This window comes from Coregonus lavaretus (genome assembly GCF_964263955.1).
Source record: "Coregonus lavaretus genome assembly, chromosome: 36".
NCBI classification, from domain to species: Eukaryota; Metazoa; Chordata; class Actinopteri; order Salmoniformes; family Salmonidae; genus Coregonus; species Coregonus lavaretus.
The window spans coordinates 7,934,283-8,062,489 of record NC_140023.1 but is presented as its reverse complement, the minus strand read 5'-3'; the positions used below and the strand labels follow the sequence as shown (position 1 = coordinate 8,062,489).

General features: G+C 43.0%; 1 protein-coding gene across 1 annotated transcript; it reads left to right on the top strand.

The window, feature by feature from the left end:
- Positions 1-8,126: 8,126 nt before the first annotated feature.
- Positions 8,127-98,875, top strand: LOC311110591 (ryanodine receptor 2-like; the record flags this gene model as incomplete). Its single annotated transcript, XM_084153110.1, has 102 exons — positions 8,127-8,174; positions 11,217-11,336; positions 11,440-11,544; positions 11,666-11,740; positions 11,881-11,959; positions 12,124-12,236; positions 12,481-12,604; positions 12,753-12,849; positions 12,986-13,060; positions 13,354-13,510; positions 13,633-13,797; positions 13,963-14,084; positions 14,318-14,501; positions 14,651-14,786; positions 14,960-15,055; positions 15,797-15,915; positions 16,018-16,151; positions 22,706-22,947; positions 23,202-23,394; positions 24,991-25,195; positions 25,358-25,462; positions 25,626-25,729; positions 25,814-25,897; positions 25,984-26,143; positions 27,176-27,323; positions 27,443-27,651; positions 27,826-28,000; positions 28,098-28,306; positions 30,177-30,472; positions 30,614-30,728; positions 31,995-32,155; positions 32,318-32,477; positions 32,700-32,786; positions 33,003-33,229; positions 33,435-34,320; positions 34,445-34,645; positions 34,881-34,986; positions 35,237-35,377; positions 35,462-35,738; positions 35,981-36,095; positions 36,188-36,320; positions 36,478-36,581; positions 41,648-41,783; positions 41,897-42,083; positions 42,384-42,492; positions 42,817-42,937; positions 43,235-43,404; positions 43,893-44,113; positions 44,303-44,393; positions 44,504-44,644; positions 44,971-45,134; positions 45,596-45,674; positions 45,870-45,956; positions 46,116-46,253; positions 46,566-46,643; positions 46,736-46,811; positions 47,090-47,213; positions 48,647-48,762; positions 48,879-48,952; positions 49,698-49,819; positions 50,055-50,104; positions 51,166-51,226; positions 51,628-51,857; positions 52,833-52,914; positions 54,753-54,883; positions 55,124-55,444; positions 55,784-56,024; positions 57,988-58,075; positions 58,159-58,251; positions 58,435-58,599; positions 58,893-58,952; positions 59,493-59,627; positions 59,836-59,945; positions 66,447-66,543; positions 69,722-69,846; positions 70,110-70,161; positions 70,277-70,321; positions 74,598-74,697; positions 74,876-74,955; positions 75,581-75,657; positions 76,995-77,068; positions 77,259-77,339; positions 77,449-77,537; positions 77,679-77,807; positions 78,122-78,226; positions 78,431-78,512; positions 78,612-79,945; positions 80,176-80,243; positions 80,443-80,575; positions 80,669-80,755; positions 80,870-81,097; positions 81,600-81,730; positions 82,013-82,055; positions 82,250-82,386; positions 86,060-86,120; positions 86,381-86,527; positions 86,635-86,769; positions 87,323-87,479; positions 87,734-87,798; positions 90,366-90,466; positions 98,631-98,682; positions 98,780-98,875. The coding sequence occupies 102 exons, from the start codon at positions 8,127-8,129 to the stop codon at positions 98,873-98,875; spliced, it is 14,904 nt and encodes a 4,967-aa protein (XP_084009236.1).
- Positions 98,876-128,207: the final 29,332 nt, after the last annotated feature.

Below are 128,207 nucleotides of genomic sequence, written 5' to 3'. Positions count from 1 at the left end.
TAGGCTATAAATACATAGCTTAGGCTATAAAACCATGATGTTACGTTTCCCCTGGCCAGGCCCAGATAGGATCAGAGCGCAAAGGCTGCTTCTCTAGGCTACCTGCAGCTGTGGTTGTTATCCGTAGGCTACAGTTGAACAAACGAAAGCACAGATTAATTGTGCATGTTGACAAATCATGAGTCATAAAATTCAGTTAAATTGGTGGCAGTTATGGGCTTCCATATAAAACAGCTCATCACGGTAAATTCACTAAAACCTACGTTTTCAGTCGCAATTTGCTTTTACCTCGTAATGATTTGCATGATTTTGTCAAAATGAAGCCTGGTTTGCTGTAATGCTGTAAGGTAGGCCTTCTGTACTTTTATATTCGTGTGAGAGGGTTAATCGTTCATTTTTGATAAGCTAACGTTACTTGATGAAGACATGCTGTTATAGCAACTCTGTGATTTTGTCTTGAAGCTAAAATATAATGAGTGTAGCCTATAGACGAGAATATAAACCCCTTTAATTGTTGCATTATTCAACAGTGTAATATGATTTAGAAGAAACGTTTCTGTCATTGTTGAATCGTTTGTGCTTACTGGCTAGTGGCTACTGTGATATTTACGGTCAATTTGAGCTGTGGTCATGGACCAAGAATGTTGCCTTGCCAGCGAAAAAAAAGGTAAGCAAAGATTATGGATATACTGACAAGATACTTGTCTCTCCGCCCTAACAATGAGAGTTTTTGTCCAGTGGCACAGCGAGCTGTCTAGCTCCCGTCTATCCTTTCTTTGGATTGGTGGATACGTCTCATTATTGTAATACTTTTTAAAATATTCGATGAGGGTTGTTGACGTCAACCACATGTATTCAATGGAGAGAGATGCTATGCTACTAGCTTCATTTCATGAATATGAATAGGCCTCTCCAGACAACTCCAATATAAAGGTTTTTTTTCTCAAAGTTGCCGTCATGTACTTATATCAATACAGTAGTGACAACTTAAGCATTACGTGACTTCAATTTGATCAAATAAACCTCACTTAGCAAATAAGCCATTCATTTTTTAGTTGACCAAATTCGACACTCATTGACCTACATACAAAAATTCCTTGGTGGGCGAAAAAACGAAAAAACGGCACCTGCTGGAGGGAGACAGATTTTCAGCCGAGTTGGGCCTCTTTGCCACCTCTCTGAGGTAAAGCAAGGATTTAATGTGAATTGAAAAGTAGAATTATCTTTGCCACCCCGCTCCTCAGACTCCTTCATATCTCGGAGTGGGAATAGGGCCTAAGAGAAAACATTGCAACATTTTCTTATTTGAGAACAAAAGGAGTTTGGTCTCACCAAAATGAACCGCTTTGCCTCTTTGATGATGTTGCTTATTGCCTTAAATAAATCTATCAAATTCCAACATACTTTGTATCAAACCTCAGTGGGTTTAGCCTGACTCTCATAGCCTGCCACCTGTGGAGCAGTTGGGATTTCCCAGTTGAAGATGGGGAGGGAGGAGAGAATCACTGTACTATTCATTCCAAAGCAAAAAAATGTGTGACTGTTTGAGACACTGTCATGTTGACAAGAGTAATATACTTTGCACTTTGAAGTGAATCAATTATTCAATAAACCCTTATCACATGTTTATTTTACTTTACATATTAAAAGATTGCAGTTAAATACAACATTGTGTTTCTCTCTTTGGGGTAGAAATGTGGAAACTATACTTTTTGTAGGCCTAGACTGTAAAAGCCATATTTATCTTCCTTACAGTTGATTAAAGTAGGCTACCGGTATACGAAACTGAAAATTTAATTCACAAACATATGGATACAGATGTTGGATCTTAATTTGATCACCCAGTTGCATGAGAACTTTCATGTGATGCAGGACATGTGAAAAGTTTAAAAGTTTAAAAAGGCTTCCACTTTGAAATTTCAGGCTTAATATTTACTTATGAAAAATGTATCAACCCCTACAAAAATGTCCATTCATTATAATCCACATAATAATTCACATTTCCTTTTGCTGCAAGATTATTTTCCTGCTGTAGCAGACTGGCTCAAATTAAGATCCTACATCTGTATAATCAAATGAAAACTGTCTGTAAAATCCGATGTGAATATGTCATACATTTGATAAGATTGGCAGGGCAAGGGCTGTCAATGGTAGCATTCCTGTAGGTAGGAGCTATAGTATGCTATGCAAATCAATCTAGGCTTCCTGTATGAGTGTGATTATGAGCCCAGAGAGGGCCATCATAATGTGTGTAGTGGTGCACCGTTTCCCCTACATACAAACTCTGTCATGTTGCTAAATACAGTCAGACATTAACTATAAAAATGTGTGACCCACACTGAAAAACATTTGCTTCAGCGTTTATTGATGCTAATGTCTACTAGATGAGGCCAGTCAGATGTCTCATTGATCTTGCAAACACCATTTGCGAATGCTCGGATAAGGATAGCCCTACTGCCGCCAGATGACACTATGATTCCTTACGTAGATGGCACTATGATTCCTTACGTAGATGGCACTATGATTCCTTACGTAGATGGCACTATGATTCCTTACGTAGATGGCACTATGATTCCTTACGTAGATGGCACTATGATTCCTTACGTAGATGGCACTATGATTCCTTACGTAGAGGGCACTATGATTCCTTACGTAGATGGCACTATGATTCCTTACGTAGATGGCACTATGATTCCTTACGTAGATGGTACTATGATTCCTTACGTAGATGGCACTTTGATTCCTTACGTAGATGGCACTATGATTCCTTACGTAGATGGCACTATGATTCCTTACGTAGATGGCACTATGATTCCTTACGTAGATGGCACTATGATTCCTTACGTAGATGGCACTATGATTCCTTACGTAGATGGCACTATGATTCCTTACTTAGATGGCACTATGATTCCTTACGTAGATGGCACTATGATTCCTTACGTAGATGGCACTATGATTCCTTACGTAGATGGCACTATGATTCCTTACGTAGATGGCACTATGATTCCTTACGTAGATGGCACTATGATTCCTTACGTAGATGGCACTATGATTCCTTACGTAGATGGCACTATGATTCCTTACGTAGATGGCACTATGATTCCTTACGTAGATGGCACTATGATTCCTTACGTAGATGGCACTATGATTCCTCGCTACGTAAGGAATCATAGTGCCATCTGGCGGCAGTAGGTCTAGAACAGAGACTAATTTCCGAGCATACACTGACAGTTGTTAACATATTCATATCTCAGACATATTCCCTTTAGCTCATTACAGTAAAAATGTTGTCAATATTTCCCTGCCTTTGAGAAATTTTAGTTATCAATCCAGTATTCACAAAAAACTTTTCTTACCTGTATCACTTCTATGTTTCCCGGGGCAGGGGTATGTTACTTAAGTGTGCATGCTCCCAGTGGAGCGCAGGTAGTAGTTTATGAATAAGCGTATACATTGTCGTGCCGCGATGGGGTGTTTACTTTTGAGAAGACTTTGTAAGACACACATTCATTTATTGACTACTTTTGTGCCAACATGGTAATGTCCCACTAGGCACATCAATTGAACGTCTATTCCACGTTGGTTCAACGTAATTTCATTGAAATGACGTGAAAACAACATTGATTCAATCAGTGTGTGCCCAGTGGGTTAGGGCAAAAGTGGTGATAACGTAGCTTAGTTACCTGACACCACCTGTTTATGCAGTGTATGTGTAACACTCTGGCTCCAGGGACTCTGATTGTTGAGCCAGGGTTGTTATTTTCATTTAGGGTGTCTTTTGTTTTGGTTTTGTATTTCTAGGTTTGCCTTTCTGTTGGTTGTATTTCTAGGTTTGTCTATGACTCCCAATCGGAGGTAACGAGTGTCAGCTGTTCGGCTCGTTATCTCTGATTGGGAGCCATATTTATGCTGTATGTTTCCTGTGGGGTTTGTGGGTTTTTGTTTCCTTGATGCTGTTAGTTTATTTCAGTATTGGAACTTCACGTATCGTTCTTTGTTGTTTTCTCGTGTTGCACTTTAATTAAATAAAGTCATCATGTTTATCGGAACACGCGCTGCGCTTTGGTCTCATCATTCACACGATCGTGACAGAAAAACCCACCATACCAGGACCAAGCAGCGTGTCCAGGAGCCGAGGGTCTGGACATGGGAGGAGTTATTGGACGGAGAGGATCCTTGGGCACAGCCGGAGGAATATCACCGCCCTCGGGAAGAGCTGGAGGCAGCCAAAGCCGAGAGGAGGTGGTACGAGGAGGCAGCGCGAAGGCGAGGCTGGAAGCCCGTGGACGTGAGGCAACCCCAAAAAGTTTTTGGGGGGGGGCACATGGCTTGGGCGGCTGGGCAGCAGGAAGCTGCCACAGGGAGTATAGGTGAGAGGGCTAACGGAGTACGGGAGCCATTGGCGAGAAGAGGCAGGGATGTGTGTGTGGCACGGCGTGAAGGACTGAGGTATGTTGCCAGTCCGGTCCGGCCCGTTCCTGATCCTCGGTTGAGGCCAGTGGTGTGTGTTCCCGGTATGGACCGGCCTGTTCCTACTCCACGCACCAGGGATACGGTGCGCTTCGCCAGCCCGGCCCGGCCTGTTCCGGCCACTCGCACCAGGGATACGGTGTGCGTCGTCAGCTCAGCCCTGCCTGTTCCTACTCCACGCACCAGGGATACGGTGCGCTTCGCCAGCCCGGCCCGGCCTGTTCCGGCCACTCGCACCAGGGATACGGTGTGCGTCGCCAGCCCAGCCCGGCCTGTTCCTACTCCACGCACCAGGGAAACGGTGCGCTTCGCCAGCCCGGCCCGGCCTGTTCCGGCCACTCGCACCAGGGATACGGTGCGCGTCGCCAGCCCAGCCCGGCCTGTTCCTGCTCCCCGCACTAGGCGTTATGGGAGTCCCCAGGGTCCAGCATGCCCTGTTCCGACTCCCCGCACTAGCCTTGTGATGCGTGTCCTCAGCCCGGTACCTCCAGTTCCGGCACCACGCATCAGGCCTACGGTGCGTCCCCAGGGCCAAGCATGCCCTGTTGCTTCTCCCCGCACTAGCCCTGTGATGCGTGTCCTCAGCCCGGTACCTCCAGTTCCGGCACCACGCAACAGGCCTACGGTGCGCCTCAGACGGCCAGAGTCTGCCGTCTGCCCAACGGGGCCTGAACTGTCCGTCTGCCCAACGGGGCCTGAACTGCCCGTCTGCCCAACGCCGTCTGAACTGCCCGTCTGTCCAACGCCGTCTGAACTGCCCGTCTGCCCAACGCCGTCTGAACTGCCCGTCTGCCCAACGGCGCCTGAACTGCCTGTCGGCCCAACGCCGTCTGAGCTGTCCGTCTGCCCAACGCCGTCTGAACTACCCGTCTGTACAGAGCCTACAAAGCCGCCCGTCTGCCATGAGCCTTCAGAGCCGTCCGCCAGATCGGAGCCGCTAGAGCTCTCCACCAGACAGGATCAGCCAGAGCCTTCCGCCAGACAGGATCAGCCAGAGCCTTCCGCCAGACAGGATAAGCCAGAGCCTTCCGCCAGACAGGATCAGCCAGAGCCTTCTGTCAGACAGGATCAGCCAGAGCCTTCCGCCAGACAGGAGCAGCCAGAGCCTTCCGTCAGACCGGATCAGCCAGAGCCTTCCGCCAGACGGGATCAGCCAGAGCCTTCCGCCTGCCATGAGCAGCCAGATCCGTCAGCCAGCCATGAGCAGCAGGATCCACCAGAGCCAGCCTGCCAGGAGCCGTCATTCAGTCCGGAGCTGCCCCTCAGTCCGGTGCTGCCACTTAGTCAGGTACTGTTCCTTAGCCTGGTGCTGGTCCTTATCCCGGTGCTGGCCCTTAGCCCGGTGCTGCCCCTTAGCCCGGTGCTGCCCCTTATCCCGGTGCTGCCCCTTATCCCGGTGCTGGTCCTTAGTCCGGTGCTGCCCCTTAGTCCGGTGCCGCCCCTTAACCCAGTGGGGTGTAGTTGGGGGGTGGTAAGGTGTAGGAGGCTAAGTAAGTGGGTAATGACTATGGTGGGGTGGGGACCACGACCTGGGCCAGAGCCGCCACCTGGACAGACGCCCACCCAGACCCTCCCCTAGACGGTATGCTGGTGCGCCCGGAGTGCGCACCTTTAGGGGGGGGTACTGTAACACTCTGGCTCCAGGGACTCTGATTGTTGAGCCAGGGTTGTTATTTTCATTTAGGGTGTCTTTTGTTTTGGTTTTGTATTTCTAGGTTTGCCTTTCTGTTGGTTGTATTTCTAGGTTTGTCTATGACTCCCAATCGGAGGTAACGAGTGTCAGCTGTTCGGCTCGTTATCTCTGATTGGGAGCCATATTTATGCTGTATGTTTCCTGTGGGGTTTGTGGGTTTTTGTTTCCTTGATGCTGTTAGTTTATTTCAGTATTGGAACTTCACGTATCGTTCTTTGTTGTTTTCTCGTGTTGCACTTTAATTAAATAAAGTCATCATGTTTATCGGAACACGCGCTGCGCTTTGGTCTCATCATTCACACGATCGTGACAGTATGGGGATAGTAGGCCTATATTCCACAAGTGCAGGCTTTCTGACAAAGAGGGGTATTTAAGTCAGTTAATTAGTTTCAGCTCTTCAGATGAGAACAGACAGATGTATGGGAACAGACAGATGTATGGTACGATATGTCAAGTTTGGTCCAATTTATTTCGCTACAGGTTATGTGCAAAGTCACACTGAGCCCAAGTGTCTTTCTTTGGAACAATATTTTTTTCTCCTTTAGTATTGAGCACATACTATCCCCATACACTGCATAAACAGGTGGTGTCAGGTAACTAGGCTACGTTATCACCACTTTTGACCTACCCCACTGGGCACACACTGATTGAATCAATGTTGTTTTCACGTCATTTCAATGAAATTACGTTGAACCAATGTGGAATAGACGTTCAATTGATGTGCCTGTATCACCGCCTGGTACGGCAACTGCACCGCCCGCAACCGCAGGGCTCTCCAGAGGGTGGTGCGGTCTGCCGAACGCATTACCGGGGGCAAACTACCCGCCCTCCAAGACACCTACAGCACCCGATGTCACAGGAAGGCCAAAAAGATCATCAAGGACATCAACCACCCGAGCATCTCAGTCACAAACTGCCACTCTGCTTGTAACAACCGAGAGTGAAAACGAAGCAGTCAGTGGGGGAGGGGGAAGTGACTCACGTTCCAGCAGCAGAGGCAGTTTCTAAATTAAAGTCCCTCAACGAATCTGGCGACTCGTTTTTCAAAAATGTATTTTATTGGGGGCAACCATTTGACCTACTTCTAACATTGTGGGGGGACATTTCCCCCCTGTTCCCTCTGGGTCCTACGCCCTTGGGGGTTGTTATAGTGGGTTACGTTAGAGGGTTGGGGTGAGATGTGTGGCATAATCAGTCTTATGTGCTCCCCTAGTGCTCAAATTCGATTGGTAAAATGTATTTCTTTCTGATTTCAGATTTGGAAAGCAGAGAAGTAGACTAAGATGTAATGCGCTCTAAGTTATTGTCTAACTTGTTGGGAAAGTGGTCAAAGTAGCTGATTTGTGTCAAAACTTACATTGTTTACTGTGAATATAATGTTGGAAGTCAATTTATAACAATGAGCATTACAATGTTGAAGAAATCCCATTAAAGTGGATTAGTTTAAAAAGTATCAACGTTATCAAAAAGTGTTTTTATTTGCACGTTTTAAAGTGTGAATGGCATTTCCAGTTTAAAGGTGTCAGAGGAGTAGCATTCCAAAGAATAATAACAATAAATAATTGTTACAATATTTAAAGTGGGAACCTTTGCTGTGGCAAGTCTTATTAATTAGGCCTACTCTGCACTATTCAATAAATCGTCTTGCCTCATGTGCAATAGGCCTACCTGTCCTATCACCTCCCTTGGCTGCCTGTGAGACATTGTGTCCTTTTTATGTTCTGCAAGAAAATGGGTGGCCAAACCATTGAGCAACATTAAATTCAGCAGATTGCACTTTTAATGCACGGAATTGCTCAGGTTGGTCGATGCACGTGCGTGGTTGTGGACTGTAGCCTATTTTTACCTGCCAAGCGCGCTCTGGGTCAAAAATGATAAGGCGCCACCCAGTGAGCGTTGGTCAATCTCACTGATTCTTTTTCAACTAGGCCTTCAGACAGTGAACTGTTTTACATGTTTGGACATGGCTGAATCGGGAGAAAGCGAAGATGAAATCCAATTTCTACGTACGGTAAGTAGGCTAATGCTACCGAGAATTTAACACTGGGGGTGGCATTTGTGGGAAAGTTGGAAGAAGGTTGCGTTATGCAGTGTATCGATACGGTAGCCAGAAAAATAACCATTTACAGGTGGCTACTGTATAATAATCACTGGTACTTTGGGTAACAATTTTCAGGTGTACATGCCTTTTTACTTGTTAACTTTTTCCCACAGTCATACACTCCTTTGAAAGTTACTTATACAAATAAGAAAAACCAAGCCATGTTTTCATGATAGAGAGTTTAGAGAAGAAACTGTTTCATTTTAGTCTATTTGAAAGTTACTAGGCTGTGTTGAATGGCTATTACTTGTCTTAAAAACAGATGTGTGTATGCTACCATGACATGTTTTAATTGCAAAAAAAATAAGATAGTAAATTACATAATTTTTACTCTCTCTATTGCTCTCCTCTCATTTGAGAGAATAACAACAGCCATATCTCCCTCTTTTTTAGTCACTCTGGCAAATGACCTGCTGACCTTTACTCCAAATTCACTCACAAACCTACTTTTGTAGAAATATATTAGTTTATTTCATTGTTTCTGTGCCACTTCATGGGCTAGAGTAAATTGAGCTTTAGCATTGGTTCTATTTTTAACTGTATTTTCACTACACTCCTCTCAGGGCTTGGTATCTCAGCCCTCTGATAAAGACATGTCACTAGTGGAGTGCTGGCTGATGATGTGTGGGACAGTCATGCTTCGGTTGACTGGTGAGGGCCATGGTGACAGTTACTGGTGAGGGCATTTTGGTCTCTCAGCCCATACTAAAAGTTTCTGAAACTAAGTTTGCAGCTCATTTTCAGTGTTTCCCCAATTATTTTTTTAAGCAGTGGTGGCAAAGTTGAGAGAAAATTTGCCAACGGGCTGAAAGACAATTTGTAGTTTTAATGCTCATTTCCTGCAATTCTGCACATTTTGCCATGGCTTACACCGTGTTCTTACAGTGCCTTCATAAAGTATTCACACCCCTTGACTTTTTCCACATTGTTGTGTTACAGCCTGAATTTAAAATGGATTTTTTGTCACTGGCCTACACACAATACCCCATAATGTCAAAGTGGAATTATGTTTTTGGAAATTTGTACAAATTAATTAAAAATGAAATGCTGAAATGTCTTGAGTCAATAAGTATTCAAAACCTTTGTTATGGCAAACCTAAATAAGTTCAGCAGTAAAAATGTGCTTAACAAGTCACATAATAAGTAGCATGGATTCACTCCGTGTGCAATAATAGTGTTTAACATGATTTTTTGATAACTACCTCATCTCTGTACCCCACATATACAATTATCTGTAACGTCCCTCAGTCGAGCAGTGAATTTCAAACAAAGATTCAACCACAAAGACCAGGGAGGTTTTCCAATGCCTTGCAAAGAAGGGCACCTATTGGTAGATGGGTAAAAAAAAAAAAGCAGACATTGAATATCCCTTTGAGTACATTGAATATCCCTTTGAGTATGGTGAAGTTATTAATTACACTTTAGATGGACTATCAATATACCCAGTCACTACAAAGATAAAGTCATCCTTCCTAACACAGTTGCTGGAAAGGAAGGAAACTGCTCAGGGATTTCACCATGAGACCAATGGGGACTTTAAAACAGTTACGGAGTTTAATGGCTGTGATAGGAGAAAACTGAGGATGGATCAACAACATTGTAGTTATGCCATAATAATAACCTAATTAACAGAGTGAAAAGAAGGACGTTCGTACAGAATATAAATATTCCAAAACATGCATCCTGTTTGCAACAAGGCACTAAAGTAATACTGCAAAAATGTGGCAATGCAATTCACTTTTTGTCCTGAATACAAAGTGTTACGTTTGGGGCAAATCCAATACAACACATTACTGAGTACCACTCTCCATATTTTCAAGCATAGTGGTGGCTGCATCATGTTATGAGTATGCTTGTAATTGTTAAGGACTGGGGAGTTCTTCAGGATAAAAAATTACCAAGAAGACAGTTACAGTTTTGACTTAAATCTACTTGAAAATCTATGGCAAGACCTGAAAATTGGTTGTCTAGCAATGATCAACAACCAATCTGACAGAGCTTGAAGAATTTTGAAAATAATAATGGCAAAATATTGCACAATCCAGGTGTGGAAAGCTCTAAGAGACTTACCCAGAAAAACTCACACATGTAATCGCTGCCAAAGGTGCTTCTACAAATTATTGACTCAGGGGTGTGAATACTTATGTAAATGAGGTACAGTACTGTATATCTGGTTTTAGTCATTTAAGTTTATACTAAAAAGTTTTACCATCCCTACAATTATTTTCTAAATTATTATAATTTTTTATCATATTTTTTGGAGTGGTGGCAATAATTTAGAAGTGGCGGCCCGCCGCTGCTAAATGAATATAGGGGAAACACTGATTTTGCTGTGGCCCTTATCTCTGCTCGTAAAGAACTTGTGATGGGTCATGTTAGCCTCTCTGCCCTGCCCTGACCTGACTTTACAATGCAAGATTGAGGTCAGCACCAATTCAGACCCTTTGAAAGCTTATGGGATATTGACCATTTTCAATTTATGGTCTGAGTGGAAATGGCGTTCTTGACCCCAGCCAGCTCTGAGCCCTATTCCTTACACAGTTAGGTCCCTAAGTGGTTGTACTGTGCAGTGTGACTGATAAAGTCCAGAGGTTGCTGATAGTAGGGTGGAATGGAGGGTGAGGCAGGGGTCAGACAACACAGTGACACCTCAGTGGTGGCATCATGCCCTGGGCACTGAGAGGTGTTCCAGTCTGGCTGCTATTCCCTCCTTCTCTCTCCACAGTCTCTCAGCTCTCCTTATATGGCTGTGACCTGACTCCCTTGGAGTGCACTTTAAAAAGGAGTTAACCGCTCATTGTTACATAAAGTACTGTCTAAGTTAGTTTTACAGCATGAAATGAATTCTGTCAGTCTCATTGGACATTTTTCAGGTGAAAACAACTAGCTCACAATATTTATTAACAGCAATGTGGTCTGATGTGGTCTACTCTGTGCCCCTGCCTCTGTCAGAATGATGAGGTGGTGCTGCAGTGCATCTTCACGTCCCAACAGGAGCATCTGAAGCTGTGCCTGGCTGCAGAGGGCTTTGGCTGCAGACTCTGCTGTCTGGAGTCCACCTCCAACTGCAAGGTAAAGCTTAATCCCACAGCATGGTCTTTGGAATCAGAGAATGCCAGATCAGAGGATTGATAAGAGTCTGATTCATCAGGAATGTGTGCACTGTGTTCCCCAGAATATTCCTCCAGACCTGTCAGTGTGTTCCTTTGTGCTGGCCCAGTGTCTGTCTGTCAGAGCTCTGCAGGAGATGCTGGCTAACAGGGAGGACAAAGCAGCAGGGGTGAGCTAACAGCTTGGGTCTCATTCCAATATGAGACGCTGCCTAACTATAAGGGATTTCTATGAAGTCATGGTTCATGGTTGTATTCTAATAAAAGCCCTAGTTATGTTGTGTTGTGCAGGCTGGACAGGGAGGTGGTCATCGCACCCTCCTCTACGGTCATGCTGTACTACTCATACACTCCTACAGCAGGATGGTGAGCGTTCTCTCTCTGGAGAACTAAGACTTTTCATTTTGGTTGTGTCAATCGCACGAGGGCACTCATGTGTGTGATTATGCCGTTTATTCCAGTCATAAGGGATTGTTCAAGGTTTCCTATGTTTTCTGCTTCTTCAGTATCTTTGCTGTTTGTCCACATCCCAGTCTACGACAGATAAGCTAGCGTTTGATGTTGGTCTGCAGGATGATAAAACAGGTATTTCGCATCATTTTAAAGATGTGTTCTAGTGCTCGGTGAAACATCAGAAAGTGCTTATTTTGATGATGTTTAGATTCAGTAGGCCTATGAGTAGTATGTCCTCTGTTCTGGCAATAAACCACATTCCAAACAAATAAAATAAAAATGACCTGTGTGTCCAGGTGAGGCATGCTGGTGGACCATTCACCCTGCGTCCAAGCAGAGGTCAGAGGGGGAGAAGGTCCGTGTCGGGGACGACCTCATCCTGGTCAGTGTGTCATCTGAGAGATACCTGGTGAGTGACCAGAGAAGTGCATGAAGATATATAATGAGATGTCAGGCAAGGCAGACAAGGCAGGTACCCTTCAAAGAGGAGAGACATAGCTAACGTGCTAATGTTTGAATAAACTTCAATAGTGTCTGAATAATAACAGCCACTTCATGGATGGTTTATTTAGAAACTGTTTCCATTATGTGTAATCCTTGTTAGTCCTGATCTCTCGATCCTCCATAGCTGTCATGATCTTGTTTTCATGCAGCATATGTCCTATGGAAGTGTGATAGACAATACGAGTGAGAGTGGCAGTCTTATTGTGGACGCAGCCTTCCAGCAGACCCTCTGGAGGGTCGCCCCCATCTGTTCTGGGAGTGGAGTTGCTCAAGGCAGGTTGCCTCTTTCTGTCATTACAGAGAACACAACCTATATGCACATTACAGCTGCTGCCATTTTGGGAGTGTATTCTATATGGGATATTATTACGTGTTATTTCTTGATTGTAGTCCTTGACTTTCCTTTGTGTGCTAATCATAGGGTATCTGAAGGGTGGGGACACGTTGAGGCTGCTGCATGGACACACAGACGAGTGTCTGACTGTCCCGTCTACAGACCAGGGGGAGGAGCTACGCAAGTAAGTCACAGAGTCACACCCATACACATCTCATACACGACCAAGCATTTTGATTATTTAAATGCTCCCAATCATTCACTCATGCAAGCCTGTGCTCTCTCATCTCTCACTCTCTCGCTCTCGCTCATGTCCCCAGGGCGGTGCACTATGAGGGTGGAGCAGTGTCCAGTCATGCCCGCTCTCTCTGGAGGCTGGAGATACTGCGTGTTGCGTAAGTCTCTCACATCTCTTTCTCATACCCCTCATACACTGATTTTCCAAATCCACCCCATAAGATGCAGGCATGTGTATCTGTGGTCGTTAAAGATGCGCTCACTTGTATTTGGTCAGGTACAGTGGTAACGGTAAGATGAGGTAATACTGTTTGCACACTGCAAAAATAATGATAGGATTTGAGTGCGGACAGCATTCTTCCCTCTCCTTACCGCTGCTGCCGTAGCTCCATGCACTTACTGCATACTGACTGAGCTCCAGCTGACTGAGCATAACAACTATTTCCAACAGCTGGAGTAGTAGCCACACACGCTGGGGTCAGCCATTCCGGCTCCGCCATGTCACCACAGGGAGGTACTTGAGTCTGACCGAGGAGAGAGGCCTTCACCTGGTGGACAGGGAGAGGGCTGACGTGAAGTCCACATCCTTCTGCTTCCGACCCTCCAAGGTCTGAGGTCAAATACCAAATTCACTGTTTTTTGTCTACCCCAAATACATAGGCCATATCTGATACCCAGCTGTGTCAATTGTTGATGTTGACCAGAATTACATTTCCACATCAATCTTTAGGAGAAGCTAGAATTTGGCCCAAAGAAGGACATTGATGGTATGGGTGCCCCAGAGATCAAGTATGGAGACTCCATGTGCTACGTCCAGCATGTGGACTCTGGTCTATGGCTCACCTACCAAGCCATCGATGCCAAGTGTGCCCGCTTGGGAGCAGTGCAGCGCAAGGTAATATATTGTATTTTTCCAGTACTTATTTCACACTGTAGGCTTACTCAGTATTTGAGTCATTGCTTGGACATATGCGTAGCTTTTATTTGTATACTTTTTTTGCTGCTAAATATGTACTGTATTGTGTTTTGTTGTCACATTGTCCTATGACCTTTTCTCTAGGCAATTATGCACAGTGAGGGTCACATGGATGACGGTCTGAGCCTGTCCCGTTCTCAGAGGGAGGAGTCCCACACGGCCAGACTCATCCGCAGCACCGTCCTCCTCTTCACAGACTTCATCAGGTAGGCCATCACACAGCCCTCTGGGAAACCTGGCTAACTGGGTTCCCCCAGTGAGGGATTTAGCTGAGGTAACAGTGTGATTGGTTGAGAGTGCAGAGTGTGATGGAGCCATTGTGTAGTTTGTGGACATTTGGGCTTGTATTAGCAAGGCCTGGAAACAAAAAATCTATGTAATGTAGAAATTGTTAATTTAATATTTTCTATCTTCTCTCAATCTCCTCTCTTGTTTTTAGGAGACTTGATGGTCTCAGTCAGCGAGGGAACATCCCCTCCTTCAACTTGCCACTGGAGACAGTGGGCCTGAGTCTGCAGGATCTGATTGGCTACTTCCAGCCACCTGGGGAGGGGCTAGGACATGAGGCCAAGCAGAACAGTGTGCGAGCGCTGAAGAACAGACAGAATCTATTTCAAGAGGAGGTAATAGTGATTTCTATAGCCTTGAGGCCCTTGAATCTACTGTCCCCAGAAGTGACTCAACAAAATACGTCTTCTGCATTTGTATGGTTCAGGGATGTTTTTGTTCAGAATTGTGCTATTTTATCTATTGATATCTCTTTCTCTTTCAGGGGGTCATCGGTTTGGTCCTTGACTGCATTGATCGTTTACACCTGTACAGCAGCGCATCTCATTTTGCTGTAGCTGCTGGGAAGGAGGCAGGAGATGAGTGGGAGAACATCCTCAACTCCTTCTATGAACTACTGGGTGAGACTCAGCATCAAATACTCTGTGACATCTGTCAATAAGATCTTCATGCACTACCACCCCGCATTCGACTGACTACAAGCAAATGATGCATGGGAAATCTGTACAGATCTACAAGTAAAAAGTCATACTTAGTTTCATAGTTTCATCCTTTGTTTTCTATTCCCCTCAAGCTGTTCTTATCAGGGGAAATCGCAGGAATTGTGCCCAGTTCTCAGGCTCCCTGGACTGGCTGGTGAGCAGGCTGGAGAGACTGGAGGCCTCCACTGGTAAGTGCATCATTTTGGGGTTCTACTTTTACCCATTACCTCTTAGGACAAGAATAGTCCCTTACAGAAAAACCACATGATTTCATGTGAAATTTCACGTTTTTGGAACTCTTCACATGGTTAGTTTCATGTCATCACATGTTGCTTTATGTGTTGTCGCATGTTATCACATTAACTTCACATAAGATCACGTTTTCACATGAAATGGCTTCTACCCCCAAAGCCATAAGACTCCTGAACAGCTAATCATGGCTACCCGGACTATTTGCATTGTCCCCCACCCCACCCCACCCCACCCCACCCCACCCCACCCCACCCCCTCTTTTACGCTGCTGCTACTCTCTGTTTATTATCTATGCATAATCACTTTAACTCTACCCTCAATTACCTCGACTAACCTGTGCCCATGTATATAGCCTCCCTACTGTTATTTTATTTTACTGCTGCTCTTTAATTATTTTTTATTTTTATATTTTTTTACTTATCTATTTCTTTACTTAACACTTATTTTTCTTAAAACTGCATTGTTGGTTAAGGGCTTGTAGGTAAGCATTTCACTGTAAGGTCTACTATACCTGTTGTATTCGGCTTATGTGGCAAATAACATTTGATTTGATTTTAAACGTGTTTTTGGAACACTTCACATGTGATCATGTGAAATTCATGTGATTTTTCAGTAAGGGGTGACACACATTAGATGTTACATGTAGATGCTGCCACTAAGTTGTGTCTGTTGTGTAGGGGTCCTGGAGGTTTTACACTGTGTCCTTGTGGAGAGTCCTGAGACTCTCAACTTTATAAAGGAAGGACACATTAAATCCATAATCTCTCTACTGGATAAGCATGGGCGCAACCATAAGGTAGATACTCTCTCAGTATCATTTCTCTGTTAATTAATTGTGTTTTATTGAAATATTAACTTGATTTATTGACATATTAACCTGTTTGTGGTTTTATCCCAGGTCCTGGATGTGCTGTGTTCTCTCTGTGTGTGTCACGGTATGGCAGTGCGTTCCAACCAGCATCTGATCTGTGATAACCTGCTACCAGAGCGAGACCTGCTTCTCCAGACTCGCCTCGTTAACCAGGTCACCAGGTACACAACCGTTAATCACCCTCTGACTCACACTGACATTTCCATTTTTTTTGTCTTTTCTTTTTAGCTGCTTTTTCTCTCCAATTTCGTGCTATCCAATTACAATCTTGTCTCATCGCTGCAACTCCCCGACAGGCTCGGGAGAGGAGAAAGTTGAGTCATGCGTCCTCCAGAAACATGACCCGCCAAACCGCGCTTCTTAACACCCGCCCGCTTAACCTGGAAGCCAGCCGCACCACTGTGTCGGAGAAAACAACCGAAGTCAGCCTGCACTCCCGCCACAAGGAGTCGCTAGAGCGCAATGAGCCAAGTAAAACCCCCCCAGCCAAACCCTTCCCTAACCCGGACGACGCTGGGCCAATTGTGCGCCACCCTATGAGACTCACGGTCACGGCTGGTTGTGACACAGCCTGGGATCGATGCGCCACTTGGGAGGTTGACATTTCCATTCCTTAATACATAAGTTTACTTCCCAAGTATTGCCATGGTTATTTAAAGAAAAACTGCTTCTGTGAAAGTGTCATCAAAACACCTTAGTTTGTTACATAACATTGTTACATAACTTTTTTGACTTTTCGTACCCTTTAGCTTTGATATCCTTGTTTTCCATTTCAACACTTGACTGCTCTTCATCTTCTGAGCTCTCAAAGGCAAATTCACAAGCAACGTCTCTGTCACTCCCACAGCTCTTTATATATTCACCGCTCCCCTGCTCCTTCTCTCTGCTCTTAATGCTCCCGCTGTACTCTTCCTCTCCTTAAAGGTTATCCTGCTTTGCTTGGTCCTTCTCTTTCTCCTCTCCTTCATTTTTATTCCCTTCTCTCCAACCCTGCTCTCCTTGCCTGGGAGGCTCAGATGCTCCCCCCATCTCCATCTCTCTCACCTTCATTTATTTCTCTAGACGTCTCAGGGTCTCAGCCAGTCTGGCCTCCATTTCCAGCCTCTTTTTCTCTCTTCTCCTCCGCCATTTTCTTCATCTCCATCTCCAGCCTCCTCTTTTCTTCTTCTACCCTTTGATCGAGGGAACTCTCCATCTCTTTCCGGAGCTCATCCCTCTTCCTGTCCAACTCCCTCTGTATCTTTTTCTCCCTTTTTAGTTTCTCTCTCTCCATTTCTGCCCTCTCAGTCTCCCTGATCTTGGCAATAGTCTCCATTTCTGCCCTCTCAGTCTCCCTGATCTTGGCAATAGTCTCCATTTCTGCCCTCTCAGTCTCCCTGATCTTGGCAATAGTCTCCATTTCCCTCATTCTCCTGTCTTTTCTCTGTCTCTTTTCCTCTACCTTCCTCTCTCGTTCTCGCACACTTTCCTCCCGTCCCACCAACTCCTTTCTCAGCTCGTCCATCATATTCAACCTACAGGGAGCACTCATTTTCGTAGTGCTATCGCTTATTTCCAACTGTCTCTCTTCTGTTTTCTAGTCTATATTTAATTAGAATTACATTGTGACATTGCACTGGGTCATGTTGCCATAGACACTTTTTTCTACAGTTACTTTGTCAACAATCACTGACAACATTCTGACGTAATGTTTGATAACCATGACTATAGTTCTGTGCAGCATGGTACACATCATAGAAATATGTAAGGGATAATCAACGAGGGGCTATGTGTTCTCTGGAAAATAATGAACGACGTGGAAGGTGTGTTCCACAATGCTAGCGGAGTGGAACTAACCTTCCACGGAGAACACATAGAGCCCCGAGTTGATTATCCCTTTTATACCATGGCTCTAATTAAACACATTTGCCGTTAGAAATGTGTTCATTTGCCGTTAGAAATGTGTTCATTTGCAGTTAGAAATGTGTTCATTTGCAGGTAGAAATGTGTTCAACATCCACTGAAATAGCTAGCAAGTTTCTAGAACGCGACTGTAGTTGCATTGGTAACCAAACAAACAGACTTGCTAGTTTAGCTAACCAAACCATCAGTCCTAGCTTGCTATTATGAAAATTGAATTCAACAATGCCAATAATGTTTTCAATTGGACTTTTGCTTTCAAAAGCAGCTCAAACATAGAACATGTATGAACTATAGCCATTGAATTGTACCGTGCAAATATACCGTGCGTTATAGGGAAATAATACACGCTCCAGAATGCCCTTCATATAAAATGATTATATGGTACACATATCAGAGGTGTCATCAAAGTAATGATGACCATACCAATAAAACCAATGCCAGTGACCACATACTTACATACATACACCTTTCTATTGAAAGAATAATCCTTCACCATCAAATATACAGAGAAGATGAGCATTTGATTGAAATTAGTTATCATATATTTATGATCATTTCAACATGATAATATGAAACCACGTGACTAAGGCGATAGCAAATGCCATCAGGAAGAGAGCAGAACTGCTGTTTTCCCCGCGATTGCAAGAATTGTTGTGCATTGAGTGGTTGTCAGAATACGTTTCCCTCCCTATGGCACTCGTAACTTGAATGCACCTCGAGAGGAATATTTCCCTCGCATACACTACCGGTCAAACGTTTTAGAACACCTACTCATTCAAGGGTTTTTCTTTATTTCTTACTATTTTCTACATTGTAGAATAATAGTGAAGACATCAAAACTATGAAATAACACCTATGGAATAATGTAGTAACCAAAAAAGTGTTAAACAGATCAAAATATATTTTATACTAGAGATTCTTCAAATAGCCACCCCCTGCCTTGATGACAGCTTTGCACACTCTTGGCATTCTCTCAACTAGCTTCATGAGGTAGTCACCTGGAATGCATTTTAATTAACAGGTGTGCCTTCTTAAAAGTTAATTTGTGGTATTTCTTTCCTTCTTGAGCCAATCAGTTGTGTTGTGACAAGGTAGGGGGGGTATACGGAAGATAGCCCTATTTGGTAAAAGACCAAGTCCATATTATGGCCAGAACAGCTCAAATAAGCAAAGAGAAACGGCAGTCCATCATTACTTTAAGACATGAAGGTCAGTCAATACAGAACATTTCAAGAACTTTGAAAGTTTCTTCAATTGCAGTCGCAAAAACCATAAAGCGCTGTAATGAAACTGGCTCTCATGAGGACCGCCACAGGAATGGAAGACCCAGAGTTACCTCTGCTGCAGAGGATAAGTTCATTAGAGCTACCAGCCTCAGAAATTGCAGCCCAAATAAATGCTTCACAGAGTTCAAGTAACAGACACATCTCAACATCAACTTTTCAGATGAGACTTTGTGAATCAGGCCTTCATGGTCGAATTGCTGCAAAGAAACCACTACTAAAGGACATCAATAAGAAGAAGAGACTTGCTTGGGCCAAGAAACAAGCGCAATGGACATTAGACCGGTGGAAATGTGTCCTTTGGTTCCAACCGCTGTGTCTTTGTGAGATGCGGTGTGGGTGAACGGATGATCTCCGCTTGTGTATTTCCCACCGTAAAGCATGGAGGAGGAGGTGTTATGGTGTGGGGGTGCTTTACTGGTGATTTATTTAGAATTCAAAGCACACTTAACCAGCATGGCTACCACAGCATTCTGCAGCGATACGCCATCTGGTTTGGGCTTAGTGGGACTATCATTTGTTTTTCAACAGGACAATGACCCAACACACCTCCAGGCTGTGTAAGGGCTATTTTACCAAGAAGGAGACTGATGGAGTACTGCATCCACAAAAAAAGAAAATAAAGAAAAATCCTTGAATGAGTAGGTGTTCTAAAACTTTTGACCGGAAGTGTATAACACACAACAAGCCGACTAGGTAAATAGATTAACTATTCTACAATGAGGGTTGTCAGATTTTTCTATTCATTACTAGTTTTGTTTGCAGAGAAAAAGTCAATGTGGACTGTTGTAGCATCTTCAAAGTGCGCCTCGGTAGAAATATTTGTTAATGTTCTATACAGTGGGGAAAAAAGTATTTAGTCAGCCACCAATTGTGCAAGTTCTCCCACTTAAAGAGATGAGAGAGGCCTGTAATTTTCATCATAGGTACACGTCAACTATGACAGACAAATTGAGATTATTTTTCTCCAGAAAATCACATTGTAGGATTTTTAATGAATTTATTTGCACATTTTGGTGGAAAATAAGTATTTGGTCACCTACAAACAAGCAAGATTTCTGGCTCTCACAGACCTGTAACTTCTTCTTTAAGAGGCTCCTCTGTCCTCCACTCGTTACCTGTATTAATGGCACCTGTTTGAACTTGTTATCAGTATAAAAGACACCTGTCCACAACCTCAAACAGTCACACTCCAAACTCCACTATGGCCAAGACCAAAGAGCTGTCAAAGGACACCAGAAACAAAATTGTAGACCTGCACCAGGCTGGGAAGACTGAATCTGCAATAGGTAAGCAGCTTGGTTTGAAGAAATCAACTGTGGGAGCAATTATTAGGAAATGGAAGACATACAAGACCACTGATAATCTCCCTCGATCTGGGGCTCCACGCAAGATCTCACCCCGTGGGGTCAAAATGATCACAAGAACGGTGAGCAAAAATCCCAGAACCACACGGGGGACCTAGTGAATGACCTGCAGAGAGCTGGGACCAAAGTAACAAAGCCTACCATCAGTAACACACTACGCCGCCAGGGACTCAAATCCTGCAATGCCAGACATGTCCCCCTGCTTAAGCCAGTACATGTCCAGGCCCGTCTGAAGTTTGCTAGAGTGCATTTGGATGATCCAGAAGAGGATTGGGAGAATGTCATATGGTCAGATGAAACCAAAATATAACTTTTTGGTAAAAACTCAACTCGTCGTGTTTGGAGGACAAAGAATGCTGAGTTGCATCCAAAGAACACCATACCTACTCTGAAGCATGGGGGTGGAAACATCATGCTTTGGGGCTGTTTTTCTGCAAAGGGACCAGGATGACTGATCCGTGTAAAGGAAAGAATGAATGGGGCCATGTATCGTGAGATTTTGAGTGAAAACCTCCTTCCATCAGCAAGGACATTGAAGATGAAACGTGGCTGGGTCTTTCAGCATGACAATTATCCCAAACACACCGCCCGGGCAACGAAGGAGTGGCTTCGTAAGAAGCATTTCAAGGTCCTGGAGTGGCCTAGCCAGTCTCCAGATCTCAACCCCATAGAAAATCTTTGGAGGGAGTTGAAAGTCCGTGTTGCCCAGCGACAGCCCCAAAACATCACTGCTCTAGAGGAGATCTGCATGGAGGAATGGGCCAAAATACCAGCAACAGTGTGTGAAAACCTTGTGAAGACTTACAGAAAACGTTTGACCTGTGTCATTGCCAACAAAGGGTATATAACAAAGTATTGAGAAACTTTTGTTATTGACCAAATACTTATTTTCCACCATAATTTGCAAATAAATTCATTAAAAATCCTACAATGTGATTTTCTGGATTTTTTCCCCTAATTTTGTCTGTCATAGTTGACGTGTACCTATGATGAAAATTACAGGCCTCTCTCATATTTTTAAGTGGGAGAACTTGCACAATTGGTGGCTGACTAAATACTTTTTTCCCCCACTGTATTTGTTTGCCGTGGTGTCAATGATTTTGCAATGGCGCAGCGCCACAGCTAAATGACTGCAGCGGAAACACTGATTTTAGTATTATTTCATTACCAGTGTTTGATAATTAAATACGTTTTTAGTACCAACATTGAGTGTCTCGCTAAATATTTATTAATCTTTGTTGCTCTGTATTGGATATTGCCAGGCTATGGTAGTCAGGATACATAGCTATCTTTTTGGTTTCTGCTCTCTGTTGAAAGAACTGACAGATGCCGTTTCAACTGATGAAACACTTGAAACCCTACCTCTTTAAGGAATACCTGGAATAGTATAAAAGTAATCCTTCTACCACCCCCCCCCCCCACACCACCCCTCCCCAAACCCCCCATAAAAAATTAATAAGTGGTTGTCCCACTGGCTATCATAAGTTGAATGCACCAATTTGTAAGTCATTCTGGATAAAAGCGTCTGCTAAATGACGTAAATGTAAATGTCATGTTCTCCTGAATTAGAATCTTCATTCTCTTGTGATGGCATGGTTTTTTCTAACATCATGAGTTCCACCTGTGATGTCGTAATCAGTTGATATTGTGGTACTGATTAAAACAGCTTTATGGCCAACAGTCTCACATTTAAAATGTAAGAAATAACTATTTATATTTCATCATCAATAAGTTAATTAACTTTTAATCACCTGGCTCAGTGGTATACTGGAATAAGAAGTACTAGCCTACCACATTCCACTACAAATCAACATAAAATAATTATGTTAAAAATTCCAGTTTTATCTTGAATTTTTTTTTATTCAAGCCCTCCAAATCTGATAGCTTTTCTTCTTTAAAGTGGTTTCCACATGTTTATTGAATAGGGCGCTAACATTATCCCCATTACCCCTTTATTCATCCCTCCTGAACAAAAACAACACAATTCCCTCTAGCAAAACAAACAAACAAAATAAGAAAGAAACAAACCAATTAAACTAATATCTGTTAGACCAATCACTATAAGACAAACAAGTGCTCCATTGTCATAAGTATTTTGTCCAGTTGCTGAAAGTAAAGAGGAACTGTATTCATCACACATCTCCCCTCTCCTCTTTACCAAAGCATGAGGCCCAACATCTTCCTGGCCCTGGGTGATGACTCGGTCCAGTACAGGAGGTGGTACTATGAGATGACTGTAGACCAGGTGGAGCCCTTCCTCACGGCTGAGCCCACTCACCTGCGTGTGGGCTGGGCCAACACTGAGGGGTACCACCCCTATCCCACGGGTGGAGAGGGCTGGGGGGGCAACGGGGTAGGAGATGACCTCTGGTCCTATGGCTTTGACGGGCTGTACCTCTGGTCAGGTGAGGGAACACTACGTGAAGGGAAGATTATTGAATGTGCGCTGGTGTTATTATGTGTGGGATAGGAGCAGTTTCATTGAAAAAAAAGTCTTCACAATCATGAAGCAAATGCATCTGTCATTTTTGCCGTTAACTTTTTGTGATTCGTTTATTTTGTTTTAATACTCAAGTTGCAGGGAAAAGCATTTTGTACAGAATATACGTCTGCCAACTATGAATGTGAAGTCTGGTACTCTATCTGTCCTGTACATCAGGCTGTGTTGGCCGGAGAGTGAGCTCTCCTTATCACCACCTGCTGAGGGAGGACGATGTGGTCAGCTGCTGCATTGACCTCGTTGCCCCCTGCATTTCCTTCCGGGTCAACGGGCAGCCAGTTCAGGGCATGCTGGAGAACTTCAACACTGACGGACTGCTCTTCCCAGTGGTCAGCTTCTCTGCTGGAGTCAAGTGAGACTATTACCTATATGTATTGTTGTCATACTTTCCTTTCTTTCAATGCATCTACAGTGGGGAGAACAAGTATTTGATACACTGCCGATTTTGCAGGTTTTCCTACTTACAAAGCATGTAGAGGTCTGTAATTTTTATCATAGGTACACTTCAACTGTAATTAATTTGCATTTTATTGCATGACATAAGTATTTGATACATCAAAAAGCAGAGCTTAATATTTGGTACAGAAACCTTTGTTTGCAATTACAGAGATCATATGTTTCCTGTAGGTCTTGACCAGTTTTGCAAACACTGCAGCAGGGATTTTGGCCCACTCCTCCATACAGACCTTCTCCAGATCCTTCAGGTTTCGGGGCTGTCGCTGGGCAATACGGACTTTCAGCTCCCTCCAAAGACTTTCTATTGGATTCAGGTCTGGAGACTGGCTAGGCCACTCCAGGACCTTGAGATGCTTCTTACGGAGCCACTCCTTAGTTGCCCTGGCTGTGTGTTTCGGGTCGTTGTCATGCTGGAAGACCCAGCCACGACCCATCTTCAATGCTCTTACTGAGGGAAGGAGGTTGTTGGCCAAGATCTCGCGATACATGGCCCCATCCATCCTCCCCTCAATACGGTGCAATCGTCCTGTCCCCTTTGCAGAAAAGCATCCCCAAAGAATGATGTTTCCACCTCCATGCTTCACGGTTGGGATGGTGTTCTTTGGGTTGTACTCATCCTTCTTCTTCCTCCAAACATGGCGAGTGGAGTTTAGACCAAAAAGCTCTATTTTTGTCTCATCAGACCACATGACCTTCTCCCATTCCTCCTCTGGATCATCCAGATGGTCATTGGCAAACTTCAGACGGGCCTGGACATCCGCTGGCTTGAGCAGGGGGACCTTGCGTGCGCTGCAGGATTTTAATCCATGACGGCGTAGTGTGTTACTAATGGTTTTGCACTTCTTCCATTTTCTAATAATTGCGCCAACAGTTGTTGCCTTCTCACCAAGCTGCTTGCCTATTGTCCTGTAGCCCATCCCAGCCTTGTGCAGGTCTACAATTTTATCCCTGATGTCCTTACACAGCTCTCTGGTCTTGGCCATTGTGGAGAGGTTGGAGTCTGTTTGATTGAGTGTGTGGACAGGTGTCTTTTATACAGGTAACGAGTTCAAACAGGTGCAGTTAATAGAGGTAATGAGTGGAGAACAGGAGGGCTTCTTAAAGAAAAACTAACAGGTCTGTGAGAGCCGGAATTCTTACTGGTTGGTAGGTGATCAAATACTTATGTCATGCAATAAAATGCAAATTAATTACTTAAAAATCATACAATGTGATTTTCTGGATTTTTGATTTTCTCTCACAGTTGAAGTGTACCTATGATAACATTTACAGACCTCTACATGCTTTGTAAGTAGGAAAACCTGCGAAATCGGCAGTGTATCAAATACTTGTTCTCCCCACTGTACCTATATTTCAGGAGTGCTTTTCTGAAAACACAATTTTCCATTTCTATATGAACGTGATCTGATTCTGTACCAATGTCCAAGTAATTAATGTGTGGCTCTGTCTGATCCAATCTATCGTGGTGTTTGTCTGGACTGTTTGATCCCAGGGTGCGTTTTCTGCTGGGTGGGCGACATGGAGAGTTCCATTTCCTGCCCCCTCCAGGCTTCGCCCCATGTTCCGAGGCTCTGCTCCCCAGGATGAAGCTGAGGGTGGAGCCGTGTCAGGACTTCACCCAGGACCAACACCTTCAGGGCCCCACTGTACCCCTCACCCCAGCAACCTTTACCCCTAGTCCAGTAGACATCAGCCAGGTACCAAATCCAGTAGTACTTTGACCTCTGTACAGTCTTTGCACGTTTGACCATGGCCTTTAAAGCATGTCGGTGCACACAACCTACTTTAGCTAGGTAAAAACAGAGTAGGACCTATCTTCTCTCTATTATCATATACCCCAACCCCATGTGGTTCCTTAGGTGGTGTTGCCCCTTCAACTGGAGCATATTCGTGAGAGACTAGCAGAGAACACCCATGAGCTGTGGGTCATGGACAAGATTGACCTTGGATGGACCCATGGGGCTGTGAGTGATGCAACTACTGAATGGGTTATGGCCTCGTATTCAAATCCCTCACATACATTCCTGTTTCTTGGTCTACTGATTGAATGGTTTCCATAGCAAGCTGTTCACAGCTGTACATGTCTACAGTATATATGTATTTTGACCGATGTGTATTGTGATGTAGGTGAGAGATGACAATAAGAAGCAGGACCCCTGTCTGGTGGAGTTCTCCAGGCTCCCAGAGCAGGAGCGGAACCACAACCTTCAGATGTCCCAGGACACTCTCCGGTAAGCCTCCGCTGCCATTCACACATTCACACCAAAAGGACCTGTCAAGACACTTATTTTGGGTTTATTCTCTTCTTTGTGAAGGACTCTCCTTGCCCTTGGTTTGCATATTGGACTGGCAGATGACCGTGCTGATGAGGGAATGAGATACATGAGGCTCTCCACCAAGTATGTAGCTATACTCTTGAGACTCTTTATGAGTGAATGTTCCTCCTGTTTTTTTGTAGTAAATTAACCCTTCCTCTGCTGTCTAGGTATGAGATGCCGAGTGGGTATAGACCAGCCCCGGTAGACCTGAGCCACGTCACCCTGAGTCCTGCCCAGGAGGCGGTGGTGGACCTGCTGGCTGAGAATGATCACAATGTGTGGGCCAGGGACCGGATCAGGCAGGGCTGGACCTACAGCTCACACCAGGTAAGCTTTGATACAAGGGTAGACCCAGCCAAACTACAGCAGTGGAGTGAATGAAATATCTACTTTACCAAGAGCCTTGAAATAGAGGACGACAAGAAAGTTAGCTGGTCTTTTGATAGTGGTAAGCCTGGTTTGTCATTGTGGGATGAGAAGACCTTTCTGATATGTCTTGATGAAGGATTTGAAGATGTTTATTGTAAGGCTAAGTCCAGGAGCAGACTAGTTTGGTTTATACAGTGAGTGTAAAAAACATTAAGAACACCTTTCTAATATTGAGTTACACCCCCTTTTGCCCTCAGCACAGCCTCAATTCATCGGGGCATGGACATTTACATTTGACATTTTAGTAATTTAGCAGACGCTCTTATCCAGAGCGACTTACAGTTAGTGAGTGCATACATTATTTTATTTTTATTTTTTCATACTGGCCCCCCGTGGGAATCGAACCCACAACCCTGGCGTTGCAAACGCCATGCTCTACCAACTGAGCTACATCCCTGCCGGCCATTTCCTCCCTACCCTGGACGACGCTGTGCCAATTGTGCGCCGCTCCATGGGTCTCCCGGTCACGGCCGGCTACGACAGGTGTTGAAAGCGTTCCACAGGGATGCTGGCCCATGTTGACTCCAATGCTTTCCACAGTTGTGTCAAGTTGGCTGCATGTCCTTTGGGTGGTGGACCATTCTTGATACACATGGGAAACTGTTGAGCGTGAAAAACCCAGCAGTGTTGGAGTTCTTGGCACACTCAAACCGGTGCGCCTGGCACCTACTACCATACCCCGTTCAAAGGCACTTTGAATGGCACACACACAATCCCATGTCTCAATTGTCTCAAGGCTTGAAAATCATTATTTAACCTGTCTCCTCCCCTTCGTCTACACTGGTTGAAGTGGATTTAACAAGTGACATCAATAAGGGATCATAGCTTTAGCCTGGATTCACCTGGTCAGTCTAATGTTTCGTACACTCAGTGTATGTGATAGTAATATAGCGGTAATGAGTGCTAACTCATTCTCTCTGGTTCTTCTAGGATGTGAAGGCCAAGCGGAGCCCTCATCTGGTGCCCTACAGCCTGCTGGATGAGAGGAGCAGACAGTCCGGCAGAGACAGTGTGAGGGAGGCCGTGTGCACCCTGCTGAGCTATGGCTACAGTCTGGAGCCCCTGGACCAGGACAGAGGTATGGATGAATTCACATTCCGCATTAGCAATGATTTTAATCATTATTGTCATCTTATACACCTCTAATAATTATGAAAATAGGTTATTGTAATGTGCTGTTACTCCTTTGGATTTCAGCTGTGATGCCAGACCCATGTCACACAGCGGCTGAGAAGTTCAGGATCTTCAGGGCAGACAAGTTGTATGCTGTGACCAGGGGGAAGTGGTACTTTGAGTTTGAGGCAGTGACGGCAGGGGACATGAGGGTAGGCTGGGCTCGTCCCCACTGCACACCGAATGGGGAACTAGGATCAGACATGCAGGCTTTTGTGTTTGACGGCTCCAAGGTGAGAAGACTGAAATTACTACTGGTGACATGCTGTAATCAACAATATTATGTAGGCTACATACCCAAGTTCGCACTATTAGAAGTGAGTCATGGATTGGACATTACATGCAGCTTGGTGTGTAGCCATTGGTAAGGTCTCTTGCAAATGCTCACTTCTGTCTCTCACACACAGGCCCAGTGGTGTCACCAGGGAGGTGAGCCCCTGGGTCGGCCCTGGCAGAGTGGTGACGTGGTGGGCTGTATGGTTGACATGGGAGAATGCACCATGATGGTCACTCTCAATGGAGAGGTGCTTTTGAACGACCGAGGATCAGAGCTGGCTGACAAGGACTTTGACATCAGCCAGGGTTTGTTAATTTGGCAAATCTCTTCTTCCTCCTAAAAACCAACTTGATGTGTTGACCTGATGGTTTTCCCTCCTCCTCCTGTTCCTGTCGTTCCTAGGCTTCCTCCCTGTGTGTAGTCTCGGGGTGAACCAGAAGGCCAGGCTGAATCTGGGTCGTGACGTGGCCTCGCTGTGTTACTTCACAGTGTGTGGCCTACAGGAAGGTTATAAGCCATTTGCTGTCAACATGGCCAGAGACCCAGCCCTGTGGATGAGCTGGAGACAACCACAGTTCATCCCTGTACAGACAGACCATGATAGCATACAGGTTAGTCACCACACAACCACAAGCCAACCTGACCTGAACCAGGGGGGTATACTACAAAGCAGGATCAATGAGTTAGCCGGCTAACTTCGGTAAACAACCAGAAATAACAATTGATTTGATTAGGGCTGACCCCATTTAGTCGACTAGTCGATTGTTTGGTCGATAGGCTGTTGGTCGACCAAGATTTTCTTAGTTGAGCAGTCTAAAATAAAATAAAATTGACTAATGCATTGCGGAGGCCATGGGGATTGCACACCAGTATCACCAGTAGTACATTTACCATTAATTCACATAATTTCTAATCTACAATGTTTGTTTGGTTACGGTAAATTATGTTAATTTGTACTGTTCACGTTGTTTGCAGACTGCACAACCTAGCTACACTTGTGAGGAACAAGTTTTGGTTTATTTCATTCCATTTAGGAGTTTTCAATGTATTCATTGTCGTTTGTTTGTAGCGCTCCTGTCAATGTTGAGTAAGGACGCGTGCCTGATTATACGTAGAAGTAGGCCTAGGCTATCTGGCCTACGCTTAAATGTAGGCCTATAAATGTGTCCATTTGGGGATCTGATAGTTTTTCTGATTGTCTTAACTCACCACCACTGTGGAACTTCTCAAATGAATTTTTTATTCATCTCAAACAGCAAGTAAATGAAGTCTGTTTTTACATCCATTGAGAATGACAATAGTTCCTCAACATATCCTATTTGAAAACGTATCTTTAGCGCGATGATACCTACATTTATTGATTTATTTGACAACGTGTCCACCCCAACAATGAGAACGGTAAAAGACTGTAATAATACTATATTGAATGTATTAGTGTCTGTCACTCTGAGGGCACAGAATATTGTATACAATGTTGCAAGTTTCCTAGCAGGAGCTTCAGGCCGGACCCAAGTTAATAGTTGATACAATGTTCCGTACAGACAGTCCATGCATAGCCAATGTGATTTATAGGATATTTATTTTTATCCGGATATTTTCAACCTGCATGCTGCAATTTTTTTATTTGTTGGCTTTATGTAGGCTATTTTTACATAGTTGGCAATGGCAATAGAAGTTACTTACTTTTGATTAACCACATGATAATGATTTTGAGATACAAATACTTTATTATAAATTAAATGAAACTGTTCCACAAAAATGTGCATATAAAAATCATAACTGGTACGCAGATCGGTAGAAATGGTAAGATAAATTGGCACTCCAAATGGAAAAGGTTGCCGACCCCTGGTGTAGCCTATTAGGAGCGCAACAGCAGGAGCGTAATAGCAGAACCGGCGAAGGCCAGCAGCAGCGGGTGGAAGAGGGTCGGGAACAGTTTTTTTTTCTTCTGGTTAGGCTATCTTGATCTCTGGCTCCCTTGAGTCATTTGTGTGTCTTAATTATTTAATCACAGTGTGCTTAAAGCATCAGACAAGCTCAGTAGCATACATATAGCTGATTTTATTTCAACACATAGGGTGTGTCTATATAGGGAAAAATACATGTACACATTTTTCGACTCTAGAACAGACAACTCTAGGTCGACCAAGATTGTTTTTTAGTCGGGGACAGCCCTAGATTTGATACCTACTGACTAAAGTTAAACTTAAATACCATATTAACTTAAATACCATATGTGTGTTTGGTTTTTCAGTCAATTAGACCATGCCCATTTCAAGCTTATCTTTCAAAAAAATTGAAATGTATTTCAGAATATTTATTCAAGTCATTGATCTTGCTTTGTAGTATACCCCTCAGTACTGTAGGGGTCAATCTCTCGACTACAATCATGTACAAGGGAGTTTAATCTTACCATTATATTTAGTAACACAGGTCTTATCATAGAAATGTGAGTATAATTCTATAAGTCTCTTTTCCAAGGTGACAAGAATCACTGGGTCCACTGAGAGCCCACCATGCCTAAAGGTTACACAGAGGTCATTGGGACCCCAGAGTTGTGGCAGTGACATGGGGTTCTACAGAATCAGTATGCCCATAGAATGTGCTGAGGCCCTCTCCAGACCAGTAGGGGCTACTCTACCAATCAGCAGCAGTGTCTCCACAGCCAGGAAAGACCTGCAGGAGTTTGAGGTGGACTCTGACTTTGAGATGCTGTTGAAATCATCTCATGTTTACGCTGGCTCCAGCCATGATAAAACATCCAAACTCAAACAACGGTAGGGAGAAGAAACCAGGCTATGACAAACAATACATATACTGTATAAGGGATTGGGAACATTTTCAGAGGGAAAAATGCTTGCATTTCATGGTGTTGATATGCATTTAATAAAGGTCAATCTGTGTATGTGTGCTCCTAGGTTCATGTTGAAGAAACCCAAACCAGAGTTGAACAAAAGCCACTCATCTGCCCGTCTACTGCAGGAGGTTCATGCTGACAAAGACGACTATGACCATCTGGCCCAGTCCACTACGGTAATACACTTTTACTCATCAACTCTTCATCAACTATTTTGACCCATTTCAGACAGAATATGTGGTATATTACCTGTACAAAAATATAAGGCAATGTTTATATGATTCCCTTTCAAACAGCCCCTTATGAACCACTTTCTTGCAGGTATACCCCTTTAATAATAATAATAACTTTATTTGTATAGAGCTTTTCAATACAGGTAACAATGTTCTTCACATCATAAAATAATACAATAAAATAAAAATACTAACAAAGAAAGAAAAACAAGAGGATAAAAAAAAAATGACATGAGTCATAAAAATCATGCATTGAAATCAAGCATCTTTATAAAAGATGCAGGATATAAAAAGAGGCACTGAATCTGCAAGCCTGATCTCCTCTGGCAGACCGTTCCAAAGTCTAGGGGCCCTAATGGCAAATGCCAGGTCTCCTTTAGTTATCACTCAGGCCCAGTGTTGTCACCAGGTAGGTGAGCCCCTGTGTCGGCCCTGGCATAGGGCTGTATGGTTGGCATGAAAGAATGCACCATGTCATGGTCATCAGTGCCCTGCCAGAGGATCTCAGGCTGTGTCCTGGCTCGTAGGGAGATAACAGATCTGAGAAATAGGATGGAGCTAAACCAAGCCTTAAACGTAATTAATAACATTTTCAAATAAATTCTAAAAGTGACTGGTAGTGTAGAGAAGCTAAAATAGGTGTGATATGGATAAATTACCTGGTGCCTGTTAAAAGCCGAGCAGCAGCGTTTTGAACTAACTAGACAATGGAGTGATTTCTGACTGAGACAAGTATACAAAGAGTTACAGTAATCTAGGCGTGAGGAAATAAAAGTATGTATACGTTTCTCCAGATCAGTGACTGAGTGACTTTTATACATATCAGTGGGTAACTGGCAAATTGGGAGGGGTGGGGGTGTTGTTAAACCATGGGGGCTGTTTGCATTTCAAATTAGGGAGGTGTTAAACTATGAAAGTGTTAATGAAAATACCTGCATAAAGCAGAGAAGCAGTCACACAGCCCCGATACCTGTATTTTGGTAACAGGGTCTGTGAAAATGCAGGAATCATGACTAGGTCTTTAGGTGGGTTTTATTTTTCCATGTTTTTTACCCCCTACACCTTTCAGGTGACCAAAAGGTAAAAAGAAGCAGGTATGTTAAAATAGTGGGATTTTTGTCTGTGTATGAAAGGGGTAAAGACAGCAAAGTCAATTGAGGGCATTTGTTAAAGAAAATCAGTAACTGATCTCCCTGTAATCTTCCACAGTACTATTACTCAGTTAGGGTGTTACCAGGTCAGGACCCTTCCACTGTCTGGGTGGGCTGGGTCACCTCTGACTTCCACCAGCACCAGCTGAACTTTGACCTGGAAAAGATCCGCACAGTGACTGTCACCCTCGGAGACGACATGGGCAAGGTCCATGAGAGGTCTGTTTAATAAGGGACAAAGCAACATCATTTTGTGTCTACATTTTCTCTTGACATATTTTGATCATAATGTTTAAAAACAAGCACTGTAGTATTATTACAATAATGCTTTCAGACTAAAGTTAGATTTTGACATTCCCACGTTGTATTTCTGTATGTCAGTGTGAAACGTAGTAACTGCTACATGGTGTGCGCCGGCGAGTGCACAGGCCTGGGTCAGAGCAGGAGGAGTGCTGGCCTGGCCATAGGCTGTCTGATAGACACCACCACTGGACTGCTAACATTCAGCTCCAACGGCATGGAGCTGGGGACCTTCTTTCAGGTAAAGTCTACTGCTAATGGCAATTAACAATGTTGCAATGACAATGTTGCGTTGACAAAGAGAAGAAGGCTCCCAAAGCAAATACATAGTAGTCATTAGTATTTAATGTGAGTTTGCGTTTTTCTCAATAGGTTGATTTATAAAGAGAAGTTCCTACCAGTTGGGATATGATATGATGTCTCTGAGCTATTCATACTAACTGACCAAACTGTTATCAACCAGGTGGAGCCCAGCACCAGGCTGTTTCCTGCAGTCTTTGCCAAGGCCACCAGCTCCAATGTGTTCCAGTTTGAGCTGGGGCGCATAAAGGTAACCTAAATGCCTTATTCATTGGTAACAATGTGATGCCTCTCTCAGTTTGTCCAATTTAAAATGTGTTGTTGATTGCACTTTACAAATACTATACAATCCCCTAAGCATGTCCATACTGTTTAGAAAATATATACATTTTACCATAATGGCCCTGCTACCATATCCACAGGGCTACATTGTCTTGAATGAAAAACCTTGTTATTCTCTGTTCAGAACATGCTACCCCTGTCAACGGGTCTGTTCAGGAGCCAGAGGAGGAATGCTATGCCCCAGTGTCCCCCCAGGCTGCAGGTGCAGGTGCTGTCGCCCGTCCTTTGGACCCGTGTACCAGACCACACCCTGAGGGTGCAGACTGCCCAACCTGAAGACCGCCTCGGCTGGAGGGTCCAGTGCTTAGAGCCCCTGCAGGTCATGACCCTGCTCATCCCAGAGGAGAACAGGTCAGAGGTCAAAGGCCATATTTACTAATGCCTCAGAGCTTTCCAGCAGGAACGTGTTGAGTCAGTAAATTGTTTACTGCCAAAGCAAAGACACATTGTAACATTGTAACATTGCACTCTACAATGCTCCCAACAATTGAATGGGTACACCTATGATTTTTTTACATTGCATTTAGGTCATGCTATTTCTCTCTCCCCCCTGTAGGTGTGTGGACATCCTGGAACTCTCTGAGCTAGGTGACCTTCTGTCTTTCCATCACCACACGCTGCTCCTCTACTCTGCCCTCTGTGCCCTGGGCAACACCCGTGTGGGCCACGCCCTCTGCAGCCACCTAGACCAATCACAGCTCCTCTACGCTATCCAGAGCCCCCGCCTCCCCGGGCCGCTCCGCTCCGCCTTCTACCACCTCCTGGGCCAGGTGCACCTCAGCACCCACGCCACGGCCCGCCTCGCTATGAACCACGAGTACATAGTCCCCATGACGGAGCAGACCAGGGCCATCACCCTCTACCCCAGCCCCAGGGCTAGTCGAAGCCCCCAGGGGGTGCCCAAAACGGGCAACAGCACCTCCCTCAGACCCCGGATGCACTTCACCTCCCCCTGCTTCATCAGAGGAGATGGCATGGGAGTCAATGGTGATAGTGGTGGTGATGGCGTGGTTGCGACTGGGGAAGGCATCCATATAGACAGCCCAGAAATCCCACTGGACCTTCTGAAGGACCTGACAGTGAAGATGCTGACTGAGGCTGTGTGGGCCATGGGGCAGGGTGTGAGGGATCCTGACGGGGGCAGCATTGAGCTGCTGCTGGTGCCCCTAATTCGGCTGTTCCACACCCTGCTGGTGATGGGGGTGTTTGGGGACGAAGACCTAGGGAAAGTGCTGACACTGATCGAGCCTGGAGTCTTCTCCCGACAGGCAGATTGTACCCAAGAAGAGGAGGAGGAGGAGGAAGAGCTGGAAGAAGAAGTTGTAACAGATAGTGATAGGGAAAGTGTGATGGAGAGTGAGGGGAACAAAAGGAGGAACATTCCAAATCTTCCAACACAAGGACTGCTTCAGATGAAGCTACCAGAAGCTGTCAAACTTGAGGTAGGAAGAAACACCTAGATTTTGGGTCTGATGTTTTCCTTTGTGGTAAATGATCTGTCTTCTCTGTCAATACCTGACATGAGCTCACCCCCTGACATGGATGTTCCTGTCCCTCTCTGTCCAGATCTGCCACCTGCTACAGTACCTGTGTGACTGTCAGGTGCGTCACAGGGTGGAGGCGGTGGTGGCCTTCTCAGACACCTTCGTGGGGTACCTGCAGGAGAACCAGCGCTTCCGCTACAACGAGGTGATACAGGCTCTCCACATGTCTGCTGCCCTCACCGCCCGCAAGACCAAGGAGTTCCGCTCCCCGCCACAAGAACAGGTCAGGGGACAGAGAGGAGACTGCTGAGAGGGAAACGTACAGAGCTGGTCTAAGTGCTAAGATTATTGGAGGGATTAAATAACTTGAATACAAAATAGACACAGAGAGACACTTTTTGTTCATAGTTGTATCTAAGCCTATGTCCACAAAGTGTAAAATGTTTTAAATAGAATGATATAATAAGAGCTCTGTGTACTGGAGCATGACTGTATCTCCTCTACTCCCCCCCACTCAGATCAACATGTTACTGGGCTTCAGAGAGGAGCAGGGGGACTGTCCGTGTCCAGAGGAGATCAGAGAGCAGCTGCTGGACTTCCACCAGGACCTCATGACTCACTGTGGTAGGTAACCAGATCAATCTAGACTACTGTACTTCTGTCAGAGAGAATAACCTGAACAGGTGGGTTGTCATACAACAGTGTAAGCTTGTGTTAGAGAGCATAGAGTTCATAACTTGGCCTACTAAGCTTTTTAGAGACTTCGAAAGGGCATGGTATGGTACCTGGAATGGCACCTCCTGTGTTTTTGTTAATTACATATATTTCTCCAATGCCTTATACAATGTTCTGTTGGTTGGCTTACTATGTGCAGGAATTGAAGTTGAGAATGACGCGGTTGTGGAGGATTCCAATCTCTCCATCAAAGATCGTCTCTTCAGCCTGGTTGGGAGAGTAATCGGCTTGAAGAGGAGCTCTGCAGATCCTGAAGAGGAAGACAGAGCACAGAATACCAGTGAGCAAAGCTCCACATCTGGGCGCAGGATCAATACAACATTAAGTCGGCTACTAACAGTGGCCATTGTCTCTCCCCCCATAGCGACTCTTCAGCAGCTCATCTCTGACACGGTGGTGCGCTGGGCACAGGAGTGTGTGATGGAGAACCCAGCTCTGGTCAGGGCCATGTTTTCTCTGCTGCACCGGCAGTACGAGGGCTTGGGGGGGCAGATGGGCGCTCCCCTCCACAAGGCCTACACCATCAGCCAGGTGTCAGTGGAGGACACTATGGCCTTGCTGGCCTCTCTGGTCCAGATTCGCTCTCTGCTCAGCGTCCGCATGGGCAAGGAGGAGGAGAGACTCATGATCCGGGGACTGGGGTACGAATGGAGAACTACTGCTAGTCCTCTTCTAGCTCTACTCTTGCCTCGCTAGATAGATGCCTAGCTAAACCATGTCTTGATTCATAATACAAGCTCTGTTCTGTGGAAATGTTCAAACGTAATTTAATTTACTTCCAAAAATGGGATCGCAACATTGAGCCCAAAAACACATTCGTTATATCTGTTCACCAATCTTCAGCCCTGGAGCTGAAACCCTCCATTGTTTATTTCCTGTGCAGAGACATAATGAACAACAAGGTGTTCTACCAGCACCCCAACCTGATGAGGGCTCTGGGGATGCACGAGACGGTCATGGAGGTGATGGTGAACGTCCTGGGGGAGGGAGAGTCCAAGGTGAGACAGATGTGATATGTATAAAAAAAGAATGAATGTGTCCATTGTGAGAAAAGTGAATTAACTGGGAGTTGTTCTCTCTTCTTCTTTAGGAGATCACCTTTCCTAAGATGGTGGCCCATTGCTGTCGCTTCCTTTGTTACTTCTGTCGCATCAGTAGACACAATCAGGGATCTATGTTCGAGCACCTCAGCTACCTGTTGGATAATAGCAGTGTTGGTCTAGGTGAGCTGTAGAAGACTATACGATTAACAGTAACTTGAAATGCCATTCTCTCTGTATGTTTCCCAGTGTCAGCAACAGCAAATCACCAACACTGTAAGGCTTATAATTATTATTATTATTATTATTGTGATTTAAATATGTTTAATACGCTCCTTAGCCTCTCCGAACATGCGTGGAGCCACCCCTCTGGACGTGGCAGCTGCCTCTGTCATGGACAACAACGAGCTGGCCCTGGCCCTGAGGGAACCAGACCTGGAAAAAGTGAGAAAGATCTGTCCCTCCTTATTTATCTCCCTCAATCTTTTTTCTGTCCCTGACTGCATACAGTATGTGTAATCCTCTTAAGTCTGTTCAGCTCTCTCCTTTAACTTTATTCTGTCTCTCTCTCTCTCTCTCTCTCTCTCTCTTCTCTCTCTCTCTCTCTCTCTCTCTCTCTCTCTCTCTCTCTCTCTCTCTCTCTCTCTCTCTCTCTCTCTCTCTCTCTCTCTCTCTCTCTCTCTCTCTCTCTCTCTCTCTCTCTATATTTATATATATATATATATATATATACAGTGAGGGAAAAAAGTATTTGATCCCCTGCTGATTTTGTACGTTTGCCCATTGACAAAGACATGATCAGTCTATAATTTTAATGGTAGGTTTATTTGAACAGTGAGAGACAGAATAACAACAAAAAAATCCAGAAAAATGCATGTCAAAAATGTTATAAATTGATTTGCATTTTAATGAGGGAAATAAGTATTTGACCCCTCTGCAAAACATGACTTAGTACTTGGTGGCAAAACCCTTGTTGGCAATCACAAAGGTCAGACGTTTCTTGTAGTTGGCCACCAGGTTTGCACACATCTCAGGAGGGATTTTGTTCCACTCCTCTTTGCAGATCTTCTCCAAGTCATTAAGGTTTCGAGGCTGATGTTTGGCAACTCGAACCTTCATCTCCCTCCACAGATTTTCTATGGGATTAAGGTCTGGAGTCTGGCTAGGCCACTCCAGGACCTTAATGTGCTTCTTCTTGAGCCACTCCATTGTTGCCTTGGCCGTGTGTTTTGGGTTATTGTCATGCTGGAATACCCATCCACGACCCATTTTCAATGCCATGGCTGAGGGAAGGAGGTTCTCACCCAAGATTTGTTGGTACATGGCCCCGTCCATCGTCCCTTTGATGCAGTGAAGTTGTCCTGTCCCCTTAGCAGAAAAACACCCCCAAAGCATAATGTTTCCACCTCCATGTTTGACGGTGGGGATGGTGTTCTTGGGGTCATAGGCAGCATTCCTCCTCCTCCAAACACGGCGAGTTGAGTTGATGCCAAAGAGCTCGATTTTGGTCTCATCTGACCACAACACTTTCACCCAGTTCTCCTCTGAATCATTCAGATGTTCATTGGCAAACTTCAGACGGCCCTGTATATGTGTTTTCTTGAGCAGGGGGACCTTGCCACGCTGCAGGATTTCAGTCCTTCACGGCGTAGTGTGTTACCAATTGTTTTCTTGGTGACTATGGTCCCAGCTGCCTTGAGATCATTGACAAGATCCTCCAGTGTAGTTCTGGGCTGATTCCTCACCGTTCTCATGATCATTGCAACTCCATGAGGTGAGATCTTGCATGGAGCCCCAGGACGAGGGAGATTAACAGTTATTTTGTGTTTCTTCCATTTGCGAATAATCGCACCAAGTGTTGTCACCTTCTCACCAAGCTACTTGGCGATGGTCTTGTAGCCCATTCCAGCCTTGTGTAGGTCTACAATCTTGTCCCTGACATCCTTGGAGAGCTCTTTGGTCTTGGCCATGGTGGAGAGTTTGGAATCTGATTGATTGATTGCTTCTGTGGACATTTGTCTTTTATACAGGTAACAAGCTGAGATTAGGAGCACTCCCTTTAAGAGACACCTGGGAGCCAGAAATCTTTCTGATTGAGAGGGGGTCAAATACTTATTTCCCTCATTAAAATGCAAATCAATTTCTAACATTTTTTACATGTGTTTTTCTGGATTTTTTGTTATTCTGTCTCTCACTGTTCAAATAAACCTACCATTAAAATTATAGACTGATTATTTCTTTGTCAGTGGGCAAACGTACAAAATCAGCAGGGGATCAAATACTTTTTTCCCTCACTGTATATATATATATATATGTATATATATATATATATATATATATATATATATGTATATATATATATATATATATATATATATATATATATAAACATTTGAAGTCGGAAGTTTACATACACATAGGTTAGAGTCATTTCTTGTTAACAAACTATAGTTTTGGCAAGTCGGTTAGGACATCTACTTTGTGCATGGCACAAGTCATTTTTCCAACCATTGTTTACAGACAGATTTTTTCACTTATAATTCACTGTATCACAATTCCAGTGGGTCAGAAGTTTACATACACTAAGTTGACTGTGCCTTTAAACAGCTTGGAAAATTCAAATTTAAGTCAATTGGAGGTGTACCTGTGGATGTATTTCAAGGCCTACCTTCAAACTCAGTGCGTCTTTGCTTGACATCATGGGAAAATCAAAATAAATCAGCCAAGACCTCAGAAAAAAAATGGTAGACCTCCACAAGTCTGGTTCATCCTTGGGAGCAATTTCCAAACGCCTGAAGGTACCACGTTCATCTGTACAAACAATAGTACACAAGTATAAACATCCTTGGGACCACGCAGCCGTTATACCGCTCAGGAAGGAGACGCGTTCTGTCTCCTAGAGATGAACGCACTTTCAATTCCAGAACAACAGCAAAAAGGACCTTGTGAAGATGCTGGAGGAAACAGGTACAAAATGATCTATATCCACAGTAAAACGAGTCCTATATCGACATAACCTGAAAGGCCGCTCAGCAAGGAAGAAGCCACTGCTCCAAAACTGCCATAACAAAGCCAGACTACAGTTTGCAACTGCATATGGGGACAAAGATCGTACTTTTTGGAGAAATGTCCTCTGGTCTGATGAAACAAAAATAGAACTGTTTGGCCATAATGACCATCGTTATGTTTGGAGGAAAAAGGGGGTGGCATGCAAGCCGAAGAACACTATCTCAACCGTGAAGCACGGGGATGGCAGCATCATGCTGTGGGGGTGCTTTGCTGCAGGAGGGACTGGTGCACTTCACAAAATAGATGGCATCATGAGGAAGGAAAATTATGTGGATATATTGAAGCAACATCTCAAGACCTCAGTCAGGAAGTTAAAGCTTGGTCGCAAATGGGTCTTCCAAATGGACAATGACCCCAAGCATACTTACAAAGTTTTGGCAAAATGGCTTAAGGACAACAAAGTCATGGTATTGGAGTGGCCATCACAAAGCCCTGACCTCAATCCTATAGAAAATGTGTGGGCAGAACTGCAAAAGCGTGTGCGAGCAAGGAGGCCTACAAACCTGACTCAGTTACACTAGCTGTCAGGAGGAATGGGCCAAAATTCACCCAACTTATTGTGGGAAGCTTGTGGAAGGCTACCCGAAATGTTTGACCCAAGTTAAACAATTTAAAGGCAATGCTACCAAATACTAATTGAGTGTATGTAAACTTCTGACCCACTGGGAATGTGATGAAATAAATAAATCATTCTCTCTACTATTATTCTGACATTTCACATTCTTAAAATAAAGTGGTGATCCTAACTGACCTAAGACAGGGAATTTTTACTAGGATTAAACGTCAGGAATTGCGAAAAACTGAGTTTAAATGTACTTCGCTAAGGTGTATGTAAACTTCCGACATCAACTGTATATATACAGTACCAGTCAAAGGGTTTGTACACACCTGCATATTGAAGGGTTTTTCTTTATTTTTACTATTTTCTACATTGTAGAATAATAATGAAGACATCAAAACTATGAAATAACACATATGTAATCATGTAGTAACCAAAAAAGGGTTAAACAAACAAAATATATTTTATATTTGAGATTCTTCAAAGTAGCCACCCTTTGCCTTGATGACAGCTTTTCACACTCTTGGCATTCTCTTAACCAGCTTCACCTGGAATGCTTTTCAAACAGTCTTGAAGGAGTTCACACATATGCTGAGCACTTCTTGGCTGCTTTTCCTTAACTCTGTGTTGATGTCGGGTGATAGTGGAGGCCAGGCCATCTCATGCAGCACTCCATCACTATCCTTCTTGGTCAAATAGCCCTTACACAGCCTGGAGGTGTGTTGGGTCATTGTCCTGTTGAAAAACAAATGATAGTCCCACTAAGCGCAAACCAGATGGGATGGCGTATCGCTGCAGAATGCTGTGGTAGTCATGCTGGTTAAGTGTGCCTTGAATTCTAAATAAATCACAGACAGTGTCACCAGCAAAGCACCCCCACACCATCTCACCTCCTCCTCCATGCTTCACGGTGGGAACCGCACATGCAGAGATCATCCGTTCACCTACTCTGCGTCTCACAAAGACACGGTGGTTGGAACCAAAAATCTCAAATTTGGACTCAGACCAAAGGACACATTTCCACCAATCTACTGTCCATTGCCTGTGTTTCTTGGCCCATTCAAGTCTCTTCTTCTTATTGGTGTCCTTTAGTAGTGGTTTCTTTGCAGTAATTCGACCATGAAGGCCTGATTCACGCAGTCTCCTCTGAACAGTTGATGTTGAGGTGTGTCTGTTACTTGAACTCTGTGAAGCATTTATTTGGGCTGCAATTTCTGAGGCTGGTAACTCTAATGAACTTATACTCTGCAGCAGAGGTAACTCTGGGTCTTCCTTTCCTGTGGCGGTCCTCATGAGAGCCAGTTTCATCATAGCGCTTGATGGTTTTTGCGACTGCACTTGAAGAAACTTTCAAAGTTCTTGACATTTTCCGTATTGACTGACCTTCATGTCTTAAAGTAATGATGGACTATCGTTTCTCTTTTCTTATTTGAGCTGTTCTTGACATAATATGGACTTGGTATTTTATCAAATAGGGCTATCTTCTGTATACTTCTATCTTGTCACAACACAACTTTTAACAAGGCACACCTGTTAATTGAAATGCATTCCAGGTGACTACCACATGAAGCTAGTTGAGAGAATGCCAAGCGTGAGAATGCCAAAGGGTGTCTATTTTGAAGAATCTAAAATATATTTTAATTTGTTTAACACTGTTTTGGTTACTACATGATTCCATATGTGTTATTTCATAGTTTTGATGTCTTCATTATTATTGTACAATGTAGAAAATAGTGAAAATATAGAAAAACCCTGGAATGAGTAGGTGTGTCCAAACTTTGGACTGGTACTGTATATATATGTATATATATACAGTCTACTGTATCTATCTCCCTCTCCCTCTCCCTCTCCCTATCTCTCTGTCCTCTGTGTCTCTCTGTAGGTGGTGCAGTACTTGGCAGGCTGTGGTCTACAGAGCTGTCCCATGCTGGTGTCTAAAGGCTACCCTGACATTGGCTGGAACCCTGTGGAGGGGGAACGCTACCTGGACTTCCTGCGCTTTGCTGTCTTCTGTAACGGTAACCTGTTAAAACTGACTATACAGATACTCTAGCTGTATATGTAGTTCATGACTGATAACAGCTAGACTACAGAGTAGAAATTAGGCTAATAATCAGTCGATTGCTGACAGGGGAGAGTGTGGAGGAGAATGCCTACTCGGTGGTGAGGCTGCTGATTCGCCGTCCGGAGTGTTTTGGCCCCGCCCTGCGAGGTGAGGGTGGCGATGGTCTACTGGCAGCCATGGAGGAAGCCATCAGGATCTCAGAGGACCTGACTATGGACGGACCCTCCACGACCTACGAGTCCAACAGAACACTGTGAGTTAGAAAGGGAACACTGGAAGAACAAGTCTTTTGCCCCAGTAAACTGGTGACTTTTGGTTTTCCTACTGGTCAGCCAGAAGAGGATAGGCTTCCCCACACACAATTAGAAGACAAATACTATATATATACTAGTATTATAGTATATTGTATGTACTGTAATTCTATGACCGTTCCCTCTTCAGCTTGATTCAATATGGCGTCCAGTTATGTCAACTGACCTTTAAACATGAGTAAAATCATTATGGTGCACAGCTTCTGAGTCATGTAAACGCTTCTCTCTCCCCGCCCACACAGGAACGTGCTGCAGGATGAGGAGGAGGACATAATCCACATGGGCCACTCCATCATGACCTTCTACTCCGCCCTCATTGACCTGCTGGGCCGCTGTGCCCCGGAGATGCATGTTAGTCTGTTTAACCACCTGATGGGACACTGTCAATAGTCCAATCGATCAGGGCTCTAATGTAGGACTAGAAAACGCTTGCCTGCGGTTACATTGATTGGCCATGCAGTGATTGACCTTATGGGTTAAGAAGCTTTATTTCCTCCACTTCTATTTGTGTCCAAAAAGTGAAGGTCTGTGTCATATGCTGCACATTACCTGACAGCAAGATCATTTGACGTTGGCTGTTTCTTTAAAGTCTTTAAAGACATTGGAATGAATGGCAGAGCTTAAGAATAAAATACTAATAAAGCTGATCACTTTGATTTGATTATGTTTGTCCAGCTGATCCATGCTGGGAAGGGCGAGGCCATCCGTATCCGGGCCATCCTGAGGTCCCTCATCCCCATCCAGGACCTGGAGGGAGTCATCGGCATCCCCTTCCAACTCCCTTCTCTAGCAAAAGGTCAGTCCTCTGTGAGAAGTCACTATAGTCTTATGTGGTTGTAAACCCAATCTTTGCAGCTTGTACTGTTTATTTTTATTTTTTACAGATAAGTTGGTTCTAGTCTCATCCTCCTGCTGAGTGCTTTCTCTGTTATATGGTAGCAATTAGCCTGGGGTTAAGTTGGCTCAAGTTTTGAGACGGATCGCCAAGCATGTATTATAGATCCACCCATCGTAAAAATTGTGCCGCATTAGCCAAAATATAATGTGGTGAAATATTTGTCCAAATTTCCTTCTGTTCTTGTCATTTATCCAGATGGCACAGTAGTCGAGCCAGACCCATCCAATGTGTTCTGCCCGGACCACAAGGCAGCCATGGTGCTCTTCCTGGACCGTGTGTACGGCATCGAGGACCAGAGCTTCCTGCTCCACCTGCTGGAAGTGGGCTTCCTGCCAGACCTGCAGGCTGCGGCCTCTCTGGACACAGTGAGGGAGACATTGACCATACTGACACAGCACCACTGGAGTGATCCACTGTTATGGACCTGAGGGACCTACAGGAATGCCCACTGGAGTGATTCACTATAACCCCATTGGAGTGTTCAGCCAATGCACATTGTGGGACACAGAGTGAGACTATCACATCCCAAGGATTATCCTGTAATGCAGATGAAGTGCACCATTAATTCATTAATGAGATTTGAGTTAGGGTTAGTGTTGGAGACAGGATCTGTAGTGTCTACTAACGAACACTATGGGGCAGTGTTACCATACCAACTCACTCATTCACTCCCCTTTCCCTCATTCTTACTAGTCTTCAATGTCTCTCTCCATTTCTGACTCTCAGACTTTTATGGATCGAATCCTTTTTTCTTTCTTCCTCTGTCTCTGTCCCTAGGTTAAAACTGCCCCTCTCTTTTTAGTCCTGACACTTCTGTAAACTAAATTTCACCCGGCTGCTCCTCTCCCTGCAGACTGATCTGAGTGCCACAGACATGGCCCTGGCCCTGAACAGGTACCTGTGTACGGCTGTGCTGCCCCTGCTCACTAAGTGCTCCAGCCTGTTCTCTGGGACAGAGGACCAGGGGCCGCTGGTGGATGCTCTCCTCCAGGCCGTCTACCGCCTGTCCAGGGCCCTCAGCCTCACCAAGGCCCAGAGAGACGCCATCGAGGACTGCATGCTGGCCATATGCAGGTGGGGCACATGGAGGAACTAATGTTATTATTATTATCACTCCATACAGCTCCCTGTTCTCCTCCATCACTTGCACACCTTCTCTACCATAGAGGCAGAACGGGAGCAGTTATTTAGAAGGAGATGTAATTCAAAGGGAATTGTTGGTGCATACTGTATTTCTGTGTGTCCTTCTGCATGTGTCCTCAGTAAGCTCAGGCCATCCTTGATGCAACCTCTGCTCCGACGGCTTGTTTTCGATGTGCCCCTTCTGACAAACCACACTAAAATACCACTCAAGGTTAGTTATATAATAGTAGTCACACACATACACAGGCCATGTAATGTATGTGTGTATTTGGACATATATGACTTTTCTGAAGAAATTGACTTTCGCCACTTTCCTTCCAGCTGTTGACCAATCACTATGAGCAGAGCTGGAAGTACTACTGTCTGATTGGAGGTTTGGGGCACCTGGGCTCCGCCTCAGAGGAGGAGCTTCACCTCTCCAGGAAGCTGTTCAGGGGAGTGTTCAACGCTCTGTCCAGGAAGGTACAGTTGGACCAACTCTTCAGCCTGTCCCAAAACAACCATTTGATGTTAACAGAGCTGAAGAGATGAGTGTAAGCAATAGCCTACAATGGGAGCAACCCAAAAGCCCATTTGAAGAATAAGTCATATTGTAATCGGATCCCTTCATATCTATAAACATCTATTGGATATTGGAGGGGGCATGGGGTTTGTTTTCAGACCAAGCAATAATGCTACTGCCCACACTAACCCACCCAGTCTATGATTTATATTGCGTATGTCTTCTCCTGTGTAGCCCTAAGGCATGTATTTGTTCAGACTATCTCCCTGTCTCCTCTCCTAAACAGCACTATGACGCTGAGCTCTCCAAGCTGGCTCTGCAGTGTCTGGTGGCTGCAGCTGGAGCCCTCCCTGCTGACCACATGGACCCTGGCTGTGTAGCCTGGATGGAGAGACACCCCTCCATGGACGCACAGGGGCACTTTGACCCCCAGCCTGTAGACACCTCCAAGTGAGCCTGTGGCTAGGACCTTAGTGATACCATTATTCATGTCCTCTCTTGTAGAAATGCTCTTTAAATTGACATATATATAATAATAATAAAGTGGGTGCTTGCATTTGTCCTATTTCACACACATGAATTGGACATTAGTTTTTTACATATCTCACTCCCCCTGAGACACCTCTCGGAGAGTAGGGTCAGACATTATTGACGGCGACCCTGGAGCAATTAGGGTTAAGTGCCTTGCTCAAGAGCACTTTGACACATTTTTCACCTAGTCGGCTCGGGGATTTGAACCAGCGACCTCACGGTTACTGGCCCAACGCTCCTAACCGCTACGCTACCTGCCGCCCTCTATATATATTGTTTGATAATATTATAAAATATAAATACATATGTCCATTTAAGGAGCATTTTTATATTATATTGTTCTGACATGTGTTATAAAGTTATTATTTTTTCCCCGTTAGTGTGTCAGTACCAGAGAAACTGGAGTTTGTGGTGAATAAATATGCAGAACACACCCATGAAAAGTGGTCAATGGACAAGGTAACTGAGCTTTGAGTTTACTATGAGTATATTTGTTTTGAGTTTAAAATATGTACTGTGCAATAACTCTGTGGACACTGTCATTCTGTGTAATGTGTGAACTGCTGTGTATGAAGAAGATTATGCTGTGTGTGTATATGAATATCATACTGTATATGATTAATTATGTATGTTTATCTTTGCTATGACTTTCAGTTTGCCAATGGCTGGGTCCATGGGGAGCTCTGTGAAAAGACCAAAGTACACCCTCTCCTGAAGCCCTACAGAGCTCTGGCTGAGAGGGTGGGTCTAAGCTACAACATACAGAGTACTGTTTGTTTTAGGATTTTATTGATATTTGGAATAAAATATCTAATATTTGTCTGCATTTGTCTGTCGTGAACATATTGCAGTTCCAAAGTTTTATCATCTGTTTGTTACTGTCACATTGGTTTTCCTCAGGACAAAGAGGCGTATCGCTGGTCCATAAAGGAGACAGTGCGAAGTATGTTGGCCTTTGGCTGGACAATAGAGAGAACTAAAGAGGGAGATGGCCTTGGCCTACTCACCTGCTCACGCCGCATCTCCCAGGCTGGACAGGTATAGTACTACAGTATTATAGGACCTGAATCCATAGGACCTCACACAGTACTGTTGGCATGACCTTGTTTAAGTCCTGCTCTGATATGAACCTGTTGACTTTTTCCCATCTGTTGCATTTCTTCCTTCCTTGCTTTCTTCATTGAAACTGAGCAGCTGTACTGTCCATATTGTTGCTGTTGGGGGTGTTGTTGTTGTTGCTGTTGTTGTTGTTGTTGCTGCTGTTGCTTTGATTCACACTGAATGTACTAAACTATTGCAATGAATGCGTAGAAAGATGTAAATGAATGGATGTCTCTGTCTGTGGTTTAGCTGTCGTTTGAAGGAGCATCAACCTTCACCCCCAAGCCAATGGACATGAGCAGTGTGACACTCTCATGGGATCAGTGTGTAAGTCAGGACATAGACATACTGTATTCATATACAATTAGGATTATTGTTATTGACTGTATAATAACTGATTGTTTTATACTTTCCTTCAGTCTATGGCTGAATTGCTGGCTGAGAACTACCATAACACCTGGTCCAGGAAGAAGAAGCAGGAAGTGGATGCTAAAGGTAGCATTTCATCACAAACCATGATTAATTAAGCTCTAAGAGGGGTTGTGCCTATAGGTGATTTCGTGTACCTCTGGCAACTTGAAACCAGGCCAAAAAGTTACTCAGTGGTTCTGAAGCAAAGCACTGTGCAGAATGATTAATCTACATAATGACTTTGCATCTGAAATAAATGCTTATATGAAAAAGATTGGTGAATTCCCTCAAATGCGCTGGATATCCTTTCTGAATTTCACATCCGTCCATCTATTATACTTTGTTCTGATTTGTTACTCCAGGGGGAGGGGGTCATTCTACACTGGTGCCCTATGATACCCTCCCTACCAAGGAGAAAGCCAAACTGAGAGAGAAAGCCCAGGATGTCCTCAAGTTCTTCCAGCTGAACGGCTACACAGTGTGGAGGTGAGGAACTGGCATTCAAGGACTATTAACAACTGATGCTAATTGTCAGTGATCATTGTTCTGTAGCCCTTTACACTCGTACCCGTTTATGGTTGAAAATGGCAGCTTTGGACCCTGATAAGCACGATAATTGGAACGCAGTGGCTGTACAGTAACATGTTATACATGACGTCAGAGCTCTGGGTCTGCGCTTCACAGCACTGTATGGGTTTTGACTGACAGACGTTCTGAACTTGAGCACCGCACGCAACAAGAAGTTGCTCCTATCCTTAATGCTAATTGGGCAACTTTTGCACAAAAAAATTGTGAGGGAAATGCTGTAATTTACGGGGACTCTATTTCTTTTGAAAAATGAGACGTTGAGGATTATAATAAATTCCGCTTTGATGTCATACAAGCAAGCCAAACACCTTTGAGTCTGAATGTGCACTTCACATTTCCATATCATAAAACTCATAATATACAGTGTCAACATTTATGATCACTATGTTTGATGTACAGTTACAAGATGACATGACGTTATACCCTGGGTTGTTCTGAACATGAATTAACCTATTTTTGTTGTATTTTGAAGAAAATCTGCTGCGGACCACGTATCTGAATGCACCCATGACTCCATTCAATGCATGCCAAAATTACGATCTGCTTCTCTGAATTGCTTAGTGAAAGACTAACAATATAAGGTCGTATTTTATAATTTAGCTAGTCACGTAGGCAATAGAACAAGCTTTCAAATTAGGCCCACCTGACCCAGATTTATAATGGACAGTTTTTGGATTGCGTAAACAACAACACTAATTGTGTGAAGGTGGGGATGCAGAGTTGTGTTCCAAAGAAAATAACTACCAAGTGTTTTTGCTCTTGTTCCTCAAAGGCACAGCTAGGAGAGCTAAAAGAAAATCACCTTATAGTTGAAGACTCTTCTTTGAGTCATAAATGTGCATTGAAATTACTTAGGAACTGTGGACACTTTGGAGAGGTGTGTGGCCACTTGGAAACCCCAGTTAGACCTCTCACTCAAACCCTTTTCCAATAATATTCTTATCATGTTACTGAATGTATCCAGAGTATTTTCAGTGGTGAAAAGTACAGTAAATGTAAAATCAACAGTGTAATGTTTGGATTCAGTCTTGTGTCAGGTGAACAGTTGTGTCCTCACCTTTAGTCTAATAATTTTCCCATAATCTCCAAACTGTTCTTTTTTAATTGCTACCATATTTTTTTCAATGTAGCCCTATCCATATAGGCCAATTCCCAAGAGTGGAAGGGGTTAATCATTGTCGTGCATCCTTAACAGTTCGATATTTAATGAAACGTTTTAGATTAAGTGCCTTGCTCAAATGTATACAGTAAACCTCCATTAGCCTCATAGTGTCCAGACAATCTGTCTTCCTGACTTCTTAATGACATCACAGTGCTGCATCTCTGCACAGGGACAGAAAGGCAGCGGAGATGGATTCACCAGCCATAGCAAACCGCTTTGCCTACACCTTCCTACAGCAGCTCCTCTCATACACAGAGGAGGCCCAAGAACACATGCAGGAGCTGGGTAAGGATGGTAGCCATATAGCATCAGCCATCTTTCCTTTTATAAGTGACGTCAGAAGTTTCACTCATCTCTTACAACACATAGCATGTAATTGGATGCGTTGTGTTTTTCCTCAGAGGTTATGCAGGCAAGAGGTCAGATGGCAAAAGTAGAGGCTCCCCACCAGCAGCAGATTGACTTTTTCAGCAAGGTTTGTAAACGTAAAACCCCTTTTATTTTCCAGTCCAACAACTGAGATGGGCATGTGCTGTAGGTGGATGTGAAAGAACAATTTCCACTCTGTTGTCCTGCTTGATATGGCTCTGGCTATTATTAATTTCTTTACGACCACACACTGATGTAGGCTAATTCGTTTTGTTGGGAGGTTGCCATGGGCAACCCAGTAAGTGAAAGCTACTGTGGCTCCAGAAATTGATATAGCCATTTTGGAAACCCATGTGGGCATGTCGATTGCCATCAGACCATTGATTAAGCCTCCCACGCTCCCTGTAAAGAGACAGAAAATAAAAGGGCTAATTCCCACTGATGGGACCACTGATTCTCTCCACACAGAGATCAATGCTAAGACATAGCAACAAATACAGCACAACAACTATGACTTTTCCTTAGGAAATAACTCAAAACAGACACAATGTGTTAAAACAGGGTCAATTTACCAAACTACATTGATAAAGTGATATGAATAGTCTATATTGGTGTGCTGACACAAATAAATAATAATAATAATAATAATATGCCATTTAGCAGACGCTTTTATCCAAAGCGACTTACAGTCATGCGTGCATAAATTTTTTTTGTGTATGGGTGGTCCCGGGGATCGAACCCACTACCTTGGCGTTACAAGCGCTGTGCTCTACCAGCTGAGCTACAGAGGACCACAATAGTGTGCTAAGTCTATTGGGTTAGAGTTGCCTAAAAACACTTGTCTCCCACAGGTGGCGTTACCCCTGCTGGAGCAGTACCTGAAGAACCATCACCTCTACTTCCTGTCCACTGCAGCCAGCTCCCGAGGCAACGGAGGTCACGCTTCCAATAAGGAGAAGGAGATGGTCACCAGGTATCGGTTAATAACATATTACAATAATAACGTTAGCAGCATTTAGCTTTATAACTGTTTTTGTCTTGTCTATGCACTTTAAAAAAGGGGCATTTAACCCAACTTGGCTTTAAATATGCCCATGTGCCCAGGAACATAGAGGTGTCCTCTGTCTTCTCTACCTTTTGCATTCTCAACATATTTCATTTTCTATTCCTCTTCTCTCCATCCCTCTCTCTTGTCCTCCCATCTTCAGCCTGTTCTGCAAACTGGGAGCTCTTGTCAGACACAGGATATCTCTGTTTGGTAAGGATGGTATAAAGTTAACATGAAGCTTATTGACTTAAGATCTGTTTACATCTCATGTCCCTGTTCATGTTTTCATATTGCTACTGTTTGCGTTCATCTACATATACAATAGCAAATTAGGGTTCCTCAAGGGTTATTTGGGAAGGGTGATGGTTTTATGTGGAACCATACTGACCCAAAGAACCCTTCGAGCCCTTCAATGGTTCTTTGCAGTTCAAAAAAGGGTTCTTTCCTCTTTTAGTAATAATTATAATGTAGGGCCGGTGGCTTATTCTGATATTTTGGGGCATGGTTTGTTCACAGGTCTTTTTGTGCAACCATGAGTGAGAGTGTCATTCCAGTTGATTTAATCTGTTGTGTTATGCTATTACATGTTATATATGACTATGGCCAGTGACGGTGTCTTGTGAAAGACTCATGTATGGCCTTGTGTCATTTGAGAACTGTTGACTAAGTCAGTAGTTCTCAATTCTCTCCTCAGGGACCCCCAGCTGTTCCAGAGCTAGCACACCTGATTCAACTTGTTAATTAACACAATAATAAAACCTGTAATTTTAACAATATAATATGGCTATTACACCAGAATAAAAAACCCTGAATGGTTCTACAAAGAACCTTTGAGATTGAGAAAGGTTCTTTATAGAACCATTCTCCATAAAGGTTTTATAAAGAACCATAAAAAAGGGGTCTATATAGCCCTAAAAAGGGTTGTAACTAGTGGAACCCTTTTTTGGTGGTATTTAGAACCTTTTTTAATGGTTCTTTATATAACCTTATGAAATGGTTCTTTGTAGCACCATACAGGTTCCATTTAGAACCTTATGAGCATGATTCTTTATAGAACCTTAAAAAAAAGGTTCCATATAGAACCAAAAAGGGTTCCGCTATGGTTTCAAGCCAAATAACCTTTATTTGGCACTATATAGAACCATTTGTTTTTAGTGTGTACATAGACACATAACCTATCCGTCTCCACACACCTAAGCCCCAGATCCTATCAGCAGTTTATGAGATTATGATCCCTATGATTTTGATTTCCCCTGTGTGTGTTTCCTCAGGGAGTGATGCACCTTCCATCGTCACCTGTCTTCTCATACTGGCCCAGTCTCTGGATGTCAGGTAGATAACACGGTCTCACTGTTACCCATGTCGGCTGAGCTGTTGTCACTCAGGCACTGATACCTTGATGATATCTGATATCTGTTGGTATCACTGTTGGTGCCAGGGCTACCTCGTAAGATTGCTATCTCAATGGAACTCACCTGCTTAGATAAAGGATTCAGTTGATAAATGAACAAATAGTGTTGCCAATAGCTAGAGGACTCATGTGTAGTACTCTTTCTTTAGTGAGCAGAAGTATTTGATGAAGAAAAATACTATATAAAAATGCTCTTCATTCATGTTTGCAAATTATACTCTTTAACATTATATAAACAGTATATTGCTAATTTAGACCAGATGTGGAACACGATCCAATAATGGCATTCAATTCATTCAATAATATGGGAAACCTCCTTCAGGACATTGATGAAGACTGCTCCAGAATCAGCCAGGGTCTCGCTACGGTCCTTCTTCGAGGCTGCAGCGGTGGACCTGGAGATGACCGTGGAGAACCTCTCTATGACCCAGAGCAGGACTCAGTCCAGAGGGGTGGCCCAGATCCTAGACTATACCACCACCGCCCTGCTGCCCACTCTCACCGCCATGTTTGAACACCTCAGCCACAACCAGTATGGAGAAGACCTCTTGGGTACGTGTGGCTCATGTTCTGTATCCTGGGAGGTAGAATGATATGGTATTATTATGAGAGTTTGTCAGTTTGGGGAGGCACTACATCAGAATAATCATTGATCCTCTCAAAATTGAGTAAGGTATTTATGGTTACTGGTGGGATAAATGGATGTCTTGACTCAAGTATTTTCCCGGTTGACGTTTATTCGAATGAGTCTTGTCCTGGAGGCAGAACTGAGCGATTTTCCGCTAGATAGGCCAGCTGCAATGTCAAAATTGGCTTTATTGTAAAACTTCATGAAAACTAAAATTAGCTTTTTGATCTTAATTTAAGGTTAGGCATTGGGGCTAGCAGTGTGGTTAAGGTTAGGGTTAAAATATATATATATATATGGTTATGGTTAGGATTAGGTTTAAAATCTGATTGTATGACTTTGTGGCTGTGCTAGCTAGTGACCGCTGCAGAGCTGCCTCCAGAACAAGATTCATGACGAAAAATGCTAATCTGCTGGCTGTATGACTCAGTCACTCTCAAAACCCACAGTATCAATAGAGTGTGAATAAAATCACCCAAGTCAATCTGTAATCACAACCTCTTGTCTTCCAACTACGGTGTCCACAGGAGCCCATCTTCCCTCATACTGTACATTGTCAATGTCCTCCATATGTCTGGTAGCGGGTGAGATGGCAGTGAGCAGCTGAATTTAAGACCTCTTAAATAATTCAGAGATGCCCTCCCCTCTCAGCCAGCTTCCATACCTCATCTCATTAAATCTCAGTCATTTACATGGCGAGGTGGCACATTCTCTCTGCCAGTGATCACTACGGCTATTCACTAATTATCAAATCTCACCCACTGTGAGCCCTCTCTGTCTCTACATATCAACTTCCCTCTAGCCTTCACACTCTAGCCACCAGCCAACACTCAGGAAGTTGTCTAGAAATCTAAGCTTCAGAGGGATTTATTCAGTGAGTCTCACCTTCTCCTTTACAGTGGACAGTGTCCAGGTGTCCTGTTATAAGATCCTCAACAGCCTCCACTCACTTGGCATCAGCAAAAGCTTCTACGCGGAGGGGTACTTTTTGTCATTTAGCTTTGTGTGATGTAACATTCCAGTATGTGACAGTTAATGTATATGTTTGTATACAGTGGGGGAAAAAAGTATTTAGTCAGCCACCAATTGTGCAAGTTCTCCCACTTAAAAAGATGAGAGAGGCCTGTAATTTTCATCATAGGTACACGTCAACTATGACAGACAAATTGAGATTTTTTTTCTCCAGAAAATCACATTGTAGGATTTTTAATGAATTTATTTGCAAATTATGGTGGAAAATAAGTATTTGGTCACCTACAAACAAGCAAGATTTCTGGCTCTCACAGACCTGTAACTTCTTCTTTAAGAGGCTCCTCTGTCCTCCACTCGTTACCTGTATTAATGCCACCTGTTTGAACTTGTTATCAGTATAAAAGACACCTGTCCACAACCTCAAACAGTCACACTCCAAACTCCACTATGGCCAAGACCAAAGAGCTGTCAAAGGACACCAGAAACAAAATTGTAGACCTGCACCAGGCTGGGAAGACTGAATCTGCAATAGGTAAGCAGCTTGGTTTGAAGAAATCAACTGTGGGAGCAATTATTAGGAAATGGAAGACATACAAGACCACTGATAATCTCCCTCGATATGGGGCTCCACGCAAGATCTCACCCCGTGGGGTCAAAATGATCACAAGAACGGTGAGCAAAAATCCCAGAACCGCACGGGGGGACCTAGTGAATGACCTGCAGAGAGCTGGGACCAAAGTAACAAAGCCTACCATCAGTAACACACTACGCCGCCAGGGAATCAAATCCTGCAGTGCAAGACGTGTCCCCCTGCTTAAGCCAGTACATGTCCAGGCCTGTCTGAAGTTTGCTAGAGTGCATGTGGATGATCCAGAAGAGGATTGGGAGAATGTCATATGGTCAGATGAAACCAAAATATAACTTTTTGGTAAAAACTCAACTCGTCGTGTTTGGAGGACAAAGAATGCTGAGTTGCATCCAAAGAACACCATACCTACTGTGATGCATGGGGGTGGAAACATCATGCTTTGGGGCTGTTTTTCTGCAAAGGGACCAGGACGACTGATCCGTGTAAAGGAACGAATGAATGGGGCCATGTATCGTGAGATTTTGAGTGAAAACCTCCTTCCATCAGCAAGGGCATTGAAAATGAAACGTGGCTGGGTCTTTCAGAATGACAATGATCCCAAACACACCGCCCGGGCAACGAAGGAGTGGCTTCGTAAGAAGCATTTCAAGGTCCTGGAGTGGCCTAGCCAGTCTCCAGATCTCAACCCCATAGAAAATCTTTGGAGGGAGTTGAAAGTCTGTGTTGCCCAGCAACAGCCCCAAAACATCACTGCTCTAGAGGAGATCTGCATGGAGGAATGGGCCAAAATACCAGCAACAGTGTGTGAAAACCTTGTGAAGACTTACAGAAAACGTTTGACCTGTGTCATTGCCAACAAAGGGTATATAACAAAGTATTGAGAAACTTTTGTTATTGACCAAATACTTATTTTCCACCATAATTTGCAAATAAATTCATAAAAAATCCTACAATGTGATTTTCTGGAAAAAAAATTCTCATTTTGTCTGTCATAGTTGACGTGTACCTATGATGAAAATTACAGGCCTCTCTCATCTTTTTAAGTGGGAGAACTTGCACAATTGGTGGCTGACTAAATACTTTTTTTCCCCACTGTATGCTCCAGATTAATACAATCATAAAGTATGCACGACTCTGTACACATCAATATTCCTCTCTCTCCGTGGCTTAATATGGCTGTGTTGTCATGCACATGGCGTAGTGTGTGGGAGACAGTGCTGTCCAGAGCTGTCAGCAATCTGTTTGTGTGTGTTTGCAGGCAGAGACCATCAGCAGGAGCTTGTCTGGCAGCGCTGTCAGGGGCTTTCCCTGTGAGTTTCCTGGAGCCAGCTCTGAATGAGGACAACCCTTACTCCATCTACAACACCATGAGCCCCAGAGAGCGAGAGGGTAACCATACACACACCTACTACCCTCTCACACACTGCACACTGTGCTTCACTGCACATGCTATTTTTAATTTTTAATTAACTCTATTTAGTTGCACTCTTAGAAAAAAAAACTTTGAAGAAACCTTTTTGGTTCCAGGTATAACTCATTTGGGTTTCTTGTAGTGCCTTTTCACAAACAACCTTTTTTTCAAAGCGTGTAGCTGAGGCATTTGAAGCTGTCCCTTCTCCTCTGTTTCAGATGTGGGAGTTCCAGACAAGGTGGAGGAGGTGTGTCCTCTCTTGCCATCTCTGCAGCAGCTTCTGGGGGAGGTGGAGGAGCTGGCAGGGGCAGGCTCAGGGACGCTCCAGGCCCAGTACAGCCATGTCACCGAGGTCACCCTGCCCTTGCTCTGCAGCTACGTGTCCCGCTGGTGGCAGCATGGCCCCGAGGGCCAACTGGAGAGCCCGTTCTGCACCTCACTCACCTCCCAGCATGCCAGCACCCTGCTGGGCAACATCCTCCGCATCATCCACAACCACCTGGGAACAGGCCAGGGAGACTGGATGAAGCGCCTCGCAGGTAGCCCTATACTGCTTTTTCATCTGCGTCTACTGTTCACCCTAAGGATGATATATTAGTTCCCATCACAGCCCTGCACAGGATCCAGTTGTCTTCAGTCCATATGTTTGCCTCATAGCCTCAATCACTCACTATTACTAATTGTTTGTGGCACCATGAAACAGTGTTCATTTAAACACTTTCAGGCCTAATTTCCTAGTTGTTTCATCTAGACATTCCTTCCACTCATGTCATCATGATTGTATCAATCAGTTCTCTCATTCTAAAGCACTAATTGTCAGATTCTCTGAATAAAAGCGTCTGCTGAATGACTAAATTAATTGGAATCCTTCCTTTCAGTTTTCTCTCAGCCAATCATCTGCCAGGCCCACCCCCAGTTGCTGAGGAGCCACTTCCTGCCTCTGATGGAGAAACTGAAGAAGAGGGCGGAGTCAGTGCTTCAGGAGGAGGAGCAGATGAAGGCTGAGGGGAGGGCCGATGCGTCTGAGGCGGAGCTACTGATTCAGGAGAAATTCATTGTGCTGGTGCGAGACCTTTACGCCTTTTACCCTGTCCTCATTCCATTTGTGGACTACAATAGGTAAGGCGTTCTGCCCAGGGGATGGATGGAGATATGGGAGGGAACATTATAATATTCACTGATCATTATTGAATACATAACAAACCAGTAATGTATCAACATGCCACCAATGACTAACATTCAAGGTTATATTTTGGCATGAAAAGTGGTGTTTTCTTATGATTTTTTTGTAATTTTACCCCCAATTTTGTGATATCCAATTGCAATCCAATTACAATTTTGTCTCATCGCTGCAACTCCACAACGGGCTCGGGAGAGGGGAAGGTCAAGTTTTGCATCCTCCGGAACCGCACTGCTTCTTAACACCCGCTCGCTTAACCCGGAAGCCAGCCGCACCAGTGTGTCGGAAGAAACACTGTTCAACTGACAACTGAAGTCAGCTTGCAGGCGCCAGGCCCACCACAAGGAGTCGCTAGAGCGCAATGAGCCAAGTAAAGCCCCCCCAGCCAAACCCTTCCCTAACCCGGACGACGCTGGGCCAATTGTGCGCCGCCCTATGGGACTCCCGGTCACGGCCGGTTGTGACAAAGCCTGGGATTGAACCCCAGGCTGTAGTGATATCGCAACACTGCGATGCAGTGCCTTAGATTTTTACATCTGAGATTCTGACAATATTATACTGAACTAAAATATAAACACAACATGTTAACAATTTCAAAGATTTTACTGAGTTAGAGTTCACATAAAGAAATCGGTCAATTGAAATAAATTAATTATGCCCTAATCTATGGATTTCACATGACTGGGAATATAGACATGCAACTGTTTATTTATAATTTTTTTATTTTACCTTTATTTAACTAGGCAAGTCAGTTAAGAACAAATTCTTATTTACAATGACGGCCTACACCGGCCAAACCCGGACGACGCTGGGCCAATTGTGCGCCGCCCTATGGGACTCCCAATCACGGCCGGTTGTGATACAGCCTGGAATCGAAACAGGGGGTCTGTAGTAATGCCTCAAGCACTGAGATGCAGTGCCTCACCGCTACATCACTCGGGAGCACAGATACCTAAAAAAATACAGGTAGGGGTGTGGATCAGAAAACCAGTCAGTATCTGGTGTGACCACCATTTGCCTCATGCAGCACGACACATCTCTTCCGCATAGAGTTGATCAGGCTGTTGATTGTGGCCTGTGGAATGTTGTCCCACTCCTCTTCAATGGCTGTGCGAAGTTGCGGGAACTGGAACACACTGTCGTATACTTAGATCCAGAGCATCCCAAACATGCTCAATGGGTGACATGTCTGGTGAGTATGCAGGCCATGGAAGAACTGGGACATTTTCAGCTTCCAGGAATTGTGTACAAATCCTTGCGACATGGGGCTGTGCATTATCATGCTGAAACATGAGGTGATGGCGGTGGATGAATGGCACGACAATGAGCCTCTGGATCGCGTCACGGAATCTCTGTGCATTCAAATTGCCATCGATAAAATGCAATTGTGTTCGTTGTCCGTAACTTATGCCTGCCCATACCATAACCCCACGGCCACCATGGGGCACTCTATTCAAAACATTGACATCAGCAAACCGCTCGCCCACACGACGCCATACACGTGGTCTGCGGATGTGAGGCCGGTTGGACGTACTGCCAAATTCTCTAAAAAGACGTTGGAGGCGGCTTATGGTAGAGAAATGAACATTCAATTATCTGGCAACAACTTTGGTGGACATTCCTGCATTCAGCATGCCAATTGCACTCTCCCTCAAAACTTGAGAAATCTTTTTCATTGTGTTGTGTGACCAAACTGCACATTTTAGAGTGCCATTTTATTGTCCCCAGCACAATGTGCACCTGTATGATGGTCATGCTGTTTAATCAGCTTCTTGATATGCCACACTTGTCAGGTGGATGTATTATCTTGGCAAAGGAGAAATGCTCACTAACAGGGATTTTTGTTCAGTGTAGAATGTGTTCATGCATTTTGTTTACAGCTCTCTCATGTTGTTGTTTCAGAGCAAGTTGGCTACAGGAACCGAACCATGATGCTGAGAAGATGTTCGGCATGGTGGCAGAGATCTTCATATTCTGGGCCAAGTCTCACGTGAGTAAAATAACAAAGATTTGGATGTTGCCTCACATCTCAATGATGTTCTCACCTGTAATTCATTTGATTTGCTACTGCAGAACTTCAAATGGGAGGAACAGAACTATGTGGTCCAGAATGAGATCAACAACATGGCTTTCTTGGTCAATAAAAACAATCACAAAATGTCCAAGGTGAGAACCTTACAGATTTGTTTCTTAACTACCACAAACTGCACTGGGTGTCTGTTATATGTGTGCTTTGTGGTTGCGTAAAACATATGAATAAATCCTTTACATTCTGTCCATGCAAAGGGAATGATTGTACTATAAGTCAACCACCACTATGTATTTCTATTCATGGTTTTCAATGAGCAGGTGTCGGACCAGGAGAGGAGGAAGATGAAGCGAAAGGGGGACCGCTATTCCACACACACCTCTCTCATCGTAGCCTCCCTGAAGAGATTGCTTCCTGTGGGACTGAGTGTGTGTTCCCCAGCAGACCACGGCCTTATCACACTGGTCAAGAGTTGCTTCACTCAGGTATGGAATGTGGAGTACTAAACACACACTTTCATCTTTCACTGCACAATGAACTACAATGTCATTTTTTATTTCACCTTTATTTATACAGGTAAGTCAGTTAAGAACAAATTCGTATTTACAATGACGACCTGTCAGGGAGTGAGTGCAGCATGTAAATGACATGTCTATGCATGATGCTGCTCCAAGATGTTTTGGAACTGCATGTCATGTAACTGCAACCTGCAAACCCCATGTTTTGTGTCTCCAATCTGCTATCGTTAATAATGACAGGTGATTGCTTTTCACAGAAGGACACAGAGGACGAGATTCGAGAGAGCATTCGTAATGGCCTGCTACATCTTCAGAGCAAAGTAATTTCAGTCATAGTACATATGATTTAAACCCCATGGTTTTCCTTGTCGTACTCATAGCACACAGAACACACAGGTACCATAGGTCCAAACCATCTATTAACTTGCCCACATCGTATGTAGCTATTAAAAATATGCTATTTTTGCCACTTCAATTCTCATATGACGTAAATGAACTGAATACATCCATGTAAAAAAACACACATGATCAGCTCCAGTAATCTAACCCCATGAACTAGAACCGCCAATTATGTCTTTTGAGCATCATGTGAATACAAAAATGTAATATCTCAGCCATTTTTCAAGTCATGTCCTGTCCTTGACTTTTCCTAAATAAGTATATTTAACACACTGATGTTGTCCTGCGGGGAGGCAGCGGATGGGGCCTTCCTGGGGCATACATTTACACTTCATTATAATTACAATGATTTACTTATTTTGCAGTGGGGCTGCTAAATGCATATAGGGGAAACAATGAATGTGTATGCGCCAAGTCCCAGTAAAGATTGTGCTAACAGTCTGCTCTCTGTGTTGTACCAGCGGGAGGCTCCAGGGGCTCGGTGGCAGGATGTCCTGTTCAGGGACTTCCCAGGCCCCACAGGGGACACCTCGGACCCTCTGAGGACAGTAGAAAGGGTCCTGGACATTGCTCGCGTGCTTTACCACCTGGACCAGGTGGGCTTAGAGAAGGCTGTTCTCTTACCCTATTATATGCTATTAGTAGAGCTTTTAGTAGAGCCTTGAATCACAGAAGTAAGCTACTCTCTGGCTCCCAAAGCTATTTAGACTTGGCTATTGTTGTGTAACAAAACACCTTGTGAAAAGTAGCTAAAAAATGCAATTTGATCGTCATCTGAATCTGAACAGTTGCCTTTGTCCATAGGTAGAGCATCCCCAGAGGAAGAAGGCAGTGTGGCACAAGGTGTTATCAAAACAGAGGAAGAGAGCTGTGGTGGCCTGCCTTAGAATGGCTCCTCTCTACAACCTACCCAGGTAGCCCAGAAACCTCAACTAGTGGATGATTGGTGTCAGGTTTAATTGAAAAGATATAGCTGTTGATCTCATGTTCCGATGCGTACAGGAACTGAGCACAGATTAATTTACCAATAGACCACAGTAATCAAATCAAATCAAATTGTATTTGTCACATGCGCCGAATACAGTGAAATACTTACTTACAAGCCCTTAACCAACAATGCAGTTTTAAGAAAAATACATGTTAAGTGAAAAATAGATAAGTAAACGGCAGAGCAGGATTTTGTAGTGTGTTGCATATAATATACCATTTAGCAGACGCTTTTATCCAAAGCGACTTACAGTCATGTGTGCATACATTTTTACGTATGGGTGGTCCCGGGGATAGAACCCACTACCCTGGCATTACAAGCGCCATGCTCTACCAATTGAGCTACAGAGGACCACAGGTGATTGGATGGTGATTGGATGGTGATTGGGATGCACTGTAAAACCCAGAGATGACCCACTGGGCACAAACTGGTTGAATCAACGTTGTTTCAGTGTAATTTGTCAATGTACTGTGACGTGGAATCTATGTGTAAAATGCATTGATTGATTACAAAAAAGTAATTAAACCTCAAAACTGTTGTTTTGATGGTGAAATTTCAACCACAGGATTATGTCACCCTGGTAACCAAATTTCAACATAGACAAACCCTGTATAAAATATGTTGAGTTTCTACCTTTAAAACAATGTCAAATCTTCCATTTTATATCCACTATCAGAAAAAACAAAACAATCACTCAATCAATCAATCACATTTATTTATAAAGCCCTTTTTACATCAGCAGATGTCACAAAGTGCTATACAGAAACCCAGCCTAAAACCCCAAACAGAGAGCAATGCAGATGTAGAAGCACGGAGGCTAGGAAAAACTCCCTAGAAAGGCAGAAACCTAGGAAGAAACCTAGAGAGGAACCAGGCTCTGAGGGGTGGCCAGTCCCCTTCTGACTGTGCCGGGTGGAGATTATAACAGTACATACAGATTTTTCTCCAAGATGTTCAAACGTTCATAGATGACCAGCAGGGTCAAATAATAATCACAGTGGTTGTAGAGGTTGCAACAGGTCAGTACATCAGGAGTAAATGTACTTGGCATTTCATAGCCGGGCATTTAGAGATTGAAATAGCAGGTGCAGTAGAGAGAGTTGAAAACAGCAGGTCTGGGACAAGGTAGCACGTCCGGTGAACAGGTCAGGGTTCCATAGCCGCAGGCAGAAGAGTGGAACTGGCACAGCAGCACGACTGGGGACAGCAAGGAGTCATCAGGCCAGGTAGTCCTGAGGCATGGTCCTATTACCAATGTGCTATCGTGAGAATGACTGTTACAAAATCTCCACTTAAGAACTAAATAGATTCATTGTTGCTATCAAAGTCATTCCAAAGAGTAGATTTAACAGAGCAAATTAAATGTGACCATACTTTATCACTCAAATATCATCAATTATGCTTTTTAGGCCTAAATAGCATTTGCAAAGTCATCAACAGCTATTGTTTCAATTCAACCCAGGGTTCAACTAAAAATAGACAATACATACAGTGGGGGAAAAAAGTATTTAGTCAGCCACCAATTGTGCAAGTTCTCCCACTTAAAAATATGAGAGAGGCCTGTAATTTTCATCATAGGTACACGTCAACTATGACAGACAAAATGAGAAAAAAATAATCCAGAAAATCACATTGTAGGATTTTTAATGAATTTATTAGCAAATTATGGTGGAAAATAAGTATTTGGTCAATAACAAAAGTTTCTCAAAACTTTGTTATATACCCTTTGTTGGCAATGACACAGGTCAAACGTTTTCTGTAAGTCTTCACAAGGTTTTCACACACTGTTGCTGGTATTTTGGCCCATTCCTCAATGCAGATCTCCTCTAGAGCAGTGATGTTTTGGGGCTGTCGCTGGGCAACACAGACTTTCAACTCCCTCCAAAGATTTTCTATGGAGTTGAGATCTGGAGACTGGCTAGGCCACTCCAGGACCTTGAAATGCTTCTTACGAAGCCACTCCTTCGTTGCCCGGGCGGTGTGTTTGGGATCATTGTCATGCTGAAAGACCCAGCCACGTTTCACCTTCAATGCCCTTGCTGATGGAAGGAGGTTTTCACTCAAAATCTCACGATGCATGGCCCCATTCATTCTTTCCTTTACACAGATCAGTCGTCCTGGTCCCTTTGCAGAAAAACAGCCCCAAAGCATGATGTTTCCACCCCCATGCTTCACAGTAGGTATGGTGTTCTTTGGATGCAACTCAGCATTCTTTGTCCTCCAAACACGACGAGTTGAGTTTTTACCAAAAAGTTCTATTTTGGTTTCATCTGACCATATGACATTCTCCCAATCCTCTTCTGGATCATCCAAATGCACTCTAGCAAACTTCAGACGGGCCTGGACATGTACTGGCTTAAGCAGGGGGACACGTCTGGCACTGCAGGATTTGAGTCCCTGGCGGCATAGTGTGTTACTGATGGTAGGCTTTGTTACTTTGGTCCCAGCTCTCTGCAGGTCATTCACTAGGTCCCCCGTGTGGTTCTGGGATTTTTGCTCACCGTTCTTGTGATCATTTAGTCCCCACGGGGTGAGATCTTGCGTGGAGCCCCAGATCGAGGGAGATTATCAGTGGTCTTGTATGTCTTCCATTTCCTAATAATTGCTCCCACAGTTGATTTCTTCAAACCAAGCTGCTTACCTATTGCAGATTCAGTCTTCCCAGCCTGGTGCAGGTCTACAATTTTGTTTCTGGTGTCCTTTGACAGCTCTTTGGTCTTGACCATAGTGGAGTTTGGAGTGTGACTGTTTGAGGTTGTGGACAGGTGTATTTTATACTGATAACAAGTTCAAACAGGTGCCATTAATACAGGTAACGAGTGGAGGACAGAGGAGCCTCTTAAAGAAGAAGTTACAGGTCTGTGAGAGCCAGAAATCTTGCTTGTTTGTAGTTGACCAAATACTTATTTTCCACCATAATTTGCAAATAAATTCATAAAAAATCCTACAATGTGATTTTCTGGATTTTTTTTCCTCATTTTGTCTGTCATAGTTGACGTGTACCTATGAGGAAAATTACAGGCCTCTCTCATCTTTTTAAGTGGGAGAACTTGCACAATTGGTGGCTGACTAAATACTTTTTTTCCCCACTGTATAGGCCTAGTGTTTCAAGCTCTGATATTTGATTTCAACGCAATCAAATATCAACATTTGAAGGAGATGTCTTCTGCTTGGATAGTCTGGCTTTAATTCAAGTTTGTCTGCAAATTAATAATTGATATGTTGTATTCACATCTCCATCTCAACCAAAAATCTAAGTTAAAGACTAGGACTAAATCAAATCAAACATCATTTAAAGTGCATTTAAGGTTTGATTTGATTTAGTCCTATTCTTTAACTTAGATTTTTGGTTGCGATGGTGACGTGAATCCAACATACAGTGAGGGAAAAAAGTATTTGATCCCCCACTGACAAAGAAATGATCAGTCTATAATTTTAATGTTAGGTTTATTTGAACAGTGAGAGACAGAATAACAACAAAAAAATCCAGAAACACAAAAGAACTGTCAATCTCCCTCGGCCTGGGGCTCCATGCAAGATCTCACCTCGTGGAGTTGCAATGATCATGAGAATGGTGAGGAATCAGCCCAGAACTACACGGGAGGATCTTGTCAATGATCTCAAGGCAGCTGGGACCATAGTCACCAAGAAAACAATTGGTAACACTCTACGCTGTGAAGGACTGAAATCCTGCAGCGCCCGCAAGGTCCCCCTGCTCAAGAAAGCACATATACAGGGCCGTCTGAAGTTTGCCAATGAACATCTGAATGATTCAGAGGAGAACTGGGTGAAAGTGTTGTGGTCAGATGAGAGCAAAATCGAGGACTTTGGCAACAACACAACTCGCCTTGTTTGGAGGAGGAGGAATGCTGCCTATGACCCCAAGAACACCATCCCCACCGTCAAACATGGAGGTGGAAACATTATACTTTGGGGGTGTTTTTCTGCTAAGGGGACAGGACAACTTCACTGCATCAAAGGGACGATGGACGGGGCCATATACCGTCAAATCTCGGGTGAGAACCTCCTTCCCTCAGCCAGGGCATTGAAAATGGGTCGTGGATGGGTATTCCAGCATGACAATGACCCAAAACACACGGCCAAGGCAACAAAGGAGTGGCTCAAGAAAAAGCACATTAAGGTCCTGGAGTGGCCTAGCCAGTCTCCAGACCTTAATCCCATAGAAAATCTGTGGAGGGAGCTGAAGGTTCGAGTTGACAAACGTCAGGCTCGAAACCTTAATGACTTGGAGAAGATCTGCAAAGAGGAGTGGGACAAAATCCCTCCTTAGATGTGTGCAAACCTGGTGGCCAACTACAAGAAACGTCTGACCTCTGTGATTGCCAACAAGGGTTTTGCCACCAAGTACTAAGTCATGTTTTGCAGAGGGGTCAAATACTTATTTCCCTCATTAAAATGCAAATCAATTCATAACATTTTTGACATGCGTTTTTCTGGATTTTTTTGTTGATATTCTGTCTCTCACTGTTCAAATAAACCTACCATTAAAATTATAGACTGATCATGTCTTTGTCAGTGGGCAAACGTACAAAATCAGCAGGGGATCAAATACTTTTTTCCCTCACTGTATCAATTATTAAAAGTAATATTAAAAAGTTATATTGAATTGTTTGGTTGACAACCCAACCAAATATCAACATTTAAAAGAGATGTACTTCTTGGATAGTTCCATCTGAGCCACTGGCATAATCCCATTCTTTAACTTTTTTGAAATACAATAAATAGCATATTAACTTGTCGACAAGTTAACAAATTATATGTTGGATTCACGTCTCCAACTCAACCAAAAAAGTTAAAGAATGGGATTAAGCCAGTGGCTCAGATGGAACTATCCAAGCAGTAGATACATCTCTGTTAAATGTTGATATTTGGTTGTGTTGTCAACCAAACACAACTCAATATTACTTTTGTAATACAGTAAATATACAAAAGTTAAGTCTATTTTACAAACTAATGTAACATTAAACCTTAAGATGAGTAACATCCATGGCCACATTTTGAGGTTACTGTAACTATAAATCTCTTCTTATGTAATTATATAAAGCATGAATGTTCAAGATAGCATGCATAGGTCGTCACAGGTCTGTGGAGATCTTCACAATTGCTGTAATAATCTGTGCCAAATCTCCAACAGCATTGATCTTTGATGAGGTGTGAATGACGGAGTCAGGCGCAGGAGGTAAAACACTGAAATCAAGAGTTTATTCAGTGTACAATAATGTAGCGCATATTGCGACAGAACGAAACTAGCACAAGGGAAAATCAACCTTGGCTGCATACAAGTAAAGAGTAGCTCAACCGAGCTACTCACTCTCTCAACAAACAATCACTCACAAAGGACAAGGGGGCAGAGGGAACACTTATACACAGACTAATGAGGGAATGAGTACCAAGTGTGTGGGATTGACAAGACAAGACAAGACAAGACAAATGGAGTGATGATAAATGGAGCGGTAGTGGCTAGTAAGCCGGTGACGACAAACGCCGAAACCTGCCCGAGCAAGGAGAAGGGGCAGCCTCGGCTGAATTCGTGACATGATCACTTGCACCATATACTTTGAATGTAATCTCAATTGCAATCCAGGTCATTTTGTTCTGCTATTAGATGAAGCACACTGATAACACATTGATCTGTTGTAGAAATATACAAAATATCTGACATTGTGCAGTGATAGACATTTGGGTGACAACTAAACCAAATATCAGACATTGTTTTTCCATTAGAATGTAGTTGTGCTTTTAGATGGTTGAAAGCATAGTGATAACATTTACATTTTAGTCATTTAGCAGACACTCTTATCCAGAGTGACTTACAGTTAGTGAGTGCATACATTTTTTTACTTTTTTCATACACATTGGAAATTCAACAAACTTTTGGCTGTCTTCTTGAGTGGGTGAATATAGGTTGTAATCTCATTGATCAACGTCTCAACCAAATATTACCCAATTATCCACGTTGAAATGATGTGGTGTGCCCAGTGGGGAGTCCATATACAGTATCATAGCCCTGTCAGGCAGGTTATATGAACACAGCAACATTAGCATAGGATTTGTACAGTGATATAACTACAATATGTACATATAAACTAGCAGCCCAAAGGCAATTCTCCAAAATCTGTCCAATGTAAAGGGTGACTGAGTTAGATTAAATAAGAAGCCTGGAGTTTATGAGCCTAATCATAACTCATTCCTATACGCTATTCCCTCCTGTGTCTCGATTCTCTCTCTCTCTCTCTCTCTCTCTCTCTCTCTCTCTCTCTCTCTCTCTCTCTCTCTCTCTCTCTCTCTCTCTCTCTCTCTCTCTCTCTACCTCTCTCTCTACCTCTCTCTCTACCTCTCTACCTCTCTCTCTCTACCTCTCTACCTCTCTACCTCTCTCCCCCTCTCTCCCTTACCTCCTCTATAGGCACCGGGCCGTCAACCTCTTTCTACAGGGCTATGACAAGTCCTGGATATCTACTGAGGATCACTCCTTTGAGGAAAAGTTGGTCGACGATTTGGCTGTAAGTGTCAGTGTGAGCATTCTCAACAGGCAACAGTATGAAAGTTTAATTCAACTCATTACTTCACCTTTGTCTGACTCTTTCACACAGTCATATTATAGCTATCTATTCATTAATATTATCAGTTTTCTGGTGTATCATTACTACTTAATTCATTGTTTGATTGGACACATTTGCCATTGTGTTTTAGCTAGTGATTGTTTGTGAGGGCTTTATTATTTGGGTTGTCACACTTACGGAAAAAACACATGAATTTCACGTGATCACATGTGAAGTGTTCCAAAAACACATGTTTTCACGTGATCACATTTTATCTTATGTGACGTTAATGTGATATGTGACAACATTTAAAGGAACATGTTATAACATGAAACTACCTATGTGAAAACATGATCACATGTGAAGTGTTCCAAAAACACGTTTCCACATGATTTCACATGTGATTTTCCACATGTGAAATCATGTGGTTTTTCTGCAAGGGCACTCTGGGTTCAATTATATATTTGTTTCTCTCCATGGAAGTATGATTGGGGGGAAATAACATGGCAAAGCTCAATTCCCAGACACTTACGGCACTCAGTGGGCTTAACAACTACATTGAGTGCTATCAAAGGCTGTTAATAATAATAATATGCCATTTAGCAGACACTTTTATCCAAAGCGACTTACAGTCATGTGTGCATACATTTTTACGTATGGGTGGTCCCGGGGATCGAACCCACTACCCTGGCGTTACAAGTGCCATGCTCTACCAATTAAGCTACAGAGGACCACGATCAGTTAACCCTATCAGTCCCATTACCCCAGCAAAAATGGGCTTTTCATTTATCTGGCTTTCATTTATCTGCATGTCCAGCCCTTATATTTAGCCTCACAATAAAGTGTTTTACCATTTTCTTTTCAGGACAACCAGGGCTACACGTAGAACACAAAACAATTTGACATAAACAGTTACATTCATGAGTTTTAAGGTCCACCAAAGCAAAAAGCTGATCAAAATAAATGTATATTCATGCTGTAAGTACAGAAATTGTTTATTCAGTGGGAAATTTATATCCAACTAGTCAGTGATAACTGTGTGGAGTTTGGAGTTTATGACAGCAAATACAGTGCCTTCAGAAAGTATTCATGCCCCTTGACTTATGCCACATTTTGTTGTGTTACAGCCTGAATTCAAATTGGATTAAATAAATAAAACATTCCCACCCATCTACACACAATACCCCATCTTGAAAAAATGAAAACATGTTTTTAGAAATGTTTGCAAATGTATTGAAAATGAAATACAGAAGTATTTAATTTACATAAGTATTCACACCCCTGAGTAAATACATGTTAGAATCACCTTTCGCAGCGATTACAGCTGTGAGTGGGTAAGTCTCTAAGAGCTTTGCACACCTGGATTGTACAATGTTTGCACATAATTCTTAAAAAAAATATTTAAGCTCTGTCAATTTGGTTGTTGCTCATTGCTAGACAGCCATTTTCAAGTCTTGCCATAGATTTTCAAGCCGATTTAGGTCAAAATTGTAACTAGGCCACTCAGGAACATTCAATGTCATCTTGGTAAGCAACTCCACTGTATACAGTATTTGACCTTGTGTGTTAGGTTTTTGTCCTGCTGAAAGGTGAATTTGTATCCCAGTGTCTGTTGGAAAGCAGACTGAACCAGGTTATCCACTAGGATTTTGCCTTTGCTTAGCCCTATTCCATTTATTTTTATCCCAAAAAACTCCCTAGTCCTTGCCGATGACAAGCATACCCATAACATGATGCACCATGCTTGAGAATATGAAGAGTGGTACTCAGTGATGTGTTGTGGTGGATTTGCTCCCAACATAACGCTTTGTATTCAGGACATAAAGTTAATTTCTTTGCCACATTTTTTGCAGTTTTACTTTAGTGCCTTATTGCAAACATGATTCATGTTTTGGAAGATTTGTATTCTGTACAGGCTTCCTTCTTTTCACTCTGTTATTTAGGTTAGTATTGTGGAATAACTACAATGTTGTTGATCCATCCTCAGTTTTCTCCTATCACAGCCATTAATCTCTGTAACTGTTTTAAAGTCACCATTGGCCTCATGGTGAAATCTCGGAGCGGTTTCCTTCAACTGAGTTAGGAAGGACGCCTGTATCTTTGTACTGACTGGGTGTATTGACACTCCGTCCAAAGTGTAATGAATAACTTCACCATGCTCAAAGGGATATTCAATGTCTGCATTTTTATTTTTTACCCATCTACCAATAGGTGCCCTTCTTTGCGAGCCATTGTAAAACCTCCCTAGTCTTTGTGGTTGAATCTGTGTTTGAAATTCACTGCTCGACTGAGGGATCTTACAGATAATTGTATGTGTGGGGTACAGAGATGAGGTAGTCATTCAAATGTTATTATTGCACACAGAGTGAGTCCAATAAGTGAAACTTATTATGTGACATGTTAAGCACATTTGTACTCCTGAACTTATTTAGGCTTGCCATAACAAAGGGATTGAATACTTCTTGACTCAAGACATTCATTTTTAATTAATTTGTAAACATTTCTTAAAACATAATATCACTTTGACATTATGGGTTATTGTGTGTAGTTGGCCAGTGACACTAAATCTCAATTTAATACATTTTAAATGCAGGCTGTAGTACAACAAAATGTGGAAATAGTCAAGGTGTGAATACTTTCTGAAGGCACTGTATGTCAGCTTATTACAGTATTATAGACACTATGTCCTTGGATTTCCTTTTATCTTCTATGTAGAAGAACCCCTTACCTTCTAACGACTCTTGTGTAGCTTGTGAGAGCAAAACATACAGTACATGTGCATGTTCGTGAGAGTCTCAGCTTTTCATAGATACAGTAGCTTTTAATTGTTTGTAGCTCAAACCATTTGGACTCCACAGATGTTTTAATAAAAAAATAAGACCAGGCCCCTTCGGGATCCGCCCTTGTCTCACAAACACCGCTCTAGCTCCCGTCAATCACACGGTCTAATGGTTGGTACCAGCGTATACAGAATCTGGTACAACCCAGAAGTCTATAGCTCAAACACAATATGTATAAAAGGGGTTAGAAGTCCTAAATCAAGCGTTACGGGTAAGGCATGGGTGCCTATAGATAGATGGTCAGTGTGACACACATGTACAGAGTGGGTGTTGAGTTTAGTGGTGTGTTTACGTTGCAGAGAGCTGGAGAGCAGGAGCGGTCTGAGAGAGAGGAGGAAGGGGAGGGAGAGGAATGTGACAAACAGATTGATCCGCTCCTGCAGCTCATCACACTGTTCAGTCGGAGTGCTCTGACCGAGAGGAGGTGTGTGTGTGTGTGTGTGTTAAGGACAATCGGAGATAAAACATCTGAATATTAAACTTTCAAGTTTTATTGAATTAGAAAAGTGTGCCTTATCCATTTTGTTTATACGGAGCAATATAGTTTAGTCTTATCAGCCATGTAATGAGTCATTATCTTTTCCTATACTCAGCTGCAAAGGAAAGTTAATTGAAATGTTTATTCACATTTAAACGCAATTAGCCTTGCCTGCTCTGACATTTCTCTCCCACTTCCCATGTCCACAGTAAGCTTGGCAATGACGGTCTTTACATGTCCTATGCTGCCATAATGGCAAAGGTAAGACAGAGGATACATATTATATAGTGTATTTCTATAGTTGTGAATGTTCTTATTCATCACTGTTCATCTGAGATTCTCCAATCCATCTTTCTGCCCAATCAAATCTCCCCAGAGTTGCTGTGGTGAAGAGGATGAGGAGGAGGTGAAAAGTTTTGAAGTAAGTGACTAATTTCCCTGTTATGTAGTATGTTTTTCTATCTTTCATTTTACCATGATCCGCTTCATCATGAGATTGTATTGATTTATTGGTTTATTAATTAGTTAATAATCAGTTAATTGAGTGGACTGTTGCTTTGTTTGCAATTGGGTTATTCAGTTCAATATCAGTGGCGGCTGGTGAAAAATATTCTCGGTGGGGCTGTGCCATACTTTTTTTTTCCTGTAACCATCGCGATATATTTTAACACAAACTGCAGGACAGCAGTGCTCAGTGAAACATTCAGTAATTATTTAATGCCAATATTAAAAAGTTGAGGCATTCTTACACAAAAACATATTGCACAAACCCAAGCCTTTCATTTGCATTTAAAGTGAACTTTTCACCATTGGTAGTAAACAGGCAACGCAACAGGCATGCTGTCAGAACAGAGTGGAAAGTGGACAATAACATGAAATTATTATAAAGTTTATAGGAAATCTTACACTGTATAAAAGGATGTATAATATAGAAATGGATATCAAGTGGATGAACTCAAACCTTTGACTGGAAGAATAGCATACAGTATTTTATGATCATACTAAATGTGACTAATTGTTAATGTGCTCCAGAACTGCAACAATTAATTGATACAAAACAACATATATAGAGTAATATTAGCAAAGACACTATTAAGACTTTCTAGAGTACCATATATAACTGGATTTTTTATGCTAAGGTCAACTATATACAAAGAAACATGCGGCCAGAGCTGCTCTGTGTGTGTGTGTCTGTCATCTTATTTGTACAGGAATTTTGCCCGTCTGTCCTTCTGAGTGGCAAACCTCTCAATGATCCTTTGATTAAAGTCAGGAATGTCCCTGACAAGTTTCTTCTCCATGGAGAGCATGGCCAGAGCGTTCAGGCGATCCTGTGTCATGCTGTTTCTCAGGAAGGTCTTGATCCTTTTCAGTGTAGAGAAGCACCTTTCTGACTCAGCAGTTGTCATGGGTGTGGTGATGAGGATCTTGAGGAGGCTGGCAGTCTCTGTGAAAGTGCTCTGAAGGTTGTTCTCCATGAAGAACTGGTACAGGGGCACTGCACCACTACAAGCCTTGAACTCACTGTTCTCATAGATGAGGGACAGTTCGGTTTTGAGCTTGGCCTTGTTCAACATGGGGTACGCCTCCACGGTTGTTTCAAGCGCTGTATCGGGGAACTTCACACTGTGTTGTGGGAACAACTCTCCGTGCAATAGTGTTGCGCTGATGAGGTGCTGGGTGAAGGAGAACCTCTCTTTGGCATGACTCAGGATGGTATCACATACCTGTAAAAGATACATCATCAGCTTTAATTTGCAATTAAGCTATTTTGATGCAAGTGATCCTGACTGACACATGCCTATGTCCAACTCAAGTATATGATTACCAAGGTGCTGATTGTTCAGGGTTTTGGCTACATACTACCAGGCCTGAAAAAAGTTCTAGGGGGAAACACTGACAATTACATCACAACTTACCTCTATAGCCAACCTCTGTTGTTCTCCTGGTCCCAGCATCCTCCGTCGCTTGATGGGCTGTTGCTGCTCGTCAGATGCGCTGTCCCCACACAAAGAGGGAATTGAGGCCCTGGGTCCAAAAAATAAAGTTTAATTTGATAACTTGCAATCAGACTTCTTAACTCACTGTAATTCCCCCTCAACACACAACCAGTGACTTTATATATATATATATATATATATATATATATATATATATATATATATATATATATATATATATATATATATATATATATATATATATATAGACAGACAGACAGACAGACAGACAGATAGTGTGTATATACACACAAACTATGTCTAGTAACTGCTTTTAACCTGTGATGTACATAATTAACTGATGTTATTACGTTTTAAAGCCTTTTTCTATTACATTTGTGAGAGGGATGCAACATCATTTTGTTCTGCTGTGCACTTAGCAATAAAGTTAATCTTCAATAACAACTAGGCCTCTTCTAGAAATTGACCTGGTGGACACCTGAATAATTATTACAAACTGTGTAGTACTTTCCTGCATTATTATCAACGTCTGATTGTGTCTTCTCTTTCCTTTTAAAATACTAAAACAAATATAATTGTGACGGCTCTATGATAATCACTCACTTTGATGACCAGACACATTTAGGCTTTTAAACTGTTGTAAGTGAACTATTCATCTTTCTAACAACATCTTTATCAGCCAATAGTAAATATAGTTATTTACCTGATTGTTAGCATGCTGTCTGTGAACCTCTGGACAAGTGCTTTAATGAAGACAGGGTCGATGTTCCTCTTCTGCAGCTGGCTGAAAAGCATGTCCACATTTGGCATGATCTTGTGGAACAGTGCCAGGAAAAAACAGAAAGCCTCGTCTTCGAGCATCCTCACAAAGCCCCCCGCCTCTCTGACAGTCGGGGCATCAAAGTTCCCAGAGTCTCTGATGGTCTGGAAACACGTTAGGAGGTCATCCCTGTACTCGTACACAGTGTTTACAGCGCGACTGTGGAAGTTCCACCGTGTTGTAGAGGCTCTGGGGAGTCTATGCGCAACCACTTCGTCAAGCACGGTGGTTCGCTTGGGAGACCTGGAGAAGAAAGCAGAAAATCCTGCAAGGTCGGAAAAGAAAGTGCCGATACTGGGGATGCGTGAAGTAGCCTGCTGCATGATGAGGTTCAGCTGATGTGCATAGCAGTGGACGTAGTGCGCATTTTCGTACACATCCACTATTTTACGCTGCACTCCGCCGGTGGCTCCCCTCATCACACTTGCTCCGTCGTAAGCCTGGGCAATAAGTTTGGCCTTTTGTCCATGTGAGAGTATGGTGCTGAGCCTCTCCAGCAGCGCTGTAGCGATGGTGTCGGCGGTTGCGTTCTCGATCAAAATGAACTCGAAAAAACGCTCTTGGACGTTACTTTTAGCATCGATGTAGCGTATCACAAGCACCAACTGGCAGTGGGTGGAAACGTCAGTCGTCTCGTCAGCTTGAATGGCGATAAAATCAGCACTCTTTACTTCCTCCAGGATGTAATCCTTAAGCACTGACAGCATACAGTCCAACAGCTCGTTCTGTATCGTCTTTGACGTGCCCTTAAAAACGGTAGCTGTCTTCAGGTGCTCCTCCAGCACACTGTCAAGGGAGGCAACAAAATCCACTAAGCCCCGGAAAATGCCGGGGTTGTCCGAGGAGTCAGTCTCCTCGTGCCCACGCAAGGCCAACTCAAAAGCCCCACAGAACTTCACACAATCGATAATTTTGGATAGAATGTGCCTGTTTTTATCCACCTCCTCATTGTGTTTCCTCACCGCAATCCTGTGGCCGTCATCCAGCTGCGTAGCAATGTTCACCCTTCCTAATACAGCTAGCTTTACAGAGTTGTCCATGTGTGCCCTGGTGTGCCCATGTTTCTTTACCTTCTCTGACAGGTGCTTCATATCCCTCACTCCGGTACCTGTCCATGCTGAATCTGACCCCGTCGTTTTAAAAAGCAAGCACGGAAAGCAAAATAAAGCATTAGCATCAGTGCACCCAGCTAGCCAAGCCTTCCTGGTGTACCAGCTACGGGAGAAGCCGCGCATATACTGCTTCCCTTTCTCGCTAGCCTGCTGTCTGATTGAGAGGTCAGGTTGATCTGGGCCCAGCTCTTTCACCCGAACTTTCTCTGACAAAGTTCTCCTCTCAAACGGATCTTGGAGGAGAGATTTCACCGAGTTAGGGTTGGGTCTTGGAGGAGTAACGTTTGCGCTCGCCATTGTCGTCTAGTAAAAATGGCGCCACTGGAGCCCGGTCCTTATTTTATCAGGGGCGAGCTTGGGGCGATAAAATAATCGCCCTCCTTGGATTCGATTTAAGATCGCTGATTGGCTACATTTTATGTCATACATTCATATCTTAAATTAGCAATTGGCTTAACTGCTACGTAGACCCGCCTCCTCGGGGCACTTTCTGTATCGCCCAGAGCTGACGAGGCGTTTGACAGGCAGAGGAAAGGTTGCGAATATGATTTTCTATCATATCTTACACATATTACTGTGTGCATTCCATATTTCAAACACACAAATATTGACATACTGATGTTTTTATTATTATTATTATTATTTTTATTTATTTTTTATTTTATTTTTTTAAATAATTTTATTTAAGGGGGCGGCGCCCTAGCGCCCTCTATCGGCCAGCCGCCACTGTTCAATATTAATTAACTGACTGACACATCGAATGATTGATTGACTATGTGGTTGGATGGATCTATGGATGATCAGGAGAAGGAGATGGAGAAACAGAAGCTGTTGTATCAGCAGGCCAGGCTGCATGACCGTGGAGCTGCTCAGATGGTCCTCCAGACTATCAGTGCCAGTAAAGGTAACCAGAGTACCAACTGTTTTTGAATATGGCTTTTTAGATATCACTATTTAAAGCATTCAAAGTTACCTATAATCCAAAATACAGTAATGTTTAGAGATTGTAAGTAAATTGAAAAATGTATGTTGATTGTTGCAATTTCTGACATTCAGTTAATGTAATTTCGAATTTCACAAAGGTGACATGGGGTCCATGGTGGCCTCCACTCTGAAGCTTGGTATTTCTATTCTGAATGGAGGAAATACCACTGTTCAACAGGTACGGGCAGTCTTTGATAACGTAATTAGTTATCGATTTTAGCTACAGATGAGGACATTTGGTTCTGAATGCTGGTTCAGGTAAACACAGTTAAGGCTAAGGATAAACTGTATTTGTTACTTTTCTACACTTTCTCCAAACATTTGTTTCACTCTATTCAGTAGGATCTTAATTTGAGCCAGTTTGCGACAGCAGGAAAATAATCCTGCAGCAATAGGAAATGTGAATTATTATGTGGATTATAATTAATGGACATTTTTGTAGGGGTTGATACATTTTTCGTAAGGTAAAATCAAGTCTGAAATTTCTAAGTGGAAATTACAAACTTCAGAAACCTCAAATACACTACAAGTTTTACATTTCCTGCATTGCAGGACAGTTCTTCTGCAACAGGGTGATCAAATTAAGATCCTACATCTGTACTCCAATTTATATTACATTTACATTTTAGTCATTTAGCAGACGCTCTTACAGTGAGTGCATACATTTTTCATATGACTGTTACATACATGGTACAACATCATGATAATATTCACAACAAGAGGAATATCCTTTTCTCTCTGTCATGCAATATTATCTCCTCATCCTGTATTCAGCAAATTCTTTGTGATATTTTGTTTGACAGAAAATGTTGGATTACCTGAAAGAGAAGAGGGACGTGGGTTTCTTCCAGAGTGTGGCAAGACTCATGCAGTCTTGTAGGTGGGTACATACAGGTCCGGCTCCAGGCATAAGCGACATAAGCAGTTGCTTAGGGCCCCAGGCCGCTATTGAGCCCCCAACCCCCCCAAATTACACTACAGCCTTATTCTAAAATTGATTAAATAGTTTTTTTCCCCTTATCAATCTACACACAATACCCCATAATGACAAAGCAAAACCAGGTTTATAGAAATTATTGCAAATTTAAAAAAAATAAAAAAGTATACAGACCCGTTACTCTCAGTACTTTGTTGAAGCACCTTTGGCAGTGATTTCAGCCTTGAATCTTCTTGTGTATGATGCTACACGCTTGGCACACCTGTATTTGGGGAGTTTCTCCCATTCTTCTCTGCAGATCCTCTCAGGCTCTGTCAGGTTGGATGGGGAGCATCACTGCACAGCTACAGTGCATTGGGAAAGTATTCAGACTCCTTTTTCCACATTTTGTTACGTTACAGTCTTATTCAAAAATTATTTTGGGACCTTATATAGACATGTGTGTGCCTTTCCAAATCATGTCCAACCAATTGAATTTACCACAGGTGGACTCCAATCAAGTTGTAGAAACATCTCAAGGATGATCAATGGAAACAGGATGCACCTGAGCTCAATTTCGAAAATCTCATAGCAAAGGGTCTGAATACTTATGTAAATAAGGTATTTCTGTTTTTATTTTTAATACATTTACGAACATTTCTAAAAACCTTTTTTAGTTTTGTCGTTATGGGGTATTGTGTGTAGATTGATGAGGAAAACATTTAATTTAATCCATTTTAGAATAAGGCTGTAATGTAACAAAATGTGGAAAACGGGAAGGGGTCTGAATACTTTCCGAATGCACTGTATATCAGCAGTTTTTCTCTTGTTATGTCAGCCACTGACAATTTTTTTAATTTGATTTGTTGTTAGTCTAGCCAGCTATCTAAACTTGTAGTAATCATGGCAGAATACTGACTGGGCACGCAGGGCACATGCCCAGGGGCCCTGACCTCCAGGTGGCCCCCATTGATTTTGTTAGTCATTCTCATTCAGATATCATATTAACATGGCATAAGTCATTGCAAAATGTGTAGAATTGCAGGAAATGAACTTTAAACATACATTTTTCTCTCCGCTGTCAAGAGGGTGGTCACTAAAATGTTTTGTCGCGAGATGTGGGGCCCCCCCAACCAAATCTCGCTTAAGGCCCCCAAAAGGCTAGGGCTGGCCCTGGGTACATAGCAACATAATCCTCAATGGCATCTGTCACAGAGGCTATACTTGGTGAATATGACAGGACTGACATGTAGGGACTGCTCTCATCCTCTGTACGTCTTTTGTTGTCTTTTCTGACTCAGTGTGCTGGATTTGAATGCGTTTGAGAGGCAGAACAAAGCCGAAGGATTAGGAATGATTATCGAGGAGAGCTCAGGTACAACATTCATTATGGAAATTTTAAATCCACTGACCGCTAAGATCTGACCGCTGAAGTGAGTTAAGATTGAATGTAAAGAACCTTGGCTCTGATACCGTACTCATGATCTTTCATTCAGTACATATCTATATTCCCTCTCTCTCTCTCTCTCACTCTCTCTCCCCCTCTCTCTCTCTCTCTCTCTCAGGGGAGAAAGTGATGCCTGACGAGAAGTTGACCTGTGATCTTTTTCGCTTCCTACAGCTCCTCTGTGAAGGACACAACTCAGGTGCTCACCCTTAACCGTTTTAACCACAGTGCACTTCTCTCTGTGTGTAATGGCAGAGGCGTGTTATTGGGCTATTGAAAACTGATTACCCTTGCAAAATGTCCCATAGATTTTCAGAATTATTTGAGAACCCAAACAGGAAACAACACAACTGTGAACATAATTATATCCACTGTGGACTACCTTCTCAGAGTGCAGGTAAACAATTTGATCTACGAGACGTTGTTATCTGTATGATACATTTTATGGCCTGTAATATGATTCAAAATAATTTACAAGCCTTTTCAATATTTTGGTACTATCCTGATTCTAATCTCCTTCCTACTGATATGTCTCCAGGAGTCGATAAGTGATTTCTACTGGTATTACTCTGGGAAGGATGTGATTGACGAACACGGCCAGCGTAACTTCTCCAAGGCCATCAATGTGGCCAAACAGGTCTTCAACTCTCTCACAGAGTACATCCAGGTTGGTTGAGCCCTAGGTGCTGATTTATCCCACTGGGCACACACTGGTTGAATCAACATTGTTTCAACGTCATTTCAATGAAATTACGTTAAACCAACGTGGAATAGACGTTGAATTGACGTCTATGCCCAGTGGGATTGATGTCAGTTTCTCCACTGAGAGGTTGACCCATTTCGAATGGTGTTTCATGTATTTAACTGTTGTGAATGTTGTTATGTGTGTTCTTACAGTATGTGTGTTTGTCTCAGTTCTGGCTATTGATAGTTTACCCAGCTAGGAAGCTAACAGGTTCCTTTCATTACTATCCTCTCCAGGGGCCATGTACTGGTAACCAGCAGAGTCTGGCCCACAGTCGCCTATGGGATGCAGTGGTGGGCTTTCTCCATGTCTTTGCTCACATGCAGATGAAGCTGTCTCAGGTCAGTATATTGTAGAAGTCATGGGATGGAGGACCAGGGTCAATATGAACCATGAATATTCCAGTCTTGTAAAGAATGCCATGTGTAGCTAGAGTAGAGCTGAACACGCTTCCCTTTTTCCCATTGGGCCATTTTTTTGTTTTGGTTTTACACTCAATCAAACTAGTTGTTACATGGTTTGTTTTGGTGTTTTGTTATTTATAGGATTCCAGCCAAATTGAACTTCTGAAAGAATTGATGGATTTGCAAAAGGAAATGGTTGTTATGTTGCTGTCCATGTTAGAAGGTAAGATTCATACTGGTTGAGTAGTTTACATGGTGAATATATTTGTGAATTGCAATAGACAAAGCTAAACTTGTGAACTCATCTCATTTTCTTCTCTAGGTAATGTGGTAAATGGAACAATTGGCAAGCAGATGGTGGACATGTTGGTGGAATCATCTAGCAATGTCGAGATGATCCTAAAGTTCTTCGACATGTTCCTCAAACTCAAAGACCTGACCTCCTCTGACGCATTCAAAGAGTATGATCCCGACGGCAAAGGTCGCATCTCCAAGAAGGACTTCCAGAAGGCCATGGAGGCCTACAAGCGCTACTCTCAATCCGAGACCCAGTTTCTACTCTCCTGCACGGAGACGGATGAAAGCGAGCTCCTGGATTACGAGGCCTTCGTGGATCGCTTCCACGAGCCAGCCAAAGACATTGGCTTCAACATTGCTGTTCTCCTAACCAACCTGTCGGAGCACATGCCTCACGATTCACGTCTTGGTACCTTTCTGCAGCTGGCAGAGTGTGTTCTGAGCTACTTCCAGCCCTACCTGGGCCGTATTGAGATCCTTGGCAGTGGCAAGCGCATCGAGAGGGTCTACTTTGAGATCAGCGAGTCCAGCCGCACGCAGTGGGAGAAGCCTCAGGTCAAAGAGTCCAAGAGACAGTTCATCTTCGACGTGGTCAATGAGGGCGATGGGAAAGAGAAGATGGAGATGTTTGTCAACTTCTGCGAGGACACCATCTTTGAGATGCAGCTGGCTGCCCAGATATCAGGGACAGACACTGGGGAGAGGTCAGCAGGCAAGGAGACAGAAGAGGAGGAAGAAAAAGACAGGGGGAAGAATGATGAGGAGGAGGGGGAAAGATCCAAAATGGGACTTTTCTCCATGTCCACAATATGGCTCATCGTCTTCGCTCTACCGTATGGCTTGATGATGCTGATGTCAATGCTCTCTGTGAAGAACCTGAAGAAGCAGATTAAGAAGACAACTCTGAGGGATTTAGTCATGATATTTGGTTCCTTCTTACGGGCCATGATCATGGGTCTGGTCCACTTTGTCTGTTCTGTAGTTCGCTTCTTCTTATATGTACTGTACGTAGTTTTTGTAAGTGGAGGACTCATAGAGGGGGCCAAGAAGATGAGGGTGTTCGACCTTTTTGGTGGCATCCTTGACCCCACACTCGATGAGGTCACAGGGGGGTCAGGGGGTTATAGGGAGAGGAGATACAGCACAAGGTCCTCCTCCCGGGAGGAGCTAAGGCGGCTGAGCCAGTCAACAGTTTCCTCCAGGGACACCAATGTCCTGTCAGACATTTTCGGTCTGCGAGTGAGGAGAGAAGGAGGTCAGTACAGACTAATAACTCATGACTTAACAGCCAGTCTGACTGACCTGTTCAATGCAGCCACTGGCCAACAATCCCCTGCTGAGCCCAATGGGAAACACCAGGTATTATTGCAGTGTTTTTGTGACGGTTGTCCCAGCGTGACCTAGATATGGCATGTTTGGTTTGTTGGTGCCGTAGAACCATACTGTATTCATTACATTACATTTTTCCCTTCAACGTTTTGCTCAGTTTAGGTCGAAACCTGTTGACAGTTTGTTTAAACACTATTGTGATAGAGGTTAGTAATGTACTCTTGGGTCATGTTTAATGCATATCCTGTTAATGGCTTCAGGTTGAAGGTACCAGAGAAGGAGATAGTGAAGAAGGAGAAGAGAAAGTGTCTGAGTTGGAGAAAGCAGAGTGAGTATTTTTCAATTTCATCCTTACCCTTAAAGGCCTGATTACATTCTGACTGTAATCCTGAACAACTTCAGGCAAAGTGAAACTAAGAAAATGACTGAATATTTTGTTGTGTTAGCGTAATCTCACACGATGGAAACAATTGAATATGAAACCGTTTAGGTTGACTTTGAGCTGAAGTTTTAAAGTGACTTTGCAGAAGAGAAGATTCTGAGAAGAAGGATGTGAAGGCTAAATGGAGAGTTAGGAGATGCTCCAGCAAACCTGAGGAGCCAGAGCCTCAGGAATCAGCCTTCTGGGAAATGATAACCACTCACCAGAAGAAACTGTTGGTTAGAAACTATCTATCACACACACAAACAGACATATACACACACACAAGTATTTTCTCGCTCCTCTGAATTTGACCATATCTAATTTCTCAGAATTACTTTGCGAGGAATTTCTACAACATGCGGATGCTGGCTTTGTTTGTTGCTTTCGCTATCAACTTCATTCTCCTTTTCTACAAGGTGAGTTACTGTGTGACTGCCAGTGCAAATATTTAAATGGGAATGTCCTGCTGGTCTGTGAAATTGATTGACAGTCTCACTGTCCTTAACTGTCTCATTGTTACTGTGTCCCAGGTGTCATCATCCTCTTCTGTAAGTGATGAAGAGGAGAAGGTGGCAGTGCTCTACGACAGCTCAGGGGACCTGGATGAAGAAGACCCCTTGGTCGATGACAACACCTCAGACAGTATGCAGTTTGTCCTGGAGGAGAGCACTGGTTACATGGAGCCCTCTCTCTGTTTCCTGTCCATTGCTCACACCCTCATCTCTTTCTGCTGTATCATTGGCTACTACTGCTTGAAGGTACGGCAGCTCACAGGGAACAAACAGACAGGAGTCAGTCCACTGTGACAGTGCATACCAATGAGTGTTGCGTGAATCTACAGTACATCACGTTCTGTCTTTAGTTTATACTAGCTAGTAATTAGATCCATTGAGGGCTACACATATTTGGTTTTCCAGCACCAACTACACTCTTAGAAAAAAGGGTTCCAAAAGGGTTCTTTGGCTGTCCCCGTAGGAGAACACTTTTTGGTTCCAGGTAGAACCCTCTGTAGAAAAGGTTCTACAAGGAACCCAAAAGGGTTCTACCTGGAACCAAAAGGGTTTTACCTGCAACCAAAAATGGTTATTCAAAGGGTTATCCTATGGGGTTAGCCGAAGAACCCTTTAAGGTTCTAGATAGCACCTTTTTTTCTGAGTGTAGGCAGCAAATGTAGTACATTTGAAATGTGAACTTTGTAAATAATAGTGTTTTTTCTACTTACTGTATCACTCTGTTGTTTGTGATTGGCTGCTACTGTAGGTCCCGCTGGTTATCTTTAAGCGGGAGAAGGACGTGGCGAGGAAGATGGAGTTTGACGGCCTCTATGTCACTGAGCAGCCACCTGACGAGGACATCAAAGGCCAATGGGACAGGCTGGTCATCACCACACAGTCAGTCCCCTCTTAGGGCCTTTATAGCTGCTTAATAAACCCTGTTTATCACCTACTTTGGTTGAACTACAACACTCTACAGTCCTACACTCATCTAATCTACAGTTCCGTGTAGTTCAGTGAGGATCAGGCTGAATTATGGAATGACATACAGAACCAGTCTATCACTGTGCATGCTCGGATCTCTCTCTTAGACTCTCATAGACCATTACAACTTTTATTGTGGAACTCTTTCTGAATTAAGTCGTGTTTTATGATGCTCAATTATGTTTTCTGTTTCAGATCATTTCCCAGTAATTACTGGGATAAATTTGTGAAAAGGAAGGTAGGTACAGCAGTCCTATTCACCACACATGATTCTCTGTGTATAGTTGAGTCAGCGTCTACACGTATATCACAGCACAGTCTAGTGTCATAAAAAGAGACTGGAGATCTATGAACCATATAATGGCTTAAGCAATTATACTCTCTCCATAGCATTGCTTTTTAAAGTCAATCACCCTCAACCCTTTTCTTCAGGTGATGGACAAGTATGGGAAGTTTTATGGCTGTGACCGCATCAGTGAGCTGCTGGGGCTGGATAAGGCTGCTCTCGACTTCAGCTCTGAGGGACAGGAGAGGAGGAGGCCCAGGAGAGAGGGAGCCTGGACAGCTCTGTGAGTGGATACAGTGAAGGAAAAAACTATTTGATCCCCTGCTGATTTTGTACGTTTGCCCACTGACAAAGAAATGATCAGTCTATAATTTTAATGGTATGTTTATTTGAACAGTGAGAGACAGAATAACAACAAAAACATCCAGAAAAACGCATGTCAAAAATGTTATAAATTGATTTGCATTTTAATGAGGGAAATAAGTATTTGACCCCATCTCAATCAGAAAGATTTCTGGCTCCCAGGTGTCTTTTATACAGGTAACGAGCTGAGATTAGGAGCACACTCTTAAAGGGAGTGCTCCTAATGTCAGCTTGTTACCTGTATAAAAGACACCTGTCCACAGAAGCAATCAATCAGATTCCAAACTCTCCACCATGGCCAAGACCAAAGAGCTCTCCAAGGATGTCAGGGACAAGATTGTAGACCTACACAAGGCTGGAATGGGCTACAAGACCATCACCAAGCAGCTTGGTGAGAAGGTGACAACAGTTGGTGCGATTATTCGCAAATGGAAGAAACACAAAATACCTGTCAATCTCCCTCGGCCTGGGGCTCCATGCAAGATCTCACCTCGTGGAGTTGCAATGATCATGAGAACGGTGAGGAATCAGCCCAGAACTACACGACAGGATCTTGTCAATGATCTCAAGGCAGCTGGGACCATAGTCACCAAGAAAACAATTGGTAACACACTACGCCGTGAAGGACTGAAATCCTGCAGCGCCTGCAAGGTCCCCCTGCTCAAGAAAGCACATATACAGGCCCGTCTGAAGTTTGCCAATGAACATCTGAATGATTCAGAGGAGAACTGGGTGAAAGTGTTGTGGTCAGATGAGACCAAAATCGAGCTCTTTGGCATCAACTCAACTCGCCGTGTTTGGAGGAGGAGGAATGCTGCCTACGACCCCAAGAACACCATCCCCACCGTCAAACATGGAGGTGGAAACATTATGCTTTGGGGGTGTTTTTCTGCTAACGGGGCCATGTACCGTCAAATCTTGGGTGAGAACCTCCTTCCCTCAGCCAGGGCATTGAAAATGGGTCGTGGATGGGTATTCCAGCATGACAATGACCCAAAACACACGGCCAAGGCAACAAAGGGGTGGCTCAAGAAGAAGCACATTAAGGTCCTGGAGTGGCCTAGCCAGTCTCCAGACCTTAATCCCATAGAAAATCTGTGGAGGGAGCTGAAGGTTCGAGTTGCCAAACGTCAGCCTCGAAACCTTCATGACTTGGAGAAGATCTGCAAAGAGGAGTGGGACAAAATCCCTCCTGAGATGTGTGCAAACCTGGTGGCCAACTACAAGAAACGTCTGACCTCTGTGATTGCCAACAAGGGTTTTGCCACCAAGTACTAAGTCATGTTTTGCAGAGGGGTCAAATACTTATTTCCCTCATTTACATTTTAGTCATTTAGCAGACACTCTTATCCAGAGCGACTTACAGGAGCATTTAGGGTTAAGTGCCTTGCTTAAGGGCACATCGACAGATTTTTCACCTAGTCGGCTCGGGGATTAGAACCAGCGACCTTTCGGTTACTGGCACAACGCTCTTACCCACTAAGCTACCTGCCGCCCTCATTAAAATGCAAATCAATGTATAACATTTTTGACGTGTTTTTCTGGATTTTTGTTGTTGTTATTCTGTCTCTCACTGTTCAAATAAACCTACCATTAAAATTATAGACTGATCATGTCTTTGTCAGTGGGCAAACGTACAAAATCAGCAGGGGATCAAATACTTTTTTCCCTCACTGTATGTGTGATCCCTTAAAGCCATGTACTGTTTACTGTACAATACTATACTGTTCTGTATTGTACATACCTCCTGTGTGAGGCTAGAATCTAGGTCTATCAGTCACTAAGTTACATCGCTGAACTATGTCAGCTGTAGCCATACCCTTCACTAGCCAGGAATAGATAGACGGGTTGGTTGTTTAGCAACAAAACCAATGCATGCATAATTGTGGGGCAGAACAGACAGGGTTGGCTTAGATTGTTGACTACATGTAAACTATATTTCGTCTCCTATGTTTATTGAAAACATAAATTTGCACAATGAGCACTTGTTGTCTCTCAAATACATTGTTACAGTTGTTGGTTAGCTAGCTAGCAAATTTTTGCCATATTAGCATAGATGTGATATGAGTCAAAACGCCTCCAAACAAGACATGGTATCAATAACAAGATAGAACTATCTGAAACGAGCCACCTACGATTCCCCACATGGCAGCTTCTTGTCATTGTTGCTAGCTATCTGACCATTCAGAATCATAATGCCACACAGACTTCTGCCTGCTCAATGCACGCACATCATTTTCGTGACGTTGCAAGCCAACCCATCTATAGAATCCCCACAAATGTTTGTCTCTAAACTAAATAGAGTATTTAATTGTTATTCTAGATACGCTTTAAGGATGTTTGGCTTTACAAAGAAAACATTACCTTGTATTCAGCAGCACTTTGAGCATTATCGTCTAAAGCGACAGCACTGATGTCAGGCGTGGGTGTGTCTGTGTGTATCACTTGCTTGAAGAAATGAGATTAAAACAGAATGTGCAGTACTTTACATTCTGAAGTGTCTTGACAGAAGGTGGCAGTAATGACCAGTTTGAATCAGGTTGTATTGCAATATTCCAATGTGTTTTGTAAATGGTTATGACAAATTATAAAACAGGATGTGTGAGCCAAGATATCATTGAATCCTTTTGGTTACATATCTGAGGAATATGTGATATTCAAACTCAAGGAGTTCTATGTTCAGTACAATATACAGGTAACCTAAATAAAGGAAACACCAACATAAAGGGTGTTGGGCCACCACGAGCCGCCAGAACATCTTCAATGCACCTTGCCATAGATGGTGTCTGGAACTCTATTGGAGGGATACGACACCATTCTTTCACGAGAAATGTCATAATTTGGTGTTTTGTTGATGGTGGTGGAAAACGCTGTCTCAGGCCCTGCTCCAGAATCTCCCATAAGTGTTCAGTTGGGTTGAGATCTGGTGACTGAGACACACACACACCCTTAAACCCCCTATGCTCCTTTGAGACCCCTCTTGTAAAGTCACTCAGATCTCTTCTTCTAGCCATGGTAGCCAAAATAATGGGCAACTGGGTATTTTTATACATGACCCTAAGCATGATGGGATGTTAATTGCTTAATTAACTCAGGAACCACACGTGTGTGGAAGCACTTGCTTTCAATATACTTTGTTTCCCTCATTTACTCAAGTGTTCCTTTTATTATGGCAGTTACCTGTATGAAGAAAGCCAGTATGAGGGTTAGTGTTCAGGCTGGAATGAAAGGCGGCCGGTGTGTGGGAGAGAAAATATCTGTAGAGTTCAAAAAGTACTCTCTCAAAACCATGAAAAGGAATAACCCAAGGAGGCCGATATGCTCCGTTCCTTTTGAATTTTTATATAGCACCTTGCACTTTCACTTTTTGTATTCCTTTGAGCATGAATTAAAATAATTGTATTCTTTTTGCATATCGGCCTCCTTGGGTTATTCCTTTTCATGGTTTTGAGAGCGAGTACTTTTTGAACTCTACAGTTACCTCTATGACTCTCATATTTTTATTGAGGGTGTCTCCTTAAATGAATAGACCAGACAGTGATGGATCCATGCCTAAGAAGACTGACTAGATATCTAATTGATGTCTGTTTCAGATTAAACTCCATTGATGCCAAGTATCAGATGTGGAAACTAGGAGTAGTGTTCACTGACAACGTAAGTAAAGCAGCTGTAAGTCGCTCTGGAGAAGAGCGTCTGTTAAATGACTAAAATGTAAATGTAAATGTATACTTTATCGTCTTACTGTGTTCTATATATATATATATATATATGATGATGACTCATCCTTACATACAGTATGTGTTTTATAGTCTTTGTTTTCCATAGATATTTATGTAGATCATATGATGATAGTTGCTATAGTGTCTGTGATGTACCCAAGCTGTCTTCCTGTCTTATCTCGTGTGTGTACACAGTCCTTCCTGTACCTGGCATGGTATATGACCATGTCTGTCCTGGGTCACTATAATAACTTCTTCTTCGCTGCTCACCTGTTGGATATTGCCATGGGCTTTAAGACCCTAAGAACCATCCTGACCTCTGTTACCCACAATGGCAAACAGGTACAGTATAGACAACTGGAAAACCCTGTTGCCGTGTGTGTGTGTTTGGAGGGGGGGGGGGCTTTAGAGAGTATTAAATCCCATAATGCTGTATATGTGTTTGTCAGTTGGTCCTGACTTTGGGGCTGCTGGCAGTGGTGGTGTATCTCTACACCGTGGTGGCCTTCAACTTCTTCCGCAAGTTCTACAACAAGAGTGAAGATGGAGAAGCTCTGGACATGAAGTGTGACGACATGCTCACTGTGAGTTCAGCACATTTAGTAGCACATGCATGCAGACACGTGCACACACACACTCACACATAGTCTAAACTAGCCAAGGAGTCTGATAAGCCAAGGAGGAGGATTTCTGGCAGTGATGCCCATAGTTGAGGTGAACATAGCCTTAATGCCCCTCTATATCCACCCTGGATTGATGGACACTTGGATTAAGATAACCCTCTCCAGCTTGAGCTGGGCTCTTTGTCTCACTGGGAATTAATTATCTACTTTATAATGGCCTTGTCTGTTTTATTTTAATATGAATTTCACTGTCACTCACTGAGGACAGACAGACAGACTTGTTATGCTTTAGAAATGCATTGCATTACAATACAATACACCAGACTTGAAGGTTCACCGGTAATGTTAGTATGACACGTAGATATGTATATGCATGCAATATCTCAGCAACAACATGTTTAGTTAAAGAGTAAGATCGCTCAACTCGTTCATAATAAGAGCTGTGTATCCCCCATGGACTACCCCAGCAATGTTAAGTAGCAAAGTCAATTGGCTACTCCTACTTGTTCTCCAGTGCTATATGTTCCATATGTACGTGGGCGTTCGCGCGGGGGGTGGCATCGGTGACGAGATTGAGGACCCGGCCGGGGACGAGTTTGAGGTGGTCAGGATCATCTTCGACATCACCTTCTTCTTCTTCGTCATCGTCATCCTCCTGGCCATCATTCAGGGTGAGACAGCATGTTGACGATACATATACACACACACACACCGCATACACACACAAATTCTTCTCCATTATTCACCAGTGGGTCAGACAGATTTGTCTGTCTTGATGAATATTTCATATGCGATTGAGAATAGAGGAATGCTAATGTATCTGTTTATCCCTCCAGTATCTTATAGTTATCCTGTAACCTGTCACATAATCATACACATGCACACATACTTGTGACACACACACTCATGTCTGTGTTTCCTGTAGGTTTGATAATTGATGCCTTTGGGGAGCTCCGTGACCAGCAGGAGCAGGTGAAAGAGGACATGGAGGTGAGATAAGTAACATGCTTTCATAAAAGCGTTCACACACACCTATGTATGTACAGTGGGGAGAACAAGTATTTGATACACTGCCGATTTTGCAGGTTTTCCTACTTACAAAGCATGTAGAGGTCTGTAATTTTTATCATAGGTACACTTCAACTGTGAGAGACGGAATCTAAAAGAACAAGTATTTGATACACTGCCGATTTTGCAGGTTTTCCTACTTACAAAGCATGTAGAGGTCTGTCATTTTTATCATAGGTACACTTCAACTGTGAGAGACGGAATCTAAAACAAAAATCCTGAAAATCACATTGTATGATTTTTAAGTAATTAATTTGCATTTTATTGCATAACATAAGTATTTGATCACCTACCAACAAGTAAGAATTCCGGCTCTCACAGACCTGTTAGTTTTTCTTTAAGAAGCCCTCCTGTTCTCCACTCATTACCTGTATTAACTGCACCTGTTTGAACTCATTACCTGTATAAAAGACACCTGTCCACACACTCAATCAAACAGACTCCAACCTCTCCACAATGGCCAAGACCAGAGAGCTGTGTAAGGACATCAGGGATAAAATTGTAGACCTGCACAAGGCTGGGATGGGCTACAGGACAATAGGCAAGCAGCTTGGTGAGAAGGCAACAACTGTTGGCGCTATTATAAAAAAATGGAAGAAGTTCAAGATGACGGTCAATCACCCTCGGTCTGGGGCTCCATGCAAGATCTCACCTCATGGGGCATCAATGATCATGAGGAAGGTGAGGGATCAGCCCAGAGCTACATGGCAGGACCTGGTCAATGACCTGAAGAGAGCTGGGACCACAGTCTCAAAGAAAACCATTAGTAACACACTACGCCGTCATGGATTAAAATCCTGCAGCGCACGCAAGGTCCCCCTGCTCAAGCCAGCGCATGTCCAGGCCCATCTGAAGTTTGCCAATGACCATCTGGATGATCCAGAGGAGGAATGGGAGAAGGTCATGTGGTCTGATGAGACAAATATTGAGCTTTTTGGTCTAAACTCCACTCGCCGTGTTCGGAGGAAGAAGAAGGATGAGTACAACCCCAAGAACACCATCCCAACCGTGAAGCATGGAGGTGGAAACATCACTCTTTGGGGATGCTTTTCTGCAAAGGGGACAGGACGACTGCACCATATTGAGGGGAGGATGGATGGGGCCATGTATCGCGAGATCTTGGCCAACAACCTCCTTCCCTCAGTAAGAGCATTGAAGATGGGTCGTGGCTGGGTCTTCCAGCATGACAACGACCCGAAACACACAGCCAGGGCAACTAAGGAGTGGCTCCGTAAGAAGCATCTCAAGGTCCTGGAGTGGCCTAGCCAGTCTCCAGACCTGAACCCAATAGAACATCTTTGGAGGGAGCTGAAAGTCCGTATTGCCCAGTGACAGCCCCGAAACCTGAAGGATCTGGAGAAGGTCTGTATGGAGGAGTGGGCCAAAATCCCTGCTGCAGTGTGTGCAAACCTGGTCAAGACCTACAGGAAACGTATGATCTCTGTAATTGCAAACAAAGGTTTCTGTACCAAATATTAAGTTCTGCTTTTCTGATGTATCAAATACTTATGTCATGCAATAAAATGCAAATTAATTACTTAAAAATCATACAATGTGATTTTCTGGATTTTTGTTTTAGATTCCGTCTCTCACAGTTGAAGTGTACCTATGATAAAAATTACAGACCTCTACATGCTTTGTAAGTAGGAAAACCTGCAAAATCGGCAGTGTATCAAATACTTGTTCTCCCCACTGTATCTCTAATGAGATGGAGATAATTAGACCATGTTTTGAAAAAAAGTTTTAAATTGCATTGGCAGATATAACCTGGGCTGTGGTTTATCAGAAAATACATATCTGCATCCCTATATAGCTTTAAATTGAAGTAGATGGGAACCTTTTATAGTCAACACTCTCACATGCATATGCATGTGCACACACCACTTTAAGGAATAAGGTGTTCTGAAAGCCGGAGAGTATATTTCTGCATAATGACTAGATCTTGTGAAATGCAAATGTGTTAATTCCATCATTTGATTACTAGGGCTGTCAAATGAAGAAAATAAATTTAATCAAGTTAATCGCAGGATTTGCTGTGATTAATCGTGATTAATCGCATTGTTGAGAAAGCACACTTTAACCTCAATGTCAACTTGTTTTTACATCACAATGTAGATTTTAGTTGTATAGATTATGTATTTTGGATGTTTTCAATGTGTTTTCAATTCTTTCAGACAATGCGATTAATTGCGAGAAAATAAAAAATATTGCACTAAAATTACTACAAGTTAACTTGAGTTAACTGATTAACAGCCCTAATGATTATCCAGTCTAAAATGAATCAACTTTTACGATATTCCAAATTACTTCTAGAATTTACATGAAAACAACTAAAGCAGAGTTAGAATTAGGGGAATGCATTCACTATCTTTAACACAATAAGTACTTGTCATGTTGGTTGTCTCTTTATGTTATTCACGTGGAACAATATGCATGTGCTATAAATGTGTTATGTAAATGTCAGACACCTCTCTCTTCCTTCCCTGTAGACCAAGTGTTTCATCTGTGGAATAGGGAATGACTACTTGGACAACGTGCCCCATGGATTCGAAACACACACTCTGCAGGAACACAACCTGGCCAACTATCTGTGAGTTGATACCTGCGGTCTAGTTTCACTGTTTGGTAACACTTTACTTAAACAAACCTGCCATACTGTAGCCACGTGTGCCTGACGTCTAGGCTCCGGACTAACATGCTCACAACATTGTCATCCATTTTTACATTACATTTACATTTTAGTCATTTAGCAGACGCTCTTATCCAGAGCGACTTACACAGTTAGTTTATTTTTCATACTGGCCCCCCTTGGGAATCGAACCCACAATCCTGGCGTTGCAAACGCCATGCTCTACCAACTGAGCTACATCCCTGCCGGCCATTCCCTCCCCTACCCTGGACTACGCTGGGCCAATTGTGCGCCGCCCCATGGGTCTCCCGGTCGCGGCCGGCTACGACAGAGCCTGGATTCGAACCAGGATCTCTAGTGGCACAGCTAGCACTGCGATGCAGTGCCTTAGACCACTGCGCCACTCGGGAGACATTATCATCCCACTATCACAGGAATGACATGCCTGTCATACGATGATTGCTGACATGTCATACCTCTGTCTTACACGACTTGTTAAGCAGAACATTTTCTTATATATATATATATATTTTTTTTAAACCTTTAATGTGTGAAATGGGGGTAATTGCTTGTCATGTACTTCCATCAGATATTTGACAGGTGTACTGTAGTTTTGTAGGCAGTAATATGACCGTGATTGGGTATAGCCATTTAGAAGATCTGCTCTGTGATTAGCCAATGATTGAAGGAATCATTGTCATGTCCACATTTGACAGCATCTCAATTTATGTGGAGGTTCACATGTCCAACAGGAAATGTACAGTACCAGTCAAAGGTTTGGACACACCTACTCATTCCAGGGTTTTTCTTAATTTTTACTATTTTCTACATTGTAGAATAATAGTGAAGACATCAAAACTATGAAATAACACATATGGAATCATGTAGTAACCAAAAAAGTGTTAAACAAATCAAAATATATTTTATATTTGAGATTCTTCAAATAGCCACCCTTTGCCTTAATGACAGCTTTGCACACTCCTGGCATTCTCTCAACCAGCTTCATGAGGTAGTCACCTGGAATGCATTTCAATTAACAGGTGTGCCTTGTTAAAAGTTAATTTGTGAAATTTCTTTCCATCTTAATGCGTTTGAGCCAATCAGTTGTGTTGTGACAAGGTAGGGGTGGTATGCAGAAGATATCCCTATTTGGTAAAATACCAAGTCCATATTATGGCAAGAACAGCTCAAATAAGCAAAGAGGAACGACAGTCCATCATTACTTTAAAGACAAGAAGGTCAGCCAATCCGGACAATGTCAAGAACTTTTAAAGTTTCTTCAAGTGCAGTCGCAAAAACCATCAAGCGCTATGATGAAACTGGCTCTCATGAGGACCGCCACAGGAAAGGAAGACCCAGAGTTACCTCTGCTGCAGAGGATAAGTTCATTAGAGTTAACTGCACCTCAGATTGCAGCCCAAATAAATGCTTCACAGAGTTCAAGTAACAGACACATCTCAACATCAACTGTTCAGAGGAGACTGTGTGAATCAGGCCTTCATGGTCGAATTGCTGCAAAGAAACCACTACTAAAGGACACCAATAAGAAGAAGACACTTGCTTGGGCCAAGAAACACGAGCAATGGACATTAGACCGGTGGAAATCTGTCCTTTGGTCTGATGAGTCCAAATTTGAGATTTTTGGTTCCAACCGCCGTGTCTTTGTGAGACGCAGAGTAGGTGAACGGCTGATCTCCGCATGTGTGGTTCCCACCGTGAAGCATGGAGGAGGAGATGTGATGGTGTGGGGGCACTTTGCTGGTGACACTGTGTGATTTTATTTAGAATTCAAGGCACACTTAACCAGCATGGCTACCACAGCATTCTGCAGCGATACGCAATCTCATCTGGTTTGCGCTTAGTGGGACTATCATTTGTTTTTCAACAGGACAATGACCCAAAACACCTCCAGGCTGTGTAAGGGCTATTTGACCAAGATGGATAGTGATGGAGTGCTGCATCAGATGACCTGGCCTCCACAATCACCCGACCTCAACCCAATTGAGATGGTTTGGGATGAGTTGGACCGCAGAGTGAAGGAAAAGCAGCCAATAAGTGCTCATCATATGTGGGAACTAATTCAAGACTGTTGGAAAAGCATTCCAGGTGAAGTTGGTTGAGAGAATGCCAAGAGTGTGCAAAGCTGTCATCAAGGCAAAGGGTGGCTACTTTGAAAAATCTCTAATATAAAATATATTTTGATTTGTTTAACACTTTTTTGGTTACTACATGATTCCATATGTGTTATTTTATAGTTTTGATGTCTTCACTATTATTCTACAATGTAGAAAATAGTAAAAATAAAGAAAAACCCTTGAATGAGTAGGTGTGTCCAAACTTTTGACTGGTACTGTATATAGATGTCAATATATACTATTACATTTAATGTGGTGTTAAGCAGCAATGTGGTGTCCAACGCCTAAATGGTCGCTCTTAGCTCTCTTCAACAGTTTATTATTAATGTCAATATCAATGAGTCGTTTCATTATTTAGGGTATTTTATATAAGTTGATATGCATCTCTAATCATGTAAGACTTATTATTATATGAGTTGGAAATGACTGACATCGTTATAATTGGTGAGTCAATTATACAGGCCTCCCCATCAAAATTAGACGATACTTCCATAATAGTTTGCTAAGGCCAGCTAACATTGCATGTGGTTATGTAACAGTCGTCACTGTACTGCTTAGCAGTATTGCTTCCTCGCTCACAATATCCTACCTGCACTCACGCTAGTGATGCGCGGGTTAACTCATAACCCACAGTCCCAGCGGTTATATCTGAGGGGCGGGTGGGTTTAGGGTCATGAAATATTGTGTGGGTGAAGGGTGGGTGGGCGGCAGGCGGATTGAATACAGAGAAAACTATACCTTGAAAAAATACATAAATGTGTCATTCTTGTGAATTTATATCTATAGGCTACATTAGGTTTTGCTTTCATTATTTTAGGCCATCTGGCATTAGTGCATAAGCCCAAGCTTTAGGGCCTAACTGTATGCAGGGCATATAGCCTAACGCTAACACACTTTTGTACATCAAGCTGTTCCGTACATTTTACCATATTTTAGCGCCACAAAAACGTAATACTTCCAGGTCAACTGTAATATTAATATAATTGTAAAGCACAATTTCTCCCCTTTCCAGCTAAATCAATGACGAGACCTTCATGCTGCCCGTCTCTTCATGATTGAAGAAAGCAATGGAGCTCTGCCGGGTCTTTATAAAAATGGAGGGTGGGGAAGCGAAATCTACTGCGTCAAAGTGAAAGGGGGATAAATGTTGTGTGGGGAAGCGGCTTTTTTCACCCGATTTGTCCAATTTATCACCTCTAAAATGTAAATAAAACACTATAAAGAGTTTATATAATGTCTCATTACATACCTATTTGAAGGTTTGTGTCAAAATTTAATAGTGTTTTTGGGGCGGCGCTAAATTTAACTTCACAATTAAACTGTGGGTGTCACGGTTTTTGAGTCATGATGGCTCGCAGTGATTACGCGAAAAATTAACAATTGATTGAATTAACTATTGATGAACTCACGAGTAATTAACTTTACACTCACCATTGTTCATTTCTTGTTTTTAATCTGCGAGAGAAGCGCTACACCTGGTGGAAAGAGGCTGTACGGCACAGAATAAATTCTGACACGCCAGCGGGGTCAGTTTTTTCAACTTTTCTCCAATACTATTGATTCATTACCATGTCAATCAACGCTGAATCTAAATTTAGTTCACACCCCGGATTTTGATGCGAACACACAGTCGCTACAGTCCCATTAGTTTTCATTGTAGCCTCGTTTGAATGCCGCGGTTGCCCACATATGTACGGAACGGAGTTAGCTACCGTTACACGCCAATCGCCAAATGCTTTTGGGAACGGGCAGAAAAAGTTAACGTCGATCCACGGAGGCAAAAAGGACAATGTCGGAGTTTAATTCAATAGGAGAAAAGCTGCAAAATGGAGAGTTGAAAATACAGAGAAGGGAGGGCCAGAAAAGTAATGTTTGGGAAAGATTTGGTGAAGTGGTAAAAGAGGATGATAGCAGTGCCGGCTATGTTATATGTGATGATTGTGAGGCGCAATACAAATTAGACAGTCACAAGACAGAGACGTCAAATAGGCCTATGGCACTTCAAGGGAACTGTAGCCTACTGTTCAGATGGGTTAAATGGAAACTGAAATCTGGACACTGACAGTATTCCCGCCACAACGGCAGTCACGAGTCATGACGGAAGTCAAATTCCCAGTGATCGTCGGTCACGTTAATCCCATCCAAAACTGTGCAAATGAATGGCGCTGATGGGTAGCCTACCCAATTTGCTAACGGCCTGGGAGTCCCTCTAATCCCTTCATGATTGAATTTGAATAATCTGAAGAGGTGAAATGGTGATGGGAGTTCTCCTTTTAGGAAATGGACACTGGAAAGCCCCAGACTCGATATGTATACATTTATTTTTAAAACCCGTTCCAAAAGGACCTAAAGGACACCCGGTCTGATCTGAGTGAGAGATGCAGCAGAAAAGCTAATTGTTTTGCTACTTTATTAAACCGGAGCAATTACCAAATGGGAGAGTGAGAGGCTCAGAGTGAGCAGATGTAGGCTATTATGGAGTAGAGGCCCTGCGGTGTTGTGTGTGTGTGTGAATGTCGGTGAGTAAGACACGGAGGCTCAGAGCACCGGAGCAGGCACAGAGGGAAAGACTGCAACGACTTTTATCTCGCGCTAGACTAACTTCTTGCTAGTTATTTATCATCCCATCCGATTACATAGTATCTGTCTTGACTGCATCAAACCGAGAGAAACTAGCTAATTGAGGCTAGCCAAACATTACTGCGCTTCTTGCCGTCCTACATTTAGCAACACATGACAACAACTCCATTCAGATTATAGCCTAAATAGCAGACTACCTGTTGGCTTTTGGTCATTGTAGCCTTTCTTTTTCATTTCACTTTTAATTCTGTCATTTTAATTCCATCTTCCATTGATTAGATATCCCCTAACTTGCTTGCCACACAGGCAGAGCAGCAATGCAATTGACTCTCTCTCTCTCTCTCTGCGGGAAGGGTCAGAGCGCATGCCTTTTTAAAACACTTTTCCAAATCATCAATTTGAGTGTACAAAACATTAGGAACATCTTTCTAATATTGAGTTACACCCCTTATTGCCCCCACTCAGTGTACGGTTGCATCATGCATCCCTTATGTTTTGATTTCAAAGATATTCCCAGGTTTATACGCCTATCACAACTAAATAAATAATGGATTTTATTGTGATGGTGTAGGCTATATTAAATGGATTTATTTGACTTGTTTAAATGTAGATGTTCCAAAGGCATACATCAGCAGCTTGTATGCGTATACATTTTTGCTCGGGAACGAGTGGAGAAATATGATTTATTTATTTCATCATCTTGAGAGAATGTGAATGTGCAGTTAGATACACTCTTAGAAAAAAAGGTGCTATCTAGAACCTATAATGGTTCTTTGGCTGTCCCCATACAATAACCCTTTGAAAAACTATTTTTGGTTCTAGGTAGAACCATTTTGGGTTCCATGTAAAACTCTTTCCACAGAGGGTTCTACATGGAACCCAAAAGGGGTTCTATGGGGACAGCCGAAAAACAGTTTTGGAACCTTTTTTTCCAAAGAGTGTAGAGGTGCTATCTTTATAAGCATCATAAAAGCTGATAGTATTTCAACCACATAAAATATGCATCCAAGCCAATCTGAAACCTTATCAGAAACATGTTAGGGCATTTTCATAGCTTTGTATTTCCTTACATTCGGTCAAACTGATGTCATTTGGAAACTTTCCCATTTCTTTAGAGTTATTGCATTTTCTTCCCGGTCCCTAAATGTCTTTGCTCCACAAAAGAAGCAGAGATGATAGAGAACTTTACTGTGGTCAACTAGATTTAATTATAGACAAATTGATGAACAAATAGCCTACCAAAATGTTGGAAATTATAAACAGAAACTAAATCAGGCAAATAAAATCCTTCACCCCCGTCAATTGTTTTCCTGCTGTCTCTGACTGTAGCCTACAGCACATTTTTGTATATAAGCGGTTAGGGTCAGGTGCGGGCCTCATATTTTCACTTTATCACATACAGTGGGGAGAACAAGTATTTGATACACTGCCGATTTTGCAGGTTTTCCTACTTACAAAGCATGTAGAGGTCTGTAATTTTTATCATAGGTACACTTCAACTGTGAGAGACGGAATCTAAAACAAAAATCCAGAAAATCACATTATATTTTTTAAGTAATTAATTTGCATTTTATTGCATGACATAAGTATTTGATCACCTACCAACCAGTAAGAATTCCGGCTCTCACAGACCTGTTAGTTTTTCTTTAAGAAGCCCTCCTGTTCTCCACTCATTACCTGTATTAACTGCACCTGTTTGAACTCGTTACCTGTATAAAAGACACCTGTCCACACACTCAATCAAACAGACTCCAACCTCTCCACAATGGCCAAGACCAGAGAGCTGTGTAAGGACATCAGGGATACAATTGTAGACCTGCACAAGGCTGGGATGGGCTACAGGACAATAGGCAAGCAGCTTGGTGAGAAGGCAACAACTGTTGGCGCAATTATTAGAAAATGGAAGAAGTTCAAGATGACGGTCAATCATCCTCGGTCTGGGGCTCCATGCAAGATCTCACCTCGTGGGGCATCAATGATCATGAGGAAGGTGAGGGATCAGTCCAGAACTACACGGCAGGACCTGGTCAATGACCTGAAGAGAGCTGTGACCACAGTCTCAAAGAAAACCATTAGTAACACACTACGCCGTCATGGATTAAAATCCTGCAGCGCACGCAAGGTCCCCCTGCTCAAGCCAGCGCATGTCCAGGCCCATCTGAAGTTTGCCAATGACCATCTGGATGATCCAGAGGAGGAATGGGAGAAGGTAATGTGGTCTGATGAGACAAAAATATAGCTTTTTGGTCTAAACTCCACTCACCGTGTTTGGAGGAAGAAGAAGGATGAGTACAACACCAAGAACACCACCCAACTGTGAAGCATGGAGGTGGAAACATAATTCTTTGGGGATGCTTTTCTGCAAAGGGGACAGGACGACTGCACCGTATTGAGGGGAGGATAGATGGGGCCATGTATCGCGAGATCTTGGCCAACAACCTCCTTCCCTCAGTAAGAGCATTGAAGATGGGTCGTGGCTGGGTCTTCCAGCATGACAACGACCCGAAACACACAGCCAGGGCAACTAAGGAGTGGCTCCGTAAGAAGCATCTCAAGGTCCTGGAGTGGCCTAGCCAGTCTCCAGACCTGAACCCAATAGAACATCTTTGGAGGGAGCTAATAGTCCGTATTGCCCAGCGACAGCCCCGAAACCTGAAGGATCTGGAGAAGGTCTGTATGGAGGAGTGGGCCAAAATCCCTGCTGCAGTGTGTGCAAACCTGGTCAAGACCTATAGGAAACGTATGATCTCTGTAATTGCAAACAAAGGTTTCTGTACCAAATATTAAGTTCTGCTTTTCTGATGTATCAAATACTTATGTCATGCAATAAAATGCAAATTAATTACTTAATCATACAATGTGATTTTCTGGATTTTTGTATTAGATTCCGTCTCTCACAGTTGAAGTGTACCTATGATAAAAATTACAGACCTCTACATGCTTTGTAAGTAGGTAAACCTGCAAAATCGGCAGTGTATCAAATACTTGTTCTCCCCACTGTATAGTCGGGCGGTTGTGGATGGGTTATTAGCAATTGCAGATTAACAAACAGCTGACTCGCGCACCACTAGCTCACGCCCTCTGCCTTGCCAACACGTGACCGCCCTGCTTTACAACATACCAATTACAACAACCAGTTACGCCACTAAAAAGGATTCAATTCATTGGCGCCATTTCAAGCTGTGGGGTGAGTTTATCTGGTACGATCTGACTCAGTTACACTTACTGTTATGGTGTACTGTAACTTTCAACATATGTATTGCTACGTATACCGTACATTTTCAATACAGTAGAACGAGATTCAATTTCTTTGTTGTGAAAGCCTCATCCCTGTTTCCAAATCGTCCATGTTCTACTGCCTGTAATAGTGGCATGTTCAATGTGTCTCTCAACCTGTTCTCTCCTGACAGATTCTTTGTGATGTACCTCATTAACAAAGATGAAACAGAACACACGGGCCAGGTAATACTGCTGATATCCACCTATTCTGTGCATCAAGTTACATGAAAGATCATGATGTAGCCTAATATATTAATTCCTGTTGACTTATCCTTGACAGGAATCCTATGTATGGAAGATGTACCAGGAGCGATGCTGGGAATTCTTTCCTGTCGGTGACTGTTTCCGGAAACAGTATGAAGACCATCTCAGCTGAAGGGATAAGGGATATCTGATGTTTGTCATGATAATGTCATCATATAGGATGACACAGTGCCTTCACACCCCTTGACTTTTTCCACATTTTGTTGTGTCACAGCCCAAATTTTAAATTGATTAAATTGAGATTTGTGTCTCAGGCCTATACACAATACCCCATCATGTTGAAGTCGAATTATGTTTTTCAATATTTTTACTAATTAATTACAAATGAAAATCTGAAATGTCTTGAGTCAATAAGTATTAAACCCCTTTCTTATGGCAAGCCTAAGTAAGTTCAGGAGTGAAAATGTGCTTAACAAGTCACATAATAAGTTGCATGGACTCACTCTGTGTGCAATAATAGTGTTTAACATGATTTTTGAATGACTACCTCATCTCTGTACCCGACATATACAAACATCTGTAAGGTCCCTCAGTCGAGCTGTCAATTTCAAGCACAGATTCAACCACAAAGACCAGGGAGGTTTTCCAATGCCTCGCAAAGAAGGGCACCTATTGGTAGATGGGTAAAAATTAAATAAAAAGCAGACATTGAATATCCTTTTTGAGCATGGTGAAGTTATTAATTACACTTTGGATGGTGTATCAATAAACCCAGTCACTACAAAGATACAGGCCAGAAAGACTCACAGCTGTAATCGCTGCCAAAGGTGCTTCTACAAAGTATTGACTAAAGGGTGTGAATACTTATGCACATTTTCAAAACATTCGCTAACATTCCTAAAAACATATTTCACTTTGTCATTATGGGGTATTGTGTGTAGATGGGTGAGAAAAAAATATATTTAATCCATTTTGAATTCAGGCTGTAACACAACATGTGGAATAAGTCAAGGGGTATGAATACTTTCTGAAGGCACTGTATATAGCCTTTGGAATGATTCACAAACTCACCTTATATATGGTATGCGCTGAAGTCAACTACTGAATATTATATAGATTGTTTGGCGCACTGCATCTGTTAACACAGTTTATCACTAATTTTGTAGATTTCCTATCTTCCTATGTATAATTCAGAGTGTCGAATGTAAAATGGAGAAGGATGATATCCACGTCTATCCCTGGTCTGGAAGCATAATGTACTGTATGTGTTTTGTGTGGCGAGAATTAGTCACTTGAATAAACCAGCTTTCACTCTGGTTGTTCTAAGATGACTTCCCTTGAGAAAGTCACATGGTTTTCGGGCACGTGTGTGAACAAATCATGTGAGCAATTTCACTTCTTTGATTTTTAGTGTTCAAATGAGTCAGACATATTAGGTTTTTGAGTTCACCACTTCCAGCTACAGTGAGGGAAAAAAGTATTTGATCCCCTGCTGATTTTGTACGTTTGCCCACTGACAAAGACATGATCAGTCTATAATTTTAATGGTAGGTTTATTTGAACAGTGAGAGACAGAATAACAACAACAAAAATCCAGAAAAACGCATGTCAAAAATGTTAGAAATTGATTTGCATTTTAATGAGGGAAATAAGTATTTGACCCCTCTGCAAAACATTACTTAGTACTTGGTGGCAAAACCCTTGTTGGCAATCACAGAGGTCAGACGTTTCTTGTAGTTGGCCACCAGGTTTGCACACATCTCAGGAGGGATTTTGTCCCACTCCTCTTTGCAGATCTTCTCCAAGTCATTAAGGTTTCGAGCCTGACGTTTGGCAACTCAAACCTTCAGCTCCCTCCACAGATTTTCTATGAGATTAAGGTCTGGAGACTGGCTAGGCCACTCCAGGACCTTAATGTGCTTCTTCTTGAGCCACTCCTTTGTTGCCTTGGCCATGTGTTTTGGGTCATTGTCATGCTGGAATACCCATCCACGACCCATTTTCAATGCCCTGGCTGAGGGAAGGAGGTTCTCACCCAAGATTTGACGGTACATGGCGCCGTCCATCGTCCTTTTGATACAGTGAAGTTGTCCTGTCCCCTTAGCAGAAAAACACCCCCAAAGCATAATGTTTCCACCTCCATGTTTGATGGCGGGGATGGTGTTCTTGGGGTCATAGGCAGCATTCCTCCTCCTCCAAACACAGCGAGTTGAGTTGATGCCAACGAGCTCGATTTTGGTCTCATCTGACCACAACACTTTCACCCAGTTCTCTTCTGAATCATTCAGATGTTCATTGGCAAACTTCAGACGGGCCTGTATATGTGCTTTCTTGAGCAGGGGGACCTTGCAGGCGCTGCAGGATTTCAGTTTCACGGCGTAGTGTGTTACCAATTGTTTTCTTGGTGACTATGGTCCCAGCTGCCTTGAGATCATTGACAAGATCCTCCCGTGTAGTTCTGGGCTGATTCCTCACCGTTCTCATGATCATTGCAACTCCACGAGGTGAGATCTTGCATGGAGCCCCAGGCCGAGGGAGATTGACAGTTATTTTGTGTTTCTTCCATTTGCGAATAATCGCACCAACTGTTGTCACCTTCTCACCAAGCTGCTTGGCGATGGTCTTGTAGCCCATTCCAGCCTTGTGTAGTTCTACAATCTTGTCCCTGACATCCTTGGAGAGCTCTTTGGTCTTGGCCATGGTGGAGAGTTTGGAATCTGATTGATTGATTGCTTCTGTGGACAGGTGTCTTTTATACAGGTAACAAGATGAGATTAGGAGCACTCCCTTTAAGAGTGTGCTCCTAATCTCAGCTCGTTACCTGTATAAAAGACAGCTGGGAGCCAGAAATCTTTCTGATTGAGAGGGGGTAAAATATTTATTTCCCTCATTAAAATGCAAATCAATTTATAACATTTTTGACATGCGTTTTTCTGGATTCTTTTGTTGTTATTCTGTCTCTCACTGTTCAAATAAACCTATCATTAAAATTATAGACTGACCATTTATTTGTCAGTGGGCAAACGTACAAAATCAGCAGGGGATCAAATACTTTTTTCCCCTCACTGTACATCTGGTCTCCCATCCATGGACTGACCACAACCGACCCTGCTTAGCTTCAGTGGCAAACCAGCAGCGGGATGCAGGGTACTATATTGCTGGAATGAATATGCCAAAACGTACAACTGGAACAAAGGCAGAAAAAGCAAAGGCCAGGGTAATATAACCAAAGATAGAGAAAATTGCAGGAAAGAAGGATGTGTTTTATTTTTAAATCCTTCTACCATTAAAATAAATCACAGAAAAATATGTTTTTTCATCCATTTACAATTCATTTGTTCTCTCATTTTGAAATTATTTCCTTGCAATATTTTGTTTTGCTATCAATACTTTTGGTTTTATGTTTTGCTTTCAATATCATTATTTTTGTTTGCAATACTAACATTTTTGTTCTCGACTTCAGAAGTTTGGCTTGATATTAACAGCACAAAAGTAACTCACTCACTAGAGGATCGCACCATATAATAACACTATTACTCTATTAAAGGTGTTTAAAGCGGCAATCCTTAATTGAAACTTTAACAAAATGTTTTCCCCACCACAGTTTCAGTAGAAAGCTGAGGGATGGGGTTGGAGAAATGCAACCACTCTGAAGTCTATAGTCTACACTATGGATTACATTTAACATTTTAGTCATTTAGCAGTTAGTGTATTCGTCTTAAGATAGGTAGGTGGGACAAGCACATATCACAGGCATAGTAAGTACACTTTTCCTCAATGAAGTAGCTATCAGCAAAGTCTGATAGCTTCTAAGGGTCGAGGTGAGGGTTATTTAAAATACTCTTTGAAGAGGTAGGGTTTCAGGTGCTTTTGGAAGATGGGTAGGGACTCTGCTGTCATAGTTTCAGGGGGATGCTGGTTCCACCATTGGGGTGCCAGGACAGAGAAGAGCTTGGTCTGGGCTGAGCAGGAGCTGCGGGCTAAGAGACCTGAGGTGGCAGAACGGAGTGCTCGGGTTGGGGTATAGGGTTTGAGCATAGCCTGAAGGTAGGAAGGGGCAGTTCCTCTTGCTGCTCCTTAGGCAAGCACCATGGTGTTGTAGTGGATGGGAGCTTCGACTGGAAGCCAGAGGAGTCTGCAGAGGAGCGGGGTGACATGGGAGAACTTGGGAAGGTTGAAAACCAGGAGGGCTGCCATGTCCTGAATAAGTTGCAGGGATTTGATGGCACAAGTTGACCGTTCATGATATCAAAACTATAGTTTTAACCATGTTTTCAGGCTATACAATAGTTGTTTACATTTACTTTGTTTACAAACATTGCAGTAAAACAAGTGTATATTTTGGGTTCTGATGGGTTACGACAGTTGAACTAAGCTCATGAGGCATTTATACGTTATATTCTTTAAGAATCAATGGGTACATATTATTAATTTGTAAGTCCAAAAATGGATGTAGCAACTAAGGATTGACCCTTTAACAGGCAGTTACCTTCATACAGAAGAACTATGTCACCACTTGAACGTGATCCATTATCCTGCCCCCAAAAAATGTATTCTGTCCACTGTTCTGCGAAAGTCCCGCAAAATCGTTCCCTTGTCCCGCATTTGGGCATTTTAGATATGATCACCCTAATTCCACCGGTGGAACCATTGCTACTGCAACATGTTAACACCATCTTTTCACATTCGAGGAGAATATAACATTATTTAAACACGTGTTTTTTTACATGTGAAATGCCAAATTAGATTTTCCCTTTCACATGTGGAATTGCAAGTTCACGTGAAAAACAATCACATGTAAAAACCTAATTTGCAGTTTCATATGTGAAAATCTCACTTTCACATGTGGAATTGTAAGTTCACATGTGAAAAACAATCACGTGAATGTTTTTCATATGTGAAAAGGCAATAGATTTTCACATGAATGTTTTTCACAAGTGAAACTGAATATCCGATTTTCACATGTGAAAGTTTTTAACATCTGAAACCGCAAATTTGACATGTGAAACTGCAATTCACATGTGAGTTGAAAACATGTTATTCTCCTCACATGTGAAAAAGTGTTGTTAACATGTGAACTCTAAATTAAATACATGTGAAAATATGGTTTCACGTGTGAAATTTAAGCTCAACATGTGAAAACTGCAAATTTGACATGCGTAATAGCTGTTTTCAGATGTTGAGCATAAATGTAATGTATTAAAGGGTGTATGTCTTAAACATTGTGGCAATATGAAATAAATAAAAATTGAAACAAAAACCCAATGGAATTCAAGTGCGTTACTCTACATCAGTAGTTTTGCTTCCATTCATATTCTTAGAAGCATTTTGGATGCTACTACTTGGGTATTACCATGAAGAAGTAGCAAACACATTTTTTATGGATATAAGTCTGGGAGCATGTGAAGTCTTCAGACAGTCTCCAATCTATCCATTCAGAGCCATGTCCTCTCTGGTATGCCTCTCTTCCACAGAGAAAAACACCCTAGCTCTCACATCTGTTCCTCTCACCCTTCTATTATCAGGCTGTGCAGGGTGCAGGGCCAAACCCTCATCATGACCGTGAAATGAATCGCCCATGCTTAACAGCGTGATGGACCACTGCTTCAGAGGGCCCTAACGTGTTCTTTGAGGCTCTGAGCTCAACAAAATGATTACAGGACCGCGGCGAGGACCGTTAACCATTAAACGCAGTGTGTAGGAGATTGGCAGGAGGGAGACGGGGCCCTGCATGCCACCTGCATATATCACCCTCATTATGCTGAGGTCGAGGAGCAGGCAGGGTATTACTGTGGCTTTGTTTTGATTCGCCTCATAGGACCTAGCAGGGAATTAGTGTTGCTTTGTTTTACTGCAGTTGATTGAACAAAGACAGGTTGAATACGTTCCCTGTTCATCAATGTGATGATCTCAGTGAACTCATTCAAGGCTCTTTTCATACGATCATAAATGGGCCTGGATTATGTTAATTTTAACAACAACACAAAAATCCATAACGTGGCAATTTTTCCATTGAAAATGTGCTACTTGGGGAAAATGAATGTCTCTAACATATTGAACATGAAAGAGGCCACCCAGATTTAGCTACAGTAAGACAGACTATCCCAGGACATGGATAGTTGAGATGTATGGTCGTCACATCCTTCCTTGTCCAGAGCAAGGACATGAAACCCCTCTCTCATCGAAACCCTCTCCCCGTTGGAAATGTATCCCATTCCAATGTGAATGAAAATCCATCATACCAACAAAGAACAGATGCCCAACTTGCCTTGTGGTTCCCTAGACAAACAGAAGCTAGCTGTTGAACCAGCTGAGTAACGATTGTTACAGGAACACAGTGTACTGAACCTTAGATACTCGTCCTTAAACCAACCCAAATAAAACATGTGTTTAGTGGCTACCGGACACCGAGCCTTGATCAAAGACACCCAGGACAAGATGGATGATAGCAAACCAGACAGCAATGCTATTTCCACGTAGCAGAGCAGACGGCACCGTTATCCCAATGTCTTTAAACAGTAGTTGAATAATGTTGAGGACAGCTGGTCCTGGCTCTGCAGTCTGCAGCACGTCTGTGTCTGATTGCTGCGGTGGAGTATGGATTAGAGGGCCACATGTGATCAGCCTCATTACTGAGGCTAATGGAGAAGTGTGGACAGCAGCACAGCCCGGGCTATCTGATAGCACAGCCGACCACAGCCCAGTTAGAAGAGAGCCGCAGCTACAGTGGGGAGAACAAGTATTGATACACTGCCGATTTTGCAGGTTTTCCTACTTACAAAGCATGTAGAGAAAAATCCAGAAAATCACATTGTATGATTTTTAAGTAATTAATTTGCATTTTATTGCATGACATAAGTATTTGATACATCAGAAAAGCAGAACTTAATATTTGGTACAGAATCCTTTGTTTGCAATTACAGAGATCATACGTTTCCTGTAGGTCTTGACCAGGTTTGCACACACTGCAGCAGGGATTTTGGCCCACTCCTCCATACAGACCTTCTCCAGATCCTTCAGGTTTCGGGGCTGTCGCTGGGCAATACGGACTTTCAGCTCCCTCCAAAGATTTTCTATTGGGTTCAGGTCTGGAGACTGGCTAGGCCACTCCAGGACCTTGAGATGCTTCTTACGGAGCCACTCCTTAGTTGCCCTGGCTGTGTGTTTCGGGTCGTTGTCATGCTGGAAGACCCAGCCACGACCCATCTTCAATGCTCTTACTGAGGGAAGGAGGTTGTTGGCCAAGATCTCGCGATACATGGCCCCATCCATCCTCCCCTCAATACGGTGCAGTCGTCCTGTCCCCTTTGCAAAAAAGCATCCCCAAAGAATGATGTTTCCACCTCCATGCTTCACAGTTGGGATGGTGTTCTTGGGGTTGTACTCATCCTTCTTCTTCCTCCAAACACGGCGAGTGGAGTTTAGACCAAAAAGCTATATTTTTGTCTCATCAGACCACATGACCTTCTCCCATTCCTCCTCTGGATCATCCAGATGGTCATTGGCAAACTTCAGACGGGCCTGGACATGCGCTGGCTTGAGCAGGGGGACCTTGCGTGCGCTGCAGGATTTTAATCCGTGACGGCGTAGTGTGTTATTAATGGTTTTCTTTGAGACTGTGGTCCCAGCTCTCTTCAGGTCATTGACCAGGTCCTGCCGTGTAGTTCTGGGCTGATCCCTCACCTTCCTCATGATCATTGATGCCCCACGAGGTGAGATCTTGCATGGAACCCCAGACCGATGGTGATTGACCGTCATCTTGAACTTCTTCCATTTTCTAATAATTGCACCAACAGTTGTTGCCTTCTCACCAAGCTGCTTGCCTATTGTCCGGTAGCCACTTGTGCAGGTCTACAATTTTATCCCTGATGTCCTTACACAGCTCTCTGGTCTTGGCCATTGTGGAGTGGTTGGAGTCTGTTTGATTGAGTGTGTGGACAGGTGTCTTTTATACAGGTAACGAGTTCAAACAGGTGCAGTTAATACAGGTAATGAGTGGAGAACAGGAGGGCTTCTTAAAGAAAAACTAACAGGTCTGTAAGAGACGGAATTCTTACTGGTTGGTAGGTGATCAAATACTTACAGTGGGGGGAAAAAGTATTTAGTCAGCCACCAATTGTGCAAGTTCTCCCACTTAAAAGATGAGAGAGGCCTGTAATTTTCATCATAGGTACACGTCAACTATGACAGACAAATTGAGGGAAAAAAATCCAGAATATCACATTGTAGGATTTTTAATTAATTAATTTGCAAATTATGGTGGAAAATAAATATTTGGTCACCTACAAACAAGCAAGATTTCTGGCTCTCACATACCTGTAACTTCTTCTTTAAGAGGCTCCTCTGTCCTCCACTCGTTACCTGTATTAATGGCACCTGTTTGAACTTGTTATCAGTATAAAAGACACCTGTCCACAACCTCAAACAGTCACACTCCAAACTCCACTATGGCCAAGACCAAAGAGCTGTCAAAGGACACCAGAAACAAAATTGTAGACCTGCACCAGGCTGGGAAGACTGAATCTGCAATAGGTAAGCAGCTTGGTTTGAAGAAATCAACTGTGGGAGCAATTATTAGGAAATGGAAGACATACAAGACCACTGATAATCTCCCTCGATCTGGGGCTCCACGCAAGATCTCACCCCGTGGGGTCAAAATGATCACAAGAACAGTGAGCAAAAATCCCAGAACCACACAGGGGGACCTAGTGAATGACCTGCAGAGAGCTGGGACCAAAGTAACAAAGCCTACCATCAGTAACACACTACGCCGCCAGGGACTCAAATCCTGCAGTGCCAGACGTGTCCCCCTGCTTAAGCCAGTACATGTCCAGGCCCGTCTGAAGTTTGCTAGAGTGCATTTGGATGATCCAGAAGAGGATTGGGAGAATGTCATATGGTCAGATGAAACCAAAATAGAACTTTTTGGTAAAAACTCAACTCGTCGTGTTTGGAGGACAAAGAATGCTGAGTTGCATCCAAAGAACACCATACCTACTGTGAAGCATGGGGGTGGAAACATCATGCTTTGGGGCTGTTTTTCTGCAAAGAGACCAGGACGACTGATCCGTGTAAAGGAAAGAATGAATGGGGCCATGTATCGTGAGATTTTGAGTCAAAACCTCCTTCCATCAGCAAGGACATTGAAGATGAAACGTGGCTGGGTCTTTCAGCATGACAATTATCCCAAACACACCGCCCGGGCAACGAAGGAGTGGCTTCGTCAGAAGCATTTCAAGGTCTTGGAGTGGCCTAGCCAGTCTCCAGATCTCAACCCCATAGAAAATCTTTGGAGGGAGTTGAAAGTCTGTGTTGCCCAGCGACAGCCCCAAAACATCACTGCTCTAGAGGAGATCTGCATGGAGGAATGGGCCAAAATACCAGCAACAGTGTGTGAAAACCTTGTGAAGACTTACAGAAAACGTTTTTACCTGTGTCATTGCCAACAAAGAGTATATAACAAAGTATTGAGAAACTTTTGTTATTGACCAAATACTTATTTTCCACCATAATTTGCAAATAAATTCATTAAAAATCCTACAATGTGATCTTCTGGATTTTTTTTTCTCATTTTGTCTGTCATAGTTGACGTGTACCTATGATGAAAATTACAGGCCTCTCTCATCTTTTTAAGTGGGAGAACTTGCACAATTGGTGGCTGACTAAATACTTTTTTCCCCACTGTACGTCATCCAATAAAATGAAAATTAATTACTTAAAAATCATACAATGTGATTTTCTGGATTTTTGTTTTAGATTCCGTCTATCACAGTTGAAGTGTACCTATGATAAAAATTACAGACCTCTACATGCTTTGTAAGTAGGAAAACCTGCAAAATCGGCAGTGTATCAAATACTTGTTCTCTCCACTGTATCTGTAGCAGCTTCCGACCATACAGAGTGGCTTATACAGACATGTAAAGACATATTGTGTATAATATTGTATTAGGCAGGCACATTATACCCCATACAGAGAAGAACACACATATGCAAATACTGGAGAATATAAATAGAGCTATAAGATTATATATATATATATATATATATAGATAGATAGATAGATAGATAGATAGATAGATAGATAGATAGATAGATAGATAGATAGATAGATAGATAGATAGATAGATAGATAGATAATATCTCATCCACAGACAATGCAATCGCCATCGCACTGCTCACTGCCTTATCCCATCTGGACAAGAGGAATACCTACGTCAGAATGCTGTTCATTGACTATAGCTCAGCCTTCAACACCATAGTACCCTCCAAGCTCATCATTAAGCTCGGGGCCCTGGGTCTGAACCCCGCCCTGTGCAACTGGGTCCTGGACTTCCTGACGGGCCACCCCCAGATGGTGAAGGTAGGAAACAACACCTCCACTTCACTGATCCTCAACACAGGGCCCCACAAGGGTGCGTGCTCAGCCCCCTCCTGTACTCCCTGTTCACCCATGACTGCGTGGCCACGCACGCCTCCAACTCAATCATCAAGTTTGCAGATGACACAACAGTAGTAGGCCTGATTACCAACAATGACGAGACAGCCTACAGGGAGGAGGTGAGGGCCCTTTCGGAGTGGTGTCAGGAAAATAACCTAACGTCAACAAAATGAAGGAGCTGATCGTGGACTTCAGTAAACAGCAGAGGGAGCACGCCCCTATCCACATCGACGGGACCACAGTGGAGAAGGTGAAAAGCTTCAAGTTCCTCGGCGTACACATCACTGACAATCTGAAATGGTCACCCGCACAGAGTGGTGAAGAAGGCACAGCAGTGCCTCTTCAACCTCAGGAGGCTGAAGAAATTTGGCTTGGCCCCCCACAAACTTTTACAGATGCACAATTAAGAGCATCCTGTCGGGCTGTATCACCGCCTGGTACGGCAACTGCACCACCCGCAACCGCAGGGCTCTCCAGAGGGTGGTGTGGTCTGCCCAACGGATCACCAGGGGTACACTGCCTGCCCTCCAGGACACCTACAGCAGCCGATGTCAAAGGAAGGCCAAAAAGATAATCAAGGACATCAACCACCCGAGCCACGGCCTGTTCACCCCGCTACCATCCAGAAGGTGAGGTCAGTACAGGTGCATCAAAGCTGGGACCGAGAGACTGAAAAACAGCTTCTATTTCTAGGCCATCAGCCTGTTAAATAGCCATCACTAGCCGGCTACCACCAGGTTACTCAACCCTGCACCTTAGAGGCTGCTGCCCCATATACATAGACACGGAATCACTGGTCACTTTAATAATGGAACACTAGTCACTTTAATAATGTTTACATACTGCTTTACTCATTTCATATGTATATACTGTATTCTATTCTACTGTATTTTAGTCAATGCCACTCCGACATTGCTTGTCCTAAAATGTATATATTTCTTAATTCCATTCTTTTACTTTTAGATTTGTGTGAATTGTTGAGAATTGTTAGATACTACTGCACTGTTGGAGCTAGGAACACAAGCATTTCGCTACACCCGCAATAACATCTGCTAAATATGTGTATGTGAACAATACAATTTGATTTGATTTGATTTGATAAGAGTGTCTGCTAAAAAATTAATGACATAAAGGAAAATGTAATTAATAGAACCAGTTGTCAGACTTTGGTTTCAATGGGAAATGAATGAAGTAGGGATCCATCAACTCTGCCCCAAGGTCCAAATTATACAAAAGCATTCAGATAATGTACGTGTGGCTGGGAGTCAGGAATATTAAATAGTCATGGACAGATGCTGTAGAACATCTGTGTATGCATCGAGGGCAAGGTGGATACTGTTGGATCACTCAAGGAATCATCCTAATACTCTTTCATACTACTGTTATGGTTATGAATGTATGGCACTCCTTTATTTACAATAGCTACCAGCTACCATTTTCTATTAGAATGTTATTTTTAAGTAACACCGCATACTCCATAACCCCTGAGGGGGAATTGACTGACTGGTCCGTTGTGACAAAACTCTTAAAAGAAAAGGAGAAACAAAACGAGAATGGACTCTATCTACATGTGTATTTTGTTTTTGCCTTGACACACAAACAGAATATATGAAAATATAATACCAGCCATAAATCAATAAATATGACAAAAGGAAAGAAATGGGTGTAAACAGCTCTGTGAGTTTGCTCATAGCTCAGAGGCAGAGGGAAGGAATGCCAAAGCCACATCTCTACCATTTCCATTATAAGGTAGTTCAGTTGACTAATTGGGTCAGATTATTTACCATAGCCTATGTCTGTCTTTCCATCTTTATGACTCAACAAAAAAATGTATGAATAAACTCCTATCCCTTCAGATGAACTTGGTCACAAATACCATGATTGTTGTATTTTGATGGTTTTAGTTTGCTTTCAAAGCAACACACTACAGTACTGTTATTCGTCATACTTCAAATACCTTTTATTATTATTCACACCGCTACTCCTCTTACAGCTGTTATGCAAAACAAACCATTTCATACTTTAAAAAATATAATCACTTAAAACATTTAACATGGAGGTCTATGGTGACCAAAATACAAATACAAATTTACAGTATCAGTATGAATATATCTAAATGCAGAGAGATGGACAGAATGCAATGCAGTATAGTGCAGTTATTTTGTGTACAGTTCAGAGATGCCTTGATGCGGTGTGCAGGAGAGAGTGCATAGTCCTTTAGTCTCTATGAGCCAGATGGCTGGTTGGTGAGGGCCACAGCCCGTGGAATAAACTTTTCAGGTGGCGGAAGGTTTTGATCATGGGTGACCTGAACCGCCTGCCAGGGGTGACCGGGGTGGGAGGGGTCGGCGATGATCTTTCCTGCATGCTTCCTTGCCCTGGAGTCGGTTTTAAAGCTAATTTCCTGCAATTCTACATATTATCACATTGCTTAGGCCAGGGATCATCAACTAGATTCAGCCGTTTTCTTCTTGAGTGGTGGGTCAGGGGGCCGGAACAAATAATTTGTAGACTGCAAATTGACCGCAAGAAGCCCAAAGAGATATAATATTTGACTAAAACATTTCTGTACAACAATAATGAAAAAATATATAATAATTTAACACAAAAAAAAAAAATATATATATATATATACTAAACAAAAATATAAACGCAACACAATACAATTTCAAAGATTTTACTGTGTTACAGTTCATAGAAGGAAATCAGTCAATTTAAATAAATTCATTAGGCTCTAATCTATGGATTTCACATGACTGGGCAGGGGCACAGCCATGGGTGGGCCTGGGAGGGCATAGGTGAAGAAGCCGGATGTGAAGGTCCTGGGCTGGCGTGGTTACACGTTGTCTGCGGTTGTGAGGCCGGTTGGATGTACTGCCAAATTCTCTAAAACGAAGTAAAGAAATTAACATTCAATTCTCTTGCAACAGCTCTATTGAACATTCCTGCAGTCAGCATGCCAATTGCACGCTCCCTCAAAACTTGAGGCATCTTTGGCATTGTGTTGTGTGACTAAACTGCACATTTTAAAGTGGTCTTTTATTGTCCCCAGAACAAGGTGCACCTGTGTAATGATCATGCTGTTTAATCAGCTTCTTGATATGCCACACCTGTCTGGTGGATGGATTATCTTAGCAAAGGAGAAATGCTCACTAACAGGGATGTAAACAAATTTGTGCACAACATTTTATAGAAATAAGCTTTTTCTGGGATCTTTTATTTCAGCTCATGAAAAATGGGACCAACACTTCACATGTTGCATTTATATTTTTGTTCATTATATATAAATACATTTTCTCAGAAAGCTTGAGGGGACAAATTCTGCCCGCGGGCCGCCTGTTGGGGAACCCTGGCTTAGGCCCATGACCAGGTTGGAATTTGTTAATACCCACTCGACGACTTGGTTTGAAGTTACTTTGAGATTGTGGGAATGTAATTTAGAGTATGCTAACTAGGGGACATTGCATGGCATTGTTTTTATGTTAGAAAATGCTCATCATAATAGTTGGTGGCAGTGGCTAACCATAGGATAGATTGCAGTCTCTCCTTGTGTAATGAGTGTGATAGAAGGAGTCAGGCGCAGGAGGGTAATCACTGAATGCAGAGTTCCGTCGTACACACATAGCGCTGGATAGTGACAAACGAAACAGGCACAGGGGAAATATCTACCCTGGCAATACAAGGTAACGGTAGCTCCAACAATAACAGGCACAGGGGAAATATCTATCCCGGCAATAACAAGGTACGAGTAGCTCCACCGAGCTACACTACTCTCACAAATAAACAATCACCCACAAGGACAAGGGGGGCAGAGGAAACACTTATACACGGACTAATGAGGGGATAAGAACCAGGTGTGTGTGATTGACAAGACAAGACAAGACAAATGGAATGATGAATAATGGAGCGGCAGTGGCTAGTAAGCCGGTGACGACGAACGCCGAAGCCTGCCCGAACAAGGAGGGGAGGCAGCCTCGGCGGAAGTCGTGACACCTTGTCCATAAGAAACCAACATTTATATATGTCATTAATTTGGGTGAAAATCCTGCCTAGAGGTAGCTCTCCAACAGGGTTGGCTGCCAAGCCCTGATCTATGTTTCCCAAATACTTGTTTAAATATGTTCATGTGACATTTGACATTCTATGAATTACCCCACATTTATGAACAATCTAACGAATATCAATCTTCAGGTGGTTGAGGCTGATTTGCAAAACCTTGCTGTCATCGTACTCTACATAGGCAAGATCTTTTGCAATTATGCCTGCCGTTTCTGCCTAGCAGCTTGTGCACAATACTAAAATGACAAAACAGGTTATTTGTTCATAATACTGACCACAACCACACAACTATTGACCACAACTACTGAACCACAACTACTGACCACAACCAGACAACTGCTGACTGTCACGCTCTGGCTCCGGGACTTTGTGTGTTGAGCCAGGGTGTGTTCGTTTCGTGGTGTTTTGTTTGGTTGGGTGGTTCTATGTGTTGTATTTCTTTGTTTGGTTGAGTGACTCCCAATCAGAGGTAACGAGTGTCAGCTGTTGGCTCGTTGTCTCTGATTGGGAGCCATATTTATACTGTCTGTTTTCACCTTGTGTTTGTGGGTTTTTGTTCCATGTTCAGTCATTGTCACTGTGGACTTCACTATCGTCATTTGTTTTGTTGTTTCGGGGTTGCTTTAATTTAATAAAGTCAACATGTTCGCTAAACACGCTGCGCCTTGGTCCGCTTCCTTAGACGATCGTGACAGAAAAACCCACCAAGATGGGACCAAGCAGCGTGTCCAGGAGCCATCGCCAGGGAGATCCCTCACAGATCTCCTTCGCCTCCTGGACTGGGTCAAGCCGAGGGAGGAAGACAAGGGCTTGACGTTATGGCAGAAGGGCGAGAAACTGGCGAGGGATATGGAGAAGTGGTCCACGGGTAGGAGAGACGCCCCGAAAATTTTTAGGGGGGGGCTCACGACGGCGGACCAGCAGGAGGCCGCGATAGAGCGGTCCAGTGGGTTGCCGGAGAAGGCCGCCGGGTTACGGGGGCCACTGGTAGAAGAGGGGATGGAAGGTGTGGAGGCACGGCGAGAGGTACTGGCGTGTGTTGCCAGTCCGGTCCGGCCCGTTCCAGAGCCCGGTGTAGAACCAGTGGTGTGTGTCCCCAGTACGGTCCGGTCTATTCCTGCTCCCCGCATCGAACCTGCGGTGCGCGTCGCCAGCCCAGTCCGGCCCATTCCTGCTCCCCGCATCAAGTCTGTGGTGCGTCTCGTCAGCCCGGCTCTGCCCGTTCCTGCTCCCCGCACCAGGTCGGGGGTACGCATCGCCAGCCCGGTCCGGCCCATTCCTGCTCTCCGCGCCAAGTCTGTGGTGCGCGTCGCCAGCCCTGTCCGGCCCGTTTCTGCTCTCCGCACCAAGTCTGTGGTGCGCGTCGCCAGCCCAGTCCGGCCCATCCAAGCTCCCCGCACCAGGTCAGTGGTGCGCGTCGTCAGCCCGGTCCGGCTCAGTCCTGCTCCCCGCACCAGGTCAGTGGTGCGCGTCGTCAGCCTGGTCCAGCCCGTTCCTGCTACTCGCACCAAACCAGGGATGCGAGTCGTCAGCCTGGTCCAGCTCGTTCCTCCTACACGCACCAAGCCAGGGGCGCGTGTCGTCAGTCCGGCTCCGACCAGCGGGGCTAGACAGGACCAGGGGTACTTTGGGGGGTTGAAGAGGAGGTGGGGATCAGGGCCGGAGCCAGAACCACCGCCGAGGAGGTATGCCCACCCAGCCCTCCCTTGTTTAGCCTTATTGAGGCGCGGTCGCAGTCCGCGCCTTTAGGGGGGGGTACTGTCACGCTCTGGCTCCGGGACTTTGTGTGTTGAGCCAGGGTGTGTTCGTTTCGTGGTGTTTTGTTTGGTTGGGTGGTTCTATGTGTTGTATTTCTTTGTTTGGTTGAGTGACTCCCAATCAGAGGTAACGAGTGTCAGCTGTTGGCTCGTTGTCTCTGATTGGGAGCCATATTTATACTGTCTGTTTTCACCTTGTGTTTGTGGGTTTTTGTTCCATGTTCAGTCATTGTCACTGTGGACTTCACTATCGTCATTTGTTTTGTTGTTTCGGGGTTGCTTTAATTTAATAAAGTCAACATGTTCGCTAAACACGCTGCGCCTTGGTCCGCTTCCTTAGACGATCGTGACACTGACCACAACCATACAACTACTGACTACACAACTACTGACCACAACTACCAACCACAACTACTGACCACAACCACATAACTACTGACAAACTACTGACCACAACTACTGACCACATAACTACTGACCACACAACCTGCAAGTCTTCAAGCGCTGTAAAGCTTTAATGAACCCGTCACAACTTTGCTCATGTTTTTATCATTTGCATCAGCTAAATAAATAGAATATCTATCCATTATCGCTTGCAACCCCCAGTCATAACCACTATTAGGCCTACCTGCCACATTGGTGTAGTCTTACAGTCTTACGTGGTCCTCTGTAGCTCAGCTGGTAGAGCACGGCGCTTGTAACGCCAAGGTAGTGGGTTCGATCCCCGGGACCACCCATACACAAAAAAAAATGTATGCACGCACGACTGTAAGTCGCTTTGGATAAAAGCGTCTGCTAAATGGCATATTATTATTATTATTATTACAGTTGCCTAGGCTACATGTATTTCATTATATCATTTAACTTACCCCTTTCTTCTCTGTAAATGCAGTCATGACTGTATTATTACTGTATGCCTACTTAGGGTCGCTGGCCATAGTGGATCATATTCAACCTAAAAAGTATGGGAATATGTTCACTGTGTGCATAATCATCTTAGAAAACCAATGTTCAAAACTGTAACTGATCAAAAGTTATAGAGTTGTTTCCCCCTGTAGAATTGCCAACATTATGGGAACAAAATCAATGGAGGCGCAAGATGAAAAGTGGTTGCTAATGGCGAAAAATGCTTCTGGAAAACAATTTTGTAGCCTAAGCTTTGTGACAAGCATGGGGTTCATTGTAAATCATCAAACTATAGCCTATACATGTAGGCTATCTTGTTGTTACATTGTATGTAAATTCAATAATTGGAACGCAATTGGAAAGCAATATTTATAATCAATTAGGACGAATAGGCTATTCTATAACTATAACACAAGCAGCTGTAATTTGTAATTTACCTCAAGCATCTTCCTCATATGCCACGCGGTCTCATTTTATTTGTAGTATACCTGAAACGCTGATATTCGCGTTGTAGCCTACTATTCAACTCTACCCAAATCTGCAGGACATATAGGCTAACAACATTGAGGTAAGATAGCTATCCATTTTGATACCTGACATAGGCCTATAGTATTTTCATATTTTGATGTACGCTTTCATATTCAATGTTAAATACCTGTCCCTTTTCGATGAGTCCCACATAAGCAAGCATCGTTTTGCGAAATCTCAACGTAACTTCAAGCATAGGCTACACGAGACTTTGAAATTCAAAGCTCTTGTCATCCTAATTGTACTTTTTGCGACCCGCAGATATTTTTTTTTTATAGAGGACCACTACAACAACATAAAGTCTCCAAAAGTTGATGCGAGGAAGCAGCACCGCTGTCAACAGTGCTCATTGCTTTGTTGTAGCAGGTATTACGTTACAAAATCCGATTTTGGATATAAGCCTAATGTATGTTATACTATAAGGAAGTGACATTTCTTCACTGAATTGCATTTTCCCGCACTATCAACCTGTGCCTGGGTGGACAACCTACAAAAATAAATACATTGTGGGATCATTGTGGAATGGATACGCAAACGTGGTTGTTTGAACCAGTTAAGACAGCGATGTGCACATTCCAATGATCCAATGCGACAATCTAGACGGGATGAATGGGACAGTAGGAAACACTTTTTCTGTAGGCTATTCTTAGAATGACATGACATCTTCGGAGCATTGTTCATTACCACTGCCACTGTCTGCTTTCCCACTTTGTGACAGTGCCATTGTAAAAATGGCCCTACTGTATAAAATATATGGTAGCCTGACAAAATTAAGTTAATCAAAACCAATGATTGTTGAACGTCCGTAGGATGAGGTGGCGCAAATTCTTAGGCTAATCTACAGTATAGCCTACAATGTGTAATATATTCTCCCATTTAATTTTATACCCTATCAAAGACACGCACAGTTGCATGATTTCAATAGTAATTGGCACCGTGAGCGGAGGCAATCGATGTACACTACATTGGTCATTCAATGTTTTAGGGAATATCTTTCTGTTTACATAACTTAGTAATGATGGAATACACTAGGTTTACTTCCACAGACTATATTTGTAAAGTATATGTAGACCACAGATGGTATGGGGGATTATCCCCGACCAATGCTGTGCCTGTTATGATCAAATAAGTGTCAATTTTCGCCTATTGTTAATTATTGAAAGTGGAATGGCTAATTTGCCCACTCCCCTTGACAAGTGCTCCGAACACTGTCATTTACTGTTCCTGTATACAGTGCATTCGGAAAGTATTCAGACCCCTTGACTTTTTCCACATTTTGTTACATTATTCTAAAATGGATTAAATAGTTTTTTTCTCTCATCATTCTACACACAATACCCCATAATGACAAAGCAAAAACAGATTTTTAGAAAATTTAACGGAAATATCACATTTACATAAGTATTCAGACCCTTTACTCAGTACTTTGTTGAAGCACTTTTGGCAGCGATTACAGCCTCAAGTCTTCTTGGGTATGACGCTACAAGCTTGGCACACCTGTATTTGGGGAGTTTCTCCCATTCTTCTCTGCACATCCTCTCAAACTCTGTCAGGTTGGATGGGGAGCGTCGCTGCACAGATATTTTCAGGTCTCTCCAGAGATGTTAGATCGGGTTCAAGTCCGGGCTCAGGCTGGGCCACTCAAGGACATTAAGAGACTTGTCCCAAAGCCACTCCTGCGTTGTCTTGGCTGTGGGCTTAGGGTCGTTGTCCTGTTGGAAGGTGTACGTTCGCCCCAGTCTGAGGTCCTGAGCGCTCTGGAGCAGGTTTTCATCAAGGATCTCTCTGTACTTTGCACCGTTCATCTTTCCCTAGATCCTGACTAGTCTCCCAGTCCCTGCAGCTGAATAACATCCCCACAGCATGATGCTGCCACCACCATGCTTCACCGTAGGGATGGTGCCAGGTTTCCTCCAGACGTGACACTTGGCATTCAGGCCAAAAAGTTAAATCTTGGTTTCATCAGACCCGAGAATCTTGTTTCTCATGGTCTGAGAGTCTTTAGGTGCCTTTTGGCAAACTCCAAGTGGGCTGTCATGTGCCTTTTACTGAGGAGTGGCTTCCGTCTGGCCACTCTACCATAAAGGCCTGATTGGTGGAGTGCTGCAGACATAGTAGTCCTTCTGGAAGGTTCTCCCATCTCCACAGAGGAACTCTGGAGCTCTGTCAGAGTGACCATCGGGTTCATGGTCACCTCCCTGACCAAGGCCTTTCTCCCCCGATTGCTCAGTTTGGCCGGGCCGCCAGCTCTAGGAAGAGTCTTGGTGGTTCCAAACTTCTTCCATTTAAGAATGATGGAGGCCACTCTATTCTTGGTGACCTTCAATGCTGCAGAAATGTTTTGGTACCCTTCCCCAGATCTGTGCCTCGACACAATCCTGTCTCGGAGCTATATGGACAATTCCTTTGACCTCATGGCTTGATTTTGGTCTGACATGCACTGTCAACTGTGGGACCTTATATAGACAGGTGTGTGCCTTTCCAAATCATGTCTAATCAATTGAATTTACCACAGGTGGACTCCAATCAAGTTGTAGAAACATCTCAAGGATGATCAATGGAAACAGGATGCACCTGAGCTCAATTTCGAGTCTCATAGCAAAGGGTCTGAGTACATAAGGTTGTTTTTATTTGTATTTTTATTTATTTGCAAAGATTTCTAAAAACCTGTTGTTTTCATTTTGTCATTATAGGGTATTGTGTGTAGATTGCTGAGAATTCTTTTGAATGTAATCAATTTTAGAATAAGGCTGTAACGTAACAAAATGTGGAAAAAATACTGTAGGTGCAAAGTTTGTGTTGGTTGGAGAAGACGCACCTTGGGGTGACACCAAATTACCAAAACGTTCTTTGGACATATTCTCAGCCGAAGCAAATTGGAGCCCAATGCCATCTAGCTTCATCATTTTCTAAGGTGTGATCTGTACTGTTAACTGTGTCTTACAGACCAGTCGTCAAGCATGCATATGTAGTTATGGTGACCTGCATGTGTAGTTCTGATGACGTGTAGTTATATATTCCAAATAGTTTTATATTCCTAACTATCTCACTATGTAAACTTCTTCCACTACCATTAATAGTAATACTTTCAGCCAGTTGAGCAAGCACACAAAGTTTCTACTGAAACTTCCTTTTCTAGTTCATTTCTACCCTTCGAGTCAGCATGTGTTTGCAGTCGTTGACGGACATGTCATTTAAGTGTGTTGACTCAAAGGTCAAGAGGTGACAGTTTGTTGAGCCATGTCTCATCCACATATACTTAGACAGAAATGTCAACGAGTGTTTTCTTACTTTCTCAAACTATCTCTGGCCTGTCAGAATCACTTGAAGCGTGCTTACTGGGCTGAAGTGGATATGTAAGATATAGAGACTCATCGCCTTGTGATCCTGGAGAGGCAGAGGCAGGTTCAATGTCATGCATCGACAACAAGGCACCTTCTCACTGTAGTCAGCCAGGTGTTTCTCTATGCACTTGGGAGCTCATTACAGAAGTAGAGGAAGAAATATACAGTATTGTCAGCTAAAATGTGAGCTAGAAATCCAGATAAAATGTAAATATACCTGTACTTATAGATGCCTTGGTTTGTTTCCCATAAGGCATACGTTGTGCTCCATCTGTTGGAAATGTATGCACTCCCTAACTGTAAGTCGCTCTGGATAAGAGCGTCTGCTAAATGACTAAAATGTAAATGTAAATGTAAATGTCTAGCAAACTTTATCACAATGATTCAAGCACTCTTGCTGGTTTGTTAACAAAACATTTTTTTTACATCTTATCTTTCAATTAGGGTTTTAGGATACATCAACTACATATGTCAGAATAAAATAACCTTATAATGCATCAAATGCATAATTTACACTCCTGAACATTAAGGGATGCTTTATGGCAGTAATCCTAGGGTATACAAAGGAATTCAAGGATGTGGCTGAAGAAAATGGTCCGTTTTTACCGTCAGACTAATGTTCAGACCTTTTTGGAAAGGTCAGAAAACTTTCAGTACACTACTCGAGGCTTCAAAGAGCCAATGTGGTTTTATTCTAGTACCGGACCCAGCTGATAACCTTGATCTCTAATAACTACAACTGCAGGAAAATCAAACATGTAATTTCTTATCACAAGTTCAAAGACTACAGCATTAATATTTCAATAGCACAAGGAGATGAAAAGATGGAATTCATAGGTACAGTATCAAACATTTCGTAGTAGTAGTGAACATTTTGGTGTAGTTACATATTAAGAAGAGACATGCAGGTTTTATGAAGCAGTTTAAATATATACTGTAGCACAAAAATATCAAAGTTGGTGCAGGTTACTATTGGTGCAGAAAGTAAAGTTCAACTTACAATGCACCCTGTCTGCACCTTGACTTACAATGCACCCTGAAATGAAAGGTAATATTGTCTCGCTAAGTTCTTTGTTGTTGTCTCTGTATGTGAGCAAGGGAGACAGAGGGATCCCCACATTACCATTTAGATTGGAGACCTCCATGCCAAGAGAAAGCCAATTATCAATGAGGGTTTAGTAGGGAGGAAACAAAGCTAAAATGGAGGAGACCACAGAGCGAGCTAACACCTCAACCTAGATTATCTCTATGAACCTCCCCATCTGATAGAAGCCCTATGTCCAACCCCAGCTCTATTCAGGTTGGGAACCACTGTCCCCTCATAGAACACCTTTGCCGGAGAGATGCAGAGGGTGGCAGTTGCTGGCATTCATAATTAAAATGTAAATGAGCTCACTCAAAGGTGGGCTAAAACAATTGGGAAAATAACATACTTTCCTGCTGTAGCTGTGTTTTACATTGTCCCCGTTTTAAATGGAACTCAGTATTTCGGGTTTGTCTTTGGGACTGATTGTGAGACCAATGAATTATAGATGATACCTTAATCAAGTTTTTGAAATGTAATATATGGGTTTACACTGAAGGAATAAATGTGAATACTGTACTTCTCAATCATATTGTTTTTATTCAATAGTGCATGAAGCTAGACCTGATAGTGTTGTTTATGGCAAAGTTCTGAAATATAGATTTTCTTGTGATCCATTCACAAATGTCAGGGCATCCGACAGATGTTACTGCTCAGTTTTTCTCTGTCTAGCACTTCTGACAAACATTCAAGGGTGCGTAGAGGGGAAAAGCAGAGGGAGGAAGAGCTGAGAGATTGAATATGTGTCGAGAGAAAATAGGGAGGAAAAGGTTGTTGGATTTAGTTAAAAAGGTTCAAAAGTGCAGTAAATGTTAATCACTTTTAAACTACTTTTGCCAAACAATTCTCAAAATTGACCGGATGGCCTTTATTTCAAAATATAACTTTTCACAAGAATAACTGCGGTTCCATGTGTTCAAAGCGTGAGCACTTGTGGTAGCATATAGCCTAGGCTACTAAGCACCAACTAGTAACATAATAAAACGTAGAATATGCTATTCTGTTCTTTTGAAATACATTTTCTTAGGTTTCTAATGTTTCATAAGACCTTCCAAATGAAATAATAATGGATTTCTTTGTGATAGATTTAACACTGACTTGAATTGTGGTGTTTTTAGTTGTTTTTAGTTTTGACATGTAGCCTACAGTTACATCAAGTAATGAAAATGCTATTGCATTCTTTGAACTATTACCTGATTTTACCTAAGACCATCTTAAACACAACCAAAGTTGTATTTTTTCGATAGCATATGAAATTTGTTAGACTGTTAGAATGTTGACGTCAAAATGACAGGTCATTTGCTCAGAACGGGATGGCACGAAGCCCGACATTTGTGGTGTTACATTTTGAAGTGACAAAGGCTTTTTATGTTCACCTGCAATATAATGCACTCTCGTGCACCAAACGTCCAGACAGCCAATGTACTGTGTGCCTGAGTGGCTCTGGCATTTGCAGACTAGCAGATACTCAATCTCTGTCCAAATATATTGAGATCGGGAAAGGTCGCAACAACACAGCAAGAATGCAGTAACTCGGCCAGACTAATGGCCTGAATGATGAGCAAGACATCTTTCTTCTTTCTTTCTCTCTCTCCCCACTCTCTCTCTCTCTCTCTCTCTCTCTCTCTCTCTCTCTCTCTCTCTCTCTCTCTCTCTCTCTCTCTCTCTCTCTCTCTCTCTCTCTCTCTCTCTCTCTCTCTCTCTCTCTCTCTCTCTCTCTCTCTCTCTCTCTCTCTCTCTCTCTCTCTCTCTCTCTGGTTGAATTTTAATCTAAATACAGTGCTGTAGTCTGTGTGAAGGTTTTGGCTCACACCTACGAACCTAAAATGATAGACCTTTCTGATTGTCCACTCAGTTTGAAATGCACCTTAATCCCAACAAAATGTTACAGAATTAACTTACCAACATAAATTAATTCTGTACACATTTCTCTGAGAAATTGACTGCAGTAAAAATCTCTTCAATGGGCAGTAGATTGCAAAACGATACAGGTATTAAAGTATTAAGGTCCAATCGATAGAGTTTAATGCTATAACAAATGTCAGTGGGATAAGCCGAGATCATCAGGCTCCCATCAAAGCTCCCTGAGAGTGAGAGAGACAGAATGAGTGACTGGAGAGACCTGGATGTAATGTAATACTATCTCTGTAGCTGCTAGCCTATAGTTAAGTCTATAGGACATGCAGTCACATCCATTTGATATGGAGGACGATAACCTTGTCCAAAGTTTATGTGTGCATGTGATTTCAAAACATATTTATTACATACATAGGCCATTATAACAGTGTTTTTTACATTCACCATTGGCAGAGAAGATGTAAACACAGGAGGTTAGTTCCCTGCTCTCTCTGTTTTTTCACATTTGCCAGTTGAAGCCTTGTGTGTACAGTTGATTTAGATTTCTATTGAGTGGCACTGGGTGGCAGAGGTCCTGAGAACTGGTGGAGCCTGATCTGGACTACATTGTTTCACCAGGCCTGTGAGCATGTGATAAGCCTACATCGATACATGGCACCAGTCACCCTAGCCTGGCTGTGCTTGGATCCGCTTGGCTTGGGGGCCAGGAGGGAGAATGCCTGGGTGAGGATGGAGGTGGGATTTTGGCCGGATGAATGGTGACAGCCGATATACTGCATGCTTGAAACTGGCTGTTAGAGTTATTACTGGTGACCTGATTTAACCCAGTGATTTTAAGGAAAGCGGCCGTTCGTCACCTTATCTTGCTCCCTCAGGTGAGCCACTGAGTCAGTGCACACTCTTAGAAAAAAGGGTTCCAAAAGGGTTCTTCGGCTGTCCCCATATGAGAACCCTTTTTGGTTCCAGATAGAAACCTTTTAGGAAAGGGTTCTACATGGAACCCAAAAGGGTTCTACGTGGAACCAAAATAATTATTCAAAGGGTTCTCCTATGAGTACAGCCGAAGAACCCTGTACGGTTATTTTTTTCTATGAGTGTAGGCTGGTCTTTTTGGTGCATTTCATGTTGCAAAATCCAGTGAAACTGAGTAGAACAAACTTCACTGCTTGATTCTGAACAGTTGTACAAAGAGCTCCAGACTCAAACCAACAAACCTAAACCCAGCAGGAGACTCTATACTTCAGTAACTGTAATTTTTGATAAATCCTTGATACTGAAATATGAAATACCAAGCTCTATTGACATCAAAAACTGCACATCTTTCAATTCTGCTTCCTTTTATCCTGTAGCCATTGGCTCTAAATACCTGACATGCATGAGAACAGCACATCAAAGGGTAAACAAGCTTCAATATGTTCCCTCATAAAAGACGGAAATTATGACTGGAATTTGTTTTGTCACTGTCAAGGCCATGAAGGCCTCTCAGACCCAAGGGAAGGTTATCCTGAATAATCTGATGGGCCGGGCGGCCGCTAGCCACGGATACTAATCCCCTACATTCTCCTCAGGGGTCAGAGTTCAGTCAACCTGACAGAGTTCAGCCAAAAGGACGTTGTGAAATTTGGGATTACTCCTTGTCACTCAAAGGCTTTAATCTATGATGGCATTGCCATCCACAGCCTGGCCCTCTATCCATTCCCTCCCTATCTGCCCCTCCTTTCATCTCCACCACTTGGCTCCTGGTTTATTGTATTACCTATACTGACAAATTCAATTATGTGAAGGGTACACATCCCATATCTGTTGTAACCACCCTTTGGCAGCTACTTGTTTACCTTCAAAATAAAAACTCTAGTTCCTCACTTTGAGCACAAAGTCGCTGTCACACATTTTTGGCACAGAGCAACAACTCTTCTTTGCAGAGAGCCTGCAAATCAAATGTACCACCTGATTACGTTGACCACGTCTGGCTCTTGATTTCCTTTTTGATTATGTTCAGTTCATTATTCTACCGGCCGTCTACCAGAGAAATGATTCCTCCATGGTTATTATCATAGCATGTCTTCACTGTGATTATCTTGTAACTGTTACATCGATAACTACGGGAGGTCAATACAGAGGAAATTAGACAAATGTTAATTTGACCTTTCAGAGAAAATGAATGTGTTTATTGTCCTCCATTCCCTCCTACTTCCTTATCTTTCTTATCCTCAGATCACACAACCTCTCAGGCCACGGACTGATTACTGCTGTCTGTCAACTTGAGTGTTACTGGTTGAAATTCCAGCAATTCTATACCACTGCTGTGTCCTTGAGAATTAAGAAACCCCCCTCTCCCAGGTGCTTTTGTTAGGCATCCAGCTGTAAAGCTGGGGAATGTCATCAATGTACACCATATATGGTCTGCAGCATGTCTTTTCCAATAAACTTGTTTCGTTTTTCTAAGAAAACAAGCAGGATACATACCGCTGAGGTGAGAGAGCAGATAAACATCAAAGTCTATCCCCTCTCGGCTCATCTCATATAATCCTCCTGCTGCCAAGGATATAATATTAGTCTATTAGTCTATAGGTTATAGGTTGCCTGTTTTAAGCCAGGGGTTGGTCCCTACCTCCCACATATCACTGATATAATCTTTAGAGACTTCTGCAGTTGGAAGGAGCAACTGTGATCATCCTTAAACATTTTCATTTACAGTGAGGGAAAAAAGTATTTGATCCCCTGCTGATTTTGTACGTTTGCCCACTGACAAAGACATGATCAGTCTATAATTTTAATGGTAGGTTTATTTGAACAGTGAGAGACAGAATATCAACAAAAAAATCCAGAAAAACGCATGTCAAAAATGTTATGAATTGATTTGCATTTTAATGAGGGAAATAAGTATTTGACCCCTCTGCAAAACATGACCTAGTACTTGTTGGCAAAACCCTTGTTGGCAATCACAGAGGTCAGACGTTTCTTGTAGTTGGCCACCAGGTTTGCACACATCTCAGGAGGGATTTTGTTCCACTCCTCTTTGCAGATCTTCTCCAAGTCATTAAGGTTTCGAGGCTGACGTTTGGCAACTCGAACCTTCAGCTCCCTCCATAGATTTTCTATGGGATTAAGGTCTGGAGACTGGCTAGGCCACACCAGGACCTTAATGTGCTTCTTCTTGAGCCACTCCTTTGTTGCCTTGGCCGTGTATTTTGGGTCATTGTCATGCTGGAATACCCATCCACAACCCATTTTCAATGCCCTGGCTAAGGGAAGGAGGTTCTCACCCAAGATTTGACGGTACATGGCCCCGTCCATCGTCCCTTTGATGCGGTGAAGTTGTCCTGTCCCCTTAGCAGAAAAACACCCCCAAAGCATAATGTTTCCACCTCCATGTTTGAAGTTGGGGATGGTGTTATAATAATAAATAATATGCCATTTAGCAGACGCTTTTATCCAAAGCGACTTACAGTCATGCGTGCATACATTTTTTTGTGTATGGGTGGTCCCGGGGATCGAACCCACTACCTTGGCGTTACAAGTGCCGTGCTCTACCAGCTGAGCTACAGAGGACTGTACTGTTCTTGGGGTCATAGGCAGCATTCCTCCTCCTCCAAACACGGCGAGTTGAGTTGATGCCAAAGACCTCGATGTTGGTCTCATCTGACCACAACACTTTCACCCAGTTCTCCTCTGAATCATTCAGATGTTCATTTGAAAACTTCAGACGGGCCTGTATATGTGCTTTCTTGAGCAGGGGGACCTTGCGGGCGCTGCAGGATTTCAGTCCTTCACGGCGTAGTGTGTTACCAATTGTTTTCTTGGTGACTATGGTCCCAGCTGCCTTGAGATCATTGACAAGATCCTCCCGTGTAGTTCTGGGCTGATTCCTCACCATTCACATGATCATTGCAACTCCAGGAGGTGAGATCTTGCATGGAGCCCCAGGCCGAGGGAGATTGACAGGTATTTTGTGTTTCTTCCATTTGCGAATAATCGCACCAACTGTTGTCACCTTCTCACCAAGCTGCTTGGCGATGGTCTTGTAGCCCATTTCAGCCTTGTGTAGGTCTACAATCTTGTCCCTGACATCCTTGGAGAGCTCTTTGGTCTTGGCCATGGTGGAGAGTTTGGAATCTGATTGATTGATTGCTTCTGTGGACAGGTGTCTTTTATACAGGTAACAAACTGAGATTAGGAGCTCTCCCTTTAAGAGTGTGCTCCTAATCTCAGCTCGTTACATGTATAAAAGACACTTGGCAGCCAGAAATCTTTCTGATTGAGAGGGGGTCAAATACTTATTTCCCTCATTAAAATGCAAATCAATTTATAACATTTTTGACATGCGTTTTTCTGGAATTCTTTGTTGTTATTCTGTCTCTCACTGTTCAAATAAACCTACCATTAAAATTATAGACTGATCATTTCTTTGTCAGTGGGCAAACTTACAAAATCAGCAGGGGATCAAATACTTTTTTCCCTCACTGTATGTTAAAGACCTTCTTCTTCAATGACCACGGTCCAATATCCATAACGCCAAACGTCTTTCTCTTAGCAGTAAAGGAAATGACTACTTGTGAGTTAACGGATGTATTCCTGAAACAGTATGTTTAGAAGATGTATGATTAAAGGGTTAACTACGTTAAATTACAGTGTGATAAAGATGTCTCGCTTTACATGTTTTAAATCATTTGCAGAGATTGACTACACTGTGGAAATTGCTGCTAATTATAAGACTGCGATACTCATAATTCAGTGTTTGTCAAATGTAATTGATCAATTACAGCAGAAACGATCCAGCAAGCAGTACTAATCACTTACCATGAGAACAACCTTTGAGTATGATAAGTACAGTGAGGGAAAAAATGATTTGATCCCCTGCTGATTTTGTACGTTTGCCCACTGACAAAGACATGATCAGTCTATAATTTTAATGGTAGGTTTATTTGAACAGTGAGAGACAGAATAACAACAAAAAAATCCAGAAAAACGCGTGTCAAAAATGTTATATATTGAATTTGCATTTTAATGAGGGAAATAAGTATTTGACCCCCTCTGCAAAACATGACTTAGTACTTGGTGGCAAAACCCTTGTTGGCAATCACAGAGGTCAGACGTTTCTTGTAGTTGGCCACCAGGTTTGCACAAATCTCAGGAGGGATTTTGTCCCACTCCTCTTTGCAGATCTTCTCCAAGTCATTAAGGTTTCGAGGCTTACGTTTGGCAACTCGAACCTTCAGTTCCCTCCACAGATTTTCTATGGGATTAAGGTCTGGAGACTGGCTAGGCCACTCTAGGACCTTAATGTGCTTCTTCTTGAGCCACTCCTTTGTTGCCTTGACCATGTGTTTTGGGTCATTGTCATGCTGGAAAACCCATCCACGACCCATTTTCAATGCCCTGGCTGAGGGAAGGAGGTTCTCACCCAAGATTTGACGGTAAATGGCCCCGTCCATCGTCCCTTTGATGCGGTGAAGTTGTCCAGTCCCCTTAGCAGAAAAACACCCCCAAAGCATAATGTTTCCACCTCCATGTTTGACGGTGGGGGTGGT